At 41.9% G+C, this 114,192-nt stretch overlaps 1 protein-coding gene across 2 annotated transcripts; it reads right to left on the reverse strand.

The window, feature by feature from the left end:
- Positions 1-11,907: 11,907 nt before the first annotated feature.
- shisa10.1 (shisa family member 10, tandem duplicate 1) lies at positions 11,908-94,095 on the reverse strand. Of its 2 annotated transcripts, XM_041191997.1 has the most exons (5): positions 93,751-94,095; positions 77,437-77,488; positions 34,288-34,406; positions 19,239-19,451; positions 11,908-13,767 (listed from the first exon to the last, which is right to left on the reverse strand). In XM_041191997.1, exons 1-5 carry the CDS (start codon positions 93,815-93,817, stop codon positions 13,601-13,603), a joined length of 618 nt encoding a protein of 205 aa, XP_041047931.1. In that variant the 5' UTR covers positions 93,818-94,095; the 3' UTR covers positions 11,908-13,600. The 2 variants fall into 2 exon arrangements, with proteins under 2 accessions (XP_041047931.1, XP_041047932.1); XM_041191998.1 differs by lacking the exons at positions 77,437-77,488; positions 93,751-94,095 and adding an exon at positions 57,709-58,027.
- Positions 94,096-114,192: the final 20,097 nt, after the last annotated feature.

Below are 114,192 nucleotides of genomic sequence, written 5' to 3' on the forward strand. Positions count from 1 at the left end.
TGCTGGGGTTCCCCCATCCTCATCTTCCAGCGCATCAGCCCTCACAGTCAACACGCCATCCCCTGTCACTTCCACCACCTTCAGTATGGTGTCACAGCCAAATCCATCTCCCCACCTTCCCTTTTCAGCATTTCCTCTGTAACAGCCTGGTCCACTCCTCAGTCACCCCAACACTCCCTCGCCTTCCTGTGTAAGTGCAGAAGATGCCACACCTGCCCTTCCACCTCCACCGCACCCACTGTCCAGGGCAGTCCAGGGCCCCAAACACTCCTTCCATGTGAAACGGTGATTTATTTGTACTCCTTTCAATTTAATATAATTTATCCGCTGCTCACTGTGCCGTCTCCCCTAGACTAAGTGGAACAAGCACAAATAGGGTAATCACCTCTGCAACTGTGACCCTGAACTCTTGGTTACTTGGTCATTTTTAATTCTCTGCCCCATTTCCACCCTGACTGCTCCATTCTCAGCTTCCTATACCATTCCAAAGAAGTTTACCTTAAGCTCGAGGAACAACATCTCGCCTTTCTATTCAGCACCTCACAGCTCTCTGGACTCAATATTGAGTTCAATAATTTCAGATCAAAACCACAGCTTCCATTTTTTCAGATGGTAGCTGTGGGTAATGACACTGCTGTTGCCATTCACACCTCCTCTACATCCTTCTTTTGTTTCTTTACTTGTCCCATTACTGTCCCCTTTTGCCCTACATCATCATCCCTTTTGTCATTTAATTCCTGCCCTCCACCCTATCACAGACCTTCCCTTTTGCTATTTTCTCCCCCTCCCCTCCCCATCTCCTGCCTCTGTACTTAAAATCTGTTATGTCGCTAACTTTTGCCATTTCTGATGAAAGGTCAACAACCTGAAATGTTAATGCTATTTCTCTCTCCACAGGTGCTATCTGGCCCGCTGAACATTTTCTGTTTTCATTGCACATTTTAATGTGCTTGTTATCTTATGTGGAGTGAAAGGTGGCAGATTTTCACTGGTGCCACTGGTTGGAACACTGCAATAGTACCTTTAAAATGGTGGGTAAAGGCTTACCACTCTGGGCTGACTCCTGATCTGGCAGATGTCACCTTTCGAAGGACCTGTGTGATTGGAGTGCCGAGCTGGTTTTACTATGTAAATCAGGGTCTAATAACATACAGTATCACCTGGATCACCTGAACCAAAGGGGAGCCAGAAAAGATAAGATTTTAATTATTTTTGTAGGATCAGGAGGAGCAGCGGCACTCTTCAGGGTGTCCAAAAAATGTGGGAGGTTGCCATACAATTTCCTTCAAACCCTACAGCTTGGGACTGCTCGATATTGTGCCAGCCTGGAGCCAGTGCGCTGCATTTAGAAGCTGAGGCACTTGTTTCGTGCCAGCAGCTCACTACTGATGTTTTCTTTCCTCTTCTCCCAATGCAATAAGTTTTCTTCCACATATAAACCCTCACTCTCTCTCTGAACTGAAATGTGATAACTCGCAGGAAGTAATGTAGTGTACCACACCCCAGGCCAACAATGAATCCCTTTATTGTCACTGGAAAGCATGTAGAAACTTCATCATGCCCCAGATCACTTTGGATGGCATGTAATATCAGCCATGCCAGACACTTCTGTAATGAGCTAAATTATTAAACAGGTTCAGTTGTGAATTGCTTTTCACAGTTTATGGGGGATATTCAATCAGGTTAAGCACAGCAATCTGGAGACAGTCCCAAAGGATTAAATATACAAACTAGTCAAGTGAAATTCTTTGAAAATTCCTTAAGGTAGTAAAAAAAATATTTTTCAAAGATTGTCCCCTGATTCCAAAGCAGGACACTGAAATTCATACCCACTTTGACACAATGACACTGTACTTAAGGAGGACTGAGGTGTGTAGGGGAGGCAGAAACTGGGGCAAGAAGTGAGTCACCACTCCATTTATCCAGTGATGATTCTGCCTAAAGCAGGTTGGCATTATTGCCATCTTCTAGATATGCAGTAGGTATGTTCTAAAAGCTTGAAGAACATTGGCATAGCATTGGTCAAGAGAAACAAGAAGATGACTGTCATCAACAGAAACAATCTTGGTCCCTATGGACCTAAGCGTAAGCTTGAGCTAATATTATGCAATAGAAGGGAATGCAGGCAAAGTTATTTAACAAATTGAATAATTGAACAAATATTGAAGATTAATCAAACTCATTACCACCCTATTTTTTGGATTCAAACTAATTGAGATTCAGCTGTTCACCAGTTAGACACTTTAAATGTCTTCACTCAAGTGTCTTAATTTTCTGATATTATTTGAACAAATAAATACTCTTTGATGTGGTGAGTGCTTGTGCGCAGCTGAAATTGCCTTCCTCTGTATCAAAAGCAGTATTATTATATTTAACTTAACGCCCACAAGATCTTGAATAGCCACTTTCTCTACCACATCCTCAAGTTACCCATTTGATAATAAAACCAGGTTGAATACGCAGCTGAATGTTCACAGAGCAGAGGCTATCCTCTTTAGCTGCCATCAGCACTCCCAAGCAAACTGGTCTCAAGTCATTCAGTCTCCCCAAGTGTCACCTGAAGATGAATCAGGGAGTGCAGGATCCTGGTCAACCCAAGCTCAGCTTCTTTGCCCATATCCACTCTGTTTACAAATCTAAGAAGCCCTGAGTTACAAGTCCGAGTTAAAAGCCAACATCATTTGTAGTAACTGAAGATATAGCCTCTCCTGCTGTCTATCAGGGGGTCACATGGTGTTCTGGGAGGCTCCAACTAAAGACCCCTAAGCGCTGACAATCCAGGGGTGGGGGCGGTGAGGGAGGGGTTGGGGCTTCCTGTCGAGAGTCCTGATCGAGCATGTAGCACCTGAAAAGCTCTCAGTAGTAAAGTTTATCTGTTTCCTGTTGAAACCTGTCTGCTCCAACAAGTCATTACATTTGGCGACAGGAGTAAGATATCTCTGACACTGCACCTCGCCTTATTACTGTGAGTACATTGAATCTTAAGAAAAAGAAAAGACCACTCACCAGTCATGCCACTCTTCAGCAGAATCGATCCTTATAATGTGCCTATGGAATACTGGAGCCAGTATGTAGAGTGCCTCGGGTTTTATTTCGTAGCGAATGAAAATACCGCAATAGAAAAGCAGAAAGCCATCCTTTTGAGTGTATGTGGCAGGAAGACATACAATCTCATTTGCAACCTGATGGCTCCGAGCGCATCCATTTCTAAGTCCTTTAATGAATTAGTGGACCTCATGAAAACACATTTCCAGCCAAAGCCATCCATATAAAAATGTAATTCCAGAGCTAGAGCCCCGGGACAGTCCACCACAACCTATGTAGCGAAGCTGAAGCAGTTGACAGAACACTGCGATTTCGGGGATGCACTAAATGATTTGCTGCAGGACCGATTAGTTTGTGGAGTTCAGGGTGACGCCATACAGCGCCGTTTACTCGCCGAGGTCAACATCGACTTTAAGTGGCCCTAGGAACCTCCCTCACCATGGAAAGTGTTGCAAGAGACTCGCAGGCTTTGCAACACATAGAACATGGTGCCATTCTTCATGTGGGGTGGGAATCTACTGTCGAGTGTGGCGTGAAAACCAGACCCACAGCATTGAAGCGAGAGGCAATGTCCGCTGTTAGAAACATGAAAAAGCCTGGGAGAAACACTTCAGCAGCGACTCCAAGATTAAGTTGTTATATATATGGAGGTGACCATGGACCAGACACCTGTAAATTCAAGGAGGCAGAATGCTGTTACTGCCATAAGAAAGGTCATGTAATAAGGCAATGCAGGGTAAAGTGGAAAGGAGCTCATAGAGCAGCAAACCAACATGACTGAATTAAAAAATACATCAGAACCTGGAGCTGCCAACATCGACATTTATTCTCTTATAATATCACCACTGTAAAAACCTAAACCTATCACTGTCACAATCCAAGTTAATGAGAAGCCACTAATGATGGAGGTGGATGCAGGTGCCTCAACTACAGTGGTGGGAGAGCACACTTTCAAATACCTTAATGAGGGTAGACAGCCAATAAACCTGGAGCAGACAACTGCTAAATTAAAGAAATGCATTGGAGAATCTATTCAGGTAAAGGGCATTGCCACAGTACCAGTTTCATATAGGCAACTGCCAGCCCAGCTGCCTGTGATAATAGTGAAAGGAGAGGAACCCAGTCTTTTAGTTTGAGTCTGGTTACAGAAGATCAAGCTCTTCTAATTCTGGCCCCTTCTACCTCCCTGATTTTAATTGGATGTCACTGGTGGCTGTGCCTTCGGTTGCCTAGGCCTCAAGCTCTGGAGTTCCCTCCCTACCTCACTCCCCTCCTCTAAGACACTCCTTAAAACCTAGCTCTTTGACCGAGCTTTTGGTCATTTGACCTAATATTTCCTTACGTGGCTCAGTGTCATACTTTGTTTTATAACACTCCTGCGAATCACTGGGATGTTTTATTATATTAAAGGTGCTATATTCATTATCTTGTTGTTGTTGTAAAGCACTAATGTGTCTACCTGCAATTGCACATGATTTCCTGCTCCACCCCCTATCCCTACCCCCACTACCACTCCCCAAATAGTTGAGCTTTATTTGGAGGCTGGATTTTTTTACCCTCTCTGCAGCCTGGATTGGAGGTCGACAGGCATGGAGTTTCATGCTGTGGGCCTACGGGTCAGTTCCCCAGCTCCATTCTGCCCCCAGACCATTTTCCCAATGCCCCAACTGAAGTCCTACTAAGGCCTGTTAATGGGAGCCAACACAGATTTTCCAATTGCCCTCCGGCTTCCCAGAGGTGGCGGGGGATTGCATAGCTGCCTAAAAGTAGCCTCCCAGTGGCAGGCCAGGGGAAGAGGGAGGAGGGTCCAGACTGGTTTAGAGGCTCTCCCTGCCTGCCAGGTTTCAGCAGCAGCCACAGGTCATCCTGTGGAGGGTTTTCTCCTCACCACCACCACCACCACAAAATTGATGGCCTGGCTGTTACCTGTCATGGCACTCTGTGCTGTTTTCAAGCTAGAAGGCCTCCCTCCGATTGGCCTTGCAGCTTCAAGAGCCTGCCTGCCACCCTTGATTGGACCCAGAGCTGGTCACTTAATTGGCTGCCTCTGGGACGATCTTCCATGCAGATGCCCTGAGAGACAGAAGGGGGAAAGAACCTGCAACCTTGAAGTCTCTCTCACGCTCGTAGCTTAAGAGCAGAAGTTTCCACCCTAGGGGTCAGTTCAAAGCTACACACAAACCCCAGACATGTTTATATTGAATCGGGAACTTTGCTCTGAGGAGCATTATATAAGTAAATTTAGTTGTTACTATTAATTTGATTTTAATTAATTGCTTCTGCTTCCTTTTAAATTCAGAAAATCGTTGTGATCTTAAGCTGCTTCAGCATAAGTAGATTTGTACATCTTGTGAAAACCAATAAAAAAATGAGTAAAGGCGATTGTCAGTAAAGATGATAATGATATATAGTTTTGCCTTCACAAATCATGCGGGTTATGTTTATTTTGCTTTTTAAATTAAAAACTATAGAAAATTCAGTGTGAAATTTGGCTCTTTAAACCTATTGTATACAGAGCCTCTGCACGATTGCTTGATTGATGATTCCCTTGCTTTAGGGGCAGTATTGGCCTGTTTGACAATTTTATTTCCAGGGGTTACCTGTACACAAAGTCCAGTACACAGGAGGTCTTGTAGGGCAGTGGGCAGGGTCCCTGCCTCTGATCCAGAAGCTCTGGATTTGAGTCCCACCCCAGAATTTGATGGCCAAGGAAGGTGTGTTCATAATCTACCTATAAAACCTTCCAATACATGCTAATGGCAGGTGGTAAGAGCAGGAGAGACCCCTGGACAAAAATATGATGGAAAGAAAGTTGGAGCTTCTACCATCACTATCCATAGCTCCAGACTGCAACATGCATGTAAAAGGAGTGGGGGTGGTGGGGGGGTTGCCACAACAATATATGACTGAAAATTTAAGGAACCCAACCTGATAACATATGATCTATGGACTTTAATACAAAAAGCAGAGTGTAGTAGATATTTCATTTCTATTTTGTAAATTAAGGAGACCTGCACTTTGCAATGTATCATAATTATTTGTATGCTGAAATGATCATAAATATGCAATCTTTTTCTTATTTTATATTTTATTTTAATGATTGTCCATAACAATGGAATGAATTTTGATTACCTGTTTTATTTGTATCGTCATCACGATTTGGCATCTGTCGGATGATGATTCTTCAATAAACCAATTATCTCTCTATCTAACTCGGGCCCCTGAATGAACAGGAACACACCACCACCATACAATAAACCAACAGAGGGAGCAATAAACTGATTATGAAAGGGGAAAAGCGCACCACTTCTTGTACTTTTCCATGAACTGCAGTTCCCTTTTAACGATTCACTAAAGGTCAGGTTTAATGCATGCTAAGTAGTTAGGTTGGTATCTGCAAGCCACAACAGAGCTTCGAATCTGTTAGTAATGCAAACTATTTTCTGATCAAGCCTCTGGGTGACATTACAATAGGGAAAATCAAAACCAGATGTTGTCAACTGATTATAAAAACAGTCTCATTTGCAGCAGGCAGTTTTTCTGAAGTTCAGTGTTTCATATATAATTAAAAGAAAATACCAGGATAAAGCCCTCCAATTGCCTCATCCTCAACAGTTTGTCACCTTCTACCTGCTGCATTTAATTTTTTTTTTAAATTTAAATACTTTTTAGGCCAAAATAGCAAGCTTCCTGATTGTATTCGCCATTTTGTACTTCTCCTGAGTGTGAATCACTTCCTTTGCCACTGAATATGTTGAGAGTAAGGAATTCCTCAGAGTTCAGGAGAGCATCATCATGTCTTCTTTCAGTGTCCTAACCTTGCAAGTGACGCCAGCACCAATTAAAACAACTCTATTCCATTTGTATACCAGGAATAATCCACGTAACAATTATGTGGAGAGACTGAAGAAGATGCTATGGTTCTCCTTTGAGCAGAGATGATTCAGGAGAGATTTAATAGAGGTATTCAAAATTATGAGAGGTTTTAATACTTTCTCCTTAACTGCTCTGTCTTCACAGATAGGAGGGTAACCAGAGGACAAAGATTTAAGGTATAGTTGATAAAAAAAACCGGGAGTTGCTACGATTTGGAATGTGCTACCTTAAATAGTAGTGGAAACAGAATTAATGATAACTTTCATAGGTGATTTGTAATATACTTTCAAAAGGGAGCAACATGCAGGGTGAAAGAGCAGAAGAATGGGTCAGGTTCGAAGACTCTTTCAAAGAGCTGGCACAGGCATGATGGACTAAATGGCATCTTGAGGTGTATGATTCTATGATTAAAAAACACTATTATGTAGCCCCTTGGTGCCTGTTTTGTATGCCGATTTACCTTTCCTAGTGCTGCAGGTGGCAAATCCCAGTGGCTACAGCTTGGGAGGAGAAAGGCTGCTTAACTTCTATTCAGGACAGCTGTGTTGGGCCCTAGGAACTCAGTGACATATTCAATCCCTGAAAATATGTTCATCCGCTATATGGGGGCAGAATCTTTAGGCCGATGGTGGCAAAAACAGAGGCGGGCATGCGTGGCAATTCGGTTGGCCTTTCCATTCCACCCCCAGGTCATTTTGGGAATGGGGGTCAACAGGGCTACCTGCTTGTAAATGGTGGATAACCAATTGATGGCAACTAAAGATCTACTATTGTCAGCTAGAGGCCGACTGAAAAATTCCAGTTGGCCTCCCTGCCCGGCAAAGCATCAGGTTTAGGCCAACTGTCTGGAATCAGCCTCCCAGTAGATCAGGGATCCAGCACCTCGAGGCTCTCGCCGCTTCCTTGGTCTCAGCTGCGGCGAGAGCCTCAAGGTGCTGAATCCCTGATCAATCTGTGGAACAAATCCCCCTCCAAAATAGTGGTTAGGCTGCTGAAGACATTTTTGAATTTTGAAGTGTAAGAAGTGCACTCTCTCTTGCTTGCCTGAACTGCAAGCTGCTGCTCCTTCGATGTTGGAAGGGCTCCTATTGGTCTTCCAGCTTCGATAACCTGCCTGCCAACCTTAATTTGGACATGTAGCCCACCCTCTGCCTAATAATTGGCTAATTTGGAGAAAATTACTGCTGGCTGACTGTTCCCTACCCAAAGAGCAAAATCCTGCCACAGTAATTATTGATGCAGGCTAAGTGCTGCATTTCAATAGAATAAAGATAATCTTGCAAAATCCTTCTCATTATACCAGAGTAGCCCATAACTTAAAATATTTGTTTACATGTACCTCAGATCTAAACCATGGTTTGCTAAATAAATTGTCTTGGGTTTTCCCAGGGCAATGTAATTGTCAATAGGATATCATGTGGCTGTTTACTATCCAGTACTCAAGTCAAGGTTTTGACATGGGTAAGCATATGAATATGACTCCAGTATGTAGATTTACAATGAATTGATGTTACAATGAAGATACAAAATTGATGGACTGGAAAAGACTAGGTGGTCCATCAACCATTCCCAGCACTATGATGGATCCTGACTAAACGTTTCCTTCCTCATTTTCTCTGGATCTGCTGCCTCCCCCAAAGCCACACAATTATGCAATCTGCTGGGAGAGGCAACGGAAAAAAACCCAGAGGCAATAAGGGAAAAAAAAACTCTAAAATTCCCCTCCAACCCCTTCATGTAAATTAAAACTAGTCCAAATCATATGGATCAAGCATTATTTGTGCCCTGTCAAGAACTGGTCCAACTCCGTCTTGAAGGCGTGGAGAGTGTGCATCTTCCATGAAAGCCTCTAACGCGTTCCAGAGGCTCAATAATCTCTGTGAAAAGAACTGCCTGGCGTACAGTGTATTCCTATTTTTGTATGAGTTTAAACTCATAGCCATATCCTCAATCTGTTAAACTGGAATAATCGATATATGGAGATGAGGAGAAACTTTTTCTCTGAGGCTCGTGAGCCTTTGGAACTCTCTTCCCCAGAGAGCAGGGGAGGCAGCATCATTGAATATTTTAAATATTTTTGACTAACAATGGAGTCAAAGGTTATCAGTGACAGGCAGGAATGTGGATTTCGGGCCACGATCAGATCAGTCATGATCTAATTGAATGGCAGAGCAAGCTCGAGGGGCCGAAAGGCTTACTTCTTCTCCTAATTCGTATGTTCATATGCTTGTATGTCAAAGCCCTTGTTCCAGCAGTATAATATGACCAGCTCAGAAGACCTCTATTCTACCAATTTAACATTGAATATATTCAAAATTGTTGTGAGTAATGACAAAGTGACAGAGAATTTAAAGGATCCAATGTGGCTACTGACACTGCCAAATGCACCAAATAGTGAAACAATATACTTCCAGGTCAGGTGATTAGCAATAAGGTAAATAAACACCACCTTGATTGGTTCAATAGATGTGATATAAAAATCAGCACCTTACTGAAAACTCTTATAAATGTCCTTTAACAATGTCTTTATAATATTAAATTGAATAAAATTGGAGAGAGTTACAGCAACAGTAATTTTCAATTGTACCTAATCATGTTGGTCTGATTCATTTATCAAGCAGGTACTCTCTTCACAGACTAAAACATTTTTCTGCATTTTCCACATGGGTTCATTGGAGTTACATTGATCTCGATGGATGTGCTGGGGTGGGGGCGGGGTGTGGTAAGCAACTCCAAATAAGGAAAGCATTGTGGGATAAAGAAGGGTTACATAAATATAATGTACAAAATGATCAGTAAACTAAGGGGGCCATGTCAAGCAATGCCCTAATCATTAGTGTCATACTATCGAAGATGTTTTTAAGATGATAAATTTGTCATTAAAATGCCACGTAACGGTATACACATAAATAGCCAAAGCTTGAAGCAGTGGTTTTGCCCAATTTGCATAAGGAGTCTGAATCAAATAATGACCACTTCAAAAAGAAAAAAAAAATCAATGTTAAAAGTACAGGTATGAAGGACCACACTGTTTGGTTGGGAACATATATTACTGTACAAACTTGGAAAGTTTACATGTCTTTCACTTGCAACATTCCTCAATATAAGAAAACACTGGCGAATAAATATAATGGACACAAATGCACAATACCCAATGATACCACACATGTGCAGGGGCACTGGTGAGTTTTGTGACAAGTTTAGTACCAACCCCAGATATGATGCTTTCAATCCAGAACAAAAACTGGAGGCTGGTTTTAGAGTTCATTAAATATTTGAAAAAAATGTTGAAAACCTAAATTGATTTCACTCCTGGATATATATAATAATTTAAACAGATTCAAATCATACTATCTTCATTTCCCTAAGCAAAGGTAGCTTTTCTATACAACATTTCATTGTCTATAGCAATTAGATATGACTCACCATATCAAAGCCCCAGAGTGAGTTGGTCTCTGCATCTACAGAAAAATGTAGCCCCACCTATAACTTCACTGAAGTTCTAATCTGGCTAAGCACTTCAATTATATAAACAGAAAGGTTTTCAAATTCCTCCATAGCCCAACACACCAACCCACCCCTATCACCTCCTCCAGCCCTGTAATCCTCAGAACTCTGTGCTCCTCCAATTCTGGCCTCGTGATGCCTGATTTTAAATAGTTCCATCATTGGTGGCCTTGCCTTCGGCTGGCTAGGCTTTAAGCTCTGGAATTTACTCCCTAAACGGCTCTGCTTTGTTTTTATCTTTTAAGACATTCCTTAAAACTTACCCATGCAATCAAGCTTTTAATCATCTGAACTGACATTTCCCAATGTGACTTGGTGTGAAGTTTGTTTGATAATGCTCTTATGAAGGTAGTAAAACACATGGTGCCATTAAAATGCAAGTTGTATATTGTTAATTGCGTATTCCATAGTCATGCCACTTGTGATGAAAAACATGGTGCTCTATCAATCCCATCTGCGGCCCTGTGTGCCTACAAAATAATGCAAATTAACAATTCATTATTTCTAAACTCCGCTAGATTATTTCCAAGTGAGGAGACCTAGCTGGACAAGTCAGCTGGAAAGCCACCCTTTGATTTTTGGGAAGCTGTCTCCGAATCCAACTCAGGCTGACCGAATCAAAGTATTCTGTCTGGTGCTGTTTAAAGTTTTAAATGAACCATTAATGATACTACTGAAGAAAGTAAGCACAATGATGAACAAATTCTAGTCATGAAGTGGAGATCGTGGACACTGCCACCTAAAGAAGATGGCTGGTTGCTGTTGACTTGTGCGGGCTGCAAGTGTGGACTAATATACTAGAGTGGGCAGGAAAAAAATTCCAAAAGGTTTATAGTTCGGCAGATTTCCCTCTGGTTGCTGCCAATGGTTGAGTCGAATCCATGATAGGACAAATAGTAGCCAGCGTCTTTTGTTATTCTAACGAAAGGTCATGAATCCGAAATGTCTCTGGTTCTCTCTGCTGCCTGGTCTGCTGAGTACTTCCAACATTCTCGGTTTATATCTCAGCGTTCCAACATCCACAGTATTTTGCTTTTACTTTTTCTTATTCAATATTTTGTTCTTTGGTGAATGAGTTAGGGCAAGATTCCACCTTCTAGAGGGGCAAACCCACAGCACAAATTTGAACACAAGGGACTATTTGACAGTATAGCTAAGAGAGGCTACAAGACTGGTAATGAGAACTAGAAAATTACAATCAGGAGTAAAGGGCAGTCTTCCAAGTTTGGAGTTGATACAGAATATGGGAACATGCAGAGGCTTTTTACCTGGTTTCCAAATCTCTTTGATGTTGATCCTAGGAATGTTTCATGCTGATGAACTCTAAGAGTGGGGGAGCATTGGGAGAGTGAAGAAGTTCAAACACTGATACTCCCAGCTTAAAGTCAAATCAGCGCAATATCGTGTTTTAACTTGTTTGTGCTTGGTTATATGGAAGGTTCAGTTACAGCTTTAAAACAATAGATAAACTAATAATACTTTGACAGAACATGCTGATTTTATTGTATTATACAACCATTCTATTATACATTACAGTTAATGTTAAAATGTTCAAATGATACTGCAGCATCTGAATTATACCAATTGACCTGATAATATACAAATCTGGATTCAACAAATGTATCCACAAAGTCCTTGGCTACAAACTAATTAAAAAGCACAATGATAGAAAAGTGCTCATTCTGTCTCTTTGGGGGTTAGGGACAGGGATAGGGGGATTGAGGAAGGTAATTTAAAGTGACCGAGCAAATAAGATGACAGCATGGTTTTTGTTAGTAGTCAGCAGATTTCAGCTCTTATTTAGCTATTCCACAATATATCTAATTTGCTTCCAAGCCGGTCAGGGCACTAAAAGCACTTCCATTGACCTTTGTGGAGCTGCACATTAACACTTCTCTTTTGTAAAAACTTCAAACCCTCCTGTTTTTAAGTCATTAACGTAAAAGATATGAAGTTGAAAACAGTTCACGCAGCTACTGTTTTTATTTACTCGGAACGATTTTCTTTTCTTCCTTCCCTTTTCAGTCTCTCTGTGCAGCGAGCGTGTCATGCTTCCTCAAGAGATCAGGCTGAAAGAAGACAGGCTTTTTTCCAATGCTCCTTTACAGCTCACTGCTAGAAGCGGGACTGGTTCAGATGTGACTGCTTCTTTAATTTTCCCTCCATCCTTGTGTGGAAACAACTAACCTGTGGCAGGTGGCACATCTGGAGATCAAGAACTACATGGCACAGCGGACTGGGTGATACAACAGGTTGCAGCTTCAGCCTGGTTTACTGTTATAATGCACACACCTGTCTGTCTTCACTTTCAGGAATTGCCAACAACTGTTTGGAACCTTCTGCCTCAGCAGAAAATCCAAAAGCCTGGAGGTGTGAAAAGCAGAAAATCTTTACTACAAAAGACTGCTCTTCAGTTCAGCCACCAACCAGAATTGTGCCAGGCAGTTGAATTGGTAAGACCGAAGGAGAAGTAAAAGAGGACAGCGATAAACTAACAAAAGAAAAAGGAAATCCAAAAATGGCTAGCTTCTCTTTTTGCCAATTTTTTGGGGGGATAGAAGTCACCAGATGGAGCATCAGGTTCTTGATGTGCCAACTGAAATCTCAGCGATCTGTGTTGATCTACCATGCAGCTGTGATTTACCTCTGCTTTCAGCTTACGGCCAAAAATCTCCAAGAACCGAACAGCAAACACAAAATAATGCAAAAATACAGCACGTTTTCATTTCCTCTTTTAAATAAAAAAGGATGCAAAAGCAGCCACTCACAAAAGACACTTATTTAATGACAAGTAGTGAAGCGGTAGCCTTCATAGAAGGGGAAATTAGGCAAATATCTAATCACCTATGTTTGCAATGAAAGATAGCTTAAAGCAACCTTTTTTCATTTTTTTTTTGAATATACAAAACAAAGTTATGCTACCTCTGGTTTATCCAAAAGGGCTGGAAAAATTATGACCAAGATAAAATAGACTTCACACCTCCTCAGTCAAGAGACTGTTAAGAGGGGGAAAAAATAAACTCTTTTAAACATAAGTAATTTACAATTAACATTTGAACATGTTTGAAACGCTTGTGAGATAATTTCTCTCCAGCATTCATCTTGTATAAAATAGTAACAGGCTAAGATAGATCAGTAAATGCACTTGACAATAGAATTGGCCACATGTTTACTAATGTGACTTCTCTGGAGTTCCATAGGCAGGGTTGTATGGTGGCTGCACAGCGGGATTGTATGGTGGCTGCACAGCAGGATTGTATGGTGGCTGTGCGGCAGGATTGTATGGCGACTGCGAGACTGGATAGGGTGGTTGTCCTATATAAGGTGCACTTGTACCACCTGAAATAAAAAGGGAAGAGAATATTAGTGTTGAATATAATGAAGTTCATGCATTTCTGTCAAAATTACAACGTAAAAGATATGAAGTTGAAAACAGTTCACGCAGCTACTGTTTTTATTTACTCGGAACTATTTTCTTTTCTTCCTTCCCTTTCAGTCTCTCTGTGCAGCGAGCGTGTCATGCTTCCTCGAGCGATTAGGCTGAAAGAAGACAGGCTTTTTTCCAATGCTCCTTTACAGCTCAATGCTAGAAGCGGAAAAAGTTCAGTTTTGACTGTTTCTTTAATTTTCCCTCCAGACAGACAGGTCATTCAGTCCAAACAGTCCTTCTTGCTGTTTATCATCTAAACCCTTTATTCCTTTTCCCTTTACCTATCTAACCTGTTTTTATACGTAAACTTGGTTTCTGCTTTAATTAACAATATGAGTAGTGCAATCCACAGCTTCACAACCCTCTATGTCATATCGTTTCATCTGCTTCCAATCCTATTGTCCTCAATATATTCCCTTGCTTTTGATAGTGGCAATATTATTGTTGCAACTGATTAGCAGTTACACATTTCCATTCTCAGTCTTCCAAGGTGAACTTGCTGTCCACTTCATTCCCCACTTCTACCAAACACAAGAGAGATACCAGAGAGCTTTAGATTTTGAGGCCGTAAACTTGTTGATTCCTTCCAGAATTACAGGTTTTCATTAGCAGTTCCACACTAAACCTTGTCAGCCTGCGGCTTTATTAAAATTAAATGCTATGTACTCAACTTCCTCAAAATATCTTGCTACAAGAACAGTCAGTGGGGAACAGGCAGCAAGAATTTGTGAGAAGAAATAAATCTTAATGAATTCACAAAAATGTCATAATCCAGAATCCTTTAAATATTATTGGAACTTGCAGCAGTGAATGTGAAAGATGCGAGAGACATACAGCAGCAAGAACAGCAATCAAACATTTGCTCTAAACCGATGTGTGAGTAAGCGTACTAGTTATTTTACTGGGACTAAATCCAGAGAACATAAATTCAAATCCCACCATGCAGCTTCAGAATTTAAATTTGTTTAGAAAGAAATCTGCAACTAAAAATTAGACATCAGTAAAAGTGACTACAAAACTTTCAAATTGTCCTAAAAACCCAATGAATTCACTAATGTCCTTTACAAAAGGAAACTTTTACACTGTACCCCGGTCTATCTGTGATTTCTCTCCTGCACCACTGTGGCTGACTCTCAACTGCCTTCTGAGGTGACCAAGCAAGTCACTTTCTTGTATTAAACTGCTATAAAGAATATACAGGCTGCAGTGGTTCAAGAAGGCAGCCCACTGCCACCTTAGCAGGCGAATTACGGGTGGGCAATAAAGGCTGAAGTATCCAGTTACAGGATTGAGTTTTCAGAATAGTCGAGTACCTCGATGTCCTGGGATCAACACACAATGAGTTAAAGTCTCCTGGACTAGAGGGGGTTCCCAGGCATGAACTCATCAAAGCAACAAAGAGAATGCCTTAAACCCAATCACTTGGGGGAGGATTTCCCCCTCGTTGAGTAGGTATGGCAGACGGGCCTGAGAGCAGCCATGCAACAGTCCACCACCTGCCCCCGACCGCGACTTCATGCTGGCTGGCCAATTAATGGCCAACCAGTGTGACTCACGCGCTTCAACACTCAGCGCTGCCTGGGTGGGTGGGGAGATGGGGAGGAGGGCAAGCATGGAAGTCAATGCACGCACTCTCAACGAAAGCTCCCTGAAGGCACAGAGCTGCCTCGGGGGCTAAAGATTTATAACATTAAAAATAAAGATTTAAAAATTAAGGTAAACATGTCCCTTGTGATTCTGAGCAGGTACATGTTAGAAATGAGATTTAAACATCTTTATTTTTAATTAACTTCGAAAACCACATCCCGTCCATGGATGAGGTTTCCTCAAAAATCCAAAGGCCGCCTGGTCTTTTCGCCCGCCTGCCCACCGTATAGTTAGATGGCAGGGAAAAATTCTATTCAATTAATGAATTAATCAGCTTAAACAGCCCTCTTAATTGTTGGTGGGTTCACTGCCGATTCCCGCATGCGCCCGCCGACTGTAACATCACGCGAGTGCGTGATGACGTTGGGACACTTGCCCGACGTCGGCGTGTGCTATTTTTCTCCCGTTCAAGTCAGGCTCACGCCCGCCCAATGAGAGAAAAATTCTGCCCTTGAACAATGGGACCCTCACTAAAAAGGAGGATTCCCAGACACAAACTGGTTAAGCTACAAGGGGAAATACACTAGTAACAACCATGCTTGAATCACTGGGTGACGATGTGACAGTCCCACCCTGTCTGTGTTTAGGCTTCTCCTTTCTCTGCAACATGCTGTCATGCAGCTCAGATGCTAATGAGAGAAGGCCCAAGTGGGGTCCCTCCTTCCTCTCTAACCCAGCTTTGCAAACTTTGGCCCCTGTTAACTGGCCATGACCACCCAGGAATGCCCCTGCCATAGTCAAAAGACTCCTTGAAGAAAATCAACCCTGCAATACTGTCTCCAGAAGGACAGCCAAATCGGCAGGCTACTACTTAAAATCAGATTCACAAGAGAAACAGCAAGACCACCAAATTCATCCTGAAGCCAGCCAAGTCATCAAACTCCACCTTCCAAATCCACAACCGCTATCATCTAGAAGGATAAAGGCAGCTGATACATGGGAACACCACCATCTGGAAGTTCCCCTCCAAGTCGCTCACTATTCTGACTTGGAAATATATCGCCGTTCCTTCACTGTCACTGGGTCAACACTTTGGAACTCCCTTCCTAACAGCACCGAGGGTGTGCCTACACCATATGGACTGCAGCGGTTCAAGAAGGCAGCTCACCACCACCTTCTCAAGGGCAACTAGGGATGGGCAATAAATGCTGGCCCAGCCAGCGAAGTCTGCATCCCATGGATGAATTAAAAAAGAAACTCCACTGACCGTACACCCCTTTAATTTCTCTGTAATCTATTTGTGTGTGTTTGTGAACTTTTGAGTGTGTATACACCCTTGCAAGTCAGAGTATATTTATTATTTTAGTTAGACTGGGTTTAGTACAATGAAACTAACTTCTTTCTTTGTTAAACTCAAAAAAACCTGCTCAATAGGCACTTTTTATGATCGCAGTGCGTAAAACACTGAATTGGCAAGTGTATCCTTTCCACAAAACAAACTGTTACAGTCAAGTGAGGACTGGGATAAGAGGGGAGCCATTCGACCCCTCCTCACCTGATTGATCCCTACATTCTGTTGTTACAAAGGTAAACTTAGCAAGTGAAGTGGGTGCAAGCCTGTATGCTGTACTCATACTGAAATCGTGAAGTATGATGGACCTGAGAAGTCATACTACAATCATGAAGTATGGAAGTCTCAATAAAGACCTGTTACTGCATTATTACAATTAAATGTGTGTATACTCCAGTGTTTAAAGTAACAAGACAATCTGGAACAAAAACAATAGTTCAATATCAAAAAAAACAAAATTTCTCATTTTGGTAGCATTTGAATGTTTCAGATACAAAAAGTAATGTTGGTGTTTTTTTCAAAAATTGCTTTATCAATTTGAAAGCCTTTGCTCATAGATAAGTGCTTTCTAATGCCACTATAATCTGGTTACTAAGCTGGCAGACTGCAGGTATATTTTACTGCTTGACAAAATGTTTCCACAATGCAAAATTTAATCATATAGCAATTTTTTTGAGAGGACATGAATACCTCGAATTGAATTGGTGTGCAAAAGTACCTTACTGCTCCGAACTGTTTAGTTAAATTTAGTTAAATATTTTGGGATAGTTGAGACATTTGCATTTGATAGCTGTGAAATCAGATGAACTACAATTACAAGACTTGCACCAAATCAGGGTTGAGCCTCGCTCACTGTTCAGAGAACTGGTGGGAAATGCCCATCAGTTAAGTGTGCGAGGCTTGATGGAATCAGGCACTTGAGTGGTCACTGTTGGTACTTCCCTGCATTTTAGGTGCCCAGCAGCACAAGTTCCACCCGCCAATTAAAAGGTTGACAGCTCTACATGCTGCCAGCGCCAGCAGCAGTGGTGGCAACACACCCATCGAGGCCCAGAATCAACATATCACTAGGGACCCCAGACTATAGGTGAGTGAAGCGGGATGAGGATCGGGGAGGTGGGGAGGGGAGTGCGGGCTCAGAGGCAAGGCTTTCAATGATTCCCACCTCGCCACTCCGCCTCGGCCCACACCCTCACCATTGCCGGGTCCCCGATCCGGCACAGAGTGGGAAACGGGCAGGGTTTGCTGGGCGGACTTCAGAGGGGGTGGGAAAGCTCTACGGCCTCCATCTAAACCTCGAGCCGTTACTGAATTGTGCTCAGGGGGAATGGGTGCCAATTGGCTCATTAATTACCCAATTGACATCCTGCCTCCGGTGGATGGCAATCCTGTGCCAGCCCTTTCTGCCCTCTGACTTAATCGGGAGAGGTTTAGCCACCGGAGGGCTGATCCAGGGCCTCTCTTGCGACCAAAGGGCTGCCGCCATGTTTCCCTCCACAATGGGCTGCATTAAATCCAGCCCAGGAAATTTCAGAAGTTAAGCGAGTGAAGACCTTGAAATTACATCCGATAACAGTATATTCATATGAAACATCTTGTCCATTATTTAGGTGAGGGTGTTAAATCTTAAATAAAACTGTTAATGCCTCTGCTAAAATAACGAACAAGGAAATTCCATACAAATGCATTAAGGCGTCATACTCGGTCACAATGTAATTCCCAGCCCAAACAGTATCTATTTAAAACAACCATAAAAAGTGTCAGAATTTTCACACATACATTTGGAGATATTCTAGAACTTTCTCACACCTTCTGACTTTTGAAAATTAGTTGACATCAATAATGGAAGTGTTTGTGGCCAGCCGACTCAATTACGGTAATGGGAAGACATATAAACACCACACGAGCTCAAAGATACAGCTCAGCTTTCTCCGCCACACCTTTCCATTCAAGTCTTTCAAAGCTTCGGCCTTTTGCATGATCTTTTCACCACTGGCCAAGGGTACTGATCTTCCGCCATAGGACCCATGTGTCATCTCTCTGACTATAATAAATGATAGTCATTATGGCAGGGAAGCTGTGCTGCTTTTCGTGAGGAAGGTCAAGTGGCAGAGACCAGGAAGAAGAATAAAAGGAAGCACTGACTGTGCTTCTGTCACACTCTTGTGTACACTCGCAACATACAGTATAGACACTTATGGAAAACAAAATGCAATTAAAGTCATGCTTGTTCTCTTGTTTCTTCCTTCAAATATGATACATTTGTACCAATCTATTAGCAATCTTGCTTATTGAGTATGTTGTATTTTAAATGAGTCGATGGCACAACACACAATTCGTCACTTCTCATGACATGCAGTGAAATCCTACTCCAATGTAGAAACCAGATATCTGCATCACAAAAGTTGTATTCCTGAGTACTGCTACATTAAGCTTACTTACTTGCTACAGTATCTTGATATGAAGGTGGCTGGCCAGAATATGGAGTTGGATATGGTGGTGGATAGGGACTACTTGCAGGATAGGGACCTGGTGCCGGCTGCACTGGCATAGGAGTATATCCTTGATACGGAACAAAACCTTGTGCTGGTACTTGGGGTTGCTGTGGATATGCGGACTGCACCACCGTAGTTGTAGTTGAGCTTGTAACAACAGCTAAAGAGAATGATAGACAAAATCATCAGTTAGTTTATTAAAACTAAAATTAAGCTTTTATCAAAAAAATTGCTAAAAGGAAAGTATTCCTGGAGACTGGTGGAGAACAGTACTTTGAATGCAAAACACTTCTCCCCAAAAAATGAAACCTGGATGGGGAGGGGGTTGCATAGGCTGCTGTTAAGTCAACCCAAGTTGCAATATCTCCTTTTCAATCTACTAAATTAGAGGAGGTATTGCAACACAGGTAGATTTAAGAGCAGTTTACATAATCCACTACAGTCAGTGAAAAGGACTTGTTCATTTGTCTCCCTCTTACCAGCTTTTATTGGTCTGAATGGAAAGTAGCATCTTTCTGCTTCTGGATGTCAACCCTCGCCAGGGGCCAATGTTTGGTACCAGCTGTATTCACGTGACAGCTGCACTTCAACCAAGTCTTGAGATTTGTATCCAAGTAAAGCAAGTGGCAGCCAGAGCTGCCATTCAGGTGAACGCTTGGAGCAAGTTACTACAGTAATTTCAGAGAAAATAATGCCCATTAGGGAAGGAAACCTGCTCTTCTTATCCAATCTGGTCATGGTTCATAGCCATGGACAAAGATTTAGTGGGAAGAGGTTTGAGTTTTAAATACTAAATTTTAGCTAAATAAGGAGTAGAACTGGCGCTAAAACCTTTGGTGTTAAAAAAGGGCATAGATGAAACTGATAATTTAATGTTAATTTGAACTAAAATAGGAGTTTGTGCGGTCACCCAAATTCAATAGGAACTGGATTCAAATTGCCAAACCGTTTGCTTCAGACGAGAATCAGGGTGGACTAGTTTTGAATCTAGTCGCTGGAGGTCAAGATGTTAAAGCTACAACATAATAGAACTCAAAGGTGATTTATCAGATTGTGGCTGCTGCAATGAATGTCAATTGCCAGAGTTGTTGGTGAGCAATCACATCCAGTCAGAGAGCTACAACTGTGATCCAATAATTGTCTCAAGTTTACTAGGGGGTTACTATTGCAGTGTGGTTAGTACATATTGTATGAACAAATGCATCGGATTAACCCACAAATTTCACCATGATGTTTGAATGCGATCTTATAACCACAAAAATTAAGCTTGCGTTGTTAATAATCATCTAAATTCTGAGGGGGATCACTGCCTGGAATTCACTCCCATGTACTTTATTTAACTTTACGTATCTCCTGTCAAGATGCTGACTTCAGTTCTTGTTTCCATTCATTATATTCAGTGAGTACATCAGCGAGAGTGGTGCATGATTACTTATGATGAGCTCAAACTTCACACTAGCAATTGAAAGTGGTTAAGAAATGTCCATTTTGAGTGTAATGCCATCCACAATAGGGAATACTTTAAAAAAAGCACAAAAAAATGCCTGTTACGGAATTGTTGATTTAATGCCTTGGTTGGTAGGATCATTTGCTAAGTTTATGGTGTTACAACGACCATTAGAATCACAGCAACAGAAAATAACCTTCATGGGACTTCATATGTTGACTAAGCAGATAAACCAAGAAAATAGAATGTCACTAGACCAACTGTTACATAGTAAAAGTATACAAAATAAAATACATACACGCCTTTCTATTCCTTTCACTGGATAACATTGTAATCCAATTTAAATGTACACAGGTTTTTTTTATTTCCCCTCCCCCCCCACCATCCCCTCAAGTCAAACTTCCTTACAAGTAGCCTCCCTTTCAAACAAGTAACCATTGTTTCTTCACAAGTTAGTGTCCATAATTAATGCAAGTTGCTTAGCTGCACTTTACGACTTAGCACACACACATTCCTCGTAATCAGTCACAACCTACAGTACGCTGGTCTGTGCTCAGATTTACTCTAGAAGAAGCCATTTACTGGCAGAACACAACTGCACTTCAGTAGTTTAATAAAATCTGTGGTTTAGTGCTGTGAATAAGGCAAAAACCTCCCGCTGAGAAGATGATTGCTAGCTGAAAGGGCCTTAATAGAGTTTATTGCTCATGATATGCTCTTTCAAGGAGTCACAAAAAGACCATGAAACAATCATTTTCCCCACAACTTTGTTCTGTTCACAAGCATAATGATATTTCCTCTGGCTGGGGGGTCTAGAACAAGGGGTCACAGTCTCAGGATGTGAGTTAAGCCATTTAGGACGGAGATGAGGAGCAACCTCTTCACTCAGAGGGTGGCGAACCTGTGGAATTCTCTACCACAGAAGGCTGTGGAGGCCAAGTCAATAAATATATTTTGGGAGGAAATAGATTTCTGGACTCTAAAAGGTGACAAGGGGAATAGGGAAAATGCAGGTGTACGGCGAAGAGATAGAGGATCAGCCATGATCATACTGAATGGCAGAGTAGGCTCAAAGGGCCGAATGACCTACTCCTGTTTCTACTCTCTATGAGTCTATAATCCTGACTCCACTGTAGTCCACTATGACGGTTCTCATGTTGGCTTTACCAATCTTGGTCTCCTAGCCTGTTGTCATAGTGATCTGATGCTTTGTGGTGGGGTTGCGGTGGGTGGGTGGAGGGGTGCATTTCTGATGCACCTGCCCCCATTATACAAATGACCCTGACCCCATAATTTGAGAAGGGGTCTCAATCTCTCAACTTAGGGCCCACTCCACCACCCTTTCATAGTCAGAATGACACCATAGGAATTTTGCAGCCATTAACTTAAACAATTTCAAACTTTAATTGCCTCTTAAATCCTCCACTCCATATTCCATTTTGGACATTCCCCACTATTACTTGCATTTATATAGCACCCTGAATGTAGCAGGTAGCTCTTTCGAGTGCAAACCTGTTTCCATCTGTTTCAGATGAAGTTATTTTGTTTCCCATTGTGAGATTTGAACTCTTGATACTCTTTTTGAGTAAACCTGTTTCCATCTGTTTCAGATGAAGTTACATTGTTTCATAGTTTGCCATTGTGAGATTTGAACTCTTGATCTTGGGGTTACAAACCCAGTATCATAACCACTTGGCTATTTAGGCCAAGCAAGATGTAACTCTTTCGAGTAATGTAACTCTTTCGAGTACAAACCCATTTCCATCTGTTTTTTCAGATGAAGTTACATTGTTTCATAGTTTGCCATTGTGAGATTTGAACTCTTGATCTTGGGGTTACAAACCCAGTACCATAACCACTTGGCTATTTAGGCCAAGCCTGAATGTAGCAGGTAGTTGCATGACCTGGAGGAGGGGGGAAATTAGGAGCGGCTGACAATGCTACTTAAGAGACAGGTGTTTATTATAGGTAGCTAGTGAAGGTGCAAATTAATGCATCAAGATGGGAGGTGGCTGTGGAGAAAGTTCCAGAATATGAGTGTGAAATGGCCGAACATTATTCCACCAATGCTGTAGTGGGGAGGAAGACAGAAAGAGAGGGATACAGAAAAAGGAGAGGATGCAAGCAGTGAAACCGGCCATGAGGAAGATGCAGAGATAGGGAGAGCAAGGCTGCTGTTGGATTTCTAGATGAAGACAAGTATTTTGAAGCTGTTGCGCAGGAAGCATTAGAGGCTGAGGGGTACTTGAAACTGTGTGTGGAATAGGATATGGCCATGGAGCAGTTGGAATTAATAGAAGTTAGTAAGTCAGTAAAGTGCACAGTGGGCAAACTAAATCTGTAGGTGACAAAGGTGCACATGAATTGCCAGTGCAGAAGGAAGCCATTCGGCCCATCAAGTCTGCACTGACTCTCTGAGAGAGCATTCTGCCTAGTCCCGCTCCCCTGTCTTATCCCCTTAACCTTGCATATTCTTCCTTTTCATCTAGCAGTCCAATTCCCTATTGAATATCTCAATCAAACCTAGTTCCCTCTCAGGAAGTTCAAGTGAAGTCAGGTGAGGCAGGCAAAAAGCTAAATAATATTTTGGAAGTGGAGTCAAGTCTTTTGGTGACAGACCCTGCTTCCATCTTCAAAACGTTACTTGCCCCTCTCCCTATCTGACCCGACTAAAGACAGATCATCTGTTTATCTTATTGCTGTTTGTGGGATCTTGCTAAATGAAAATTTACTGCTGTATTACAATAGTTACTAAATTTCAAAAGTGATTCTTTAGCTTTGAAGTGCTTTGGGATGTCCTGAAGCCATGAAAACCATTAGATCAAGCTTTCTTCATAATGTCCAAAAACAAGTTTAAGAAACATGGTAGATACTGAGAAATCAATGTTTGAGAGAGAACTTTGTCATAAAACATGGACCACCGTTTTAACTAATTTTACCAATAAAGGACAGGCAAGTAGTTTAACTTCAGTTACTGAGCATACTTTGAAGAATTATAATATATCTCAACTTCTTACAATTAAGGAGTTCTGTACTATATTCCTCTTGGTTAAATAAATAAAATGGAATAAAAGCAAAAAATTGTAGATGCTGGAAATCCAAAACAAAAATAAAAATAAAAATACCTGGAAAAACTCAGCAGGTCTGGCAGCATCAGCGGAGAGGAACACAGTTAACATTGAGTCCGAATGACCCTTCAACAGAACTAAGTAAAAATAGAAGAGAGGTGAAATATAAGCTGGTTTAAGGGGGAGGGGGGGGGGGGTGGGACAAGTAGAGCTGGATAGAGGGCCAGTGATAGGTGGAGAAAGCCAAAAGATGTCATAGACAAAAGGACAAAGAGGTGTTGAAGGTGGTGATATTATCTAAGGATTGTGCTAATTAAGGGTAGAAAGCCAGACAAGCAAGGTACAGATAGCCCTAGTGGGGGTGGGGTGAAGGAATCAAAATAGGCTAAAAAGTAAAGATAAAACAATGGATGGAAAGACATTTAAAAATAATGGAAATAGTTGGGAAAAGAAAAATCTATATAAATTATTGGAAAAAAAGGGGGGAATTGAAAAGGGGGTGGGGATGGAGGAAAGAGTTCATGATCTAAAATTGTTGAACTCAATATTCAGTGCAGAAGGCTGTACAGTGCCTAGTCGGAAGATGAGGTGCTGTTCCTCCAGTTTGCGTTGAGCTTCACTGGAACAATGCAGCAGGCCAAGGAAAGACATGTGGGCATGAGAGCAGGGTGGAGTGTTGAAATGGCAAGCAACAGGGAGGCCTGGGTCATGCTTGCGGACAGACCGAAGGTGTTCTGCAAAGCGGTCACCCAGTCTGCTTTTGGTCTCTCCAATGTAGAGGAAACCGCATTGGGAGCAACGAATGCAGTAGACTAAATTGAGGGAATTGCAAGTGAAATGCTGCTTCACTTCAAAGGAGTGTTTGGGCCTTTGGACGGTGAGGAGAGGGGAAGTAAAAGGGCAGGTGTTGCACCTTCTGCGGTTGCATGGGAAGGTGCTGTGCGAGGGGGTTGAGATGTAGGAGGTGATGGAGGAGTGGACCATGGTGTCCCAGAATGCCGCCGGGGGGGTGAAGGGAAGATGTGTTTGGTGGTGGTATCATGCGGGAGTTGGCGGAAATGGCGGAGGATGATCCTTTGAATGGGGAAGCTGGTGGGGTGATAAGTGAGGACGAGGGGGACCCTATCATATTTCTGGGAGGGAGAGGAAGGTGTGAGGGCAAATGCATAGGAGATGGGCCCTATCAACCACCGTGGGTGGAAAACCTTGGTTAAGGAAGAAGGAAGACATGTCAGAGGAACTGATTTTGAAAGTGGCATATCAGAACAGATGCGATGGAGGCGAAGGAATGAGAGAATGGGATGGAGTCCTTACATGAAGCGGGTTGTGAGGAGCTGTAGTTGAGGTAGCTGTGGGAGTTGGTAGGCTTGTAATGGATATTGGTGGACAGTCTGTCACCAGAAATTGAGACAGAGAGGTCAAGGAAGGGAAGGGAAGTGTCAGAGATGGACCATGTGAAAATGATGGAGGGGTGGAAATTGGAAGCAAAATTAATAAATTTTTCCAGGTCCAGACGAGAGCATGAAGCAGCAGCAAAGCAACCATCGATGTACCGGAGAAAGAGTTGTGGGAGGGGGCCGGAGTAGGACTGGAACAAGGAATGTTCCGCATACCCCATAAAGAGACAGGCATAACTGGGGCCCATGCAGGTACCCATAGCCATTTATTTATTTAGAGGAAATGAGAGGAATTTAAGGAGAAATTGTTCAGTGTGAGAACAAGTTCAGCCAGACGGAGGAAAATAGTGGTGGATGGGGATTGTTTGAGGAAGAAGTGGAGAGCCATCAGACCATCCTGATGGGCGATGGAGGTGTAGAGGGATTGGACATCTATGGTGAAGAGGAGACAGTTGGGGCCAGGGAACTGGAAATCGTTGATATGATGTAGGGTGTCAGGGGAATCACGGATGTTGGTGGGAAGGGACTGGACAAGGGGTGAGAGAATGGAGTGAAGTTGGCAAGAAATGAGTTCCATGGGGCAGGAACAGGCTGACACGATCAGTCTGCCGGGACAGTCCTGTTTGTGGAGTTTGGGTAGGAGGTAGAAGCGGGCCATCCGAGGTTGGGAGACTATCAGGTTGGAAGCCGTGGAAGGAAGATCTCCAGAGGAGATGAGGTCAATAACAGTCCTGGAAACAATGGCTTGATATTCAGCGGTGGGGTCATGGTCCAAGGGAAGGTAGGAGGAAGTGTCTGCGAATAAAATAAAATGGAATGTTGCCCCTGAAAATTGTGGCAGCATGACAAGTTCTCACAGGCTCCTATGAACGTGAAATATTTTCCAGTTTACACCAAGTGAAGCAGCATACGTAAATTCAGCTAAATGAGTCATTCATTCAGGAAGCTAGCAGCTTGTGGTCCACTACATCCAGTGACACAACTTTCTTCCCACGTGTAATTCCCAGAACATTTAGAAATACAGAGAGCTCCAGTTAAAAAGAAATACAGTTTGGTTGTTTAAAAGGGGTTTAAAATGGGGTTCCATAGATGCTACCAAGAATGAAGGATTTCTCCTATTCCACTTCCATGTACCCAGGGCCACCAACATCCTTCTTAACTATCCTTATTTAGAGTGAAATGTTTACTATTTAACGTGCCCACACAATTTCTGGTTTTGGTTAAGAGTTCCACCCTGTACACATGGGAAATTATGACAACCTTGTAACCTGACCCTCGTATAAACTGCTTGCTCTGTACAAGCACTAAAACCTACTGACCCATATTTAGCTTTGGCAACAGAAAGTAATCCCCCTGGGAAGCCTACACTTTAGACAAATATTGTTAATACCATGTCTTAGTTTCCTGACTTATCAGTGAGCTACGGGAAACATGATAATTCCCTTTGCCAATGATATTAAACATTGAATCAATTCATTTAGGGAAGTACAGCAGAGAGACAAAAGTTACAAAAAAGCCTCTACAAGGGTGCAGCCATACTGATAGTTTTGCATCAGTGCAAAGTAGGATTGCTAACCCTCCAGAATTGTCCTGAAGTCTAAAGGAATTAACAATTAATCTCCAGGACACTGCAGCAAGTAAACCATGAGAAAAATTATAGCGGCATTGGAAAAAATGCTGTATTTCCCACCCCGTACAACCCCACGGCCCCCACATTTCTTTTGACCATTTCCATTCATTAGAGTTGAGAAACAGGTCATTTGATCGGCGGGGAAAGGCAATTAGAGGCAAGTGGTCATGTGATGAAGCGTCCAGCATCACATCCAACTGGAGTTGGCATCCCGAGTGAAAAATGGTTTCCATTTCACAGTGAAGCATTAGTGACAGCATAACTCATAAATTTGGTTAGGACCGCATTCCAAAGAGTAGAAAAATGCTCAAAGTTCCTTCTTACATCTCTGGGTACTTTGATAACATAAAATGGAGAGGGTAGCAGGGGTCGGGGGGGTTGCAATGTTTTGAGAGGGTGGGCAAACTCACCCGCATCTCAGCATTTGAAGCTTAATGGTCGAAACAGAGCACTTTGCTGGCCCAGAGTTACCAATCTGGAACCAGCCAAAATAAATCAGGTACTACCTGGCTAGAGTCAATTCTGTAGCTCCTGGCCAAAGAGCAGCCCAAGAAACACTTGTTTTTTTGGTACCCATATTGCACAGGATTTTCTTTTTCATTTACCTGGTGGTGCGTATTCCTAGTTGGATTTACAGTTTACAGAGTTAAATTGAGTTTTCTCACTACCTTTGACTTTTCTGTTTCAATGTACAAGATTTTGAATTGCAGACTTAAATACAATTATATAGATTGTATATATTACACTATATCTGTAGAAAAATTATGAAAATTATGCAGCAAAACCCAAAAGCAGCTTCAGAAAAATGTAAAATTTCAGCTAAATGCAATGGGTCAACTATATGTAGCCATTAATGTGTAGAGTGGTGAGCCCCTAGGACTCTTGTACTACTTCGACTTCCAAAAGGCTCATGAACTTGATACAAAATAATTAAATTTGCAGATGATGGCAAACTAGAGGCACAGTGGAATCGGAAGAGGCACCTCAATTTACAGACTGAGTGGGATGTGGACAGAACAGTGGCCGATGAAATTTAGAGTGCACACAGAGGAACATAAGAAATAGCAGGAGTAGAGCATATAGTCCCTCGAACCTGCTCCGCCATTCAACATGATCGTTGCTGACCTTTGGCTTCAAGGTCACTCATTCACCTAGGCTTTTGTAACTCGTTTGAATACAAACACATTTCCATCTGTTCCTATTCAGATGAAGTTACATTGTTTCATAGTTTGCCATGGTGAGATTTGAACTCTTGATTGTTTCATAGTTTGCCATTGTGAGATTTGAACTCTTGATAATCTTTTAAATGAAAACCAAATCAACAAAATTGGGATAAATCAGGCACAGCCCCTAATTCAGGTCAGCTGTAAAACCAAGAACAAAGTTTAAAGGAAACTTACAAACTTTAAATCAAAATGTGATTAAAGGGGTCAACAAAACACCCCAGTCCCCGCGGTGCCCACCGAGCACGGAAGGCCTCGAGAGTGCCAGCAGACACCGCGTGCTCCTTCTCCAGGGACATCCGGCAGCGAACGTAGCCGCGGAAGAGGGACAAACAATCGGGCGGGACTCCCCCGTCGATCGCCCGCTGCCTGGACCTGTTAATGGCCAACTTGGCCAGGCCCAGGAGCAGGTTCACGAGGAGGTCCTCCTCCTTCCCGACCCCCTTCCGCACCGGGTGCCCATAGATCAGGAGCGTGGGGCTGAAGTGCAAACAAAACATCAATAAAAGGTTTTTCAAATAACTAAAAAGGGAGTGCAGCCTACAACACCCTATGTATACATGGTCCACGGACTCCACAAGACCGCAAAAAGGGCATGTGTCCTGAGAGTCCGTGAACCTATGCATCCTCTTATTATAAGGGACTGCTGCATGCAACACCCTCCAACCCAGGTCCCCGATAGAAAGGGGGAGGACACCTCCGTAGAGGGCCTCCCATCGAGGGCCTCCGCCGCCGGACGGCAACAAGGCACGCCAGGGCGTGTCCGGTCGACGGACAAGGGCGAGAAAATGGAAGGTGTGCAGCAGCAGTCCATACAAAAAGCCCCTCTTTGCCGTGCCAAAAGGCACAGAGGGCATGTCCCCGAGGCGGCTCATATTGCGGGGCACCAGCACCCGAGGGAGGGTTCGGGGCTTGGGGCCAATGTGGAATTCTGTCCGAACAGGGGAACGCTCAGACGGAAGACCACCGCGCACCTGGGCCACCTCAAGACCTAAAATAACGTCGGGTCCGAGCACGACCGTTCTCAGGTCTTGGATGGCATCGGCTGCGACCTGGACACTCACAGACGCGCGTTGCGCCAACTCCTGCGGGAGCATCCAGCCCAGTCCTCCGCCACCCAGCACGTCCCCGATCCTGGTCACCCCTGCGGCCACAGCCCTCCTCTCCACCAACCACTGAAAAGGACGGAGGGGCGGATTCCTGAGCAGCGGCTCTCTGACGATAGCCGCTACTCCTGACGGGGGAGAGCTGCGTCGCGAGGCGACCACTTTCCAGACTTTGATCAGGTCCTGGTAAAAGACGGGCAACGCCTGCAAGGAGCCACCGAGGCCCAGCTGTTCTATAAACAGGAGCTGCACGTCATAATTCAGGCCGTGCACCTGACGGAAGAAATACGTCATCAGGGCACACCATCTAGGAGGAGGCTCAACGTAGAGGTATCGCTGCAGGGTCTGAAGGCGGAAAGTCGCCACCTGTGTGCGTAGGCACACTAGCGCCTGACCACCCTCCCTAAGCGGGAGACTCAGAACCAAAATCCGTAGTTTGGCACGTTTATGTGCTTAGCCGCCGGCTGAACCAGACATTGTGAGATTTGAACTCTTGATCTTGGGGTTACAAACCCAGTACCATAACCACTTGGCTATTTAGGCCAAGCCCTCGTTCACCTATGTTGAAGAAGGAAAGAGCTAACTCTCAAGGCGTTCAATTGGTAATTATTTAATCAACAAGCTAAGTACCTATTTGCTATGCATAGAAAGGAAAGCAGGTGAGACAAGGAGCCTGTAGAGTTCTTTTGCACCAAAAATAAAACTCTGTTGAAGAAGCCAGTCCAGCTCTTTATCTTTATTATTAAGCAGGTACTGGGACTTTATCAACCTCTCCCCAAATCCCTTGTTTTGCTGAGACACCAAAAATCTGTCAATCTCAACCTTAAATATATTCAGTGGTGGGGTATCCACAATTGTCTGGGGCAGAGAATTTCAAAGGTTCACAAGCCTTTGAGTGAAGAAATTTCTCAACTCAGTCCTAAATGATCAACCCCTTATTCTGAGATGGTGCCCCCATGTTCTAGATTCCCCAATCAGGGAAAACTCAGTGTCCAACCTATCAAGCCGCTTCAGCATCTTGTATGTTTCAATAAGATTACCTCTCATTTTTCTAAACTCCAGAGAATATAGACCCAATTTAGCCACTCATCAGATAATCTTTCATCCCATAGAACCATAGAATCATAGAACACTACAGCACAGAAAACAGGCCATTAGGCCCTTCTAGTCTGTGCCGAAATATTATTCCGCTAGTCCCATTGACCTGCACCTAGTCCATAACCCTCCAGACCTCTCCCATCCATGTATCTATCTAATTTATTCTTAAAACTTAAGAGTGAGCCTGCATTTACCACGTCAGATGGTAGCTTGTTCCACACTCTCACCACTCTCTGAGTGAAGAAGTTCCCCCTAATGTTCCCTCTAAACCTTTCCCCTTGCATCCTAAAGCCATGTCCTCTCATATTTATTTCTCCTAATCTAAGTGGAAAAAGCCTACTTGCATTTACTCTGTCTATTCCCCTCATAAACTTTGTAAGCTTCTATCATATCTCCCCTCATCCTTCTACGCTCCAAGGAATAAAGTCCTAACCTGTTTAATCTTTCCCTGTAACTCAACTCCTTAAGGCCCGGCAACATCCTAGTAAATATTCTCTGCACTCTCTCGATCTTACTGATATCCTTCCTGTAGTTAGGCGACCAGAACTGCACACAATACTCCAAAGTTGGCCTCACCAATGTCTTATACAACCTCACCATAAAATCCCAACTCCTATACTCAATAATTTGACTTATGAAGGCCAGTATGCCAAAAGCTTTCTTTACAACCTTGTCTACCTGTGACGCCACTTTCAGGGAACTATGTATCTGAACTCCCAGATCCCTTTGTTCCTCTGCACTCCTCAGTGCCCTGCCATTTACTGTGTATGTCCTACCTTGGTTTGACCTTCCAAGATGTAACACCTCACACTTTTCCGCATTAAGTTCCATCTGCCATTTTCTGGCCCATTTTTCCAGTTGGTCCAGATCTCTCTGCAAGCTTGGAAAGCCTACCTCGCTGTCCAACGCCTCCAATCTTAGTGTCATCAGCAAACTTGCTGATCCAATTTACCACATTATCATCCAAATCATTGATATAGACAACAAACAACAATGGTCCCGCACAGATCCCTGAGGCACACCACTAGTCACAGACCTCCAGTCTGAGAAGCAATCATCCACTACCACTCTCTGTCTTCTCCCACACAGCCAATTTCGAATCCAGTTTACAACCTCTCCATGGATACCAAGTGTCTGAACCTTCTGAACTAACCTCCCATGTGGGACCTTGTCAAAGGCCTTAGTAAAGTCCATGTAGACAACATCCACAGCCTTTCCTTCATCTACTTTCTTGGTAACCTCCTCGAAAAACTCTACAAGGTTCGTTAAACATGACCTACCACGCACAAAGCCATGCCGACTATCCTTAATTAGCCCTTGGCCGTCCAAACAATTATATATCCGATCTCTCAGAACACCTTCCAATAATTTACCTACTACTGATGTCAGGCTCACTGGCCTGTAATTGCCTGGTTTACTTTTGAAGCCTTTTTTAAACAACAGGAACCAATCTAGTAAACCTTCATTGTACTGCCTCCAATACAAGTGGACACTTTCTTAAAAACGCAGACCAAAACTGCACACATTGTTTCAGATGTAGTCTCACCCAAACCCTGTACAATTGTAGCAAGACATCCTTATTATGGCACTCCAATCCTCTTACAATAAAGGCCAATCGACCATTTGCCTTCCTACTTGCTTGCTGTACCTGCATGCTAACTTTGTGTTCCTTGAACGAGTACACCCATGTGCCCCTGACATCAACATTTACAAAGTTCACAGTTTTAAAAAGATATTCTGCTTTTCTATTCTTACTGACAAAGTGAATAACCTCACACTTCCACACATTACATTCCATCTGTCACTTTTGTTGCCTACTCACTTAACCTGTCTATATCTCTTTGCAGCCTCATTGAGTCCTCACAGCTTAATATTCCATCCAGTTTTTTATCGTCAGGAAACATAAGGAAGAATTCTACACCTCGTGGGCAGGCGTGTGCCCAACCCAAATGGGCGTGAAATAGCGCAAGATGATGTCAGGCGAGCAATCTTCAGGTTGGCATCCGCCAACAATTAAGCCCATTAAGGAGACAATTGAAGCAATTTTTCATGGTCTGTCCACTTTTACAGTTGGCGGATGGGACAATCAGCCTTTACATTTCTGCTCAAACCTCGATCCAGGGTGGGATGAAATCTCCGTGGGGAAATAAAATAAAGAGAGATTTCTGGGGACTGGTATTTTTATGAGGTATGCTTTCAGGTGCTTGATTGTGCTGCATGGGCATATTTTGCAGAATTTTGCCGCTTTGTTTAGAGGCAGCCGTCTGTCTTCAGGGAGCTCAGTGGAAGCGCTCACCAGCACCCACCGTGACATCGGCACCCACCCCCACAGACCACGTTGAGCCTTTCTCAGTGCAAGTTTTACGCCAGTTGGCTGTTTATTGGCCAGCCAGCGTGAAATTGCGGTCGGGGGCCAATCGCTGTCGGGGGCCCATTTTCCGTCTGCTCCCGTGCCTGCCAATAGCACGGGCCCAACGAGCAAAAGATTCAAGCCATAGTATCTTTTCCCCTGCCTCCTAGCCTAAGTTGCTCATACAGATTCGTAAAGAGTTGCACAGATGCCTGCCAACTTGAAAATTCCCCGTTTATCCCTACTCTCTGCTTCCTGTCCATTAGCCAATCCTCTATTCATACTATATATAACTCCCAACTCCATGAGGCTTTATCACATGTATTAATCTTTTATGTAGCAATGCATTAAATCCCTTTTGGAAATTCAAGTAAGCCGAATCTACTGGCTCCACTTTATCAAACAACTTATATCTTCATAAAACTCAAATCTTCCCTTTTGGAAAATCATGTTGACTTTGTCTGACCATACTATGATTTTCTAAATGCATTGATAAAACTTCCTTAATAATAGATTCCAGCATTTAACTGTTAATTAATGTCAGGCTAACTGGCCTGTAGTTCCCTGTTCTTGCACTCTCTCCTTCCTTTCTTTAACAGTAGTGTTTCACTTGCTGACCTCCAATTCCAATCTGCTGAACTATTTTAGAATCTAGGGAATTTTAGGAAATCATAACCAGCGCGTCCACGATCTCTGCAGCTACCTCTTTTGGAACCCTGTAGTGTAGGCCAATACGTCCCACAGACTTGTTGCCTTTTAATCCCTTAAACAATGAAAGAACGGATGACATATACTCCATGAATAGTTGGAATAGCCAAGGATGAAGTTGAAAGAAACCTAGAAGTTTTGGTACACAATGCTAAACATGTCCAACCAATGCAAAACTGTAATCAAGAAAGCCAAGAGTGTTGAATTATATAATCAAAACAACAGGATATGTTAGAGGAGGTAATGATCACATTTTTTGATGCACTGCTTGCTTAGACTGCAGCTTGATGACTATGCCCAGTTTTGGTGGTCAAGAAATAAGAGAGATATTCTAGCACTGGAGGCAATGGAGAAAAGCCACAAGGCTAACCCCCGAGGAATGAGTAATGAGGAAAAACTGGAGAAACTTGGGCTTTTAGCTCAGAAAGGAGACATTCAAATGATGATTTGATAGCTGTGTTTAATACTGTTATAGAAAACATATGCCTAGAATATTACTTTCTATTGAACCTTAAGGATAGAATTAGAAGAGACAGATTTAAAATCGAGAAAGGTACTTTTTAGGACAGATATGAGGAACTTCTTCACAACATTATTGGAAAAAGCTTCTAGATAAAGCAGTGGTGTCAAAAATCCAAAACAACTTCATGGTACAGAGGGGTGTGGAGGGACAGGTGGTTAGCATATCTCTGGATGAATGAATTAGTTGGACTAAATGACCTTCCTAATCCATTATTATCTTAAACTCAACTTTATTCCAATTAGAAATAGGCTATCCTGTGGATAGTGGTATATGAGAGAATATAGCAGGCCCAGTATCCCACTGTATCCGTATATTTCTCATTAACCTTTTTTCCTGGTGAAAAGCTCATAAGCACAAATATTCAATTCTATAGACCACCTAAAGCTAAATAAATGACAACATTAAGATCAAGAAACTTCCTTTAATTATAAATCTGGGCTACTTACGCTGACGTCCTCTTCGTGCCATTTTGTACAGAAGACAACAAGGGCAGCATAGACAGAGCACAAGTGAGAAAAGGAAAATCCCAAAAAAGCTCACTCCGATTGCAACAACTGAGCCAAAACTGAAAGAAAAGCAAAACAAAGCAGATTAGCAAAAGGATTTTGGATCATCACTGTGATGAATTAGCTATAAAGCACAGGATTTTATATACATATTCCTGTAGTCTACTCATAATTAAAGCTGCAGTAAAAAGAGTATAAATGTTAAACTATCCACAGATTTAGAACATCAGCATGGTGCGAACACAATGAAGACATTGGGCAGGAATTTCAGCTCGGCGTGTGGGTGCGTGCCTGACACGCACAAGCGTGAAATAGCAAGCAATTCGGTCGGCCGGCGCGCACAGGGGCCGGCAGCGCGCCTGCCGACAATTAAGGTGGCTGTTAAGCCCATTAACCAATTAATTAAAGTGAAATTTTCACAGCCTGTCCAATCTTACAGTTGGCAGGCGAATAGGCCCAAGTGGCCTTTGCACTTTTTGCGAAGACTCATCCACGGGCGGGATGAGGTTTGGAACAGTGATTTAAAAAAACAATTAAAAATTGTTAAACTCATTTTTAACATGTCCCTGTTCGTATGACGGAGTCACATGAGTGGACATGTTTTCCTTATTTTTGATGTTAAAAATCTTCAGCTCCCTGAGGCAACTCTGAGCCTTCAGGGAGCTTTCACTGAGCGTACCCCACGTATTCGAACACTTTAGTGCTCACACTCCTCCTGCCCCCACCCCAGCAGGGCTGAGGTTATCAGCACATGTTTCACACTGGCTGGCTGTTAATTGGCCAGCCAGCGTGAAATCCCGGTCGGGGCCCGATTGCGGGCAGTGGACTGTTGCGTGGCCCCTCCCGGGCCTGCCCAATGAGGTAGAAATTCTGCCCATTGAATCCATGACAATGTAGATTATTTTTGCAAACAATCTGACTTAGTTTTCTGCAAGGTAAAATGACCATAGAGAAAGCTTTCTGAAAGTTGCTGAAGTAACATTATTCAATTCTGATCATGTGCATTCCGCAGATGACATTCCTTTGCTCCCACCAGCAACATACACCATATTGACCCATGGGATATTATACTGCTATTGGATGCTCAATCATTTCTTTTAAAACAGTCGATCACAATACAAATTGTTTTGATTGCATGGAAGTCTGTTTTACCTACTGATTACTCAACAGTTGAGGGGAAGGAGTTGAGTGAAATTATTACTTGTACACACGATCTGATTCACCTGTATGCCAAACAATTCCTCTTGCAAGCAATCACCAGTCTGTAACTCCCAGGATTCAATGCTGTTACAAAAGGTAAGGGCTTGGCCTAAATAGCCAAGTGGTTATGGTACTGGGTTTGTAACCCCAAGATCAAGAGTTCAAATCTCACAATGGCAAACTATGAAACAATGTAACTTCATCTGAAACAGATGGAAACAGGTTTACTCAAAAGAGTATCAAGAGTTCAAATCTCACAATGGCAAACTATGAAACAATGTAACTTCATCTGAAACAGATGGAAACGTGTTTGTACTCGAAAGAGTTACAAAAGGTAAGGCATCTTTGAATGCATAGCTCTGTTTGTTCATTGATAAGGCTAAGATGACTCATTCTATGACATCCCTGCAGCCTCAAGTTCCATTTTGTTTGATTGAATGGATGATAACCACATTTGCATTTTCTGATCAACACCTAATTTTAGCTCCTGTCTCTGCGCGCCTTCTCCCCATTTATATTTGCCAACATGGCACATAAGATTGAAGGACCTCATGATGCGTCTGATCCTGGATCTGGTTATGTTTGACTTCCACGGGTCTAAGACGAGCAGGACTGTGGGCAGGGTTCTCAGTGCCTCTGCTTAGAGCTATAGTTAGTGCCTGGGTAACCCTGGGTAACTCTTGAATACAAACAACCTGTATCTGCCAGCTCATTGGATGTCTCCTATGACTGATGGGCAACGCATGATTTGTTTTGTATAATTTTAATTGATTTAACTGTTTTAATTTCACTGTTGCTATTTTTGTATTGATTCCACAAATACTTTGGATATGTTGGGCCTGCACATATTAGTGGTGGTGTCACCCCTGCAATGGGAGGCAACAGTTCTATTTTGAGACTGAGCTTTGTCCAATACCATAATCCACTGGGTGTTATGACACAGCAGTTGGTAAAGGCTGAGTTGTTTAAATCCCAGAGAGAAACTTGGTCAACTAAACTATATTTTCAATTGGTATGTTTGAGATGCAGCTCTGAATTCAGTAATTAAGACCACCAAGCCTCAAGAGGTTTTTTTTATATAAAAAAATTAAACATTTATTAATTTAACAAACTCAAACACATGCACATGTCTACAAATTACTACCATAATAACTTTTAAATAAATCCCCAAATTCATCACTCCCAGGTAAATCTTCACCAAAGCAACAGTAACCCATAGACTTTAACAGACACCAGGCAAAGCATATTTGATCTTATGAATTCAAAATTAGGTTATTTTCAATTTGCAGACAGTTGTTGTCTTACAGGCTGGTTAGATCTTACATGCCTCTGCCCTATACACACAACCTCCTTACGATTTATACCTAGCTTCCCCTTTGAATATAACTTTTCCATTGTATTACTAGGTTTTTAAATTTTACCTCTCCTAACAATAATCCTTTCATTCCACCAATTTTATTAGTAATATAAACACATTGCTTGGTGTCTCCCAGCTAGGTCCAAGATTTTAACCCATTCTTTTGAATGATTTATTCAACAAATTTAAATGTACTCTTTACCTTCAATCCTTACGTCTATCTGATTAACATTTCAAACTACTATACATCAAAGCACCCAGACTAGCTGGCTTTAATCTAATTAAGCCACACATAGACACAGACCCTACTACAATTCCAATTTAAAAATAATTTCCAATAACATTATAGACATTAATCTCTTTGTGATACTGGGTCATAGATTGAAGGAGAAACATTAAACATTTATATTTATGGATTACTTTACACTTATCACATTAAAAGCCACCTGTTACTCACTATTTCATTCACAAATAGGTGGAGATCTCCATCACATTCATCTACACATTTTGGTTTAATGTTTGTAAGTTTCCTTTAAATTTTGTCTTTTGTTTTTGCAGTTTCCCTTTGTGGCGCTCCCTTGTAATTTGTCCTGATTTGTTAATTTAGTTTATGTGGTTTGTACTCAAAAGAGTTGCAAAGGTTCAAGTGCATTAAAAGGAACATTGCCCAGAATTGTAAACTGCTACGGCTCGGCCAACACAATGCTTCTGCTGCAAACTTCAGATAAGGTCAACCAGGGTCCACTGCATTTACTTTGATTCAATACGTATTTCTACAATCTTAGAAGCATATGGGTACAACACTAAAAAGGTTAGACAAAATTTACATGTTTCACTCTGTGTAAATGTGTCAACTGTGACAAACACATCAGCCTTGGCTGTGAATCAGAAAGTTGAGGGTTCAAGCCCCACACCAGGGGCAGAATTGGAGACAGCCGGTCTGGAGGCTTTGAGTTATCAAAAAGAAGCTAGGTTTGAAATGTTAAATACATAAACACGGCTGAAGTTTTAGAATGTAAGATGTGAGGAACATTTGCATTTGTAGATAAATTAGGTTAGTCTGAATTTCAAAAGGGATGGTAAGATGTTACACCTAGCCAGAAGAAGCTCAGCCAAACAACGTGTTTATTTTCCCCAAAGGCTACTGATAATATAAATCTTTCATAATACTAATTTTATGAGAAAAGTTGCAAAAACATATGGGAACAATGGAATTTGCATTAAAAGACAGAAACATGTATAAAGGAGATGAGATTATATTTCAGTGGGAAGGCATTTTACAATCTAACACAAGGGTGAAAAGCCTTCAACCTCTGCGCATCAAGTTGCTGTCTACAGGAAGCGAGGCTGAGAAAACTCACTTTGAATTCAACTGTTTAGGACATTGTGTGGCTCTGCCTGGGTTTATTTAACTCTGTTTTTACCGCTGCCTTAATGGGGGTAACTGGAAGCCAGATTAACGAGGGGTTTTAAGAGTTATTATAGTAGTAATTTGTAGACTTATGTATGTGCTTGAAATCTTTTCCTTTATTAATTAAATGTTTCATTTAGTTTTCTAAAAACCTCTGAAGTTGTGGTAGTCTTATTACTTCTGAAGTTTCCCTCATGGATTTGATCCACCTGGCACACATCATCTGCCACCATAACACACGCCAGTATTTTCTAAATCATGGCCAGAATTTTTGGACTCCCCTTTATCCCAGGTGTCAAGGTAAGACAACAGTTTTGTCTAACCCTTGTGCTTGTTGCCATGTTTCGGAGTACTAAATCCATTTTAGCTGGATGCTCTCAGAGATCCAAGTACATTACCATGCTAGCACTGAAGCACTGGTGGTCAATAGTGCATTCTGGAATGTAGGAATGGCTGATCATAACCATGTTAAAATTCTCTCCGCAATCACTGCTTTTATTCACTAAATCATAGTGCTATAGTGCAGATTTAGACAATGCGAGGAGTATATAAAACGTTTTATGCATTATAGGCCATAGTTGCCAGCACAAGACACACAGGTCACTCATTTCCTCAAACACAGTAACACAACACTATCTAGAAAACATAGATTTTGAAAATTTGATTATGTATTGTTGATAATTTTAGCAGAAACAAAGAATCTAAGAAAAATTGCTTTTCAATGTACAGCTGACACAGCCCTCAGCCTGGCAACACCGGCGCCAGCTCATCCCGCCCCAGCCCCGGGGATACCGGCACCAGCTCCGCCCCGTGGCCACCGGCGCCAGCTCCGCCCCTGGCCCCAGGGTCACCGGCACCAGCTCCGCCCCTGGGGACACCGGCGCCAGTTTTCCCCCTGGCCCCGGGGATACCAGCACCAGCTCCGCCCCCAGCTCCGTCCCCAGCCTTGGAGATACTGGCACCAGCTCTGCCCCCAGCATCAGCTCCACCCCCGGCCCCGGGGATACCGACACCAGCTCCATCCCTGGCCCCGGGGATACCGGCACCAGCTCTGCCCCCGGCCCCGGGGATACCGGCACCAGCTCTGCCCCCGGCCCCGGGGATACCGGCACCAGCTCTGCCCCCGGCCCCGGGGATACTGGCACCAGCACTCTCTCAATATTTATTCTGCGTAATTATTCAACCCTAACTAGTGATTATTCAGTCTGTCGAAATGTGAATCGCAGAACCATAGTAGTCATTCACAAATATGAACCTTTCAAATGATCCAATGTTATAATAGCTTAGCTGCCATAAGCATTAATACAGTTTCCAACATTGCACTATGGCTCTGGTCACCACAGCAACTCAAAACAGGTGTGTTTTATTTATTTTCCCCTCCCCACCCTGTTCAGCTGAAAGTCTAAGTCTAAAACTAGGGTTTTAATCTCAGGATAAGGGGTAGGCCATTTAAGACTGAGAGGAGGAGCAGGAGGAGGGGTTTCTTCAGTCAGGAGGGTGGTCAATCTTTGGAATTCCCTATGCTAGAGGGCTGAAGAAGGTCAATCATTGAGCATGTTTGAGGCAGAAATCGATAGATTTCTGGAGACTAATCACATCAAGGGAAATGGAGACAGTGCGGGAAAGTGCCAGTGAGGTAGATAATCAGCTATGATCTAATTGAATGGTGGAGCAGGCTCGATGGGCCTACACTTGATCCTTTGTTCCTATGAAAGGAGAAAAAAAAGCAACCTTCATTCAATTGTGCTTACTATCTTATGACCTATCAACCTCCAACAGGTGAATCATGCTGTTGGACTGACGGTGAGAACCTACATTTACTCCTTCCCAAAACACAAGGATGTACAAAAATGACTAGAAACAGGAAGAAGAGAAACTAGCTAAACTCAAAAAAAGGAACAACGGCGAATACCTTAGTCCAGTGTAAAGTATGCAGTGATCCGTAATCTTCATCATCAATTAAAACATGCAGAAAAGCCATCAAGCTCAATTTAAAACAGTCCTGTTTCCCTGGGTAGCCATCATTCGCCAAGTGTGCATGATTAAGTTCAGTCTGCTTACAGATGGTCCATCTTGTTGTGAGGTAGCGGATAATCCCCAAATCCCGATTTACAACAGGAAATCCCAGTGTGAGCAGCAGTCTTTCTATATTGAACACCAAGCTCTGGAATTTCCTTCCTGACCCTCTCCACTTTGCTACCTCCTTAAAAACCTAGCCATTTCAGCAAGTTTTTGGTCACCTGTTCTATCATCTCTTTATCCAATTGTCAAATTTTGTTTTTATACTCCCTCCTGTGACATAACTTGGCGCTACCATATTAAAAGCTGCTACAAAAGTACATGTTGTTTATATCACCAACTACGTAGAATGTTGTAAAAGCGTAACCAATGGATTCAATGAGCTCTCACTAGCACTGGCCGATAATGGGGGTGGGGAGACAGCAGTCTTTGACCACATCAGGCTCCTTTGTAATAATAGTAGTGGTATCAAAACAGAAGGGATTATTCTGATTGAACTTCTAATAATTAATAATGGCAGCATGCAGGACAGGAAAAATGCATTTTTGGTAGAGCAGCCAGATGGACAAGCCTACTGAGGTGGCTGTGTCCTTCAACAAATGAAGGAAACACAGAACCAAGTCCCATAACAGAACCGGAACCATATGCCCGAGTTGGACTGAAAAAGTTCATCTTAAATTCTACACCCAATATCCACCTGGGATGGAGAAAAGTCTACAGAAAAATGCTGGAAAGAAGTCCTGATCTTTGGTCTGGGACCAAGGTCTATTAAAAGATGGTAAAATCATAGTTTGACAATTTTAGTGCAAATGGCTGCATGTGTATTTACTTACACTAATTGATTCAAGCTTGTTTAAACAACTCATCCTAATTTTGGGCAAGCTATTTCCTAACCCTTGCTTAAATGGGCAATTGGAATCAAAACTGAAAAATATCACGTAGGCAAAGAGCTAACAGAACCTGAAGGGAAAAAAAGAGATCTACCTGCACAGGGCTATCCAGTATGTTGTCTATATGTGCTGCCTCAGCAGTACCATAGTATAACAGGAGGCTAGAGTACAAATTCAAAGGGGAATTTTACTAACTTGTGATATTTGAGATATATGCAAATTATTGGGAATGTGAATTTAGATGCCACTCTTGAATCACATTCTTATTAAACTTACCTGTATCTGAAGCTCTTGATGTTAACGGTTTTTGCTGCTCCCCCTTATATGAGGCAACGGTGTAAAGGACACCTTTTTTTGAATGCACAGACCCACAAATTTCCAAACTGGATAAATCAGCAATAAAAATTGTAAATATACAAATGGAAAATAAGTCACCTGGGCTTTGAGATTCAGAGTGTCAGTGGTTTATGGAGTGCATATGGCCATCAGGCTACAGTTGGGAGATCCTGGTTTAGCATAATTGTAGTTTCAAATATTTTTGGTGTATAACTTCCTCTACTTTTTGACTAGACATGAATACAGAGGCTGTCTCTGTGTACTGTTTTGTACACCTGTGGCAATGCACAAGCTAATTCTCCCTTGACTGTTCAACGTAGTCAGGCCCATTGATGCTTCATGATTTGACACGGTGGCATTTTCCCTGTTGCTGAAATGACTGATCAGTAGCAGGAGAGCCAGTAAAAATAGGAGACAATCTGCTCTCACAGCAAGTGCATAGCTTTGATATTACCACGTTTACTGAAAAAGCTGCCCACATGAATTCGTATTTATAGCACAGAAATAGGCCATTTGGCCCACTTGGTCTATGCTGGTGTTTATAGTCCACATAAGTGTCTTATCACCCTATCAGCAAGTCTCAGTTCTACTCCTCATTAATGTTCAGTTAGTTGATTTTACAGCACTTAGGACAATGCAATCAGCCTCAGTCCACCAAGACTAGGGCCAAAAAAAAGTACCGTTAGCTAGGGTCTTCCCCCATTCCCAATCACTTGACTCTGTACATGAAAATGTAGATGTGGAACCATTCCTCAAGATGAAGATTAGAGCTGGTCAAGGTGCCCTACATAATTGAATAATAAGGCAGCCCTCACTAACTAGGTTCACACACTGGGCAATGGACTGGTGGCTGCTGCCCCCTGTGGATTTATACTGCAGCAAGAATCAGCAGAGGAAAGAAAAAAAAATTATTGGGTTGGGTGCGGGGAGGGAAAAATGGCAAATTAAAGTTAAAATGATCTGGAAGAGAAGTTGAGTAAAAAAAAAAAGATACTGAAAGTAATAAAAGCAATAAATAAAACAAACATGAGAGTGAGCAATAGCTACAAAAATTCTCCAACTTGAAAACAGCTGGCAGTTTCTGTTTTCTTTGATCGTGTATTTTGAGTGATTGTGTGTGTCCACCAGGCTATGGAAGGTCACCAATGGGGAATAAAATATATGCCATACAACATCAAGCATATGCAGGACAGGTACAGCATGCCAAGTAAATTTCCCGCTACCCTGCCACAACCTCCTGAGCGACAGGTCATACGTTCCCTTTCCCATGCCAGCTGTCCTTATGGCTTTTGAGTGAGACGGCCAAATTACACAACTTGAAGTAATTGTGGACATTTTTGTACTGTGGGCTCATACTCAGAAATTTGGCTTAATTCCCCAAACTTTTTTCATCCATAAGAGGCCTGTACGTAAGCTGTTTAATGGGAGAAAGTGAGACTAAAGCAGAAATGTATATTTTGAAGAGGAGGTTTTAAATCCAAGACTATTTTCTATACATTGCTAATGCAATATATTATAAAATGGGATTTAAGAAGTACATAGTGGAACTATATTAGAAATAAATTTTATTTTCAATGCTGTCTTATTAATATCATATAACCTATTAGAGAAGAAATTACATAACCAGTCATATGATTTGTGAAGACTTCATAACAAAACTGTCACATTGTATAAACTCTTTCTCTATTGTTTTAGACAGAAAAAAAAACTTGAAGCAAAACTAGTTAAGGTAAGGTATCAGCTGTTCAAGAGTAATGTATGTCACCCAAGACCTTGCTCAATGTAACAAATTTTCATTGCTCTCAGATACTCAGACATCATAGCTGTCTCTGAAGCACCATTGAATGAGGATGTGATTACTGGGAACTTCCTCCTGAACATCAGACACGGCAGCATCAGGTAGATGGGTTACAGACCAACAGTAAAACACAAAAATAAGAGAATGAACAAACTTGCTTTTACATTACGATAAAAGCAAAATACTGCGGATGCTGGAAATCTGAAAGAAAAGCAGAAAATTCTGAAAAAATTCAGCATCTGTGGAGAGAGAAAACAGAGTTAGAGTTTTGAAGCTGTCTGACTCTTTTTCAGAGCTACAGAGAAGTAGAAATGTGTTGAAACTTATATTGTTTAAAGTGGGTGGAGCAGGTGAAGCTGGATAGAAAGCCAGCAATAGGTGGGGGCAAAGGAAAGATTGACAAAGATGTCATGAGCAAAAGAACAAAGGGAGTGTTAATGGTGGTGGTAAGGGCTAAAAAAGGTGCTGATAGTGGCAAAGGTAAGAAAGCAGAATGTGATAATGGTAGAACAGGGGCAAGCACGATTTCTCTTTTGCCCCCACCTATCACTGGCCTTCTATTCAGCTTCACCTGCTCCACCCACCCTTAAACAGTATAAATTTCATCACATTGCTACTTCGCTGTAGCTCTAAAGGGTCATACGAACTCAAAACGTCAACTCTGTTTTTCTCTCCACAGATACTGTCAGACCTGCTGAGTTTTTCCAGCATTTTCTGTTTTTCCTTCTCTTGCTTTTACATTACACCTTATTATGTCTTTAGGTCATTCCAAAGTGCCTCACAAGTGCAGAAATAACTTTTATGTAGGCAGATATGGCAGAAAATTTCCACATGGAAAGCAAATGGGTTGAACTACCAGATACTCTGCTTTTTAAGTGTTCTTGAATCAATACAGGTCACATCCAAGTTATTTTTTTAAATTCATTCATGGGATGTGGACACCGCTGGCTAGGCCAACATTTGTTGCCCATCCCTAATTGCCCATGGTGGTGAGCTGCCTTCTTGAACCGCTGCAGTCCATGTGGTGTAGGTACACCCACAGTGCTGTTTGGGAGGGAGTACCAGGATTTTGACCCAGCGACAGTGAAGGAACGGCAATATATTTCCAAGGCAGGATGGTGAGTGGCTTGGAGGGAACTTGCAGGTGGTTTTCCCAAGTTAATAACATCACTGGCTACAGCAATCAATGAAAGGTTAAACAGGCCATTAAAGCACTCAGGTTAACTTTTTGGATGCTGCTCTAAATTTATATCCCTTTAATTTTCTTTGTAGACAGCTTTTCCAGATTTAGCACCCCTTACAGGTGATTAGATTGCTATACCAGTTTCTAAAAAATGCATCAAGAGCAAGACTTGCATAAGTTGTATCATAAAGGCTTGTATAAATATAAGTTGTTGTTACCCATTCATTTGAACTCAGCTCGATTTGTTAAGAATTTATTTTCCGACATTCAAAAATTTTTTTTAAAAAAAGCTTTTACTTTAGGCATTTTCTTTCTGTGACACACAGTTAGTTTATATTGTAAACACTTTTGCTTCCTTTTATAAAATAGCCACTTTCAGAGAAGCAGAACAATGCCACCGAACCAGGAACCAGATGAAACCTAGAGTGGAAAGTGACTCACTACATCACCCGACTGTTATTGTAAGTCACACTGTTTAGTGGAGCCAAGTTGCTAGCAGTCACATAGAGTCACAAGGAAGTTACATGGTTTGCGATCAATGGACCCATGCAAAAAAAAAATCTAATTTTTTAACCTAATAACAGAAACTAAGCTGCTAGGGAGTGCAGGACTGGTTGGGGGAACAGAGCAGTTAAAGTGGAGCTGGAAGGCATGTCCACCCTGCACTATGTTTGGTCACTTTTTTGTGGGCCAACTCAATAGTGTTAGCAAAGGTGCAGGAGTCGGCCTCTTACCTGCCCTCTCTGCCAGAGATGAGGAATTTAAGAACAGACTGTCTGCTTGCCTCCTCAGTCAACAAGCAGTGGAAATAACAGATAGAAACAACAGATCGCCACTGTAATTAGATAAATCTTCAATTTCATAACAGCAATTGTTATCGGTCATTTTAGTTAGATTTTACACAGTTTTGACTCTTCAGATCTGTCAGTTAGGAACTGCTCACATGCAGTACATATACTGCAAGATTCTAAACTAAGAAATAATCCCAAAAAGTTACTTAACATTGCATCTTAATTGCAAAATAAATTCAGTGATTGGTTTTAAATACAGAACCCATCCTTACAAGTGAACCTCTTTATGTGTCTTCTGCAGTCATCTAGTGAACTGTTAGTAGGACTTTTTGTTAGTGTTGTCAAACAGGAGTCTCTCTCTCTCTCATCACACTCTGACCACCAAAGTTTTCTGATATTTCAAGATATTTTTCTTACATGTGCCCCTTCACGACATGAGGGTCTAATATTGCTTAGGTAAACTACACAAATACAATTACTGAGATGTCCTTGTATTGAGTGCCTGTAATGCTAGATAATCAAGTTCAGAACAGTTTAACAGCGACTTGAAGCAGTGAATTATTGGAGACAGTCATTATGCTGGAGGGTTTGCCTCAGCGGAGAGGGGCTGGGGGGCCAAAAACAAATATTTCAGTCTCAGGGTCAGTGACTAGCTGTGCACATGCTTACTTCAAAACAGCTAGGCCAAGAGTGCATCCATGAGGCCCCTGCATTGACCTTTTTTTTTTCCCATATCTCTGCTTTTGCCTTGCCCTCCATTTTCAAAAGCTTTCTCAAAACCCAGCATTTTGACTGTGCCTCCAGTAACTTTCTCTAAATCTCCTCTCAACTTCTCCTCAGTATTTATCTTCCCACCTCCCCCATCCTCTGTGAAACGCTCTGGGTGCTTCTTTATGTTGAAAAGGTGCAATATAAAATGTAAGCTGGTCTTACGGCCCGGCAGAAACGAGGGAAGAGGTATGTGGAAGCACTTTTGTAAAACATATTGTATACAAATGTAGTGCCACAAGTCAAGTTAGTTAACATGGTCGCAATCTTGGGGTCAGAGGCATAATCCTGACAACTATTGACCTGCTATAATGATGTCTACGGCATTTTTCTTTGTAAAGGAATTATTGAAAGAGCACCTGGCAAAAATCAGTGCAATAAACCCAAAATAAACCCAAAGATACTGAGACTGAGCTGTACATCCAGTTTATATCCTCTGATTTAAACTTCATTCTAATATTTAGCATTGCATCGGAGTTGAAAGATCCAGCACTAAACGCCATTACATTACTGAGCAGCAGAGTGCTTCCAAATTCACAACATGAAAATGTGAATTAGGATAAGTGGGCCAGCAACTTGGAAAACAAAACCACCAATTTAAAATAAAGAAAATAGGTGTAAGCTTACAGATTCACTCAGAAATCCATTTGCAATAATGGCCAGGCTCACAAATAGGCTTTTAAAACATTTTCTCCTAGGTAATTTAATTAGCAAAGGACCTCAGCAACATTATGTCACATACTACTGATAGCAAATTGAGCAGATTGGGCAAACAAATGAGCGGCAACTGTGCTCGGTATGAAAAGGAATGCAAAGCAAGTTAGTGCTAAAAATAAGGACAACACAGAGGAACGGGTGATTCAAGGTGGATCTGGGCATGCAGGTTGACTAAAATAGTTAAGTTGGTCACATTATGGCAAAGGTCAAAACAAATTACATTAGGATGTATTTACAGGACACCCAACCTGAAGACCCATGAAATAATCTGGCATTCTGGTGCACAGATGAAAGCATGTTCAACAATTTGAAGAGTTGTATATTGGACATATTGGAGAGTAAAGGGTTAACAATCAAACTGCCTTCTATCCAAGAAGCAGGGAAAGAGGGGGATGGAGCAGCAACAAACTATGTGACTTAGGCAAAATTGATTTGAATAAAATATAACTTCAGTGGTGTGATTGAATCTGTAGGCAAAGCTTGTATTTTGAGACAGACCCTTGAAAGGGGGAGACTGAAAACAGTCAGGGGGTGAGGGAAGACAGTGAAAACAGAGGAGGAGCAGACTAAAAAGATAGAGGGGGGAAAGAGTGAAAAAGGGAGTGGGAAGGAAGACTGTAAAAAGGTTTTGCGGAGGCGGTGGGGGGGGTGGTGGGGAGACTCAAAAGGGGAGGCTGATCCTCCTAATTGCTAAATAAACTAAGACTGAAACTGAGATTGGAAGCCAAAACTTCTGGCTAAAACTTTATAAAAAGGGACAGAGCCATCAGAGCTCAGTAGAAGTTGAAGAGTCCAATGGTGCAGTGCAGGCAGGCTGAAGAAGATCAAAGCTAGATCCAGAAGCTGAGGATAAGCAAATACACAGTTGCTGCAGCTGTTTCTGTTATTTAAAGATAACATTGATGGATCGAGGCATTCAGACCTATTCGAGGAGGTTCTGCAGACATGTACCATTTTTGGTGAACACCGTATCTGTGGAACTCAGGTTGGTTGGCACTGCTATTGGCTATGGACCAGGCTACATCCTAGGAGAAGAGAAGTTGAAATTCTTTGTAAGGCAGACTGAGTTTTGAAGGACTTTGTGACTGAGTTTGATGACCCATACCTTGCTGAGTAGACCATTAAACCAATTTGTATGGTCTGTCTTAATCAGATTCGTTACTTAATTTGTAATTAATAGTTAATAACCGACTGCAATTTGCCCGATAATTCATGTTTAACTTATGTTGATTCTGGGTTTTATAGAGTACATGTACCTAAGATAATATTTAGTGTTTGCTTTGGTTTGACTCTTGTATGTTAAAAATTATTTTGTTTTAAACCTTGGAATTTTGTGGTTTCATTCTTTCAGTAAATAACTGGGATTTCAGATTTCTCTATTTTTAAGTAAATGTTATTGGTCTCACCGAGATCATAACAATGGCCAATGTAATAAACAGAAGTCGAGGGATTAATCAGCTGTAGTATAGGAAGGAATGTTTAGAAGGTAAGCTATTAATAAAACTAATCCTCAGAGGATTCAAGAGCAGATAGGTCAGGAATTCTCGTTTGAAAAAGATATCACTGAGTAAACAATTAAGACTGTTTGTGTTTTCAAATGATTCAAAAAACAGATACATTGAGGTCTGATCTGGGACACATGTCTTTGATGTATGCAAACTAAGATGTATAAAAATCATGGGTTTTGATGGTTACGTGGAGAGCTCAAAAGGTAGACTGTTTTTGATCTTCCAGAATTCTTTCAATTCTAGAACATTTCCCAAGGATTGGAAGGTACCGAACATAATCCTATTATTTAAAAAAGGAGGAAAAGAGAAAATGAGGAAATATAGGCTAGTTAGCCTAAAATCAGTGTTACGCAAAATACTATGATCTATTATTAGGGACATAGCAACAGGATACTTAGAAATCATAATATGATTCGGTAGAGTCAACAATGATTTGTCAAAGGGTATTAGGTTTTCCAAGTTTTTGAGGATATAACTATTAGGATGAATAAGGAGAAAACAGTTTGATGCAGCATATTTGGATTTTCAAACAACATTCGATAAGGTGCCACACAAGATAATTACACATAATTAGGACTCATGAATTTCGGCAGATTTTTTAGCACAGATTAGGCATTGGTTAGCGGATGGAAAACAGAGAGTAGAGATAAATGGGACATTTTCAGGTTGGCAGGCTGTAACTAGTGGGGCAGCCTTAAAGATCAGAACTTGGGCATCAGTCCCTTCATTTAAGTCATTAACATAGATTGTAAATAGCTAAGTGTAACATATCCAAGTTTGCTGATGATACAAAGTTAGGTGAGAAAGTAAGCAATGGGAAGGATACAGTGGTTGCAGAGGGATATAGTCAAGAAGGGTGATAAAGATAACATTGGAGGATCTAGATCATTCAGACAGAGTTCAGGAGGTTCTGCAAATGTGTGCTATTTTTAGTGAAGACCTCAGGTTGGTTGTGCTCTGTCAGTGGGGTTAGGCTAAATCCTATTAAAGGACTTAAAATTCTTTGTGAGGAAGACAGAATTTTGAAGGACTTTAAGACTGATGATATATATGCTGAGTAGACTGCAGAGCAATTCGTAAGATGTTTTAATTATATCTGCCATTTAATGCACAATTTATAGTTTATAATCGACTGCAATTTGCCTGTTAACTCATGTTTAACTTATGTTGATTCTGGGTTTTAGAGTATAGAAGGGTACCTAAGATAGTATTTAGTGTCTGCTTTGTTTGACTCTTGTATAGTAGATTCTTCTGTTTTAAACCATGGAATCTTGTGGCTTCATTTGTTCAGTAAATAACTGGTATTTTGGCTCTTTTTTTTAAAAGAAAAAAGTTACTGGCCTCGGCTGATATCAGAACAGTTGCAACAAGATTCTTCTGCAACAAAAATTAAGTTGTCAACTTGTAAAGACTTTGACATACAAAGTGTTCATACCTTCTTGGGTTTTCACTATTATAATTGCATTATCTACTCACTATTATTAATTGTGTTTATGTATGTATGTGGTATTATTGAGGTTGTCTAGGAACCTTTGGGTCAACAAGTTACATAAGTGCAAGACATTTGACCTACTGTGGGCCTTTTAAACATAGCTTAGAGTTTACCATGTTTTTCTGATGCTTCCCTTCAGGTCCTGATCAAGGCTGTAGCACACAGGAGATCTGCACTCTTCCCTCCATTTGGAAGTTTAACCAGACCAAGTAGGCATGGCTAGAGGTGGCTGCGGATTATAGCGGGCTCACGTTCCTCTCAAAGAGTCCAAACACCCCACAAAATCAAGCTCCTCAGCTTTAACGTCAGTGACTCTGTACTATTGTATGAGCAACTGAGTTTCACTCTCCTGTTTTATTCAACTTCTTCATACTGCAGTCATGAGGACTAATGACTCCCCGCTTAGCTTCCAACAGCTATGCTCAAACATGTTCCAGACTCTCTGTGTTCCCCATGCTTGCCATTTGAAAATTGCTGACTGTTGCTCCCCATGCTCCTAACAAGCTCTATGAACTCAACAAGCAATTAATTGGAGGGAGGTGTGCAGTTTGCCAGCTCGGCCCTCCCTTTGTAAAACTAAACACGTCACCAAGGCATCAGGAAGTAGTGACACCTTTTGAGTGAGAGATTTTTCCAGCTTTGCACCCGAACCTGCCCCCAGAAGGATTGAAAATTCAGCCCAAGGTTTTTGCACTTCTCTTGTTCATAGTTTCTTGTGCTTTAATGTTCAGGCAATTCAAGTCTTCAAGTACTTACACGTTCAGTTACTTAGCTCGAGATTAGTGATGCTGATACAGATTCAAAACTGTAGTACATGATCCAGTGAGGCTCAGCTGCTGCACTGATTGGCTATTTGCCTACTGAGGCAGTCTGAAGAGTGACTAACACAAGCCCATCATTTCTCATTTACCATAAGATTCTTATAAATATGAATTTCAGACTGGTATACTAAACAAAAAAAATGTTAGCATTTGCTGATTGTCCTTTTACACTTACGCAGACCTTCCTTTATTTACTCCATTATTCACTGAAAGACCAATCTGTGTGTAAGATATCCCCTAATTGCTCACTGTTCTGTTCTTTGTATTTTAACTTTTATCCTTAATGAGTAAAGCTGCAAAATGTTTTTTTTTCTGGCATTTGTTTTAATACTTTTCTCCTTTCCTGAGGTTTGGACCAGAACACAAATAGTTGTCTTGGCTTTGAGATCCAGACTACCAGGGCTCATGGGCTGCATATGACCGTCAGTCTACAGCTGAGATACCTCAGTCCAGTGTAATCGTGGCTTTGAATATCTGTGCTGTACAAATGCCCCTACTCTTTGAACACAGAGGGAAACTAATCTATGACCACTGGTGTAACTACATCAAATTGCTGAACTACATGAGCAAGACCAAAAATTGGGAGCTATCAATCAATTCCATTTTCCTACCAGCCACAGAGAGGAGATTTCAGTGTGGTATGCTTGAATTTTATTATCCATTTTCAATAGGAGCATCAGTCCTTTAACAAGTTCAAGGCCAAAGGCCAATTATAAGTAACTACATTAACCAATGTCCTCTGCTTAGCAACAAGCCTTCCCAATGAGTAGCAGTAGTCAGGCTGGTTTTTCCAGTCACGATGTTGCGCTAGAACATGATGGACAGATATGGAAAGAACCAAGATAGAGCAATCAGCACTAATATCTGCAGAGCTCAATGTGTCTCAATGATTGTGATGAATATGCCAATAAATAGTTAACACAAAAAATACTTTTATGTGTTCTCTGCTCCTCAGTTATATTACCCCACACTATATTGGATAAGAGAATAGACAACCAAAGAATCGACTCTCAGGCCTCTCTCTGTTTACCTCTAAGTAATGTTTAAAATTTAAGATTTATATTATTTATGACTCGGTGGGGGGTGGGGGGGGGGGGCGGTGTTGGGATGGTGGTTGGCAAGATAGATTATTTTAAGAAGCCATTCACTAGGTACAAGATGGTGCAAGTGATTACCAGATTAACTCAACCAAGTCCACTTATCCCCACATAAGGAAATACTGGATTTCACTTTCCATCTCTTCCTAGAAATTATCAGAATGTTTGCAAACCAGTCTCCACAAGAGAGACTGAATCCAAACAGTTATTCATGTTCACACTATCACTCCTCTTTAACCTAAGAAATGGTAGTGACAAGATCATTACTACATATATGCTGTGCTCAGTGTGATGTAACAAGGTAATAATAATGATAAAGAAATAGAATTTTAAAAAGCATGGAATTCCATTTCCTTCGATTCTTGTTATACAGTAATAAATTATTTCTCTCGATCATTATAGTGGGAAAACCTTCCATTATCTCATATATTTCTACTCACCTTATCTGAAATTAAAATCTAGTTCTACCTTACAAGTACTGCACATCAAAAGTACTTCATTGGCTGCAAAGCACTTTCTGACTACCCAAGGTCACAACAGGTATTATATAAATGCAAGTCTTATTTAAAAATAATCTTCCCCGCCCCCTCCCCTCCCCCCTCCCCCCCAGGCATAAATAGCACAAATCTTAATTGTAAAACATTATTTACAGGTAAACACCTAGAGAACAGCTTCAGTTAAGAAAAGAAATAAGGAAAAAGGTATGCATTCCTATTGCAGCTTCACATGTATCATCCTCAGGCCCTTCCAAAGCAACAATGAATTACTTTTGATATACAGTCACATTGATGCAATTTGTGCACATTGAAGTCTTTTCTGGTGCAATTGGTTGGCTGAGATTGTGTGGGGAATCCTTTTACTTTCTAAGGGCCTCACCTTAAAATCTCATCTGAAAGATAGCACCTTTGACAATGCAGCCTTACCTCAGTGCCAATATTCTCTCTACAGTGCATGGTGAACAGCAATTGGGAATATGCCGTGCAGGTGACAAGCAGGCCACATACATGTATTGTTCCCTATAAGGTGCACACACGTCAGGTCCTGTGGCAGTCCCAAAGGAATTGCAGCAAACAAGAAACAGGTCACGCACAGCAAAAGGACATTAGAAGGAACATTGCTCAGTACTGCACTAAAAGATCTACCTTGTGCACTCAACTACAAACCCCTAGCTCAAGTGGAGCCCACTGCAAATGTGGTACTCAATGAACAAAGTCTACAGTTTGTCCCGTACTCATAACAGCAGGGGTATACAGAAGAAATAGGAGCAGGAGTAGGGGTAGGCTAATCAGCCCCTCAAATCTGCTCTGTAGTTCAATAAAATCATGGCTGAACTTGTGTATTAACTCCACTTTCTCATCCTATCCCTAGGTGTCCAAAAATCTATTGCTCTCAGTTTTGACCCTTGGTCCTCTGGGGTAGAGAATTCCAAAGGCTAACAACCAAGCAAAGAAATGTTTTCCTTATCTCAGTCCTAAATGGTGGATCTCTTATCCTGAGACTATGGGGGGGAAAAATTTGTTTGCATCAGACTTATCTTTATTTTCCTACAGCAGACAGCATCTGATAAGATTGTCCTATGGGCTGTGCAGGTAATGGCCTGCAACAACATCTGTCCTCGGGGAATCAACCTAGCCTGTGTAGCAACACTACTCGAACAAATGTTTCCGTCTATGACTCCTAGTTCTAGGCCCTCTATAGCCAGGGGCAATACAGCTTCTGTGCAACTACCCTGTCAAGCCCAGGGGCTGGGGTAGAAATTTATGGGAGCATAATTGGATTTTTAAAATAGTTTCATAGCAATAAATTTGCACATGTACTCAGACTTTTTTAAAAAAAACCTCTAAATACAACTACAGTAAGCAGAAGAAAAGTTTAAGGCAAATTACATTAGTAGCCTTCAAAGTTGTCCCAAGACATGTACTTATAATCCTTCCTAAACATTTGTATATGTATAATCAAGTTACTATTTCTGTTGATATCTCAAAATTGAGAAATTCTTTTTGAAGTATTCTTTAAAATGTGTTCTAACTTGGATGTAGGAAAGGATATTAGATCAACAGCACTCTGCTCTTAATTCCCTTAAACTACAACCATGGTGTTATGTGGTATAACAGACATATATCCTTCTTTACCTGGCAAATTCCACATTTTTTGTTTCACAGTTTCCAGTAAAGATTTACTTCCATTCCAGTTGAGGTGACTCTACATATTTTACTGGGCGATGGAAGTCTGAACTTCCTCTCATACTTTTATCAGCATCTTTGGGCTGGATTTTCAAGGAGTCAAGAAGACACAGCAGACCTTTAAATATGGCAAGCGGGACCTGGATGCAGAAGTTCCTCGAACCGCCTCCCCTCCCCCATTTCTGACAGATTCAATTTTTCCTGGTAGTGGAATGGGGCACAGCGTGACTCACACAGACAGAAAACCCAATTTTAGCAGGGTCATTTGAACAGACGTCATTTTGGCTGTTCCAAGAGCCTTAACCAATGTGGGACTCAAATTGATGGAATAGATGTAAACGCTCTTGATAGGTGGATAAAGTCTGTACAACTGTCACGACCCGAAGTTTTTTTTATATCCCTTGCCCTTTAATTTTTTTTTTAAAAAAGCTGCAAGTGTCAATGAGAGTTTATAAAAAAACCTCTGCTGGACTGCTTTGATTGACAGGCCATCTGCTGTAGGTTGGAAAGAAAATAGTAACATCGGGCTATATAGTTTCATTTGTTGACATTTCCCCAAGGGCTTTCATTATGTCATTATAAATGCTTCATGGAGTTACAAAACCTATAATTATCTCAGCAGGGGATTCTGAATTCAGATTGATTGACAGTTTAGAGTCCATTAAAGGATTAGCTGTCTTTGATGTAGGTAACAACTTGAAGAGACTTAAAAATTTTGAATGGGTTCTATCAACGGGAGCTTTATTTTCACTCTCAAATGTGTGGGAGTGAGAGCTGTATTAGTTTGTTAGAAGTTTTTTTTTAACATCTCCACATGGCTCCTGAGGTCTGCCCATGGTGGCTACTGGTTGAGTGGCTATGGAGTTGGCATTAAGTTGCCATGGAGGGTATGAGGATCCATGGCAGGAGGGTGAGGGGACTTGAGGGGTGAGGGCTAGAGGGTCTAACAGGTTTGTAAAATGACTGGAATAAAGTTCCAGAGAACTGAGGTGGTCCTCCTGCCCACCTCGACACTCACCCACCCTCGTGGCCACCTAAGCTCTGCTTCCAGGGTCTGTGAACCCGATGGTATCTTGCACCTGCCCTTCTGAAGTGAAAATCATATATTTCAGGGTGCTTTTTACAAGGCAGGTCCGGGAAGTCGGGAAATTTCCTGACTTGAGCTACCCACCTCAGTAGCCAAATTCCGGGCCATAGTATCCAAAAAAACAGCAGAGAGATTTATTGGAGCATAATTAAGTTTTTAAAATAATATCCAGTAGGGTGATAAAAGGGAAGCCATTTTATGTGGAAAAGAGAAGCGGAAATTCAAGGACAAGGATTACCATTTAAAGGCATGAGGGGCCCACAACTATTATACAAGCATTGCTTGTTCAAAGCATTCCACCACTCGACCAAACAACTCTCTCAATGTTTTATCTCACTTGCCTTTAAAGCAAACATAATGTTTGTGGTTATTTTGTTTAATTTTAGGTCACTGCTGTCTCAAATTATTTCCCAGCTGAATGGGTAAGCAAGTTTCTAAGGGCCCAGTTCTGAGTTTTCCCAGTTTTCTCTGAAGCAATACTACCTTCTGTTTTGCCTCTGCTTAAAACTTTAGGGCACAAGAGCATTTAGAGACAGATTTTTATCCTGGTGTGGGAGAGTGTGCCCTCTTGAGTGCTACTCTCCGCCAGTTTGTTTGTTGTGGGGTGCCAATCTTTAGAGGCCAGAATGTGCCTTCCATTTTGTAATACTGACTGCAAGGAATGTTGGTGTGCAAGACCAAATTCCTACGTTTAATGTGTGCAATGAATCAGAAGATGCTTCCTCAAATAGCCAATGCATAGACCTACATTTTTGAAAAGGTCCACATCGACATCGTCTTCTGCAGATGGGGTCATTTATATTCACAAGTGCAGTTAACACATCAGCCTGCTACATATCTCCGTTTTAAAACTGTCTAAATTCACACCCCACTCCTCTGCGGTGGAAACGAACACCAATGCTACCAATGTTACACCCACTAATCACTCTTGTTTGACTGTTCTTTGATTGGAGAGATGGTGGATGGGAGAAATGCAGTGAACTGGGATGACACAGTAAACCTTTACCTTAAAAGTAGATTGTTGACATTAATTGACCAATGGAAGGACAGAATGAGATCATGAGGCCACCAAACCCATCCCTAATACACATGCTAACATGTGCGTCAGTTGCCCTGCTGAAGAAGCAATCTCATGGGAGAAGCAAGGAAAAAGGCTATGGGCCAACCTGTTAGAGACGAATTTCCCAGAGCTTTCCAATTCCCTAAAGGCAGTAAGCAAAGTTCCAGGAGGCCACACTGATCCACCCCTCATCATTATCCTGGATAACTAAGAACTATAACTGGAAATGACCTCATTACTCAGAAACCTGTTGAGCTCTCTTTTAAAAGACTGCCTAATTGAGATGGGAACAATGAAATTATACTTACATAGCAATTTATGACACCTCTTAGAAATGTTCAAAGGTACATTATGTACAATTAATTACTTTGGAGGTGCACTGTTGTTACGTAGATGAACACACAGCATAGTTCAACAATCAAATAACCAATTGCTGTAGTTTTGGTGACACTGGTTTGAGGAAGAAACGTTGGCCAAAAGATGAGAAGACTATCCTGGTCTTCTCATTCCTCTCACAGCAGAACAGGCAAACAGGACTTTGGTTCAACATCTTGTCTGAAGAATGGCAGCTCTGATAATATGGGCAGAATCTTAATCCTTACCTTTTTATCAGTGTCAGAACTACTTCCAGATCCTGACCCCAATGGCTTTTGTGATCCACCTACAAAATCTTACCAGAGACAGCCAAATAACAGGCCTCAGGTAAGGATGGCAGGTAGACTTCATAGACCAATGAGAGTGCCCAAGGCTCTGGGTGCCAGCAGCCCCACCTGGAAAGGTGGGTGCTGATGTGGGAGGGAGACCCTGAGGGCACCTCAACATGGAGGTACCCTCTGAAGACTACAAAAGCTTAAAATAAGCAACAAAAGCTTGAAATAAACAATGTGGAGGAGAAACAACACCACAAGATGACTTGTGGCCGCAGCTATGATCTTCTGAGACCCACAATTCCGAGGGAGGGGAGAAATTATAGGAGAGCTTGCTGGCCTCCCATGGAGGCTGCCTCCAGCCATCAGCCAGGCTTTGGTCTCAGCAGAGGCCAGTCTGTCACAGGTAAGATCCAGGAAGAACCAATATGCCCAATAATGGGCACCTAATGCTGCTGATTGCTGCAGTACACCAGCTGATGCCGGTCTCACCCCTCCTCCAGCAAGAAGGCAGCAGGAAGCAGCAACCTGATCTTGGGACACAGAAACAATGGGACTGCTCCCATTCAAACTTGGATCTTTCAAATCCCAAAAGGGAAACATTGCCAGGGACAGTAGATTTTACTTTTCTACTATGCCCAACCATGAAGTGTGTTATGTAGGCTCTGGGTGATACAAAAGTACTCCAGTCCCAGCCTTGATATCTACCTTAAATGAAAATCACCCAAGAAATAATCAAGCGGAACACTGAAGTAAGGGAGGGAGTAAACTAAAATGTTAACATGGGCAGATGAAATGCATACTTCCTGAAAAAGGTTTCAGCTACTAAAGACGGCGCCTTTTACTGCAGGAAATCACATAGAGAGTGCCTTTTTGCTTTGTTCCTAGCTTAGTCCACATTGTTCTTAAACAGTACTTCATTGCCAAACATGACATGTTGCTGCGAATTATACACAGGTTACAAAAGGAGCAAATGCAAGCAAAGTTCAAACTTACCTAAAGCTCATTTTGAATCAAGTTCAAAAGCAGCCAAGTACAGTATCTGAAATTCTTTTGTGCGTACAGCAGATGTTCAGAACCTTCCGTATTGTACACCAAGCTCGGTAAAATGTGGCAGCATCGATGACTCAAACTCAGGAAGCTCGGTTCTGGTAAAAATCATCCAGGCTATGGCTATACGCCATTAAGATAATGAGCATTCATGGTGTCCTTAAGCATTAACAAAACTAAAAGCAGCATAGACACAAGCACTGCTGCTACGTTGGCAGCATACAAATAACAGGCTTAGCCACACCCGCTTCTGGCTGCATCACGCTTGGGTATCAGCCAGTTAAAAATCGGGCAGCCCTTCATCACATTCATAAAAACAACAAAATATAATTGGCTTGGAGATAAAAATTACTGCTAACAGTAGATTTATTTTTTTGCGTGAACCAAAACACATCATTTTAAAAAATACTGCTAAATCAGAGAGAACAATGTGAAATCCTCTTTCTGAGAGAAAAGAACCTTTCAACACTTTCTTCCTTTCCCAGCTTGCAGTTCAACAGTTCCTCAAGCTGCAGAAATGGATAGTCCTAAGAGTTACAAATCTATCTTCGAAGCCAAGAAACTTGTTGATTTATCATCCTGTGCATATTTCTGCACTTCCACCAGCAAAACCACAGCGGCAGCAGCAGATTTGGGCATTCCTTAGTGCTGGAGGGTGCATCGAGAAGGAGCGGAGCAGCACTCTGTCTTCTCATTCCACAAGTAGATTTTTTTTTCTAAATCTAAGACAGATGAAATACCAAAGAGCCAGACGGGCTCACTGTAACACCTGGCTGTTTATATTTTTGGCAAAAATACAACAAGCACAGAATCACACACTGCAGAAGAGGCCCTTCAGCCCATCGAGTATGCACTGACACATGAGGAACACCTGACCTACCTACCTAATCCTATTTACCAGCACTTGGCCCATAGCCTTGAATGTTATGATGTGCCAAGTGCTCATCCAGGTACTTTTTAAAGGATGTGAGGCCTCCACCACCCTCCCAGGCAGTGCATTCCAGACCATCACCACCCTCTGGGTAAAAAAGTTTTTCCTCACATCCCCACTAAACATCCTGCCCCTCAGCTTGAACTTATGTCCCCTCGTGACTGACCCTTCAACTAAGGGGAACAGCTGCTCCCTATCCACCCTGTCCATGCCCCTCATAATCTTGTACACCTCGATCAGGTCGCCACTCAGCCTTCTCTGCTCCAATGAAAACAACCCAAGCCTATCCAACCTCTCTTCATAACTTTTTCACCGCAAATGCAACTGACCAACTGAGTCTTGCACGTCACAGATAAACTTCTTGGTAACAGAAAATTAACACATCCAATTTCCTGTCTATCCACACAGGAGATTAATGTTCAAATCTCTGCAGGTCTGGACAAGTGTATTGGGAAGGGCAAAGAGCGTAGCATTCCTCAGCAGTTATGTGGAGTACATCATAATGACTCACCATGGGGGTGACTCGCATGACATCAAATAAATGGGAGCCAAACCATGCAACATAGACGTACTCCACTGTAAAACATGAAAAGGCACAGCCCAGAGACACCCTGCCTCCAGTTTCCTGACATGATGAGGACAGTTTAACTGCCTGGAAGCAGATAACCAGCAGCAGGCTAGGGACAACCACACTTCAGGCAGGTCTACAGGCTCTCCCTGCCATTCTGGGAGCAGGAGCATCCAAAGGCTGACTCTTGTAAAGGGATTTCCCATGCCCCTTGCACTCCCTTCCCCATCCACACCCCGAACAGCAGTGGCCTGGCTGCATTTTTGTTTTTTATTTAACTTTTTAAAAAGTTGTGCACCTCCATATTGAAGTACCCTCAGTTACTTAGCTTCTACTGAGGCCTGCTGCATCTCTCAAGCTGGTAGGCCTCTCATTAGCCCCCAAGCTTCATAGTGAACGTAAGAAATAGGAGCAGGAATAGACCATACAGTCCTTTGAGTCTTCCGCACCATTCAATATGACGACTGATTTTTGGCTTCAACTCCACTTCCTGTGCCTTGTGATTCCCATAAATTTGAAATAATCACACTGTTTTACACTGATACTGGAGTAGACATCAAAGTATTTTCTAGCTCTCACCATGTGTTGTGGAATGATACACTGTTAGTTGGCAGATGGACAGTAGTGATGTGGCATCCTGTATACTTATTTATAGATGCACATAACAATATAGTTCCTAACTCTTTTTGAATAATATAACAAGAAAACTTCCCTCTTTCTTTAAAAAGAATATAATTCCTCTAAACATTAATAACTATTTCAATCATTAACATTTCTGATATATTGGGCTGGATTGTCTTGGAGTTAGGGGGACCCCATGGTGTGGTGAAAATGGCAGTCAGGGCCTGATTCAGGGATTCCCATCTCCATTCCTGGGGTTTCCGATTTTTAACAGTGCCAGTTAAAGGTGCAGGGTGGTTCAGGTCTTGAGTCTACATCCTGCACTCCTGACCTGACTGGCTCCATTGTAGAGATATGCATATCCTAGTGCTCTGCAACTTTCATGGGGTTGGGCCAGCTTTTAAAGGACTCGTGGTTCACAACACCTCACGATGTGGCATGGAGAGTGTGCGGGGGGGGGGGGGGGGGGGGGGGGGGGGGGGGGGGGGAAAGGACTTTACTGTTTTTATTTTAATTGGGACAAAGGCACACAGTTTCAACATTGGCCTTTTAAACAGCCCACGTCCTCACCTGGCAGCCCCTGTGGCTTTTTAATGGGGTCGGCCAGTCCAATGGCAGTCCACACCCATGCCCCTGCAATGAAAATCCTGTCATTGCGGGCACTTTCTCGCAGGCCGGGCCTGCCGAGCCAGGAATTTTCCTGACTCCCACTATCCACCTCGAAGATGAAAACCCAATCTATTATATTTAAACTAAAGATGATCAATAATCAACTTGCAAAATTACACTGAACAACATAAGAGTCACTTATAGCTTGTTTGCTTTTGTCAAAAACATTGTTCATGGTATCACTTTGGAGATAGAATTTTGTACCTCTTCCTTGGAGCTGAAGCAGCATGCTTCAGTCAGTCTTTGGCCTGACAGTACTTCTTAAGCCCTTGCATTATGATGCCACAGCTTATATTTCCCTTTCAACCATTGTGTCTCTGCCTTCTGCCAGTTTTTCAGCTTCCTGCTGTGCCCGCTCTGCTTTGCTTCTTGCATTTTTTTTATTTCCTCCTTTAAATGCTCCAGCATTTTCCCAGAATTTGTTATTTGTCTTCAGTAAATCATTTGCTGACTGTGATACAAGGGTGGAGTTATGAGGGGACAGATGACCCATTCCCCCATCCCCACCTAAAAAACGGTCAGCCCCTCGCCAACTTTAAACCCAGCCGCCTTGCAATGGTAAAATGCTCTGGATGGCCTTAATCACTTGTGAGTGGGACCTCTGTCTCTCAGGGACAGGAAGTCCCAGTCTCGAAAGCTGCTGGACAATTTGATTGGCTGGCAGCAGTGTAGTCCCAGGAGTGCCAGAAGATAATGGCCTAAATTTTTTGGATAGCGGGGTCTTGCTTCCCTCTATACAAAGAGTTGGCAGGGAACACATCCCCACCAACTCCAAGTGCCCCGCAGCCATATTATGCTCAAATGAGCATGAAGCAGCTGCAGGTGGGACATCCAACCCTCACTCAGGAGGAAGTCCCACCTTAGAGAGTTGCTGGCCAATCTGATTGGCCAGCAGCTCTCCAGTCCCTTCAGTGACAGGAGTTGCAGTGGACAGAAGAAGATGTACATGAGGACATCTGAGACTAAGTTTGAGCACCGGAGGCCCACTTAAGTTTAAAGGGCCCCAGGCGGGGAGGGTAGGGAAGGCCTGAGTAGGGTAGGGAAGGCCCGAGTAGTGGGGGGGGGGGGGGTGCAAATGGGTGCTCGGGGACTTGGGGGAGAGGCCAGGATGGGGGGGTGGGGGAGGGACGTCCAGAGTCCACAGGATCTTAAGGAGGGGGGTGTCCCGCTTCAAAAGGAGTCTTCTGCTAGAGGTGCCCCCCCCCACCCCCCCACCACCCCACCCCCACCCCAACTTTCCTGCCCAAGGTCCAAGTCCAGTGATTTCCAGGCTTCCCCCACACCAGCTCAATCCTCCTGCCAGCCTAACTATTGAGGCTGGGCAGGAAACGGCCCTTAAGTGGTCAACAATAAGGGCCTCAATTGGGCAAGGGCGGGCTTCCCGCCTGAGGCCTTGCCCATCCCAACATAAAATCACAACATAGCCAGAGGGAATCCATTTCCTTCAATTTCAATTTCCTTCTGTTGAAGAGTCACACGGACTCGAAACGTTGACTCTGTCTTCCTCTCCACAGATGCTGTCAGACCTGCTAAGTTTTTTCCAGCAATTTTTGTTTTTGTTTCAGATTTCCAGCAGCTGCGGTATTTTGCTTTTATCCTTCAATTTCATGCACCCCCCAACCCCAATCCCGCCGGCGGGGGAGCATAAAGTGCAGGCCAGTGGTGGCCACTGCTGGAACTATAAACAATCCCCAGGAAGGATGAAGTTTGGCTGAATCTTCCACGAAGTGGCAATTACAGTCGGGATTGCTGCCCTGTTCCTGCTTTTCTGTGCTGTGCCAGAGATCCGCATTTCTGGTCGGGACTTCTGATCCCGGCTTCTTTAGAAATGCGGAGCGCACCTTCAATCCAGTTGTTTCCTCATAGTGCTGGATCCTTGGGGGAAGACAAGCCACGGCCCCTTTTTATGACACTGGCTGCCATATCCTGGTAAGTGTTCACTAAAAGCTTTTAGTGTACGAGTGTCTTTCTGACTGGATGAGTGAATGGGCAAATGTGTAGATGGGTAAGAAGGGTGGGTGAGGTAAACGAGTAGGATGGCAGGTGAATAGTATGGCAAGGATGCAGGTGAGTGAGATGGTAGGGTTGCAGCTTGATGAGGTGGAAGTGGGTAGGGTGGTAGGTGAGTGCTTGGGTAGGTGGTTCGGGGGTAGTCAGGTCGAGTCTGGAGGGGTTGTTAGGTCAGGGGCAGTTAGGTGGTGGGTAAGGACAGGTCGGGGAGGACAGTTGTATAGTTATCCAGGAGATAAACTAGGACTTCCTGTCAAATGTTTTTGGGGTAACTCTTCAGGGAAGTAGGTTGGAACCGTCCAAGCCGGTGACTGCATTGGGACCTTGGAGGGGTAGCATAGCACAGCGCATCTTCTGGCTATGTCCAGCTCCCTGATGATTCAGAGACTGGAAGATCTGGGCCCAAATCTCCCGGACTTGTAAGTTAAGTCTGGGTATGTTCAGTGGGCAGGGAGTGGAGACCCCAGGGAAGTGCGCAGGAGAGTGGGATGACAAGGGTTTTAGAGGCCAGAGTGAGGCACAACTGGGGGTACTATTTTGGGGATAATGCCCCTAATGGGCACAGGAATCTCCCGAAGAGGTAAGCACCCTGCTTGATGACAGCAGCCCATGCGGTCAGAGCAGCTGGGCTAGCCGGCATCCTTCCACATTCCCTTACAAGCTGAACGGTAGTTAATTATCCACTTAAGGGTCTCAATAGACACATGGTTGGCCTGCTGCCTGATGCCTTACCAGTCCCCTGTAATATGGGGGACAGGTTGGGGGTGGGCAGGAATGCAGTGGGCTGGCCACCTGCTGTATTTTATATGACCCCCTCCCTGCCTTAAAATATGCCTGTGGGGGCCACAAAACTCAACCCATAGTGTTAATCTGCATCTGCGGTTCAATGATTTGCTGCCCGAACTCAGCACTGACATTCTTTCCATTCTTTCCTTTCTCAAGTGATTCTATTTGAAGCACGTGCTGTTGACGTTTCAAAGGTTCAGACTCTCCCACTTGGATGCCTCCTCTGCTAACTATGCAGCTTGCAGCTTCTCTTCCATGTGCTCCTTTTCAACTTACTCTGCTCAGTCTTCAGTCTTTCCAGGTCAGTGTCTATCGTTTTATCTCCTGCCCACCTCCGTTCGCCACAGGAAACTAAAAATTCAACCCAAGCAGTCTGCACTATTTAATGGTGAATGGAATAACATACCCCATATTAAAATTATCTCTAGGAATACATTGGTTTGTTAACATTGTATATGGTGTAATTATATGTCGAGCAGAGAATGGTATTCACAGGTTTCATTTCTGATCTGCACCAATTTGTGCGGTTGCAACTCCACATGTTCTCATAGTTACTAGGATATCACTTGGCCATGAAGCATCTAAGACAATTGTAATCCAATAATTGTAGCGTCTATATTGTTAGACCAGTAATCCAGAGGCCTGGGCTAAAGGACACAAGTTCAAATCCCACCATGGCAGTTTGAGAAGTTGAATTCAGTTGAAGAAATCTGGGAACAGAAAACTTTTATCGGTAAAAAATGGCCACAAAGCTGTCGGATTGCTGCAAAAACCCAACCATTGCCCTTTCACGAGAGAAATCTGCTGTCTTTAACTGGCCTGACCTATACATGACTCAGCCCCACACAAACATGGTTGATTTTTAACTTCTCCCTACCATGGCCTAACAAGCAACTCAGTTGTATCAAACCTTTCCAGGACTTCTAGAGTTGGGCAATAGTTCACAACCTTGACAGCGTCACCCACATCCCAAGAGTAATTTTTTAAAAACCAGAAATTGATTTAAGTTAATCAAAACCTATCATATATAGATAATGGAGTGAGCCTGTAGATAAACATATTTACATCATCACTTGGAGGAAGCGTGAGAAATTGATGTTTTTTTATATTTTTGGGGAATCGTGTGTTTTTCTGTGGAAAAGGGGTGTGTGTGTATGAGAAAGAGATTGAAAGAGAGAGAGAGAGAGAGAGAGAGAGAGAGAGAGAGATTGAAAGAGAGAGAGAGAGATTGAAAGAGAGAGAGAGAGATTGAAAGAGAGAGAGAGAGATTGAAAGATGAAAGGGATAGAGGTGTTAGGTTTGAGGTACAAGTAAATAGGTTAGATCCAACATTTAAATTTTTAGATAAGTTGAGGGTTTGTTTGAATATCAAAGGGGAGTCAGAGGTTACAAGACACATGTTTGCATCTTGCAGGAGTTCCATAGGTAAATAGAAAGGGGGTATTATATTTTATTGACTCGAAAGCAAAGACAAGATAGAGACATGAAAGATTTTATATTCGGAAGAATTGGAGTTCAAAGAGGTGTGAGAACAATGGAACCAGAGATGGGGGGTGGGGGTGGCAGGGGAAGGTATTTTAGAATTACTGTGGAGCTGTGAGATATAGCTGGGGATAGCTGTTGAGATAGCAGCTCGAGCTGAGATGAGAGCTGTTAGCTTTGGGCTGGGAGCAGATGCCATTTGAACAAGCTATCCAGTCAAGCCAGAAAAGTCTTGGACTACAACAAGCAGTTTTATTCTGAAGTTTGGATTCCACAGCAGAGTGGGAGAGAGTTGAGAGGGCATATGGTATGCCTCTAATTTTTAAAATCCCAAAAAAGTGTTACCAGACCTCTTCCTGCTGAGATCAGTACATTATCTTCTCGTTTTCAGAATACAAAAAAAAGGGTATGGCCCATAAGCCAAGTTTCCCTCTAGGATTTGGTTTACGCAGTGATTAACACCAGCTGTGGTCATAACAGGGAGCATGTGAAGAGAAATGCAATAGAACAGAACCAATGTAACCAGTCCATAGATAAAACCATCTACAGGATCAAAAATATATTTTCTGTCACTCACATCAACAGGAGAGGAGGGTAAAAAACAGAAGGGCACCAATCTGCGACTAAATACAGATCTGGGCTTGTTCCAGAACCAAGAACTTAGCTTTAAGCTGCTTTTCCATTTGTTTTTGGCAACTGGTTCTTCAACTATTGGTCTCACTGAATGCACTGCCTTTTCAATTGTTCAAATCAAAGACATTTTTTTTTTAAATTGGGTCTTTCAGGTCACTGATGAGTTCCTTGGGACCAGCAAACACATGTCTGTGACACATCATGATCTTATCATGCATGCCTATTGCAATCATCGCTCTAATCACAGGGCAAAAGGTGGAGGTGGGAGAAAGGAAATAAGTACAATAACTGTCACTAGAGAAAAAGTGCTAGGGAAACTAATGGGGCTAAAGGCCAATAAGTTACCTTTAAGATGGGTTTGCATCTTAGGATATTAAAGGAAATCGCTGCAGAGATAATGGATGCACTGGTAGTAGTCTTCCAAGAATCCTTAGATTCTGGAAAAGTCCCAGAGGATTGGAAAACCGACAATGTAACAGCCTTATTCAAAAAGGGAGGGAGACAAAAAACAGGTAACTATAGGCCAGTTAGCTTAACATCTGTCATTGAGAAAATGTTGGAGTTATTATAAAGGATGTAATAGCAGAGCTTTTAGAAATACATAATCTAATCAACCAGAGTCAGCATGGCTTCATGAAGAGGAAATCATGCCTGACAAATTTATTAGAATTCTCTGAGGAGGTAACAAGCAGGATAAATAAAGGGGAACCAGTAGATGTAATATATTTGGATTTCCAAAAAGCATTCGATAAGGCACCACACATAAGGCTACTTGATAAGAGCCCATGGTTTTGGGAGTAGTATATTAGCATGGATAGAGGACTGGCTAACTAATAGACGACACTGAGTTGGGATACGGGGGGCATTTTCAGGATGGCAACCTATAATTAATGGAGTGCCACAGGGGTCAGTGCTAGGGCCTCGATTATTTACAATATATATTAATGATTTGGATGAGGAAAATGAATGTACTATCGCCAAGTTTACCGATGACATAAAAATAGGTGGGAAGGCAAGTGGTGAGGATGACACAAAGAGTCTACAGAGGGATATAGACAGGTTAAGCAAATGGGCAAAAACTTGGCAGATGGATTATGATGTGGGAATGTGTGGGGTTATGCACCTTGGCAGGAAGAATAGAGGAGCTGTATATTGTTTAAATGAAAAAATACTGAAGAACTGCAGCAGAGAGGGATTTGGGGGCACTCGTGCATGAATCCCAAAAAGCTAGCATACAAGTGCGTCAGGTAATAGGGAAGGCAAATGGAATGTTGGCCTTTATTTCAAATGGGAATGGAGTATAAAAATAGGGATTTTCTTATGAGGAGAGGTTGAGTAGATTGGGCTTGTACTCATTGGAGTTTAGAAGAATGAGAGGCTACCTTATTGAAACATATAACATTCTTAGGGGGTTGACAAGGTAGATTCTGAGTAGTTGTTTCCCCTCGTGGGAGAGTCTAGGACCAGAGGGCATAAGGGGGTGCCCATTTAAAACAGAGATGAGGAGGAATTTCTTCTCTGAGAAGGTAGTGAATCTGTGGAATTCTTCACCGCAGAGAGCTGTAGAGGTTGGGTCATTAAGTATATTCAAGGCTGAGATAGACAGATTTTTAATCAGTAAGGGAATCAAGAGTTATGGGGAAAAGGCAGGAAAGTGAAGTTGAGGATTATCAAATCAGCCATGATCTCATTGAATGGCAGAGCAGACTCGATGGGCCGAATGGCCTAATTCTGATCCTACATCTTATGGTCAGTACAACAGCATGAAATACTGACCATAAGATGCTGAAACCCCAGTCAAATATTCACTGCCTATATGTTTAAACTACCTTTAAAAGTACTCTACTCACTATGCGCTTAATTAATTGAGGTCAAAAGGCAAAATGATGAGTATTATACAACTTAATTATCCATCAATTTCCCTCAGCATAATTCTGAAAATAGATGTCATTTTGATCTGTCATTCCTCAAATTATTTGTTGGGGGTGGCAATAGAATTAGTCTGCATGAGTTACTGACCACAGTAGTGTGAGAGCTTGAAATGAAGTCAGCATGCCAGTTAAACCAAATATAGTCTGCATCAGTGCAAGGTATATTTTTTTAGCATTGTGTCAATGCAAACAATGTGGTGTAATTGGGCTATGACATATCTTGCATTGGCAGCAGGTAAATAGTGCAAGAGCAGCTGCAGAAAGTATTTCAAACCACTTGTACTATGCATACTACAGCATAAATGAGAAACTTCTATACTTTCTTCAGGTTTTGAGGGAGCAATGCTAGGCCCTCCCTCTACATGTCATCCTCCACTGTTTATATTTGATTCCTGCTTCAACTCTTAGGTAGGTCCTTCAAATGGTTGATTTAAGCAAACATGGAGCTTGTCAGGGCGGGAACAGAAATCTTAAGACAGTTTATTGCCTTCTTTGCTTTGCAGATAAAAAGGAAACATGGAAAGCTCTGTTAAAAAAATTACAGAGCCAGCTCTGCCAACTAAAGAATTCCCTTCATTTGTGTTACACAGAACCAAAGGTTTATAGTACAGTAATAAGTCAATCAGATCATGTCTGGGCTTCAAAACTAATCACCCTGCCCCAAGCTTTCCCCATAGTCCTGCATCTTCCTCCAATTCAAATATTTGCTTAATATCTAACATATGTCCCTTAATGGATGTAATGGTCTTGGTCGCTGGCAAAGCCTCCTGTATTGCAAAAATATTTTATGTACCTTCTCCTAACCAGTCTCCTCACTCTCAGTGGGAATTTTTAACTGATGACCCCTCAGCATTGTGGAAATAGATTTTTCCTATTCGCTCAATCAAATCCCTTCACAGATTCTAAAAACTTCTCGTGAACATTGTCTTAATCTTTGCTGCTCCAGTGGAAACAATCCCAGCATCAAGCTTCCTCAATCTTCTGTACCATTCTGGTGAATTTGTGCCCCATGCTCGATTATGGTTATAAACCCTTTTTATAAAGGGGCCCCCAAGCTACTCATAGTCATCTGAATGTGGCCTAACCAGTGTCTGATACAACTTTAACCAGCATTGGCAAAGAAGAACTGAGTCCCAAAAAGAAGAAAAATAAGCAGCACACTTTTGTTGTGACCATGTTTTTCTCGTTTGCTGTGCTTACTGATCATGGATTAATAATCCAGAGGAATATTTTCTGACTGCAGCTATGCTGCCACTGTGAAGGAAAAGGCAACTCGGAATGACAATGAAACAAAAATTAAGGTACAATTGCAAAGTTGGTCCCAACCTGGCTGTGGGGTGGAATGATGCAAAGTTCCCATGGACGATCCATCTACTTAACGTGGGATTTGGCCAAGTTTAAAAAGTGTTTGACGGTCCACTGGACCCTCTGCACCCCTGACTTGAAGCACATTTTATTTAAATATTTTGAGTGGGTGGAGATTCCTAACCATACTGTCAATACACTTAAATGATACTGCCTTCATCTGCCTGGGCCAAAGTTATAGAACCTCCCCCTAAGCCGGTCCACCTCTCTAACATCAGCTGTGGATCAGTTGGTACCTTGGTCGCCTGTGAATCACAAGGCTGTGGGATCAAGTCCTTCTCCTCAACTTGAGTACAAAAATCAAGGTTGACACTCCAGTGCAGGACTGAAGGAGTGCTGCGCTAAGGAGATGCTTTCTATCAGATGAGACGTTAAACCGAGGTCTGTCTGTCCTTTTACATGGATGCAAAAGATTCCTTGCCACTTTTCCAAAGAAGAACAGGAGAGTCATCCCCAGTGTCCACGCCTATATTTATCTCTCAATCAACATCACAAAAACAAATTATGTGGTCCTTAGCACATTGCTGTTCATGGAAGCTTGTTGTGCGCAAACTGGCTGGTGTGTTTCCTACTTACAAAAGTACTTCATTGATTGTAAAGTGCTTTGGGACATTGTGGTCATGAGAAGACACTATATAAATACAAGCCTTTTTTTTTTAAAAAAACCTCACTCTCCTCCTTTAAAGGGGCTCCTTACAATATGCCTCTTCGCCCAAACCTTTTGCCATCTGTCCTAATATTTCCTCATGTGGCTTGGCATCAAATTTTGTTTGACAATCCATCTGTGAAGCACCTCATGCCATTTTACCATGTTAAAGGCACCATATAAATGCAAGTTTCTGCTTTTTCTCACTGGGAGACGTTTCACTTGACCAGAGGGTCAGATTTAAAGTCTTTGACTCTTGTCAAATAGAAGTATGGAGTTATTATGTGGCTCATTGCTGTGGAGGTGAAACAGCTGTACAAGCTGCTGTAAGAAAGAAACAGATAGCATTTCAAAAGGCCAACTCATTTGAGCAATAATGTAAAACATTTCTGACGATCAACTGATGCACAATGCATGTACTGAGTTCATTGGCAGGATATCTGACAAGGACAGTTATCGAAGGAGGCTGCCAACTCTCTAAAAGCTGGTCTCAGTTGTTGAAGTTAGAATCTTCCCCCATTAAAACTGATAATGATAGAAAGGCAGGCAAGAAGCAGGATTGTTCCTTTTGAAGCAGTATTAGAGGCCTTGCTCCACATTATTCTTCAAAACCTTCCTCTTGGAAACAGCCTCTCATAAGGCTGAATGTGCACAATTTTTGTGTAGAGGTGCCAGAGAACAAATTCCAAAATAGTTAAAAAGGCCTTTCTGGCAGTATGTGGTCAATGAAGGACATAAGGATATTATCTGCACTGGTCATGTTAAGAGGCCAGCAACTATTTAGCATTTTTTCTAACATCTTAAATGAGAGAAGTACACTTTGACTCAATTTCTGGAACTTTCTACTCTAACTTTCCATCTCTCAACACTCCATTAAAAACCTTTTTAAAATTCACCATTTTTGACCAAACTTCTGTTCATCTCTTCTGCCATGGCTGAACATCTGTTCCTTTTCCCTACAGTGCTGCAAACCATTACTTGAAAAAATGCTGTAACTGCACTGTAAAAAACAAGAGCTGAAAGGGAGAAAATAGCCATTTGAAAAATGTGAACAGAGTCCGTGTACAGCTGCAAGGACATCCATAAGGAGTAGACGGACTACCTTTAAGCAGTAGAACTTCCATCGCCACCCTTAATTTGTCATAGGTTTCTAAGTCAAAACTTATGCCCATTGAAATATTGTGAACTCTGCTTTTGGGCTGCAGAGTAGTGCTTCATTTTTATGGTTACAATAGAGCATGCCTCCCAACTTCTTCTACAGTAATCAGATAATGTTTCAGATAAGCCATTATCCTGTAGAATAGCAGCAATTTGCACTGAGGTTTCAAATCTTATCCAGCAACATAGCTGTTGGTTGTAATCTATATTCACTCAAAGCAGTAAGCCATGTCTTTACTATTCCAGATTAGATAGAATGTACAAAATTAAAAGGATAGAGTAGATTAAGTACAAGTAATGATTAGCAAGTACTGGTGTTTTTTTGGCACAAGTGTAGAGCACTGGAAACAGACTGTAAATCATTTCAGAATTAAGCTGCATGTATCTTATAGAGCGGTGCCCATCTTCTCATGCTTAACTCATTTAAGATTATCAGTCCATTACACCCACAACAGTTAAGCAAAGGGAAACTCCAGAAAGTTCTTCATTTTGTTTTAAACTGATTGCTACTCTGTGAACAACATTCCACTTTATGTTTCTGGAATGAAAAGCAAAATTAAAACACATGTTTGCTCAAAGCATGAGCCCAGATTTTGAAGTGGACATAATAGTGAGGCTATCAGTGCCCACCTTTGTTAAGGAGTTGTTACATTTCCCATAAAAAAAAGAGGTTTGAATTCGCAGTGACTGACTCAAAGGGTCACATAATAAGGTTTCACGTTTGAAGACTGACTGTAATGAATTAAGATTAACATAGACTAAATATTACTTAGCATGCAACTAATACACTAAAGTACAAAAAACATATCCCTTATCAACATTCAAATCACAATCGAAAACCCCATATCACAATTATACATTCGAGCGCGCGCGCCACAGAATTTCAGTCCTTACAGGAACCGGTCCAAAGTTACTTCCAGCTTCCTTCCAATGGGATCACTTCTCCCTGTTTTACTGAGTTGCAATGTCCAATGACTGTCGCAGGTTCTTCCCCTCAGTCTTCTGAGAAATCCTGAAATCGACCACACGGCTCACTCCGGCAATTCCTTCCTCCAGTCGTGCCAGGGCAAACCTTCCAGTGCACTTAAATTTCCATGGGTTCAATCCCTTTGACAGAGAATGTCTTTTCACCCATATCGTGCCTGGTAGCTAACCAGAGAAATAGCATTTTTCCCCTGCTGGCCGCAGCAGATGCTGTCCCAGTCTCTCTGTTCAAAACTCTCTACTTTTGTGCTTGGGCCTTTTCTTTTTAAGAAAGCCGACTGCCTGAGAGTCTGTAAGTCTACCTAGACAAATCTAGCTGTTCTGACTTCGTTTTCAGGTGTTAACTCTGCCATGTGGATTTCAATAGCACCTGACCCAGGCCACATTAGCTTATAACTGAGCAGAACTAGCAGAAAGTCACATGCTCCCTTTCTACCTTGAATTAAAATAGACAGTTTAAAACATAACCAATCATAAACCCTTGCAAATTGGGCAGAAATTTCTGGTATCCATACATGTTCAGTTAAACATGAAAGTCAGGAAGTTGTTGTCTAATTTGCTTTGTTTCACCACAAGCTTCATTACATTAGTACCTGGCAATCAAACACACTTGTGCAGTTGCTGTACTAGATTCCCATTAAACATGCCGGAAAAATTCAGGGCTTGTCCATTCAAGGGTAAGGGAATTTTTAGATGGCATTATAAGTCTTGGTTATTGACGAACAACCTCTCTGGCACTGAAAATTATTTTTACAAATGCGGAGTCCCATTGCTTCAGATGTTTATCATTATCGGAGGTTTCCAAAAATTACTTTCACGATTTTTTTTCCTGTCTCTCTTTTCTGTCTCATCTCTCTCTTTATCCAATTTTTATTTCCTTCACTTTATTTCACTTTCTTTACATGATTTTACACTGGATTAAATGTGTTAACTTATGCTTACTGATTTAGACCCTACACACCTCAGTAATCAGCTTCTTCAACCCGAGTGTTTGAGACGCAACCAGCTGTCCTGTTTACACAGGACCCAGATCCCCTCTACAGGACGCCATACTGTTTCAAATGCCATTTGCTTATTTGTGACCACATCGTCCACACCTATTTCCCAGTTTGTAATAGGTTAATGATGGGGAGGAGCAGAGCTATCAGATTCAGTGCATTAGAGCAAAGGAGAACAGATAGAAAAGCGTTTTGAGCCATTGCTTAGAAAGCCCTTATGAAAATATACATGGATTTTTTTTCTGAAAACATTCTTTGAAAATACTGCAGAAGCCCCTGTGCTGATTTTTAAGGTTTTATTAAGAATGTGCAAATGCATTGATTTGGAAACAGCGTTTTGCAAAACAAATTTTAAAAAGTTAGTTATGGCAAAGTCACACCTCCAGAAAAAGCAGTGCTTTTCACTGAGGCCCTTTGTGATTACTGCCTCAGTAATCAGCTTCTTCCGAGTGGTTGAGACACATCCAGATGTCCTGTTTACACAGGGCTCAGATCCCCTCTACAGGACGCCACACTGTTTCGAGTGCCATTTGCTTATTTGTGAGCACATCATCCATGTCTATTTCCCAGTTTGTAATAGGTTAATGATGGGGAGGAGCAGTGCTTTTTCTGTGCTCTGCCTTTTTATAGAATCATTTCCAAATATCAACGCTGTGGCAACATTCAAAATTCACTGCTGAGTACAAAAGTAATGTTTGCCAGACTGTTAATATTGTACCAGAAAGTTTGATGCAACTTGGAAGCATGTAGTAACTTTGTAATGGCAACCCATAATTTCCCTAGGAACTTCAGTTATAAATCCACAGGCAACTCTTCATTCTTTTCATCTTAGGCCAGTATGCTTAATAGATTGTCTCTATCCAATGCTACAGCATTGGAATGGCAATCATATTTGCTGATGTTTCAAGCATGGCAAGATGTAGCAAAAAGACTTGAGGGCACTGTAAATTGACCTCTGGAATCTGGATTACATTCCAGGTCAGATTGTTGGGATTATCTCTGCTGTCAATGATTTAACCTCACACAGAGCAAATGGTAGACATTATTAGGATAGAACATCTTGCTTGATTGTATATATGGTATGGTATTCTGGAAGCACTCAACACCAGAGCATGAACATTCCTCACCAAGTTCAACCAGGCCATTGCAAGGGTGTTTAAGTGTCATGGTATTAAGTTTCTCTTAATACCCTACTCTTTAAACATTAAAAATAACAGGTTGAAGCTGTCACTGAGTTTTAAAAAACCCTCTGCTGGACTGTTTTGATTGCAAGACCATCAAGTGTAGGTTAGAAAAAAAATAATAACATCTGGTCATGCACTTTCAATGAGCTTTTTGTTCACATTTCATCAAGGGCTTTTATTATGTCATTATGAATGCTAGGCTGAGTTTCAAAAGCTAAAATTATCTCAGCTGCGGGTTCTGAGTTGACAGTTTTATTGGCAGCTTAAAGAGGCTATTAAAGGGTCATCTGTCTTTGATATGGGGTCTGAATAGAAATGTGTTTGTTTTTATAAGATTAACATCACGGAGATTTAAAAGTTTTGACTGGATTCTACAAATGGGAGATTTTTCAACCATCAAATGTATAGGAGAGCTGCATTAGATTATTAGAAGTTTATTTTTTTTCATCTCCACATGGCTGCTGATGTCTGCCTGTGTTGGTTACTGGAGGATGGCTATGGGGTTGGCAATGAGGGTACATGGGCATGGGTGAGTGGCTTGAACTGAATTGAGTTGGCATGGGGGGTATAAGGGGCCATGGTTATGTTGGCGGGGGGGTGGGGGGGGGATGATGACATATTGTGAAGGGTAAGGGATAGAAGGCTGAACAGCTTATAAAACAACCAAGACAAAGTCCCAGAATACTGAGGCATGCATTCTAACCAGCCCGCCTCAGCACTTGCTCCACCCGTGGCTGTCTAGGATCTGCTTCTGAGACCCTACTCTATCCTGCACTGACCTCCCCAGAGGGAAAATTGGGTCTAATGGAGCCCTTTAAACTGAGGCAGATCTGCTGAATTGGGGAATTACCCAGCTAGAGATACCTGCCTCAGTAATGAAAATCTGGGCCAGGTCAGGTAACCAAAAGCTTGGTCAAAGGTAGATTTTAAGGAATGTTTTGAAGGATAAAAGCATCTCCTATGGCTCCCAGTCAGAGGAAATTATATGTCTTTTTGTTATATCTGTAACAGCACGATTTCAGTAGAAACTAGATATAATAGGATTACCATTACAGAGTTACCTATAATTTCAGTGTACTGGGAGTGTGAAAATGTTACCAAATGGTTTTAATATATCATACAGATTATAGATGCAGATGATTGATTTAAATATGCAGATGAAACATTCACATATTTGTATACAAAAGCACTTTAAGTCTAGTTGAAAAGTTGATCACTAATCACAGAATGTGACATGGACAAGAACCTGGTGGTTGTGAATGCAAGAGCTTCTACAAGTATGTAAAAAAAGAGGAGAGATTAACAAAGTAAAAAGTTTTCAAGAGAGATTTGGAATTTGAAAAGAATTGCAATGCTACAGGGAAAGGGCAAGGGAGTGGGACAGGCTGAATCACTCTTACAATGAGCTGACACAGACATGATGGGTGAAGTAGCCTCCTCCTATAAAGTAACGACCCTATGGTTCTAAGAGGCTACAAAAGGATATAGGCCAGATAAGTAACTGGCCAAGAAAGTGGCAGAAGGAGTATAATGTGGGAAGTATAAAATTATGCTCTTTGGTAGTGATGAGTTCCTACAACATGAGAAGAAATCCAACATTGTATATTCAAAGCCTTATCCTTGTTGCTATTTTTAAAAATGGGCTTTCTGCTGAACCAAAACAAATGGCTGCTCACATGACCATAAAGTTGGTCCTTTATTTGGGAACTACCACCAGGAGTTACAAGAACAGAATAATTATTTTTTTCAAGCCTGTGGAATCTTATAACTCATTGTATATGCCCCGTGTAATCACAAAACCAGGAGACTCCCACAAAGCAGCTCAGCAGGAATGACGAGTTTCTAATAGACTCATCTTACACCTGGGGCTATCCAGGTATATTTCAAAAGTGAACCAAAGGGTCATTTGTGTCTAAGAAACCCACCCTTCTAATGCAGTCATAGGGTCTGCCTAAACAATGGCTTCCCGACACTAGACTCTTAACATGTAACTCTCTCAACAACTAGTGACTGGGAGATTATCAGTCCTGAAGTCAAAGCCAGTTCCAGACACTGGATAAACATCCCTTTTGAAGTCATTGTGGAGAAAGAAGGTCACATGACTTGAGTGACCATTTTGAAATCCCTACATGCCTTTGAGAACTTAGAAATCCGCAGACTGCTATTTTACCATCAACTGGAAAGGACGCCAGCAGCCTGGCTGAGCAAATAGTTGGTCACCACCTCTCAACTCCACGAAGCCTGATTGATTTTAAAAGTCTCTGATCAACACCTGCCAAGCTAAGTACAGAAAGCCCATTGTGGTGTGTGTGTGTGTAAGTAGTGGAGTGGGAAGTTGCAGACACATTCAAAACCTAGGGGAGGAGTGAAATTAACTAACCTTCTGAGTTAATTATAACGAGTTTGCTGCAGACTATCAGTAAATTGGATCACACGAACTGAGGAGTTGGGAAAATACGCCATACATACTTCAAAAATAATTCAAAACACCTTTTGCTTACAGACAGATAGTAAGAGGAAATAAATAGTTTACCTGTCTCTTAACAATAAGAATAAAAAAGCAGTTTATTTTTCCATATTACACTAGTAAATATTATTACTTAGAGTGATTTTGAGGTCCTTGTACAAGAATCACAGAAAGTTAACCTACAGGCTCAGCAAGCAATCAGGAAAGCAAACCCTATTTTAGCCTTTATTGCAAGGGTGTTGAGTACAAGAGTAATGAGATCTTACTACAATTACGTAGGGCTTTTACGAGACCACAACTCGAGTACTGTGTACATTTGTGGACTTCTTGCTCAAAGGAGGGGTAGACTTGCTCTGGGGTGGGTGGGGTGGAACAAAGGTTCACTAAATTGATTCCTGAGATTTGAGGGTTGCACTATGAGAAATCATATAGAATAGGCCTTCATTCCCTGGAGTGTAGAAGAACGAGGTGATCGCATTGAAATACATGAAGATCCTAAAGGATTTGAGTAGTTGCTGGGAAGCTGTTTCCCTTGGTTGGAGAGTTTAGAAGAAGGGTTATAGTATCAGGATAAGTGGTCAACCATTCAGGACTAAGGGAAGAAAACATTTCTTCACTCAGAGGGTTGTGAATCTTTGGAATGCTCTACCCAAGAGGGCTGTGAATGCTCATTCAATAAGTATATTCAAGATGGATATTGATAGTTTATTGAACACTATGGGAATCAAGCAATATGTAGATGGGCGAGAAAGTGTAGTTGAGATAGAAGATCAGGCCTGATCTTGTTGAAAGGCAGAACAGGCTTGGGGCCAAATGGCCTACTCCTATGTCTTATCTATGCACAATGACCTGGCTTCTATTCACCTGTTTCCAAATCACCACAGGGACAAAATTCCTCTGTTAATTAAGACAACTTATCAATGAAACTGCATTCTCAGAAATTGACAATGACTTCCAAGTTCCAGTGATTTTGTTAGCAGGTCATAAAGGAGAGCAAAGGAAAATCTCCTGCCTTTTGTTGAGAATTTCACTTTGCACCACTGACCCAATTCCACCCCACCCCCACCTTCAACACTTGTTGGTGCTCAGACAATTTGGGGATCAGCAAGCCAAAACCACTAGCTCAACAACCGATGAATACTGCTCTTAATTGGTACAACACATTCCAAAGCAAATGCCCAGATTGGAGAAGGATTCAAATTATGCCTGATCAATGCTTAAATAAAAATGCAAACACTTACTGAGTTTGGTGACGACATAATGATGAATCATCTTCACAATCGTACGCTGAAGCTGGGTGGAATAAAAAAAAACAAAAATATGTATCAAAATGGATATTTCCAAAAGTTAAAAAATCTTACAGGCTGGTGAATATGCCATTTCACAAGATGAACTAAGCAGGAACCTATCGATGTGTAATTTAATTGAAAGCTGAAGTTTGTTCTGCATTTCAGTTATTCAAGATATTTCGGAAGTTAGATTATGATTCTCACAATCAGTAAAAGGTTCCTACAACAGAACTCTTTAATCTCAAATAGATTTGATGACTTTATTTATCACCATTTGGAATGCTAAGCAGGCTTTAAACATCTCTGAACCTGCTCTATCCAGTCAGAAGACAAGGACATATTTCTTTTGCTGCTAGATATGTCCAAGTTTTAGTGTACATCCAGTATCCATCATTCCAGATTTCTTCACTAGGTGTAACACACAGTATTGTCTCAAATCCGTCCGTCCAAAAACCGGAGTTGTCCAAAAACCAGACATTTTAAAAACGTGACTTGCATCAATTTCAACTGAATAAAATAAAAAACAAATTTACCTGGACAATTTGGCTAGGCACTGCATTGGTGCGGCATGGCACCGGACTAATTATTCTCTTCACCACTTGCACGCCAGTTTATTCCACACTCCTAGCAACCCTGGACCTCACCCAAACTGACTTGACCCAAACTGCCCAGCGCCCAAATTGTCTGACCTGAAATCCGGAAAGATCCGAAATCCAGCATAGCCTCAGTCCCAAGAAAGCTGGTTTTGACACACCGTATCCATACTGTGTATTAGTACTGACCTGGTTAACTTTAGAATTTGTCCTAACTCAATAATTGGTTGAGTTAGAAGTTTGAGAAGTTGACTCCCTTCTAACAATTATCCTGTTTTTATTTTCTTTCCCCCCATCATCTCCTGAAGGTCATGATTCCTGCAGTGGTACAATGTCATGAGTACAAGAAGTCTCACTGCTATTAATGGGACCTTGCTGTGTGCAAATTGGCTGCTTCAGTGGCTACACTTCAAAAGTACTTCATTGGTTGTAAAGCACTTTGAGAACTGAAGAGGCTGAGAAAGGCCCTATATAAAATGGGAGACATTCTTTCATGCAGGTGAGCAACTAAGCAAAAGTTGAAGGTGAGAAATCACAGCACAGGCCAATTTTATCCTCCCAACTTTATCCTCCCCCAGATGTCCACACACTTGTAGAATGTCACTGGAACAGAGCCCCGACCTGATATTTCTGCCTTCCTAGTCTAGAGATATTGTAGCCTATTGTAACACCCCTAACACCCAGACAAGAACAGCAGACTTGGCAGAGACCAACAACCAACAGGGCTTCCTAATCTAATTGCATTTTTCACAGTCAGCGTGATCAAGCTGATTCAAATTATTGCAAACTACCAGCCCATTGCCAACATCCCTTTCTTCTCCTGAAGGACTTGAATGAGTTGTCACCCCCCCAAATCCAAGTAATATTTACAGATCACTGACTGTTTGAACAAGCTTAAGTCCCCCAAGTACCTTCAAAATGAACGCTGAAAGATTGATGCTTCTAGAACAACATACTACTTAAATTTTTAATAGATCAGACATGCAAAATCATAACTTCCCAACCACAGGATAACCACATGTGCAGGCATAGCCATGCATGTTCTGTGTCCCAACTGTTTAAAATCACACAATATTTCCAGACAGCATGTGGAATGCTTACAAGATTTAACCTGCCCAGCGAAAGTCATAATCTTATTTTGAATGCAACGTTTCAAAATTTTTTAAGCCTAGGCTTTTTGAGAGTTTCATATGAATATATCATACTAGACTTTATTTAATGCCCTTCCAATTCCTCTTTTGTTTATAATCCTTTCCCTCTTCTCTGCAACACATACCACCAACATCCCCCTCCAGTATGTTCCAGAGGACGAGTATTAAGCTGATGCAAACATGTTTATTGTTCCAATCTGTCCAAGGACAGCTAAACTTTGTGCACTCTACAGATTTCTACACTTTTGGCACATCGGTAGGGATTTCAAACCCCGTTTCTATCACAGGCCCTTCCAAATTTGTTTTTGCATTCAACTGGGTAATATTCTTAAAATTATTCCCAAAAACTGTCAGTAATTTTTTTTATTCATTCATGGATGCGGGCTTCACTGGCTGGGCCAGCATTTATTGCCCATCCCTAGCTGCCCTTGAAAGGGTGGTGGTGAGCTGCCTTCTTGAACCGCTGCAGTCCATGTGGTGTAGGTACATTCGCTGTGCTGTTAGGGAGTTCCAGGATTTTAACCCAGTGACAGTGAAGGTACGGTGATATTTTTTCACGTCAGGATGGTGAGTGATTTGGAGGAGAACTTCCAGTTGGTGGTGTTCCCATCTACATGTTACCCTTGTCTTTCTAGATGCTTGCGGTCATGGGTTTGGAAGGTGCTGTTGAAGGACCCTTGGTGAATTCCTGCAGAGCATCTTGTAGATTGTACACACTGCTGCTGCTGTGCTGGAGAGTGAACGTTTGTGGATGTGGTACCAGTCAAGCAGGATGCTTTGTCCTGGATGGTGTCAAGTCCTTGAGAATTGTGGGAACTGCACTCATCCAGACAAGTGGGGAGTATTCCATTACACTCCACACTTGCGCCTTCTAGGTAGTGGACAGGCTTTGGGGAGTCGGGTGGTGGGTTACTCGTCACAAGGTTACTAGCACCTGACCTGATCTTGTAGCCACAGAATTTATATGGCTAGTCTAATTCAGTTTCTGGTCAATGCTAACCCCCAGGACGTTGATAGTGGGGGTTTCAGCATGGTAATGTCATTGAATGTCAAGGGGCAATGGTGGGATTCTCTCTTGTTGGAGATGGTCATTGCCTGGAACTTGTGTTGTGTGAATGTTACTTGCCACTTGTCAACCCAAGCCCGGATATTGTACAGGTCTTGCTGCATTTGTACATGGGCTGCTTCAGTATCTGAGGAGCCGTGAATGGTGCTGAGCATTGTGCAATCATCAGCAAACATCCCCACTTCTAACCATATGATCGAAGGAAGGTCATTGATGAAGCAGATGGTTGGGTTGAGGGCACTGCCCTGAGGAACTCCTGCAGTGATATCCTGGAACTGAGATGACTGACCTCCAATAATCACAACTATCTTCCTTTGTGCTAGGTATGACTCCAACAAGTGGAGAGTTTCCCCAGTTTTGCTGGGGCTCCTTGATGCCACACTCAGTCAAATGCAGCCTTGATGTTAAGGGCTGTCACTCTCACTTCACATCACTCTCACTCTCACTCTGCCACCGTCTTCAGAGAAGTATTTGGTGGAGCCAGAGGGTAAAGAAATCATTAAAACTTGTCTCAGGCTGTATTAACAGACATTCTTCCATTGCCATCCTGGGTCTGGGGACAGTGGTCCTAAAATGACCTCCCTATGTCATTCTTCTGCTTTTATACTTAACTTTATTGCACCAGGTACAAAGAGAGCACAACAACCACTGCCAACTACTTGCATTCATACAGCACCTTTAACAATGTAAAACATCCTAAGGAGCTTCACAGAAATGTTAGAAAACCAAATTAGATACTGAGCCACAAAGAGATATTAGTGAAGATGGTCAAAAGCTTTATCAAAGTTGGGGATTTTAAGGAGCGTCCCAATGGTGAAAAGAGAGGTAGGAGATGCAGAGAAATTTAAGCGAGGAAATTCCAGAGCTTAGGTCCTAGGTTGCTGAAGACAAAACCACCAGTGGCGGAACAATTAAAAATCAGGATGCTTCAGAGGCCAGGATTATATGAGCACAGTGAACTCGGAGGGTTGTGGGGCTAGAGCAGATTACATGGAGTGTTTTGAAAGCAAGGAAGTGGGCGGGGTGGGGTTGGGTTTAAATTGAGACATTGCTTAACTGGGAGTCAACGTACATCGATGAGTACAGGAGTGATGGATGAATGGAACCTGGTATGAGGTAGGGCACATGCGGGGTTTTGGATGACTCAAGTTTACTAAGTGACTTTGGAAAGCAGGCCAGCAGTGCGCTGGAATAGTAGAAGTAACAAAAGCATGAATGAGGATTTCGGGCTGAGGACTGGGTCGAAGTTGAGCAGCACTACAGAGGTCAAAATAGGCAGTCTGAGTGATATTGCAGATATGTGGTTGTGGATATATGGAAGTTCATCTTGGGATCAAGTATTCAAGGTTGTGAACACTCTGGTTCTTCGCAAATGTAGTGTTCCAACCTCATGATGTAATTTTGGGCTGTGACACAGCAGGTCTACATGTGAACATACAAATCAAGAGCAGAAGTAGGCCATTTGGCCCTTCAAGCCTGCTCCACCATTCAATACGATCATGGCTGAATTGTGAAGTTGAGGCCACAGTCAGCCTACCCCCGATATCCTTTGACTCCCTTGTTAGTCAAGCAACTAATGGTCAGATGGTTCGGCACATATAATCCTTGTGCCAGCTGAACCTAACCTAACCATCTCGGCAGAGTTAACTGTCCAGAGAAATAGACGGTTATTTAAAAACAATTTGTGAGGCCCCTGATCGGCTATAAGGAGATTATAGAAATATTGTGAATTTATCAAGTCAAAAGTAACAATGCCAAAAAATATGGATAAGTTATTGCAGTGGACACACTAGCCCAATTGGAACTTATGAATGCCCTCTCACATGTATAGTATTGTCTCAGCTTTGATTGGGATTGATTTGCTTTCTTCCAATTTTCTACTCATTAATTCCACCTCCATCTCTCCTGCTCCCTTCTGCTAAGCAAACAGGTAAGGCACTGTGCATCGTCAGAAAGGACCAGAGTGCAGGCATGTTTAAACACAAATCTGCAATCTCCACCACATGCACTTCACTAATCAGAGACCCAAGATTTCCATAGCTTAAAGAGAAGGGATCTGGCACCCTATGTTCAGTTCTAACACACGTCACTAAAATACACTTTGCTTGGATATCTGAGGGCTGCCCTCATCAGCGAGGGTACCGCGTTCCTGCTATCAACAGCCTCCTTTTACTTAAGAACACATCTCATCTTTGCACAGTTTTTGTTATTTGCATTTCATCTTTCCTTTAGGTGAATAAAATATTTGTTACTATGTGTTTACTGTCATCGTTGTCTTTTAGGGTACTGCATGATGAGCCATGCACACGAGATCAAAACTCTGGGACTCTAGATTAACCATCATTTTCCATTAACTGTTGATGGACAGGGGGTGGTGGGCTCCCTCTGTGGCCATCCTACTGCAGGTGGAACAGAGCAGAGAGAACTGGTGTAAATAGAAAAATATTAAGAGCAAAATTAATCCAGGATTTCAAATACAAATGTTACATCAGATGGTACTGCAATGTATGTATTCATGTTTATGGAGTTCAAATTCAAGCTAATCAGTGGGCCAATAGACCTACCCTGCAGGAAATCCTGAAAAACATTTCACCTTGTTTAGATAAGGGTGAACTCTGCAATAATGTCATTGCACTGATCACAACTCCTTCTACAAATTATAGATTAAAATCAAGGTTCCATAAAAATTAACACTAGGTTTATTTAGTCAGTTATTTACAGCATTGCATGGGATATGAATGGTCACAGCTGGTGCTTGAGGAATGTAACACAATTGAGTCTATTAAGGGTTATTTTTCCCCCCTATCTGCTACTCCCACATGGAGTCGATACCTAGAGAATGGGAGGGAAAACTAATAGCTAGTTTGAAAAAAAAAAGGATGTAACTGAGCATCTGGCAGTAAGTGTGATGCCAGGACAAGTCTTTAATTACACACTATGCATCCCCACCCAAATTCAATTGCAGGGTGTTTGTCAGGCAGGAAGTAACTTTGAATTGACCGACTTCCTGTATTTCACAAGCTGATAAACGACAGCTCCAATTCAAAACCCATAATTGAAGAATACAGTCATATGCTAATCACAAATTTTAATTTATCTTCAAATCATTAAAACTATTTCTTCTAAAAGAAAAATCACTGAAGGACAGGGTGGGGTAAACCTCCTTTCACTAGTTATGTCAATCTCCCTTCCCTTCCCCCACCAATACTCCAAATTCTGGAATTTCCCCAATATCTTCACTTATCCTTCCCAAATGTATGGTTATAGATTGTTTCTATTTTTAAAACAATATGGGCCTGCCAGTAAATTTTGTAGAATATTTTAAAATGATAGGATAAATTCCACAAGGCTGCACACAGCTTTGAGGGGGGAGATCTGGGCATTATAGCATCCTTTTCTAACCCACATTTGCCTCTAATGAAGCTATCTGAAAGACGTGCAGACATGCTGAATTCTATTTCTAGAATAATTTGGGGGACCCACCAAACGGAGTTTTGGATTTTAAAAAAACGACATTGGCAAGAGATTTCAATTCTGGAATCTATTTTGTACTGCTACTAGTTTTTCTGTTCAATTTTAAAATAGCTATGACTTAATTAAGATATAACACCAGGAAACCCTCATCAGGGTCAGAATCAGCATGCACTCAGCTTTACCACTTTGACTGGATTTTCACAAGTAAAAGGAAGTCATCAACTGCACATTTGACAATCAAAGCAGCCACAGTTCGGTTTGGTGTTTGCAACAACCAAAAGCGATTCCACTCCATCAATAATCAGTTCATCTGCAACCAGCAAAAGATCATCACTTATGCTGGTGCAAGATTCCCAGGGTGCTACTACGACGCATTCATCCTAGCCAGTCAAGCCTTACAAGATATTCACACCTCAAGGCTGAGTTAGTGGATAGCTCCTTGGGGACAAGCGCTACTACCCTCTGAAGATGTGGCTGACGATACCTATGAAGAACCCTATCATGGACACCCAGAAAAGTTACAGCAAGGAGACACATGACCACCACAGTTGTGCTGACAGCAAGCTGTTGGGATGCTGAAGCTGTGATTCAAATGTATGGACAGATCTGGGGATGGCCTTTCATATGCAGTAGCCAGGGATTCCAGAATAATAATGTTCTGCTCTGCCTTGCATAGCATTACACAGCTGTAAGACTGGAGCTGCAAGGTGCTGAGTGTTTTGCCTCTTCAGGAGGGCACCAGCAGTGGCAAACAAAACTGCCAAGGAAGTCCAAGGCAAATTGATTCAGGCATATGTTACGGACAGTTTAATTTAAACAGCTCCTTTCTCTATCCGCCTGTAAACAGGAAAAGGTGTTTGGATTTTGATTTCCTCCTTTATAAGCAATGGTGTATTTTCCCCAACTCCTTGGTTTTGGAGTGATCCAATTTCAATTAACAACTCCACATCAAATTCTAGATAGGGTAAAATCAGAGGATTAATTTATTTTACACACACAAAATGTGGGGGGTGGTGGGGTTGGTGTCACTACGTAGCCCCCCGGTACATTCATACAATAAAAGAGGGCTCAGGAAAAGAAAGAGGTACAGGACAAAGACCTCAGAGAAGATGAGAATTATTGTTTCACATAAGTCCAGAATCTTTCAGGGTCAGCAGGTTGAAGACTGATGCTGGATAATTCAGTTTTCCAACAGAAATGACTTCCACAATGTGATGAGGGCATGTGAAGCTAAATTCATTCCAGTAGAAAGAATGTAGATGGGGGCCAGGCAATTTAAACCTGGACAGAGCTCTGGTTCTGCTACTGCTTGGTTGATGGAAGACGGCAGACTGAGCTTCGTGGCTCTACAAGACAGTGTTACAAATTCCAGTAACTTGGGGTGGATGGGGGTGTCATCTGATTCCCACGTCTCCATTTTCGCTTTGTCATAGAATGTATATTCCTTAGTCTGGGTGCTGGAGATTGGTGATGCTTCAACCATTAAAAAGTTCTAAAGGGTCCTGTGGTCCTTTGTCCTTTCAGACTGGTCATCTCTATTGGCCAGACCTTGGCCTTAAAAATGTCTTTGCACAATTCCCTTGGATTTAATCTCTGCAATCACAGATTAGCATCTCTTCAGAGATAACGAGACAGCAGTTGTTCTGAATGCCAGGAAGTTCATTTTGTTTGAGTCATAGCCAGCAATGGTTTCAGTCATTTTAAAGCCTTTGACCAGTTCTTAAGATTTTATAAATTAACCATGATGACATATATATAATTTTTATAAAAATATAGAGTGAGACCTTACCTCCAGGAAACATGCTTCAATTAAATTGAGGCACTGCAGCCAATTGGCAAACAAATTCAGAACATATTAGACCACCCTAGTTCCCAGCACAAAGCAGCCTCATGATGAAAAATTCACCACTTTTCACAGGGACCCATTGATTACCTTTAAACTTGTTCTATTCTTCACAAAGCAGAATGCCACTTGGCAGGTAAAAATGGCCAGGATGGGACAATAGAGCTTTGAATTAATGTTCTGGCATATAAAACATGAAACAGAAACGTTACACTGGGCAGGATTTAATGTTGGCCATAGGGGTCTTGGCCATTAGCTGGGAGAACCGGTGGGAGGCCCACGTCCCCTCCGGTGGTGAAGATCGTCTGGAATTAAGTGCTCATCAGTCACTTACCCGGCCACTGTTGGGCCTTCTTTGGGATTTAGGACCTCGGGGCAAAATTCCTGCTCCCTGGAGAGCTACCAGCCAAGCAGAGGCTATCTCCATTGCTCGTCAGTGCCACAGGGAGCAGTGGCTGCTGCACCCACCAGAGGCCTGGATTGTCGAGGGATCCAGACCACAGGTGAGTAAGGGAGGGATGAGGGTCACTGGTTGGGGAGGGGGTAAAAGATGTCGGAAGAAAGGCAAGGGGGAGTTCCTCTTCGGCTGGCCCCCTCTTCCCTATATAGGGTCCCTCAATCAGGCACTGAATGCCTTTGAACAAGGAACCCTTATTCCACCCCATCCCCTTGCCCCTCCGGAAACCAGCAAATTAGGATTTGCTTTTACATGCTCCCCGCGTGGTGACTCCCACACCTGCTGGTTGAATATCAGCGGTGTCGGGATGAGACCTTTGAGTGGACAATAATCACCCACTTAAGGGCCTCAATTAGCATCTAATTGAGAAGGCCATTCACGAGCCTTCCTTAAATCAGACAGAGGCAGGAAGGTGGTAGGGGTCCTCACCCAGCACCCTCCCACCCAATTAAATGCCCCCCACCCCAAACTCATCACTGTGATAGGGAGGGGGGTGTTAAACCCCCCCTTTAACAACTACTGAACTTTTATATTCCTTTTTCTGATACTCCTACATGATGCCATCCCTGTGGCTTCAGCAGTGCTAGAGGTAGGTGGATTAGATGCTCTCAGCCAACATCCACCAAGACTTCGAGGCCAAGAGGACTTGGCAAAGACTGTCAGCTGTGCAAGGTAGGGCAGCTGGTAATGTGGGACTCTGAAGGGCATGGTTGAGAAGCGGAAGTGCTTTGAGCAGAGTCTCACTTCCAAATGCTCTTTTGCCATCTTCCCTCTTGTGGCCCACCTGCACCTCCCTGCTAGCCAAGGGCTGGAGAGCACTCCAGGGAGGTGCTGAACAGCCAAGGCAAGACTTTCCTCAATCCTCAGTAAGGAGGCAGTCCAAGTTTCCAGGCCATTGGCCAGACCCAGCATGTACTCAGTTGCTTTCTGTGACTGATGCTCAATGCAGCTGGCCACTCTTTCCATGGATGTAGACATTAGCGTGAAGGGCCGAGACATCATGGCGCTAACTTTAGAGATGGAGTACTCCAATAGAGTGTCTCTGTAAATACTGATAGAACCTCACATTTTCTGCTGCTGCTGCTCCAGAATTGTCCTCTTCATTAATAGCCTCAGCATCTGTGCCTGTAAGCAGATCTTGGAGGTTTCTGTGCTTTCCAAAGGGGAATCTCCTCTGCTGTATCCTCCTCCATCACCTGCTCACTTGTTAAGTAAGTAGACTACTTGCGTGCCAAACAGCAAGTGATAGACAGAACTAAGGGATCCCACAGCCAACGGATCAGATCTAAACTCTGCAGTCCTGCCACATCCAGTCGTGAATGGTGGTGGACAATTAAACAACTCACTGGAGGTGGTGGCTCCACAAATATCCCCATCCTCAAAGATGGAGGAGCCCAGTACAGCAGTGCAAAAGATAAGGTTGAAGCATTCGCAACAATCTTCAGCCAGAAGTGTCGAGTGGATGATCCATCTCGGCCTCCTCCGGAGTCCCCAGCATCACAAATGCTAGTCTTCAGCCAATTTGATTCACTCCACGTGACATCAAGATACAGCTGAAGGCACTGAATACTGCAAAGGCCAAGGGCCCTGACAACATTCTGACAATAGTACTAAAGTCTTATGCTCCAAGACTTGCCGCACCCCTAGCCAAGCTGTTCCAGTACAGCTACAACACTGGCATCTACCCAGCTATGTGGAAAATTGCCCAGGTATGTCCTGTACATAAAAAGCAGGACAAATACAACCTGGCCAATTACTGCCCCATCAGTTGAGTAATGGAAGGGGTCATCAACAGTGCTATCAAGCAGCACTTGCTTAGCAATAACCTGCTCACCGATGCCCAGTTTGGGTTCCACCAGGGCCACTCAGCTCCTGACTTCGTTACAGCCTTGGTTCAAACATGGACAAAACAGCTGAACTCTTGAGGTGAGATAAGAGTGACTGCCCATGACATCAAGGCAGCATTTGACCAAGCATGGCATCAAAGAGCCATAGCAAAACTGGAGCCAATGGGAATCAGGGGGGAAATGCTCCACTGTTTGGAATCATACCTAGCACAAAGGAAGATGGTTGTGGTTGTTGGAGGTCAGTCATCTCCATTCCAGGACATCGCTGCAGGAGTTCCTCAGGGTAGTGTCTTCTGCCCAATCATCTTCAGCTGCTTCATCAAAGACCTTCCTTCCACCATAAGATCAGAAGTGGGGATGTTCGCTGATGATTGTACAATGGTAAACACCATTCGTGACTCCTCAGGCACTGAAGCAGTCCCATATCCAAATGCAGCAAGACCTGGATAATATCCAGGCTTGGTCTGACAAGTGGCAAGTGACATTCACGCCACATGAGTATCAGGCAATGACCATCTCCAACAAGAGATAATCCAACCATCGCCCCTTGATATTCAATGGCATTACCATCACTGAATCCCCCACTATCAACATCCTGGGGGTTACCACTGACCAGAAACTGAATTGGACTAGATATACAAATACCGTGGCTACAAGAGCAGGTCAGAGGCTAGGAGTCCTACAACAAGTAACTCGCCAAAGCCTGTCCACTATCTACAAGGCACAAGTCAGGAGTGTGATGGAATACTCACTTGCCTGGATGAGTGCAGCTCCAATAACACTGAAAAATCTGGACATCGTCCAGGACAAAGCAGTCCGCTTGATTAGCACCACATCCACAAACATTCTCTCCCTCCACCACCAACATACAATAGCAGCAAAGTGTTCCACCTACAAGATACACTGCAGGAATTCACCAAGGCTCCTTAGACAGCACCTTCCAAACCCACAACCACTACCACCTAGAAGGACAAGGGCAGCAGATGGATGGGAACACCACCACCTGGAAGTTCCCCTCCAAGCCACTCATCATCTTGACTTGGAAATGTATCACCATTCCTTCACTGTTGCTGGATCAAAATCCTGGAGCTCCATTCCTAACAGCACTGTGGGTGTAACTACACCACATGGACTGCAGCGGTTCAAGAAGGCAGCTCACCACCACTTTCTCAAGGGCAACCAGGGATGGGCAATAAATGTTGGCTCAGCCAGAGAAGCCTGCATCCTGTACATGAATAAAAAAAGTGAGAATCCAAGTAACTGTCTTGGTGGCCACTGTATATCTGCACTGATCGAGTGTGAACATGAGTCATGTGCTGATACATCCTTAAGAATGTGACCTTCGCTGAGAAGTCTCCATCCTCCTCACACATCACCTCCTGAGAAATGTTTGTAAGAACTGTTAGAGATGAGAGCCATGAATTAGAACTGACGAAGTGAGAGGGTGCTAAAGCATCACCGGGCATATTATCACTTTTCAGTGGCTCCTCACATAAAGTCAGCAGGAGTGTTGTATGACATGTGTCAGCGTGATATTTAATTCCATTATCAGATAGCAGAGAGACCGACCCCCAATCTCTCCGTCTCCAACAGTCAAGCATGTCAAGACCTTGCTTATCTCCAAGGCCTCCTCCACTGCAGTGGTTAAGGTGGCGATAGCTGGAAGGCCGCCTCAGGTTCTTTGCTTCTCCCTGGTGCTCTGTGCTCCATGGGAAGAAAGACCTACGACTGTGTGAAATGGAATGTTTAAAAGGATAGAAAATCAATATTTATGGACAAAGGAACAGGAGTAGGCCATTTAGCCCCTCGAGCCTGTTCTGCCATTCAGTGAAATCATGGCTGACCTGTGATCTAACCCTATATGCCTGTCTTTACCACTATCCCTTAATACTTTTAATTACATTTGCAGAAGAATGTTCCAAACTTCTACCATCCTTTGTTTGAAGAGATATTTCCTAATTTCATTTCTGAAAGGTCTGGCTCTAATTTTTCAACGAAGTTTGCTAATGCTAGGCTCCCCAGTCAGCAGTAATAGTTTCTTCCAATCTACCCTCTGTTCCCCTTAATAACTTGAAAACTTCAATCAAATCATCCCTTAGCCTTCTAAATTCTAGGGAATACAACCCTAGTTTGTGTAATGTCTCCTCGTAGTTTAACCCTTGGAATCCACATATCATTCTAGTAAATCTACACTGCACTCTCTCAAAGGCCAACATATCTTTCCTAAGGTGTATGGTACCCAAAACTGCTTGCAGTATTCCAGGTATGGTCTAACCAGGGCTTTGTACAGCTGACACATGACTCCTTGTATTCTAGTCCTCTAGATATAAAAGCCATCATTCCAATAGCCTTTTTGATGATTTTCTATATCTGTTCATAACAATTTAATGAGCTGTGTAATGATCTGGAGGGTTGCTGTGACGGGTATGTGTGACATTGCATGAAGATGAGAGGGAGTGTCATCAGTAGTTGTTCAAAATAGGGGTGTGAAGAGGTGGCTCAACAAAAAAGGGATGGGTACACCTGCAAGGTTTGGCGGTTTGAGGTACAAAAGAAGGGAAGGTAGAGATTGTTCAAGGTTACATGCACATCAGAACACAATTAAATGTCTCATGTCATTCACTTTCTTGCCCTCTTGCAGCACATTATTCATGGTTATGAGACAACACTCCTGCTGCTGACTCCTGAGCCAATTCTAACCTTCCTTGTTTGTTTTCTTCCTCTCACAGCATACCTCATAATGTCAAGAGATGTATCACTGAAGCATAGTGCTGCCTTGCTACATTATCTCTCAATTCCTGTAGCTTCTTGCTCTGCTCGAAGACCCCTACCATGCTTCAACTCTGAACCTTGTATAGTCCCTCTATATTGTTCAGCTGGAATAGACCACTGCCAGTTGTCATCACACCTCTTTGCTCTAATTGGTTGGGAAACTCAGAAGTCAGGTCATCAAAAAGGCTGTGTTAAAAAGTCATGGCAAATGCACTGCAACTTCTGGGTTCCTGATGCACTGTCTGACTCCTCTGCTGTGAACAGTTTGGAGTGTTAAAATTCAGCCCACCAGCTCTAGAGTCCCACTATGTTAAGTCAGAAAAATCGAGTCACTAATAGTTGATTGCCATATTTCATATTGCTCATGCCCTCCCAAAAAGACAGCAAAAATTTATTTCTGCAAGAACACCAACACGAAGTTGCCCAGCATCTTGGATTTAGGCCATTGATATGTCACCAGTAAACCAGCAATGACTCTTTCCCTCCCCCACAACTTCAGCTGATTCAATTCTTAACCTCCATGTTCACTGACCTACATTGGCCTTGTTAAACAGGGAGGGCCATTCTCATCCTTGTGTTCCAATCCCTCCAGGGCTTCAGCCATCCCTGTTACCACCTCCAGACCTACAACCATCTGAAATCTCAGCAATCCTCCAATTCTGGCCCCTTGCACATTCCCAGTTTTCTTTGCTAAATTATCATTGGCAGCTATGCCTTCAATTGTCTAGGCCCCGAGCTCTGGAATTCTATCCCTAATCCTTTCCACTTCTCGGTCCTTCTGTAGGACACTCATTAGAATCTCTCCCTATGACCAAGCTTTTAGCCATCTGTCCCGCTATCTCCTTATAGGCCTCAGTGTCAAATTGTTTTTGACAACTGCTCTCATATAATACCTTGGGACATTTTAGTATGTTAAGGGAACTATGTAAAAGCAAGATTGTTAACATGTAAGTTTAATAGAACAAAATATTTCCAAATTTTGATACATTGATTTATAGCAACCTTTCAGGATAATATCCTTTTCTTAAATTTATAGCTATTTTTTTCCTGATCAAGTTGAGGAATGCCAGTGCTGTGAAGTTGTGTGTGTTATAATGATACAAAGGCACCAATTGTTCATAAGGGATTGTGCAAACACATTGTGGGTTCATTTATTAACAAGCACATGTGAATAGATATACACAGGCAGAAAGCTTGAAGACATCAGCAGCAGGGCTATGTCTGCTGTCCCCTGCTCCATGCCGAAATGAAACTGAGGCTGGATCACATGACACTTTCCTTAAAAGTGATGGCATGCTGCTATCCCTTAAAGGCTTATTACAACAGAAGTAAAATTCAATTTCCCAACTTGCCACCCAGTGTTCACAGAACAACAACAGCCTGTATTTATACAGCACCTTTAATATATTGCAAAACATTTCAAGGTGCGTCACAGAAAGGTTATCAGGTTATCATCAGACACTGAACCACATGAAGAGATATTAGTACAGGGAACCAATAGCTTGATCAAAGAGGCATGTTTAATGAGCTCCTTAAACAGAGAGGAATAGGGAGGCAGAGAGATTTAGGCTGGGAATTGCAGAGCTGAGGGCCTAGAAAGCTGAAGCCACAGCTGCCTAAGGGGCCAGATCAGGTATAGAGTGGCAGGCTACACAGTAAAATGCTCTCTACTTTGCCAAAATAAAATGTTTTTCTCAATTTTCACACTGCAATTCTGCTAAACTTTGGGTAGTTTTAAACTGTAAACTCATACCCACTAAAGGCGTATGACTAAAGTTTATTTCATGTCTAATCTTGCAGCGAGCAGGGAAATTAAGTGGTATTATCTTATGAATACAGATTACATTTAATCTCAAGCCCCAGAGGCAAAAAGTTAATTTACCTGATCACATGCGATGCCCACCCAATTTAGCTATTGAGGTATAGGGGATTTCCTTACATTTACATTGGCTATATTGTTGTGTGCATAATCATGCCAGAATAGAACAGAAACATATTTTTGAGCACGGAGAAATAAGCAAACTCAGGCATTGACACACAAAGCAAGTATATCAAAGATTCAGAGTTGAACATGTCCATCTACCCCAGCAGCATTGGGACAAATCAAAAAATGATATCAAACATTTCTTTTAATTACACAGGAAGGAAAGCCGCATGGTAATAAAGCAGGCATTCAGGACTCCAGATGCTAACTCAACAACTTACTGAAAGTCAGGAAAGTAGACAATTCAAGTGGCATACAGAAAACAGCCAACAGATCTCACTGGTGAGTCAGCAGCACACTACATCTGTTACAGCAAAACATGGTTCACATGAGTGTGATTACATCCATCATAGGAGAAACATGCAGCTGTTTAACTTGGCTTCTGGACAAGGGCATTCCTTGCTTGCTGTCCAGGCTGGCCAAATTGTTTTATGAATATAATTTCCAAACAATTTGAGGAAATTTTACCCCTTTTATTGCAGTGAGCCATAGAAACAAATACATGTTTCTTGCAGATGTATTCGTTGCCTAGAGATTTAGAGGCAGCTGTCACTCTTCAGTACCTCGTCCAACTGGCCAATTGGTCACATTGTGCGCGCAGGAGCCTTGACATGAATATGTTGGCTATTTGACTATGTGGGCCATCGCAGCAAATTGCAATCCTGGATCAGGGGCGGGAATTCTGGCGCATTTTCCTCCTCACCAAGCAGCACAGCGGCTATCCTCAGCCTGGTTAAGATCTCGGTACAGTTGGGTTGCGAACGGGTCCCAGTACCTTCCTGATCTGTATGAATCAGCTGCACACGCTTAAATCATTGAGTTATTTTGGGCTCCAACTTTATTTTTAAAATATAATTTCTAATATGACCTGGGTTCAGAAAACCTAGGAGTGGAAGTGATAAGGTTAAAAAACGAAATTAATTAATTAAAGGCGGTTGTGAGTCAACTGGAAAGAGAAGCTAAACATCTTAACAAAGAAGCTGCATATAACTCCGCCTCTTGACAGCGGATAAATAGTTTTCAAGTCGACGTGGAACATTATAAATCATAAACGGATGTTTTAGACATTAACAACTCACCGAGAGGTAAAAATATCACTGAACAGCACAAGACGCTCGCAGTGATGAACAAGCATGTAGACGCCATTTAGTTAGATCAGCCCTTTAACTTCTCAACTCCAGCTCCTAAAAGACACACAGCTGAAGCCAGACCAGACAACACCCCCAGCCAAGTCACTCTGCCACAAGCACGAACCCTTCTGCTGTTTGCCCGCAAATAGACTACACATATATGCTGAAGGAACCACAGAACTTAATCGAGCACAGAGCTTCGGCTGATTAATTCGCTTCCAGTCATGAGAGGAACCTTTCGTCAGTCATCCCCCGGAGGTATTCTCCATAAACAGCTCCAAAACTCACACAGTGCCTCCCTCAGCTCACATATGGAAATTACAATATTATTTGCTAAGGAATTAAGATTTTAAACAAGATACCCAAACTATGCAGCATAATAAAATAGATCGTATCACATCTTGGCTCTGCAATTTATTTTTCTTTTGTTCTTGGGATGTGAGAGTCGCTGGCAGGTCCAACATTTGTTGCCCATCCGGATGTTGCAAGTGTTACCACCGTCCCAAGGTGAACGCCCCCAATTTTGGCGAGATACCCCAAATTGTTATCTTCCCGAACAGGACCCCAATTTTGTTATGCTTCCCAGTGAAGAGGGATGAACTGCCCCCTTCTTCATTCAACTCCCTCGGTTGGTCGCAACAAGGTTATTTTTTAAAAAAAACCCTTTCCTCATGGGTACCTTTTCCCAGCCCAAATGTATTTATGTTTTAGAATGAGCCAATTTAACCAGGCTTTCTTGAGTCAAAGAAAGAGTGAGTTTATTAGTTACTAAAACGTGAGAAAAAATAATAAAACACAACACACACACATTAGAAATGAGAACTAAAGGTTCAAAAGATATGTGAATCAGTCTTTGGCTTGTCTGTGAGGTGTAGACGGCGAAACACAATGGCCATTAAGTTGCGTGATCCCGGTAGAGTTGACTTTGGTAGTTGAGCAGTTGGTTTGGAGAAACTTGGTTCTGCAGGTTAGCTGAAGGAGTTGTCCTGTTTTCTTTTTGTCTGTGGTTTTGCTGACTTGCCTCCAGCCAGAGGGAGAGAGAGAATGACTTTTACCTGTAAGCTGCAGGGATGTCTGGTTGCTGGTTCTTCTGCTGTGACCTTCACAGCACATATCAGAACTAGAACACACCGGTCAGGTTTGCAGCTGGCCTTTTAGCCTCTTTTCTTGTGTTCCTGGAAGGGAAAAACAAATATGTCTTTCACCCAGAATCTGCTTTCTTTCAACTCAGGCCATTTCCACATTCTGAGATATAACTCAACAGGAGATGTTTTCTGCTGAGATGTGGTCATCAGTGTCCATTGCCTCCGCAACCACAGGAGATTAAAGTTCTGTCTGTTGCAGTGCCCCTCTGCCTTTCAAGTGACTCTGCCTGAAGTAGGCCTTGACACCTTTTTAGGTGCGACATTCCAGGGTCTCTCTGGACTAGTCGGTCAAGTGTAATCCAGATAGGATTTTCCCAGAAAGTGGTTACTTTACATTTTCAGCCAGCTTTTGCTTGTATGCCCGTTTTTTTAAAAAAAAACACATCTTCCTCAAATCATTTAATATGCCCATAAGTAATTCAGGCTATGATCCACTGTCATGACACAAGTGAGAAGGTGGTGTTGAGCTGCCTAAGCTGCTGCAGTCCATGTGGTGTGAGTATACCCACAATGCTCTTAGGAAGGGAACTCTGGGATTTTGCTCCAACAGCAGTGAAGGAACGGCAATGTAGTTCCAAGTCAGGATGGTGAGTGACTTGGAGGGGAACATGCAGATGGTGTGTTCCCATGCATCTGCTGCCCTTTTCCTTTGAGGTGGTAGAGGTTGCAGGATTGGAAGATGCTGTTGAAGGAACCCTTGGCAAGTTGCTGCATTGCATCTTGTAGATGGTACACACTGCTGCTGCTGTGCATCAGTGGTGGAGGGAGTGAATGCTTAAGGTGGTGCATGGAGTTGTGATCAAGCTGACTGCTTTGTCTTGGATGGGGTTGAGCTTCTTGAGTGTTGTTGCAGCTGCACGTATCCAGACAAGTGGGGAGTATTCCATCACACTCCTGATTTGTGCCTTGTAGATGGTGGACAGGCCTTGAAGTGTCAGGAGATGAGTTACTTGCTCCAGAATTCCCAGCCTCTGACCTGCTCTTGCAGCCATAGTATTTATTTAGCTGGTCCAGTTAAGTTTCTTGTCAATAGTAACCTCCAAGATGTTGATGGTGAGGGAATTCAGTAATAGTAATGACACTGAATATCAAGAGGTGATGGTTAGATTCCCTTTTGTTGGAGATGGTCATTGCCTGATGCTTGTTGGCATGAATGGCACATGCCACTTATCAGCCCAAGCCTGAATGTTGTCCAGGTCTTGCTGCATGTGGGCATGAACTGCTTTAGCATCTGAGGGATTCCCAATGTTACTGAACATTGTGCAATCATCAGCGAATGCTTCTGACCTGATGATGGAGGGAAGCTCATTGATGAAGCAGCTGAATATGTTTGAAGCTCTATTCTAAACACCAACAACACAACTTTCAGCACTACAAGTATAAAGATATTATGTCTTTAATGTAAAAAGCAACATGGCAGGGGGCTTCACTGGAGCCTAATCAGACAACAACAGATGGCAAGCAAAAGAATTGGGAAGGGTAACCAAAAGCTTCATCCCAGGGTTTAGTTTTACCGAGGATCTTAAAGGAGGAAAGAGATGAGGAGGAGTTTGGGGAAAGAGTTCTAGAGTTTAGGGCCTGAGCCACCTGAGGCACAGCTGTCAAGGATAGAATGAAGGAAGTGGTGGATACAAAAGAGACCAGAGTTGGAGGAACAAATACGTTTTGCAGGCTGTGCAGTAGAATGCCAATAGTATACCACTACTTAAGGAAATGAAGAGAGATAAATCAGGAAACTACATTGCCAGGCAATATAAGTGCTGGGGAAGTTATTGGAAACCATTATTAAGAACAAAATAAGCTTTCATTGAAAAGGTATGGGTTAGTTGTCAGCACTGATTTGACAAAGGCAATTCATGTCTAACTAACTTGATTCCATTTTTGATGAGTTAATGGAAAATGTTGATCAGGGAAGTATTAGAGATGTTGTATAAATTGATTTTCAGAAGGCATTGGACAAGGTGCCACACCGGAGACTTATAAAAAAGATGGAAATCCATGAAAATAAGCAGAAAATGGCAGCATGGATCCGGAATTTGGCTCAATGACAAGAAGCAAAGAGGGGGTGGTTGAACGTTTTTCAGACTGGAGAATGGTTTGCAGTGATGTTCCACAAGGGTCAGTTTTAGGTCCTTTACTCTTTTCGTTTTTTTATAAACAGTGTAGTCTCAGGCATAGGGAATAGCAGTATAAAGTTTGCATTTGGTATGAAATTTGGCAACATAATAAATAGTGATTTGGATAGTTGTAGACCTCAGAATGATGTGGACAGGGTGCTTAAATGGGAAGAAGCATGATAGATGGAGTTCAATGCAAAGGAGTTGAAGTGTTGCACTTTGAAAGACTAATATAGTCTTTGAAAGACTAATATAGAAAGATAGTATATGGAAATAGCACAATTTTTAAAAGTGTAGATGAGCAGAAAGAACTTGGTGTCACACAGGTCCTTATAGGTGGCAGAGCAAGTTAATAAGGTGGTTAAAAACACTTGTAAGTTTACCTGGGTTCATAAATAGGGGCATAAAATATAAAAACAACTTTATAAATCACTGGTTAGGCATCAGCTGGAATATTGCAGATAATTCTGGGCACCATCCTTCTGGAAAGTTATGAAGGCATTAGAAATGATACACAAGAGGTTTACTGGGATCTTTTCAGGGATGGGAGACTTCAATTACTGGGATCTTATTAGCGACTTAAGTTATTTGGAGAAGCTGGAAAGATTAGGACTGTTTGTCTTGGAACAGGGAAGGTTAAGAGGTGACCTAATAAAGGTTTTCAAGCTGAAGAGAAGTTTTGATTGTGCTGATAGAGAGTTTGTGGATTTAGAATCATTGGCAAAAAGTCTAGAGGGGAGATGAGAAATTGTTTCACTCAAAGAGTTACCAGGGTCTAGAACACTCCACCTGAAAAGGTAGTGGAAGCTGATTCCATAAATAATTAAAAAAGAAAGAGTTGGGACAGGTATCTGAAGATGAGGAACTTTCAGGGCTGCAAAAGAAGCAGAAGACGTGCACAAAGCAGGATGGCTCTTTCAATGAGTTAGCACAGGCATGATGGGTTGAATGGCCTCTCTCTATGCTGTAAGTTTCTATGATTCTAATAAGTCTTTTAAATACAAAGTTGTTAGCACTTTGTGTAACTGTCCTTGTACACCTACACCAAGAGACATTTTGTCCCCTGTGGTTATCTTGTGTTATGGGATCATAGCATGAGAACTGTTGTTTGACTGTGCCTGCCTATCTGGGAATTTGTGGAAATGGTTGGGAGACTGCTTGGTTTAGGAAAACATTGAAATCTATTGACATGAAGGCACATAAGCAGGCTCAAGTTTCCATGATATAATGAATTATTTAATGTATTTAGGGAAGACATAAAACCTAGTTTAGTTAAAATGTTCTCAGAGCAAGACTGGACATGCTACCGCAAAGCTACTTTGAGTCTAATCATCTTGGACCCTTGTAGATGTTGCCAGGTTGTATCTCTTCTTTTACTGCACTGTAAATATTGCAACTCTTTTTGTATTGTAATTTCTTTTATAACTGTAATAAAACATGCATACTTTGTGCAACGTTTCCTATAGTCTTAAGATTGAATCTTAAGTACGTTACTCACATATTTTTGCACAAACGTGGGACCTAAAGGTGCAGTTCTATATAAAGTACCTGTGTAAGTGTGTGTGTTCAGGGTGATGAATCTGATAACAATATTTTGGTTTGTAAGCAACATAAGCAATGGTCCAATGTCAGTACTGATGTTGGGTTCACACATGGGCTCACATGGTCCCTTCCTAACAGCACTGTAGCTGTACATACATCACATGGACTGCAACAGTTTGAGAAGGCGGCTCACCACTACCTTCTCAAGGGCAATTAAGGGTGGACAACAAATGTTAGCCAGCGATACACACATCCCATAAAAAAATAATAAAATGTACCCATAGAGTGGATTGCTAAATGTGGCAACACAGACATATGATTTGAGTTATTTAATGTAGCAAGAAATATCCTCACATGGTTCCATGATTTTGAATTTAAAAAGAACAAAAGATTGAGGGGTGGCAGATGCAGACTTTGTGTGTGTTTGAAGACAAAATATTGGCTAAGAATGAAATGTTGAAAAATAAAGAACAAGAGAAGGAGAGATTAACATCAGTTTTTCAAATCAAAGGGACCAGGAGGCTGACGACCTGGTCCTGAGGCTAATGGAGCAAACATGGTGCCTTGAATGGATCAGGTTGTGAATGTCATTATTAATGTGTGCCGTATGTGTGCTGCCAAGCTTCCATGTCCTGTTGAGAAATTTTCAGATTGATTCAATTGGCATGTTTCAAATGGTTCAGAAAGATAAGCATTATGTCTTTGCCAAATGGGATTTAGTAGAAAACACAATAACCTGTAAATTGTAAATAGCTTTGAGAGGAACCAGATAAATTAGTCTTTGATAGAATAAAAAAGGAGAAAGGGGATGATTCTATCCCCTTTCTAGTGTTAAAAGCTGCAGGAGTTCTTCTTTGTTTTCTGTGCAGAGTCTCTTGAAAAGATCTGCACGGATGTTTCAATGTCATTGTGGTGACTACGCCCTCTCCAATATTTAAGCATGCTACAAGATTTTGTTTTGTTGCAGAGGCTAATTTTCTTATTTGGTTAAAATTTGATTTTTTTTACAGTCACTTGGAACGGTGTCTGAAGAAAGGACAAAGAGAAAGAATGTAATTTACTGGGATTTTGTAAGCACATCCTATTTTGATAAATTTATTTATTTTGCCAAGCAATGGCCATCTCTAACAAGAGAGAATCTAACTGTCGCCCCTTGACATTCAATGCCATTACCATCGCTGAATTCCCCGCTATCAACATCCTGGGGATTACCGTTGACCAGAAACTGAACTGGACTAGCCATATAAATACTGTGGCTACAAGAGCAGGTCAGAGGCTAGGAATCCTGCAGCAAGTAACTCACCCACTGACTCCTCAAAGCCTGTCCACCACCTACAAAGCACAAGACAGGAATATGATGGAATACTTTCCATTTGCCTGGATGAATGCAGCTCCAACAACACTCAGGAAACTTGACACTATCCAGGATAAAGCATCCTGCTTGATTGGCACCACTTCCACAAACTTGTCTCCGTCCACCACCAATGCACAGCGGCAGCAGTGTGTACCATCTACAAGATGCACTGCAGAAACTTACCAAGGCCCCTTAGGCAGCACATTCCAAACCCACGACTGCTACCATCTAGAAGGACAAGGACAGCAGACACATTGGAACACCAACACCTGGAAGTTCCTCTCCAAGCCACTCACCATCCTGGTATGGAAATATATCACCATTCTTTCAATGTCACTGGGTCAAAGTCCTGGAACTCCCTTCCTAACAGCACTGTGGGTGTACCTACCACATGGACTGCAACAGTTCACCACCACCTTCTCAAGGACAACTTGGGATGGGCAATAAATGCTGGCCTAGCCAGCGATGCCCACACCTCGTAAATGAACTAAAATAAATTATGTTATATTTAAGATATTGTTGAGTGAAATTAAAGTTATCAAGTTTAACTAAGCTATTAAATAGTGATAAAGCAAACTTTTATTCTGGCCATGGTGAAATTTGTATAAATTAACTGGAGGTTTCCAATTCTGAACATAAAGACTGATCACATATAAAGATTGGCATTTTTGAATTTCTGAAATGATTAATAATTTGAATTAGATAAGGAGCTAATGTTGAGTGTAATTCATGTGTTTGAAGTTATGTTGAGTGTCGAAGGAGCATGAATATTGTTAAAAGTATGGAAGATGTGAAGTGAATTCAGCTTGTTTATAATAGTTATTAGCAAGCTGATAACAGTTTTATGGACCAGAAGGGATTTAATTCCACCAGCCCCGATTTCTCCTCTTACCACCCAACCATAAACAGAAAGGTGTTTTTTTTTATTTTTGATTTCCCCTTTTGTAAGTGGTGGCATATTTTCCCAAACCCTCAGTTTTGGTGTGAACCAATTCTTTATGAATAATCTCACAGCAAACTTGAGCCAAGACGAACTAAAAGGGTTAGTTTATTTTACACACACTCAAAACGCAGGAAGAGGGTGTTGCAACGTAGCCCTGATTACATTCATACAATAAAAGAGGGATAAGTGGAAGAAAGAAGTACAGGGCAAAGATCACAGAGAAGATAAGAATTATTGTTTCATGTGAATTCAGAATCAAGGTCCAATGGTGTATTCTTTCAGAGTTGGCAGGTTGAAGGCTGATGCTGGATAATTCACTTTTCCAGTAGAGATGACTTCCACGATAAGATGGGCCCATTGGGATAAATTAGTTTTGTAGGTGATAGTACACAGTTCCAATAGAAAACAGCATAAGTGGGGAGCCAGGGATTCAAAAACCTGGACAGAGTCTTTTTTTTTGCTGTTGCCTGCTAGATGGAAAATGGCAGTCTGCCTTTTTTCAGGTCCAAAGAGCAATATTACAGGTTCTAGCAGCTCCTCTGGGGGTGATGAGGGGGGTGGGGGAGGGGAGGGGAGAGAGGTGTCATGTGACATGACTCCCACTTCTTTATCTTGTTTTGGACAAACAAAGTACATTTCTGTTTTGGATTCTTGAGATGGTTAATGTTTCAACCATGAATAAGTTCAACAGAGCTTTCCAGGTCCTTTTGTCCTCTCAGATAGATCATCTCCATTGGCCAGAGGCCTGGCCTTAGAAATGTAAAGGGATTTTTACAAGTCCTGGGGATTTGATTTCTGCTGTCACAAAGACATTAGTGTCTCTTTAGAGATAATGAGGTTGCTGCTGTTTTGAAGGTCAAAAAATCCTTTGGTTTGAGTCATAGCCAGTCATGTCTTCAGTCAATTTAAAGCCTTTAATAAAAGCAAAATACTGTGGATGCTATAGATCTAAAATAAAAACAGAAAATGCTAGAAAATCTCAGCAGATCTGGCAGCATCAGTGAGAGAGAAACAGAGTTAATATTTTGAGTACATGATTCTTCATCAGAGTTGAAGAGAAGTAGAAATGTGATGGATTTTATACTGTTAACGAGAGGGTATGGAGCAGGTGGAGTGAAATAGAAGATCAGGGATGGGTGGGAGCTCAGGAGAGGTTTGACAAAGATGTCATGGACACAAGACAAAGGGAGTGTTAAAGACAAAAGAAGATGCTAATGGTGGCATAAAGGTCAGATAGCAGAATGTGTTAATAGCAGAACAAGGCTCAGTGCTGTCCAAAAGCAAAACATAAGAACAAGTTACAAAGGGTTCTGCAGTGAATTTTTAGGGCACCATCCCAGGTACAATATCCCAGAAATTGGAAGTCATGGGCCATATATTTTAAGCCCAGACTAATGATAATATGGCATTGGACAGTAAAGTTCCTCCAGTGCTTATTATGAGATGATATGGTAATTCCTGTGAATTGTAAAATTGGATGAGAGGAATTGTTTGAAGCTATAAGATATCAACAAGAAAATATCATCAAATGGGAATCTTTCTAAAACCATTTTCCTTGGTTATGATGGGTGGTTCAGAATCAATTTAAAGGGGTTCAGGAAAGACATGTGAGTGCATCATGATTAATACAAATCACTTGGGTACAATTTACCAAAAGATATCAATCTATTTATTGATGTGAATTTGAGTGAAAGTCAGGAGAGTGCAGTTAATATAATTAATTGATAGCTTTCTATAGGAAATGTTTTTGTCTTTACCAATAATGAATAGTAAGAAAACTCATTGGACAACCTGACCATTATCTGAGACATTGGGACCATGGAGGAGGAGATAAGCAAAGATCTCCAGACAACCCCTGATCTTCTGATAAGATAACTTGAAAGACCAAGAATGGCTTTTCCCTAATGTCATAAGTGGCATGATCTTGGGTACTGCTGTGTGTACATACATTGCATGTGAGGTCACTAGCATGCAGGAATGTATAGTGAAGATGCACAGGCGAACTGGTCTTAGATGCACTCAAGTACCCAACAACAACACAACGTAAAATGGTTCAGTGTGCCTTAAGAGAGTGAGAAAGCTTTCAAATCAAGACATTGAAACATGCTCCATAGAGAAACTAATTTTTTAATGAAGCAATCAGGATAAAGTTAAACACAGTGGTACCCATTAGAGGGATTAAAATTGAAATGAGACTTGGAATTTAGATCTCCAAAATTCAGGTTTGGGTTCCAGTGAGTTATCCATGATATTTGGTCAGCTGAGGGCTAGGGAGAACAAATACTTAACAAAAATTCTAACAGCGAAAGGAGAGCTGGGCAATCTTTAAGTCCATGATTTCTTAATAATGTGGTGCAATGTAGCTGTCTGTTTTTTTTTTAATTCATTCATGGATTGTAGGTGTCACTGATGAGGCCAGTATTTATTGGCCATCCCTTACTGCCCATGAGAAGGTGGTGATAAGCCACCTTCTCGACATGCTGTTGTGTGGGTACTGCCACAATGTGGTTCTATGGAGTCCATAGATTTTGGCCAAATGAAATTGAAGAAAGGGCAATAATAAGGCTGGTGGTGTGACTGAGAGGGGAACATAGATATGTTGGTGTTCCCATGTGCCTACTGCCTTTGTCCTTCCAGCTGCTATGGTAGTAGAAGTTGTGGATTTTGGTGGTGCTGTTGAAGATAATGTGTAATATATTATGATTTTCTTTGTCACTATCATTGTGTGTTATAATGGCCAAATAAAACTTAGACCACAAAAGCAAGTGACTTGTGAAAGATAGGTGTTATGACCAGATGAGGAAAGGCTCAAGAACTCCCCCTTTTTTCTCACCCCCTCAGTTAATCATAACAGAGATTTTAAAAATGTATAAGGGTGAATATGCCAATCCAGTGCATGTACTGAACCATTTACATGCTGATTGCAAAGAACTCAGTCCAACAGGCTTTCTTGAGTTTAAACACGTAAGGGGTTAGTTTTTATTGTGCTAAAAATCCATCCAGTTAAAGATATTAAAATATTATAAAAGGTAAACACACGTTGTGACTGTCACAACACACACGCTCGCACACATGCAAAAATACAAGTTACAAAGTAGAGGAATTTAATTGAAAATATCTGCTGAATCAATGAATGAGAGAACAATGAGGGGTCAGTCTTTTTGTGTGTGTTTTTTAAGATATCGGATAGGAATTTCTTTTCAGACGGCAACACCATAAAGATTGTTGGCATTCTTAGTTCTGATGAAGATTCATATGGACTCGAAACGTTAACTGTCTTCCTCTCCACAGATGCTGTCAGACCTGCTGAGTTTTTCCAACAATTTTTGTTTTTGTTTCAGATTTCCAGCATCTGCAGTGTTTTGCTTTTATCTTAGAGGAATTTAACTTTTGGTCAAATTAAGTTTCAACCAGAAAAGGAAAAAAGATGTAAAGAGTTTACTGATTATGAGTCCTTTGCAGGGCCCACACATGGGTTTTTGCCACCATAGGCGAACCTTCAGTCTGGCGCCCCCTAACTTTCAGAAATGAATTATTCACAGCTAGTTGTTAACCGCAGCCTGTCCTCATTCCGGTCTCAGCCTCCCACTGTTCTGCAGCACTGTGTTCCCTCAGCACAGCTCACTAGTATCCCGCACCTCTGGCGAGACCTGAACACCTGCATCATCACGTGATCTCCCAGGAGCTTTCTGAATTAAAACACTGAACCAGCATTTTTTGATAACCTACTCCGAATCTTTTTCCCAAAAGATGATTTACAATTCCCCAAATGGACACTAGGTTTTATTCTTCGGTTCCCTTCGACCTTTCTGTCTCCCGCCTTCCAAACTTTGGGGCAACTATCCGCCTTGAGTAATCTCAGTTGGAAGCAGCTGATAGCGACGCCAACTTCGTCGCCCTCACTCTGATAGATACAACTCGGTCACACTCTATTTCAATGAGATTAATGTCAGTGTTTTAATTCTGATTATAACAAAATCCTAAACCGCCTGCAAATAGCCTAAAGTACAAAATCACCAAACCTGCCTCAACGTGGCATATGTCCTGATCCCCATTACAGTTCATTTCAATATACCTTTGAAGGGAAAATAAACAAAAAGTAACTCATGTTTGCGCCAATTTTCCAGGTTGTTCCATTAATGCCTAAAGGTCATTACTATTTACAAAAACCAAAATACTGCAGATGCTGGAAATCTGAAATAAAAACAGAAAATGCTGGAAAAACTCAGCAGGTCTGGTTCTCAGCATCTGCTTGTCTCTCCACAGATTTATAAATCTGTCCACATCGGGTCTGTAATTTAAATCAGTTCGGGATGGTGAGGTTACAAAGACAAATGTGGCCAATGCAAAATAATTACTAACCGCACTTGAGGGCTAGGTTCGTGCACAAGTGGCACTTATTAAGCTGACATGAGACAACGCAGCTGAAGGGACCAAAAAGTTCCCAAAATTTTGTAAAACAGTATTTGAGCTTAAAACAATAGCTGATTTAAGAATTGGTATTGACAAAGACTGACACGACACTGGCAATCTTTAAATTTAAGTATAGTTCACTATATCTAGCACTATATCTATTTGTGTTGGGAAATGTTGGATGCTATCTAAAAGTTGTTAATTAAATTAGAACTGGTGTATTAATGCATTTTGACCACAATATAATTAATCAGGATTACATTAATAAACGCGGACTTTCTGAAATGAGCGCTTTCCATCTGATTTAAAAAGTACAAACCCATGTATTTATTATATGTGAATTGTGCATTAACAAAGGAACATTAATACTTGTGATGTACATTTGCAGCCTGAGTAGAAGTGCCAAACTAATATAGGCTACGACGCCAAACAACTGTGCCTTGTACCGTAAGTAGCCTAGAAGGAAGAATTGTTGCACCCAAAACTGTTACAGTCAAATCGGCTCGTTTTTGTCTTCACTAATTTTTACATAGCATACTCCTTCCGCCTTCGAATCTAAACCCTGCTTCCCAGAATTTAAAAATGTGCTTATTTGTTGAAAACAGGTGTAATCATAGGTATGTGTTTTTTTTTTTGACTGTTTCAATCGTATTAAACAGTGACCCAATGCTTGAAGGTGAATGAATTAAAAGCTAAGCCGGTGTTGCTACAAGGCTTTTATAGGTGGCAAATACATTCTGTGCCCTTGGTGGATTCAAACAGTGTCATGTTAGTCCAAAAGCTCATATGAACCATGGACAAATAAAATACTTTTGGAAATGTTAACTGGAAGGGAAAAGGAACTTTATTTTCATTGAGAAACGTTAAAGATTAATTAGTGCAGTGTTAACTCATTTAAAAAGAGTGCATTGTTGTATTGTCCTGCTTGAAGTGATAGACTTAGCAAATAACTTCATTTTCTTGCAACAAGCAAAACATCTCTAAAGTCCAATGTGCATCGCTTTGTAATGTTCATATCCATCGCAAATCGGACATCCCTTCCTAGAGCAAATCAAATCCAACTTTTCAATTCATGGAATCAAAGCTTTTCTTAAATCAGAGCATTTATTTGATTGTCCACAAACAAAGAGGTGACCAGGATTGATTTAGTTCCGCATTAAATAGCTTATTCACTGATTTTAATCTCGAAAACTAGGAAATCTCAATTAAACTGTTTTCAATAGTGGCTGAAAGGGAATTAAGTCTTCCCCTTTTAAAAAGATCATCGTCCTCCCTTTGTGTAATCATACATTCTCATTAAAATGATAAGCAAAACCCCGACAGACTGGTATATGCACAAACTAAAGATAAGTGAGCGAAAAATACATTGATTGAAAGTACCTGCTGAAACAACGAATGAGAACAATGAGGGATCGATCGTTTTGTGTGTTTTTTAAGATATCGGACAAAAATTTCTTTTCAGAAGGCAACACCATAGAGATCGTTGGCGTTCTTAGTTTTGCTGATCTACACTTTCATTGTGGGAGCAGCAGGCGGAGACCTTCATTCAAGCTCTTAACATGGCCTGGGTTCCTATAAATGGGTTTAGTCTGCCACGTGGCCTTTCACCCCGCCCATCAGAAACTGGATGGAATGGCTGCTTCAGACCTTCGGGCAATTTCAGGGGTTTCCCGTTGCTTTCAGTTCCAATTTTTTTTTAAAAGCTGGCAGATTTTTGCTGCTTCCTAAACCTTGCCACTCTGGGTGACTGTCTAGTTTGCCCAGTGGTTGCACCAGCCCTGGTCTTTAGCTGTTGTTTGTGGCTGAGGCAGTTCTTATGCTGTAGTCAAAAAAAAACCTGGAAAAACTCAGCAGGTCTGGCAGCATCTGCGGAGAGGAACACAGTTAACGTTTTGAGTCCGTATAGCTCTTCAACAGATATAAGTAAAAATAGTAAAGAGGCGAAATATAAGCTGGTTTAAGGGGGGAGGTGGGAGGGGAATAGGTAGAGCTGGATAGAGGGCCAGTGATAGGTGAAGATAACCAAAAGATGTCACAGACAAAAGGTGTTGAAGATGATGATATTATCTAAGGAATGTGCTAATTAAGGGTAGGAAGCAGGACGAGCAAGGTACAGATAGCCCCAGTGGGGATGGGGTGGGGTGAAGGAATCGAAATAGACTAAAAGGCAGAGATAAAACAATGGATGGAAATACATTTAAAAATAATGGAAATAGGTGGGAAAAGAAAAATCTATATAAATTATTGGAAAAAAAGGGGGGGATCGGAAAGGGTTTAGGGATGGAGGAGAGTTCATGATCTAAAATTGTTGAACACAGTATCAGCCCGGAAGGTTGTAAAGTGCCTAGTCGGAAGTTGAGGTGCTGTCCAGTACCTCATCTTCTGACTAGGCACTTTACAGCCTTCCAGACTGAATACTGAGTTCAACAATTTTGGATCATGAACCCTCTGCTCCATCCCCACCCCTTTTCCAATCCCCCCCCTTTTTTCCAATAATTTATATAGATTTTTCTTTTCCCCCCATTTCCATTATTTTTAAATGTATTTCCATCCATTGTTTTATCTCTGCCTTTTAGCCTATTTCGATTCCTTCACCCCACCCCACCCCCACTAGGGCTTTCTGTGCCTTGCTCGTCCTGCTTTCTACCCTTAATTAGCACATTCCTTAGATAATATCATCACCTTCAACACCTCTTTGTCCTTTTGTCTGTGACATCTTTTGGTTATCTCCACCTATCACTGGCCTTCTATCCAGCTCCACCTGTCCCACCCCACCACCCCCCACCCCTTAAACTAGTTTATATTTTACCTCTCTACTATTTTTACTTATATCTGTTGAAGAGTCATACGGACTCGAAACGTCAATTGTGTTCCTCTCTGCAGATGCTGCCAGACCTGCTGAGTTTTTCCAGGTATTTTTATTTTTGTTTTGGATTTCCAGCATCCGCAGTTTTTTGCTTTTATCTTATACTGTAGTCCTTGGGCTTCTCCTGGAAATGCTGCTTTGGAATTAGAAGCCTTCTTTAGAATTTCTCTGTCTGATGGTCACAGTATGATATGCAGGCAGGGTTCAAGTTAATTGAGAGAGAGTCTTTGGCTGCTGGTGTTGTCTGCTTTTGGATGTTACATTTTCCAGAATGCTCCAAAGCAAGTAGAGTTTTGTAGCAAAAGATATTTCAAATGGTGATCCTGATCACATGACCTCACTCTCCATAATGATTGAGTATTCCACAGAAATTGATTAGCTCATGCCTGGACAGGCCTTGGCTATTGTGTTATGGCCTAGGTGATTTTTTTTAAATGTCCAAGCCATCAATGCTGACTGACACATTCTCCCTTGTAACGAATTAAGAAGCACATCTCAATACATCCAAGGTGGCCATTGTCTCCGTAGACTCTCCATCTCCAGCCTGATGGAAATGGAATGTGGCTATCTTATGGTGATGAAAATGGTCGCAGCCATTTTAAGTTTCAGTCCATCTTTGAAGTAATTTTTGACATCAGCAGGTGTGAAATTCTACATGAGGGTTGCCTGGCCAGATCCCAATTGGAATCCTGTCAAGAAGATATAATAATATCTATAATGTTATTGGAAATTATTTAAAAATGAGTTTAGTGGTGTCGTTGTGTGTTTTAATTGGATTAAAGCCAGCTGGTTTAGAGGCTTTGATGTGTAGAAGATAAGTGGATTTGGAATGGTAATTAGATAAACATAGGGAAATAAAAGATGAGCTGCAAAGGGGGAAATTTGCATTTCTAAAATAGATCATTCAAAAGAGTGGGTGAAATATTAAACCTAACTAGGTGAAGCCCAGAAACAATGTGTTTATTTTTTTAAATTTACTAGTAAAGTGGGTATCATGGAAGGGTTTTATTGTTAAGAGATTTAATGTTTAAAAAAACCTAGTGACAATAAGAATTTGCATTCAAAGAGGAAAATACATGTAAAGGAAGAGAAGGCTGTTGATAAAAGGAGAAGGGATTCGAAGATCTAAAGCCTCCAGCCTATAAGCCTCAAGTCTGTCTTCAAGGACCCAGAGCTGAAAAAAATTAATTTTGAATGCAACTGTCCAGGGTGTGCTTTGCCAGGGGTCTGTTTAAATCTGTGTGTTTCACTATTGCATTACTGGGGTTCTAACTGAGAGTCAGATTAATTAGGGGATTTTTGTAGTTATTATAGTAATAATTTTGTAGACATATGTATGTGCTTACAATCTTTGTATTAATAATGTTTAATTTAGTTTTATAAAAAACCTCGAGACTTGGTGGTCTTATTACTGCCGAATTCAAAGCCTGCATCTCAAAACATACAAATTGCAAAAACAGGTTATGACAGTTGTTTCAAGTTTCCCTATGGGATTTGAACAACTCAGCCTTTACCATCAGCTGTAACATAATAAACCACATTGAAAACTTCCATAACTTGACCAATTGGCAGTTGCAGACATGTCAAATGACCTCAGGCAGCCATTCTAAGTCAGAGTCTTTGTGCTAAAAGTTAAGTTCCATATGTTAGTAATTGAAACTGAAATTTAATAAAAAAACAAAAATACCTGAAAAAGCTCAGCAGGTCTGACAGCATCTGTGGAGAGGAACACAGTTAATGTTTCGAGTCCGCATGACTCATTTAATATTTGGCATCAACACACCTCTAACATGTGTGATGCTAAGATAAGGATCTGAGGTAAGACCATGTAGGGTCTTAATTTAGATGGAAGTGGATGTTGGAGATTGAGACTGTGTAGCAAAGGAAGCCATTTTTCTTGGATCACTTCTGTATTTCAAAAATCTTAACATTGAAAAACTGACATGCATATGAAACAATGTAATTCTGACATTAAAAAGGGAACATCTACTCTTGGGAATTATGCAAGGTGTTGGAATAGTATAATGGGCTAGAAGAATATTAACAGATTTTGAGATGGTCCAGATAATTATCCTCCTAATTCAAATTGCTACACGTGTTGGTTCAAATGATTATTTAAAAGACTGCCACAGACATCCAAGAGCCTGGAATTGGCTGCTTCAATTAAAATATGGCGGCATGTTTGAGTATTTTGAACCCTCCCCTACCATTGAGAACAGACAAGGTGACTAGGATTTGGAAATGCCTCATCGACATCTGTATGGAGGATTGAAAGGGTTACTTCCAGCTCCAAAAGACACAGTCTCTCAGATGTGTTGCTGGCTGCTAGCCAGCTCAAAGAGGGAGAGAGACAGAAACCTTGGGAGATAAGGCAGGGAGCTAATCTTGCACATGTTTTTATCAGTGATTTTTTCAAGTTAAAGGGGCTATTCTTTAAAATAGATCATTTAGTGATATTGCAACAGTGCTATGGTCAAGCAATGATATATTTTCTATTTGCAGTCAGACCTTATATTATCATGAGATTTGAAATCTTCCCTGCTCTGTCTGAATTTTCAAAAATTGCTTTGCTATCTGGTTTTTGCAGTAAAACATATGAGAGTCTCTATCAACAGATGTGAGAAACGTAGACCATTTGTGAAGAGAAATTCAAGTTGAGATACGAATGTGGTTCCAAGGGATAACAACACAGTACACTGTCATATTAGACAGAGAGGAAAATGGGATAGCAGCTGAATGGTTGGGTATTGAGGCTACAGCAGGGATGACCACTTGGAACAGGATAGTTATAGAAAGTATAAAGGAACATGATGAAGCCATATGCTGAAAGGGAAGAATAGGATACTGACAGGGACGTTGAACAAACAGCTCCAATTTTTACTGAGCTTGAGGGAGAAGGTTGCCAACTTTTGGCAGGCTTGAGAAAATTAATAAAGTAATTTGTGATATCATATAGGTTGGATATCCAATTCCATCACTGCTGCAGCATATTGAAACAAACTTGATTGGACAGTCACATCAGAGCATTACCTAATTCATTTGTAACAGTGAAATGTAGTCAAAGAAAAGGACATGGGGAAGTTAGAGCATAGATAATAGGAGACATTGTACAACTTAGGTCAACATCAGTAGACCAATATTCTCTCAAATTTTGTGCAGTTGTGATGAAATGATTTCAAAGACTATATTTTTGAGACTGTCCCTAGTTGGAGCAGATTCTGGGGTGAGCTATTTCTTAACTGGTTTTCCTGGCTATGACACAGATGTCTGAGAAAGGAACCCATGCCTTTGATTGCTAAGGAAACAGAAGCTCATTGTTGGGAGATCAGATTTCAGCCTATGGTGGTTAGAATAAACAGGGCTCAAAAATCATAGTCTTTCTCTTTAGCAGAAAGAGAACAGACACAGGGGCTCTTGGTGTGAAGCTGTGTGAGAGCCAGCTGAAAGGACAGAAACATAAAAACTGATTAGATGGAGGAAACAATTGACATAAAGGTGCAAAAGCATGCTCAAGTTCCTATAATACTGGTCATTTATTTATTTAAGGAGGGCATAAAGCCAAGTTCACTTAGAATGTTCTTGGATGCATTTGTGTTACCACCTGGCTATTTCGGCTTTGATCACCTCAAAACTTTGTAAATTTTAGCAGATTGTATCTCTTTGATTTACTATGGTATAAACATAATCTTGTTATTTTAACTCTCTACTAATTGAATATTAGATTTTTATAGCTTTAATAAAACATGTTTAATTTGTACAATGCTCCCTCTAGTCCTTGAGTATCAATGATCAAATCTCAAACTGACTCACACTGTGACCCCATCTACTCATTACACAGAAGCTATTGCTTGTGTCCCACAGAAAGAGATTGATTTAACCACACAGATCATAAGGGTGAGTTAACGTAAGCTCTGAAACATTGCTAATCACCAGTATGAAGTTGATACGGGTCTATCCAATAGAACAGTTAACCAAAGGCTGTTACCTTGTCAGACTTAGGAATCTATAATATCAGACTGTGATCACTGCTATAATTAATACTTAACATCCATTAATCCGAATATACAGTGATATACCAAATTGCATGTGTAACTTCGGCTTTTGCACCACTTTGCAGAACACCTATGGTCTGTACGCAAGCATTACCCAGACCTCGCTGTCGCTGGCCATTTCAACACTCCACCCTGCTCTCACACCCACATGTCCGTCCTTGGCCTGCTGCATTGCTCCAGTGAAGCTCAATGCAAACTGGAGGAACAGCACCTTATCTTCCGACTAGGCACTTTACAGCCTTCCGGACTGAATATTGAGTTCAACAATTTTAGATCATGAACTCTCTCCTCCATCCCCACCCTCTTTTCAATCCCCCCCCTTTTTTTCCAATAACTTATATAGATTTTTCTTTTCCCCCCTATTTCCATTATTTTTAAATGTATTTCCATCCATTGTTTTATCTCTACCTTTTAGCCTTTTTCGATTCCTTCAACCTACCCCACCCCCACTAGGGCTATATGTACCTTGCTTGTCCTGCTTTCTACCCTTAATTAGCACATTCTTTAGATCATATCACCACCTTCAACACTTCTTTGTCCTTTTGTCTGTGACATCTTTTGGTTATCTCCACCTATCACTGGCCCTCTATCCAGCTCTACTTGTCCCACCCTCCCCTTAAACCAACTTATATTTCACCTCTCTTCTACTTTTACTTAGTTCTGTTGAAGGGTCATTCGGACTCGAAACGTTAACTGTGTTCCTCTCTGCAGATGCTGCCAGACCTGCTGAGATTTTTTGTTCTTGTTTTGGATTTCCAGCATCTGCAGTTTTTTGTTTTTATCTCAGTTCTGTTAATTATTTGTTAGTCCACTGCTAGATAACGCAGACTACATTTATTCATATTTTAGGTGTTCACTTTAAGTTGTAATTTTATAATGAATAAGTAGTTATTAGTATGCCACCAGTTGTCTGACTCTTTGATGATTTGGCAAGATAGAGTTAATTAATTGGACCAAATCTTTCAAAGATGTCAATCACCATCGGCTTGCCACACCACTCCTATTGTTTTTACACAGCATTGGAGCTTTGCCTTTCTCGCCTGGACTTCCAAACCAGGCCTCTTCTGGAATATGGAGCATAACTAGGTCTTGGAGTCCTACTTCACATGGCCAAGGCATGCCCCCTTTTTATGGCACCGGTGCCTTAATTTGGTAAGACTTCATCGACTGACACACCACAAAGCTTTGGGATATTTACGTAGCTTTTCAGCGTGTTAGTGAATGAGGGTAAGCGGGTAGGGCAAGTAGGGTGATGGGGTGGCAGTATGATAGTATGTCAGATAGGTATGGTGATGGGGGGGCAGGGTAGTAGGTGGCAACATGGTTAGGGTGGCAGGTTAGGTAGTGTGGCAGGGTGATAGGTGGAAGAGTGGGTAGGGTGGCAGGATGATAGGATAAGTAGAGTGCCACCAGGGTAGGGTGGAAGGGTGGTAGGGTGCCATGGTAGTAGGGTGGGAAGGATGCCAGCTGGGTAGCAGGGCAGGGTGATAGGCTGGTCCGGTCAGGTCTGGCGAGAGTCAAAGGGTCGGGTGGGATTCGGAAGTTCAGGGCACTTAGAGTGTGGGATGTCAGAGGGTCATGGGGGAAGTTGGAACATTGGGGGTGTCAGAGGATCATGGGGGTCAGAGGGTTGGGAGGGAGCGAGTGCTGGTCATTGTAGAATCGGGCTGTCAGTTGTATAGTTACCCAGGAGTTAGATATGTTTTTTTCCTGTCTCACATTTCCTGGGTAACTATTCTGGTAAGTTGGTTGGAACCCTCCAAAGTCTCTGACTCTAGCTCAGGGTTGGAGGCATTTTTGGAGGATTCCAGATGCAGGAGAATTGGTCATCAGAAGTTGAAACTTCCCAGGCAATTCCCGTGATGTCCTTGCTTTGGGACTTCCAAGAGGTTTCCCAGCACATCTTCTGGGGTACGACCATCTGGAGACCAGAAGCTCTGGGCCGTTAATTCAGTTGCT

Source organism: Carcharodon carcharias, chromosome 7, assembly GCF_017639515.1.
Source record: "Carcharodon carcharias isolate sCarCar2 chromosome 7, sCarCar2.pri, whole genome shotgun sequence".
Taxonomy (NCBI): Eukaryota; Metazoa; Chordata; class Chondrichthyes; order Lamniformes; family Lamnidae; genus Carcharodon; species Carcharodon carcharias.

Excerpts from the sequence above, each read along its gene's own strand:
- shisa10.1 (XM_041191997.1), bottom strand. The coding sequence starts at position 93,817 with ATGGCGTCTACATGCTTGTTCATCACTGCGAGCGTCTTGTGCTGTTCA. Across the intron at positions 77,489-93,750 it reads AGTGATATTTTTACCTCTCG|CTTCAGCGTACGATTGTGAA; the intron begins GTGAGTTGTTAA and ends TATTCCACCCAG. Across the intron at positions 13,768-19,238 it reads ATATCAAGATACTGTAGCAA|GTGGTACAAGTGCACCTTAT; the intron begins GTAAGTAAGCTT and ends TTTTTATTTCAG.